Genomic DNA, 144,179 nt, shown 5'->3' on the forward strand with positions numbered 1-144,179 from the left:
TATTTTATTTTGTTATATTTTTATTATTTTATTATTTCCCTTCTACGTGACTTTACCGAAAAAACCAAGAAGATGAATCCCTGCAGTTACGAAAGCTTTAAATCGAGGGTGACATATGTATAGCTAGGGATGTTATTAAAAGAGGATCAGGATCAAACTACATACAACACATAACATATATGTACGCATTTTATACCTAGGTTTTCATGAACAAAATATGATTCGTAATGTTTATTTTGGTAAAAAAAGTATTATACCTTTAAGATCTAACCCAAAATAAATGACATATTATTCATATGTGCACAGTTAAATGTGCATGCAATACTTCCATGGTCCCAGTGGTTAGTACATTGGTTAGCAAACTGGAGTTGCGATCCAGAGCTCGCCGTTTGAATCCCCATTGCATGGCAGTTGAAACAACGATGCAAGTTTATTAAAACCCAGCCCGTCGATCGCCATGTCATATGTGGTGGGGTAAACTGTAGGTACTCCCACCTCTTCCAAGACATCTTGCTAGTGTGGAAGAGTAAGCCAACTACCCTCTGGAGGGCCTGTCTTTAGCTTCCTCTATTTGAGGCCCTTCCACCAGCAATGCCATGCGGATATTGCAGGGACGAGCCTTATTTTACACTTTATATATTTTTTTTGTTTAGTCATTTGTTTTACTCCCACGTGGGCCGTACGCTGTTGTCTGTTTCGGTGGCCAAGTCCGTTATTTCCGAGGTGGTTTACAGGCATGGAAACAATTATATATAAAGACGCTTCACCATCGTCCCATGGTGACCTACTCGCCTCGCCTAGGCTGGTGAATGGTGCCAGACTCATGGGGGCATTCCGCTGCACCCAGTACCACATCACCATCGGTCACTTTTATATCGCGCCTATCACAGTAAACGCGTCTCGAGGCACACGTCAACCGACTGGGGTGAGGGGTCAGGCAGCCCACAAAAGCTTGCACAAGCCACAAGATGTCTTGGAAGAGTCGCTGGCAATTTGGCTTAGGGGCCAAGAGAGGGGCACGCGTTGGCCAGTTCTCGCAAGCGAAGATGATTTTCCATAATTCTAAGGAACACACAAATTTGGTGCAGAAACAGTCGTGAACGAAAATGAATGGAAACAAAAAACGGAAAAAGTGCGCACCTAAGCAGGGGGAGATGCGTGCTTGGAATTACTATTGAGAGACACAACGAGGAACACGTGTGTTAGAGAGCCATACGTATGTTAGTGACATCGATCAATTTTTGATTTAAAGCTTTCGTGACTGCAGGGATTCATATTCTTGGTTCTTTCGGTAAGGTCACGTAGAAGGGAAACAATAAAATAAAAAAATATATGAAACAATACAAAAATGTATTGCTGTGGTTTTCACACCTGATGATGATTGCTTGTGTTGCAATCGAAACGTCGTGATAATTTTATTGTTTTATATTTTTATTATTTTATTGTTTCCCTTCTACGTGACTTTACCGAAAGAACCAAGAATATCGATCAAATTGTTAGGAAAAGTAAGTGGGCTTGGGAAAGACACGTCATGGGATGATGGCTGATGGTCAACAATAAATAATTTGGTCGTAGCCAAGGTATGGCACACATCTGTCAGGCCGGAAACCAAAGAGATGGAGTTCATGTACAGGTGGTGCTGGGTAGATAACGACATCGCAGGATCTTGAGAGATCGTTGACGGCTTGCGGAGGGAAACCTTCTTCCAAGAGTGGATATAACCATAGCTGATGGTGATAATGAACAACCGCCATGTCCGTCATGGGGGTTGTTTGATCATACTTCACCCATGCTGCTAAGTGTGGGTCTTTGAAGGTTATCTGGTTGGAGTTCATATATCACACTCTCCTCTGATGGTAGCTGTGACTGGAATCGAAGCCAGGTCACGAACCACTGAGGCACTTCTCCCCCACTCTTAACTTTGGAAAGCGCCAGGTGAAAATTACCAAATGGAGTCGAGAGTGGAGTGAAAGCAGATTGGAGGTGAGAATGTGAGGTTTAATCTGCTGCCATCTATCCACAGTTGTCATTTGATAGGTGTGTCAACTTCACCGTTTCATGGGTAAAGTAAAATCGGTAATTGCATGTTTGTGCTCAAATTTGCATTTCCAAAGACAAAGTGCCAGCGACAATGACCATGTCAGGCCGCCATGAAATTCATGCATCGTCTGAGTTGCCACTTTAAATGACGCAAATGAAACGGCGTTAAATATCTCTTGCGAAATTTGTACCACGTTCAGTGCCAGCGATGGGAATTCTGACAATTTGTTATTTAATTTTAAAATCACTTTTTATCCAGAAAATGCTTATTCATCATCATGCTTTTCCATGCATAGTCATCAATTCTGTTGTACAGTAACCTTGTAAATGTTACTCAAGGGTATGATGCCTATCGTCATGCACCACGCTCTTCTGTTCTCGTAATTAACTTTTGCAAACGAAATCATCAGCAAAAAAAATGCGACTATTTCTATGCACACAAACTATCCAAAAGAAGATTGCATGTTTTTTGTTCATGTTGGGTTTTGGGCAATTGTTTTTATTAACAAGAGTACAGCCCTTTATTTATGTTGTTTGCATTAACATTTCTGGCTTTTACTTTCAATCAGCATTACGTTTTATGCTGCCTGAAGTCAATATTACATTACACCATTATTTTAATTGCAGTTTGCAGCTTTATAATGTGTATTCGCGTGACACGTTGTTTTTGAGGTTAGGGATTCATGACCTTGTAAAATGACTGTATTACTCATGACATGGAGCTGATGCATTATATATCATCATAATCCACCACTTCGAAGCGAGATTGTATTGTCACATTTGACGGCTTGGGAAGATAGATTGAGTATTGTACATGTTTTTTTTGTTGTTGTTGGAATTCTCCTTTGAAAATGTTGTACCCATTTTGTAAGACATTAATTGCCAATCATAAAATCCTACATTTTGTAAAATGAACATAATTAGTGTTTTAATCTTCTGCTTCTTATCCTTCACCGTCTTCATCTTCTTTGTCTTCGTCCCTCTCACCAGATAAATGCAGGTAAACCCATTAAAAATATGAAATAAAGATGTGCAGCATTCTCAACAACTATACTCGCTATTATTATTTAGTTGTGACGATGTAACTCAATGTGCGTGGTGATCTATGATCATTGGCTCTGCTGTTGTGTAAATCGACGTGAAACACCTTGCACCTTGACATCCCTGCACTCAGATGTCTTAATCAAGGGTAATAGGAATTTTAGAGTCAGGTGATTAACCAAAATGGTTTCGTAATGTTTCAGCTCATGTACTTCATTCAGTGCATTGCCGATAATGAACTTCAGCTACCTTACCTAAGTGAATGATTGGTGGAGAGTCAAATGCTCAGTATAAATTAAACGCTGGTAAACCACCTGCATGCATTTTATTTCGCACGCAGCCCAGAAGAAAAGACAAATATTGTTTTTTTTTGTGTATAAGGTCTTGGACGGTATTTTTTACGTGTTAGATTTTTGTCATTCCCCATAAGTGAATATTCGTGAATTATGCCAAATGGTCTGCCATGTCGTGTGGTAACCCGCTGGTATATATAACAACAACCAAAAAACTAACTTCACTACAGTAATTAGAAAAACTGAAAATTGCCTCGCATAGTCGTTAACACTCCAGTACACTCCAATGGTAAATATTGTAAGTTTATAGCTTGTCATAAAAAAAATGTCATCTTCGGTATGAAATTGTTCCTGTTAAATATTTCATGCATAAACTGCTTTACGTCATACCTTCAAATGTAGGCTTAATTATAATTTAAGCGATCTGGTCATTACAGGGAATGCAAGAAGCAACCATTAAATGCACTTATCATGCTTCTGTACGCTAAATTCATGAAAGCCATTGAATGTGTTATTATTTTATTTCACATTTATTGAATCCACGAGGAGAGTTCACGCACGTTGTAAGGGTTGAACATCAACTGTGTGTCCCCGACACAAGTGAAACATGAAGCACTTTTTATGTTTAGTTAGTTCTTCTTTTTCGATTTAAAGCTTTCGTGACTGCAGGGATTCATCTTCTTGGTTCTTTTGGTAAACTCACGTAGAAGGGAAATAATAAAATAATAAAAATAAACATAAAATAATTCTCACGACGTTTCGGCTACAACGGCTGCTTGCGTTGTAGCTGAAACGTCGTGAGAATTATTTTATGTTTTATTTTTATTATTTTATTATTTCCCTTCTACGTGACTTTACCGAAAGAACCAAGAAGATGACTCGGGTTGGTTGTAACGATTTTGGAAAGCTGGACCTGCAAATGAAAAGTGACGTAATGATCAGCAGAGTAACGAGCGTGGGAGCAGGGGGTGCCTTTCCCCAAACTCCCCGGTAGCCAAAACTACGAGTTGAGACTCCCTTGACAATCACCATCTGATACGTTTTCAACATCAGTGTAAAACGAATAAACAACTTATTTCAAAGCGATTTAATTTTTCATGCTTTCATTTACGTTCCACATTTTATTTTTAATTTAATTAGAACAGGAACGTTTGGTTTCCGCAAATTGTGCAAATCAAATAATGGGGCCCCACTTGAACGATTGCTGATAATGTAGTTACTAAACCACTAGTAATAATAATAAAATACCTCGAGACACGAAAAAAAAGTTAATTTGTGCACAATGCCTGCTTTGATGTATGGTTTCGATCAAATGGTTATTCACGAAAAGTGTTGAACAAAAACTGAAATAAGCATTGCAATGAGGCAAAATGAGGATCAAATGGATTAGATAACACACGCAGGATAAAGCCCACAATTAACATTGTTAAGAATGGTAATTGGGTTTTGGCAGAACACGTCACTCAAAAGGATGATGGCCAATTTTTGCAACTAAAGGCAGTGGCGGCCAAGGAATGGAATGAATCAAGGATGTTTCTTCTAGATTTGAAGCGTTCGTGACTGCAAGGATTCATACTCTTAGTTCTTTCGGTAAAGTCACGTAGGTAAAAATGAAATTAATAAAAATAAAACAATAAAAATCACGACGTTTCGGAGGCAACACAAGTCTCCGTCATCAGGTGGGACCGTCACAGCCAGATTTGATGCATCAAGTCACTCTTTTAAAAAAATCACGACGTTTCGGAGTGACTTGATGCAGCAAATCTGGCTGTGACGGTCCCACCTGATGACGGAGACTTGTGTTGCCTCCGAAACGTCGTGATTTTTATTGTTTTATTTTTACTAATTTCATTTTTTACCTACGTGACTTTACCGAAAGAACTAAGAGTAAGGATGTTTCTCCCATTACTCTTAACGGTTTAAATAAGTTGCATTTGTTTGGCTGTTGGAGCTTTTGGTATTTCCAATGAGCAAATCACCGGTATTAATTCATTGGTTGTAAAAGTATTTTTTTCTTATAAACTAATTACTATTGGTGGATGGCTTTTTACATAGATCTGATGGCTTGGATAGGCTTTCATCCAGCAATGGATTGATCATAACAGAGATGATCTTTTATGAGCGATGTAACTTTCACTGTTAAAGATGGTGAGCGTGCAAGTGCTAACATATGTTTTTGTTGTTTATTAATACAAAACTCATTCTGGCATCATTGCTAACAATAATGCATCAAGTTTTCTACGTGTGTGTGTTACATATTATCACGAGAATACCAGTTTTACTCAAATGTTATCCAGCGCATAATTAAAGATGTACTAAATGCACAGATGCTGTGAATTTTGGCGATTTAAACGGATCATGGCAGCAGAACATTCTTATTGTGTAAAATATGTATATTATATCTCATTTAAAAGTAAGAGATATACATCATTGGTTCACAAGAGCACAATTACATTAAATAAAAACACATCTTTGCAGTTTATGACTGGCATTGCGTTTATGACAGTGGGAATTTTAATTACGAATTTTCCACGCGACGTATACGTCGAGTTAAATGAATGCGTACTTAATGTAATGTTTGCAGTTATACGACAACATAATGACATTCCACTGTTTAGTGATTCAATTTTACATTTCATATTAAACTCCTGATGCAAATGGAATGCGTGCAAGAATTCTCACGAACATCTAAAATGTATTTGATTCGCCGGAATGTGTCCGATGTCACTCGACAGAGACTCAAAGAACGAATGTTTAATATGACATTTGATCACACGGTGTGATCCATCGGTGCTTGTAAGTTTTTATCCGAGAAGCAATGTTCTCCAAAGTTATTTTATGTCACACCGCGTCATTGATGAAATTCACGTCCGATGGTGACCAGCTGCTTGGGGTTAGACATTTTTTTTCTTTTTGGTGATGTAACTTCAAAAATACACTTGAAAGCCACACTTTATACAATTTGAAGGTTTTTTTTCAAAGGGAAAAATGCTGAACATTCCTCTGGTAATTGTTTTTTCACTTAAACGTGTATATAAATGGATGTTTGGCGTCTGAAGATTTATTTTTATTTAATATATAAAAGCTATAGTCTGAAAAATGGAGATGAAAGCCACTTTCAGACAATCTTTTTAAATACCTACATTACACACTGTGTTTTCAGATTAACGTGTTTATTCTTACTGAAGTTTCTCTAGTTTTATTTGAATATAAACACCATTATCTACCATAATTTTCAATAAATAATTTACCATTTTTTGCAACAACGAAAAAAGGTAAGAAAAATGTACCACTTGTACCATATTAATTATGCTTCTTCTACACGTTTCAGGTAAAGGTGCATCCCTGTAATGACTTGCTTAAACCACTGCTGGTGGAAGGACCTCTACTAGAGGGTTTTCAGAGAACCCCTGTAGACCGTGATTTAGTCTACTTTTCAACGCTGGGCAGTTGTCTTTAATGCCGTTGACGTAAGCGCACTTTACCCCACCATATGCCACCGACTGACTGATTAACTGTTGTGTACCCATTTATATTGTTGGGTGGACAGCGTTAAAAAATAAAAACCCACCGTCCTCAAAAGGGACTTTTTGTGCAAGGTGATCTAATGGAACCAGTCACCTCTGGATTGCAAGTTCATTGTACTCACCGTTACACCTTTGCAGCATCCCGACACATTTTGAGTTAAATCTTGACTTAAAGCTTTGATATTCTTTGGGTCTTTCGGTAAAGTCACATAGATAGGTTCAAAGAAAATACGTAGTTTTTTGTTGTTTTTTGTTATTTTCTTTGAACATATCTACGTGACATTACCGAAAGACCCAACGAATACATTTAGTGTTGCATGTAAATTTTTACATTCAAATTCACAGCTATCCCCCAGATAGCAAACATGTATATTGGTGACGAGGTATCAACCGCCTACGTCCCGTCTAGCCTGAGGCTCCGCAGCTTTTGACAGTGGCTGGGCAGAAAAAATACATTCAAGGCTTCCACCGTCCTCACCAGGGACTAGTAAAGAGCATGGACTGACGTACAAGTGAGGTGAGAGTTGAGATGGGTACGAAGATGATGTTGACCTGAGTAAAAAGGTCAAATTCACAAAAAAATATCTAGGTTGTTTGCTGCTGAGCTGGCCATGGAGATGTGCTAATTTTCTCTCTGCAGCCCTGAGACAGTGATTGAAATTCCACATTCCTATGGTAAGCGTCTGCCTTTGCATAGGACAATCACAGTTGAGAAACCCAACAAAGCTGTACTGATTTTATCGACCATGGAGGGATGAATGGCTGAGTCAACCCCTGACCGGAATTTGAACTCGCAATGACGCACACACTCTACCACTGCGCCAAATTAGTGGCACATGTAGAACGATAACTAAGTGTCACGTGGGTGCGAGCAGCACATATACACGGATCCGCTTATTCAGCAGCGCACGGATGGTGTGCACCTTCGCACACAAGTTCACGGGACGTGCACGTGTGCGCATTGGACTGGCAGATGGCAAAGTGACGAGGCAAGGAGATGATAGAGTAGATGGAGAGATTAAGGGCACAAACACCCAATGGTTTAAATGACATGTGCATAGCGCGGGTACTTTAATACCCTTTGTTCATAAAAAAATCCTTCCGGTTTTGCATTGGGATGTTTGGCCAATTGTATCAATGAGTGTTTAGCTTTGTGTGGGAGGAAAAGCAGAGTTGTTGGAGGAAACCCAAAGATATGAGTAGATACCACGAAAAGTTCCACAAAGATAGACTCAATACTTTTTGATAAATCCACATCATGATGACCTCACAGCCCATACCTACATGTACAACACTTGGTATTCTTAGGCAGCCTCCCCCTCCCTAGAACTAACCAGGCTCTATCGATACTTAGCTTCTGAGATGTTATACGATCGTGCACATGCACGGTGATTTTGTCACTCTGCTCAATTGTACACAGTGCAGGCTCGGAGTGCATGGGTACATTGTGAAGTGTATCAGCATGCACATATCCACATTGTGCTAGTATATTTGCAGGCAAGCAAGTATGGCGAAACAAACGCGTGCGTGCGTGCACACGAACAGGCATGTCTTTAATCCAGGCCTGAATGAGGGCTTAGAGGAAAATTTCCCACCTGGCAGTCTAATGCCTATTTCACCCTCGAATCAACAACGGAATAAATCGTCTTTTCAAACGTTGTTGTTCCTTTAAAAAAAAGTTTCAGGTCATTGTTTTAGGTAATTCTTTGCATGCATTAAACTTAAATTAGTTACAGTATGTGCACCATATGTTTTAAACATTCGACATTTGTATTCTAACAGATGGTTAGGTTTGAGTAACAAAAAACTACAATTACTTCTCAGCTTTCGTGGATTCTTGTGAAAATGTAACTGTTGAAACAACGTCCTTAAAGAATGGGAAATATTAAATTAATAAGAAAAGTAATGCATGTGTTTTAAAAATGCATGTTCAAGCATGGTGAATGTGAAAATGAAGGAAATTATTCCGAAAAATTCGTCAGAGGTTTAACATATCATCTTTGAGAAGTATAATTAAATGTAACATCTGATAAGTATGCTAGCTAGAGAGGCTTGTGAAACAAACGTAATATAAATTAACATTAATATGGATTTAATATAATTTTAATGCACCAATAGATGTTCACTAAGTAACCTCAGTTTCGTTTTAGACCATAAAATGTCAGTAAAGATCAAAAGTCTATGTTAATACTATTTTCACCTGTCGGATTACCTAAAATATAGAGTCTACATCGTACAATGCCTGGATAACGTTTATTTTGGGACAAAAAATATTTTATCATCTATCCCATAAAACATTATTTAACTGCCAAATATTACAAGAAAACAAGCGCAGATATTATTCACCGCAGATGTTAGCCATGGCTAGAAATCAAACTAATTTACCTGATTCATCACGCAGTGTGCTAACCACTGCACCGCCGCTCCACCCGGAGGGTTTTAGATACAGTACGCATTATTTTGATTTAAAAAAATCTACTTAAACCAAATCATGTATTTTCCATTATCTGAGATGGAAAGACGAAAACATTTTTTTTCCTGTAAAGTGTTTTTGTGTTTGTAATCTAACAAAATATATGCACATTTAATGTAATCTGCTATAATGTAGATTTTTTACGTTTGTGACTAGCACGTAGGTTTGTGTCTAATACAACTGCAACAGTCAATACGGTTCATAACATTCTCCAATAAATTAACATACTCCACTCACAGTCATACCGGCCTTTTACATGATAAAGTCTTGGCAGCAGTTAAGTTCGTACAGACAATTATAAGACTGATTTAATGGGTTCAGTTCTGCCTGTAAAAAAACAATATCTAAGCACATCCATTTCTCACCGCTATAGCTAGCAATTGGTGCAAAGTTTCACAGTCATTTCTTCTGTAAGTAGTTTCCCTGAAATAAAACTCGTAACAGAAGGAGACCATCATACAACGGAGACAATGCAATGTTACGCCGACACTGATGAGGTGGACACCTGTGCACAGGTAAAGTGGGACACCAGCATGCAGCTGATGCCCGATCGTGGTCTGCCACCTGCAAACATGCAAATACATTGAAGCATTTGGTTCCTTCGGTAAAGTCACATAGGTGAAAATAATAAAAAAAAATAATAATAAAAAACACGCTTGTGTTGCACCCGAATCGTCGTGATTAAATTTTTGTTATTTTTATTTCACCTACGTGACTTTACCGAAAGAACCAAAGAGTATGGATCCTTAAAGTCACGAAAACTTCAAATCTAGCATTGAAGCATTTCTTCACTAAATCCCTACATGCAAATTACACTTGTGGAGTAAATTGACAACATGTTGAAGCTCATGATTTTTAGGCTCGTAATGTCAACAACACTGGTCAGGACATGTTGTGTGTGGTGCCATGCTGTTAATCGTGATACTTGTATTAATTACCTCATCTGTCACATTTTGAAGGGAAGAAAACTATTTTGGCCTCGTTATTTTACAGCTCTGCTTGATTTTTTGTTCGGCTAATCAATGTTAATTTCGGAAATAAAAGTATACTGACCTCAATTTAAAGCAAGGGATTCAATGAGATGTACATGGCTGCAGCTGTAATGTCTACCCAATTCATGGCTCATCGGATTTCTCCGGGTTAAAGAAAGATTCTGATTCTAATTCAATATCAAATGCTGCACTTGGTATGTTTGGCTCGTAAGCTGATTCCCTGCTGTCTCTTGCGTATAGGCTATGCGAACGTAACGCAGCGCCACTCTCAAACGCTCAGCTTCGTGTATTGTTGTATGTTGGACTTCTTTCGCACCGTACGTAGCCAACCGTGTTCATCGGAGATGCGGGGGAAGGAAAACAAACCAAACACAACAACAAAATAAAAGGAGTGCAGGACTTCAGGAGGGGGAGGATTTAAATGCATATATAAGCGTGCAGAAGTAAATAAGCAAATAAATAATGCGAACCACATGAGTATCTTCAATTGAACAGGCAGTAGAATGTTAAATTATTAACACGCAAATAATGGCTTTCTGCTTGTAGAAGAGCGTGTTTTGCAAAGTAAGATGAGGATACGGCATTATAATAACATTAAACATTAATTGAAAGACCCAGGAATGCCTGATGTGGTTGTCATCATAAATATGTCTATTGCCTCTCCTGGGAACAGGGCTGCCTTTCAGAAATGAACTGGGAATGGGAGAATATTCAAGCAACTCGACTAAATAGTTCCCCGTGGGCATTCGTGTGCGTGTTAATTTATTTATCCTAAGCACGAAAATTATGGAATAAAAATCTCAAGTCTCGTTGGAGATTAAAATTAAGAATATGGTTGTCTTTTTAACACGTGAAATCTTCATCTCTGTTTTATGAATAAGCTAAATCTGGAAATGTATATTATCTTGTTTTTATGTTGGTTATTTTATTGTGCACGTGAATTAAAAACGCGAGCATGTTTATGGAAGTAGTCACAGGAAAATAATATGGGAATAAAATAAATCTTATTTTGTCTAATATAGATTTATATAGCGCCTTAGTCCGAGGCGCTTTACAATAATTATAAAGTTGTACGTTAGATGAAAGTGATAAAAAATAAATAGTGGGGTTGTTATTTAAAGTGGTGGTGCAGCTATGGTGACAGTAAGGAGGAGAAGTGGTAAGCAGGGCTTGGGATAGGGGTAGTGATAGGGTTTGGGGTAGTGATCGGGGTAGTGACAGGGGTATGGGTAGTGACAGGGGTATGGGTAGTGACAGGGGTTGGGGTAGTGACAGGGTTTGGGGTAGTGATCGGGGTAGTGATCGGGGTAGTGACAGGGGTATGGGTAGTGACAGGGATTGGGGTAGTGACAGGGGTATGGGTAGTGACAGGGGTATGAGTAGTGACAGGGGTTGGGGTAGTGACAGGGATTGGGGTAGTGACAGGGGTTGGGGTAGTGACAGGGATTTGGGTAGTGGCAGACACTTGGGGGACACCAACAGGGACGAGGCAGGTAGGGAAGGTGGAGTGGTTGAGAGAGACAGAGGAAGTACGTGAAGAGAGACAAGATGGGAGCCAGCAGAGGGTTGTGCTGGGGATACCGAAACTGGAAAGGAATTGCGGGGTGATCAGCCGTGTCTAAGGCTGAGGTGTTATCGAGAAGATTGAGGATTGAGGAGAGGCCAGGAAGGGCGGAGTTTGTGAAATGGTTCCGTACATTGAGGAGGGCAGTTTCAGTGCAATGGGAGGGATGGAATCCAGATTGGAGATGGGGGTACAGAGAATTTAATGAGACATGGCGAGTAAGTGGACAACACGTTCAACAAGCTTAGAGAAGTAAGGGAGGAGAGAGATCGGCCGATTGTTGGCAGGACTGAAGTGCCGAGACAAGTTTTGTTTTTTTTTAGAAGGGGGATGATGATAGCTGCCTTTGAAGATGGCAGGAAAAAACGCCAGAGGCAAGGGACAGATTGAACAGGGAAACCAAGGGGTAGAGAAGGGTAAGAGGGAGGAGAGGAGGGACAAGAGAAGCAGGGACGGGGTCCAAGGGACAGGAGGTAGAATGGACTTTGGATGTGATGGAGGAGAGTTTGGATCATAACGTGGGAGAGAAATCAGTCAAAAGAGAGCCTTTAACCACGTGGACGTAGGTGGGATGTCTGGGGGAGGGGGGGACTAGGAGATGATGGTTGGCAGGAGAGTTGAGTGGATTGTCTCAATTTAAGTAGTGAGAAAATTGCTGAGTTGGTGGGGGAAGGGGGGGAGGCAGGGCTGAGATGGGTGGATGGAGTGAGTGTGTCAGGGTTGAGGAGAGTTTGGCGGGGATGAGGGGGCAAGGGAAGAAATTGGAGGTAAGAAGTAGCCCTGCGTGGATACGTCTGGCGTTGCGAGAAAGTGGGTGAGAAAGGGGGGTGATAGGATGCCAGGTTCTGAGGAGATGGGGAAGCAGAACTTCCGTCGCCGTTCAACTTTGCGGAGAGAACGACGAGAGATGGAGCGATGAAATTAAATTGTGTCCAGGAGCTCTGCATTGCTCCGTCATGGAGCTGTAAAAGGTGGCGATCGCTTTGCAGAGGCCTTCGTCCAGCAGTGGATCGATCACATGATGATGATGATGAAGATTTCAATTGAAACCAGAATATGTTGGTTTCAGATACAGCTGCAATTAATTATTTATCAATTCGTTTATTTTTTATTTTTCGAGAATATGATGAAAATACCGAGTGAACATTTATTTTATTACTTGAAAAATGTGCATTACTCGCCGAATTCCATAAACATTCCAGCATCAATTATTAACAGCGTGGACTTTGCAGTGTATTTTAAACGAATTCAGGGTCATAGCTGGTCACCTGTGTGTGTCGGTAGCATAATCCTGACGCATGTGGCTAGACAACATTACCATTTTCACGTCAACATTTTATGGACATTTAAATGCATTCAATAGGTCTTACCTTCTCTTACAAATTATGTTTAAAAAAAAAGTTCTAGCTATGTTTTCACCCGTAAATTAAGTCACAATGCCTCAAGATTTCCACGTTTTGTTCACTTTTCTGTTATGCACACCATGATAGCAATAGCGGTGTGACTAAAATAACTATGCAAATCTGGAACTATTTTAAGAATAAAAACATACTTGAATAAACCCTTGACATAAAAGTCTGGATACATGTTGCAGATTACGCTCTCATACGAGTTATTTCTTTTCCAGCCACATTGTATGGACGTTTAGATGTATTTACGTTCTTTAGATTAACGCATTTACAACCTTGCAAAGGTGAAACGTGTACACACACGGCACGAGCATGTTCACTCCGACGTCAGACCACGAGGGAGAAACTGCGCATAGGCACACGGTGGACGATGTGGTCCTTCAGCCCACAAAATGGTAATGCGGGATCGTTGACTGATATGCAAATTATGGAAATAGACTGCTTGTGCTCTCAGTGCAGTGGTTTTTACGGTGGTCGTTCCAAGTAAAGAGACGCTGGCTGAAATCGCTTTCACCCCTTGCGAACACATTGTTATTAATGGGTACTTATCCATAAGCATGTTAATGCAAACACTATGATTATTTTATGCTAATGAATGCACTTTAAATTATTATTTTTGCTAGCAGCTTCGCAGGGACCAGTGTTAATTTAAATAACTGCTTCCTTGATTATACCTTTTTTGCTTAATTTAAGATTTTTTATAAATAAAACATTGGCTCCGGGGTTATAATAGTAATGCAAATTAGTCGTAATGAAAACATTTTTTTCACGGAGAAATGTGGTTACAGCTAATTATTTTACGCTATTCTGTGCAAACAACTACGCTCCCGTCACATATCTAGCCCGTAAATCTGCACTCTGAAGAGTTTCTCTTCGCAATCTTAATCCCAGGAGAGAGGGACATCGCCATTTTAAATGTATGACGAGAACTCGTATATTTAACGACGCGTCATGCGAACATTTTATGCCACGGGAAGATGGGCTCTGTAATCAAAGGAGCACGACTCTTCGTCTCTCCGACACGAACATTAGTTTCGGGAAGATTCAAAAGTACTGCAGATGGAATTGCCCAACGATGTCGAGGCTCTGAAATCACCGCAAATTACAAGTGATGAAAATTGCGTGACCGATAATATTGCAAATAACATCATGATGTAGAAGGAGGCCGAATGCACACGTAGATAATGGCACAAACACAATACGGACCTAAAGAGGATGATTGATGACCACGGAGATGTAGTGATGAGATTAATACTTGACCAGAAGTGAAAAGGATCGTAGCGTCACTTTAGCACTAGGGATGGTGATGGTGTAGTGAGATGTTTCATCCAGCAGTGGAAGACAATTGCTGCTGCGGCTGCTCAAGACCTTGATAATATGCAATGTTTTATGTTATACACTGCAGCTATAGCTTGGGGCAAAATGTGCAAGAGTGTTCACTTCCCAATACGCAGTGTAATGTTTAGAGTACAAATGCAATCTGGGGATGTTTTATTTATTGCGTAGTTTGTCTAGTCACTTTATAATGCAAATTATATAAATACATTAATGTAGCAGATAATATACAAGACATTGGGAATCGTGTCATTGTTCTAACGAAGGCATTAACATGTTTGGCAGTGGAGTGGTGGCTCAGTGATTAGATTAATGACCACGGCTAACATCGGTGTCGAATAAAAACAGCTCTATAGCTCAGTGGGACCTTACCTGGTTTAAAAAAAAGGTTTTAGTTTTAGAAAATGTCAAAACTAATTGTGGTCACGCCATCTCAATTCACCAACCCACACGGGTGAAGTATCTTCAAATACCCCTGTAGAGTGGAAATTATTTAGCGGTGGACTGACAAAGAACTCTAAGTGAAATATACAAATGAATAATTAATATTTTAACGAACTCGACCAAACACAAAACCAGATTCGTGATGAACAGAGCTCGGAAGACAAGCTTGCCTTCGGGGAGGAGAAATACGCAGATGTCTTAGTGTTCCCGAGAGGTCTGGAATAAATGGAACAGAGGTGGACTTTGGCAGGTGAAACATGAGTGGAGAGCTGAATCAGAAAATGTGTGAAGCATCGCTGCTGGAATGAGAGATGTTGGAGCGAGGTCTTGACGACGAGGGCTGATTGTAATGGGTAGCAAAGTGGCTTTGTTATAAAGCAGACGGGGATCGTCGTTTGAGTGGTTCCTGCTCAGGAGATTGATGAGCACGAGGATGCATTTGCACTGCTATAGTTTTCCTTGGTGACCCCCTTGACATTGATTATACTTTTCTGTCAATCGTACCACCCGTGCTATGCACCAGAACTGGCTATTAAATGGGATGGACACTTACAACGAAAGCATGGAATGTACAGAGGCCTGTGTCCTTTTGTTAAATATGTCATTGTTTAGCTATTGAGAGTGCTGTGATTGATTTATACAATGAACATTTTTGAACTTTGCCTGAAAAAAACCGAAGCTGTTCTCACCTTGAGATAAATAACTTTTGTTAATTTCCACTCAAAGTTGTCATATTCCACAGCGGAAGGGTAAAGAGTAGATCATTACTGTATTCAGCTTCAGCATACTTTCCCCTCCAAGGCTAAGAATGTCTGCTCTGCAGTCAAAGTGTTGTAGCTTTATAAAACAAAACAACCTTCAAAATATAGGTGACCAGGTAGCTCAGAGTTCACAGGTCAGAATGTGGAACCAGCATTACTGAGATCCTGGGTTTGAACATGGACCCATTATTGACACAGTTTTTAAAGTATAATGGGGCTGACACCGATGATTGTGCATCATTGTAAATTTGGTTTCACACTTTGATTTTGGTGAGAATTTATACCCTACTCTTTGGTTCTTTCGGTAAAGTCACGTAGGTATAAAATAAAATCAATTAAATGACGACACTTCGGGCGCAACACAAGCGTCCGTCATCAGGTGGGACAACCACAGCAAAGAGTTTGGATCCCTGCAGTCACGAAAACTTCAAATCTAATACCCTGGTAATAGAGAACTTTGCTTTGGCTGTTATGAAACAATGTCATAGCAGAGCTTGTGGGAATGTGTGCCCCCTACTGTATAAGTTATCAAAAGGCAACTTCAAGTTTTTTTTTATTTTTACGAATAAGCACTGCAAAAAGTCTCATTCGCAATCATCCCTGATGCATTGGATGCAATGTTCTGCGCGATTTCCAAATGGATTATTAATTCATGACATGATTTAAAATACAGGTTTCCCTCACTTCTTTGCGTGTACAGTTTGCGCCATTTTGCGTATATGCAGCAAACCTATTTATACTCAGAATTCGCTCTGTGTGGTTTGAATTTACTCAGATGCGGCTATGCGGTCGGACGTGGGACAACATTTGCGCGTGTGTGTGTACTCTGTGCGCTAATCGGCAGGCAGCTGTCCCCTCATGCGGTTTCGTTTCGTGGACCCTTTTCTTGGAATGCATCTACCGTGCAAAGCGAGGGAATCTGTAGTCCACTCTTGCAAATGGAAAGATGTTCAGGAGCTAAATGCCACTGTCGAGGTCTGCTGGCCACGAGAGGGCCTTCAGGAGATAATCCGTGTGTAGTTTTGCTATTCCTCCATTGAAAGAACGCGGACTACAGTAGTTTACTGTATCGTCCATAGTTTGGGTTGCATGACCACAGTCGTACTATACAGGCTTGTCTTTGATTTTCCATTCAAGAAGGAAATGTGTGCATCAGGATGTTGATGTTCTGATGCGGTTGATGGTTACACCAGTGTCTTTGAGGAATGTCAAAAGCACGAGGTGCGATGTTTGGGTCTCGAATTAGGTGTTTGTTCTTGACGTCTGCATTGTTCCAACTGTTCTTCCACATCTTGGTGAGATTCTATGACGGCGACAGCATGAATCCAGAAGGGGAATTGGGATTTGAGTCGGCAGTGAGGTACATTGTCGAGGTTGTTCGCTGATGGGTAGGTTGTCGTTTGTAACAAAACGTAAAAAATCCTTTGCAGTTTACATGGCAGAATGTTCACCAGAACAGTGAACCAGGTGATTGGTATCAGTTTCAGTGTTCCGGTTATGATGTGAATTGCGTTATTTAATTGTGCATTTAGAAGTGTTGTGTATGAGCTCCCTGAACAGGTTGGAGCACAATACTCTGCCACTTAATAGATGAGTGGGAGGGCGGCAAATCACAACACATCAGCTGAGGTGCCCTAGGTCGTTCCTGAAAGTTTCTGTAGCAGGGGGATTTGGTATTTTCACAGATATATTTTACGTGGGGCTTGAAGGTCAGGGTTCTGTCCTTGATAATTGGCTAGATTTCTTGGAGTGGGGTCATAGCGCACTGGACTACCATAGGAAGGACACATCAAGGGTGGCATCTGCTGCATACTTGTTCAAGTGGAAAGCACTTCTGTTGGTTTATGGAAGGATATGGTTGAAGTCTCCAGCGACAGAAATATGCCTCCAATAAAATTAGATCAGCTGTTAGAGTATTGGCAATCTACTCGAGGTTTGTGCTCTGTGCAGCAAGCGCTTTATGAACTTGTCAGATGATGTAGATGGCAGGTCACTTACATATATGTTGACTAGTGATGGTGGATTAGGTGCCCATTAGGATGGAATCTGATGAATTTGATCAATCTTGATTTGAAGCTTTCGTGACTGCAGGAATCCATACTCTTTAGTTCTTTCGGTAAAGTCACGTAGGTAGAAAAATAATAAATCACGGCGTTTCGATCGCAACACAAGCAATCGTCATCAGGTGGGACATCCACAGCAAGAAAAAAACTGCTGAAGTAGGTCTACTAAAAATCTGCTACAGCAGTTTTTTCTTGCTGTGGTTGTCCCACCTGATGACGATTGCTTGTGTTGCGATCGAAACGTCGTGATCTATTATTTTTCTACCTGCGTGACTTTAGCAAAAGATTTTGATCAACTTCAGCAGCAGACCATGATGCCAAAACAGTGTCATGGGCAGCAGCAGAGAGGGAAAAAATGTCATGCCAGTTTTCTGTTGATGCTGGAAAACCAGCTTCAATCAGGATGGTGACTGGCAACAATCTGAATCCAGCTTAATCAGGAAGCAGTTGGGAGTGGACAATAGGGAAAAGTCTGGCAAGCGTTGCACGTTTCATCAGCTTGGATGGATATTGGCCCTGCCACTGGAGGGAGAGTCTTACGGTTTTCCAGGTTTAATAATGGTCATTAATTTGGCTTTCTTCGATTCTTTCTTGAATTTGCCACTCCTGTGTGTGAATAGGTTTTCAAGCCACTGTTGTCCAAATCGTTCCAGGTTCTTTAGGAATGCAGGACACACAGTTCATGATATCCCGGTGCCTTGTTCTATTTTGTGGCCCTGAGGGTCGCTTCCATTTCAGTGACGGTGCGCGGTGTTGTTAGGCCTGTTGCTTGGCTCAAAGTGATGGTGTGTTTTTTTTTTTTCCTGCAAGGTATGCTTGGTGAGCTTGTCGATTGGTGCCTTTGAACAAGAGAGCGTGTCGGAAGCCACAGCATTTACCGTGTTATTTTTGGTGGTCTGCGCTCTGTTAGCTTTGAGGCACCTCGGTTCCAGAGGAGCTGTCAGGCTTTACGGGTGCAATGAGTAAAGTCCACGTCTGCAGTGACATCTTTGCAATGTTTTATTCATACAGAGTTCAGGGACTGCAGCAGTGCAAGCACACTTGGAATGACTTTGGGTAATTTACCCTTTTTTTAATATAACCTCAGCCGGTTAAATATATATGTTCTCTGTGTTCAATTATTACACCATTGCTGAGTGATCAAACGCATAACTGACACTTGTATAAACAGACTGCCAGAGATAATTAAATGTGTCTCACCACCTGAGGCGAACGTGAGCAGGTGGCCGGCAATGCAGCTGCTGCAGGACACGACGGTGCAGGGAGCACATCTTTCACAAAGTGAGCGTTTCACGTACGCAACCACCGTTCAGCAGCCACATCTGCACACTGCGGGTAAGGAAAGCCTGGGGTATGAGGAAGGGACAGTTGGCTAGTAAACTATATTATCAGCTCAGGGGGGTGCGGAGAAAAAAAAAGTCCTGTCCCTGCTTTTCCCACCAAAAAATTGCATCACGTGCATGGCCACCTGTGCTGTCTATTTTGTAAACATGAAAACACGTTAAATAATAATGACATACAAATCATGTTTATATCCGAAAGAACACTTGAAAATGCTAAACTAATTCATGTAATAGGGCCTACAAATTGAATAAATTGAATAATCAGACTTGGAGCCTGGCTAATAACATCTCAGAAGCTAAGTAGCAATTGAACCTGGTTAGTCCTGGGATGGTGAGACTGCCTGTTGCAGGCTTGAGCTGCGACGTGGCCAGGAGTTGGTAATAAAGCATGTTCTTCTTTATCCACGCGTCTGTCCCACTCATGTGGGATCCGCTGTCTTTGCCAACCTTCTCCACGCTGCCCTGTCCTGCGCCATCTCTCTTCCCGCTCCTCGGGCCACCGTGTCCCATCGAACCACATCGCCCCCCACCTCTGCTTTTGCCTTCCTCTTGATCTCTTTCCTTCCACTTGCATCACTTGCACCTGCTGACCCATCTAATTGTCCTATTGTCTCTCAACATGACTGAACCACACCAGCCTTTTCTCTCTCACCTTCTCTGTGATTTCTACCACCTTGCGATTTCCTCTCACTTCTTCATTTCTCACCCTGTCCCTCATTGTTAAACCCAACATCCACCGCAACATCCTAAATTTTTGTGCCACAGCACTCGGCCCCACGCAACAGCACCGGGCTCACCACCATCTTGTACACTTGTTCCTTCAACCAAACTGGGGCCCTCTTATCGCACACCACACCAGTAATCTCTCGCCATTTCAGCCATCCAGCCTTTGTTCTTGTTCTCATCTCTCCTTCCTGTGATCCATCAGCACACATCTGCGTGGAGCTTTATTGTTGTGCTCTCTCCACGTACTCTGATTTTCTTCCCCATTCCAACCAGGAATTCATGATAATGATTTGTTTTCGATACGGCGCGGTTACATCGGGGCACCAACATTTTTGAAAGGGCACCCCCAGTGGCAGCTGTCCCTGTGAGCACAACGTAACTCGGTATCTGCCCGGCAACCAGGAATCATTTTGCTAGTAGGCAGGGGTGGGGGTGATACTTGTTATGTGCCATCCCAATTAAGTAAATTATAATGGCCAAACGTTCCAGTGCAGACCCATCCTGAAAAATAGTATTGAGATCAGTGGCAGCATGTGGGTAGATGTATTGCTGGGGCATGGAAGCCCGTGAGGTGTTCGGGGTGGGGGTGAGTGGGGGGAGGGGGAGGCAGTTTAAAACTAAAATGAGCAGGTCCACGTATTATTCAGATTTTTGTTCATTTCTCTTTTTTAACGAGTGGGGCTCAAACCCGCCCGGCCCCTAATGACGAGCCGAGAGTGCTCGACTCGGTGAGGTTTTGCTTGGATCAACCAAAAGCTGTATTATTATTATTGTTGTTGTTATCAGTTTCCGACTGCAAGCCAGCTTTTGATTCCCTTTTGTCCGAATATATACTCAGTTTTGTGATTGCTGATGGTGACGCACAAACTGAACTCTCGTAAAGAAGCCATCTCCAAGGCTACGTACCGCATTTAATTTAACAGAATAAAATTACGCAAAGCACAATGTGTCCCAGATAAAAGCATTCCCTGCTCGCAGGATCCCAGAAATAAAATATCCTCGTTGTGTGAAATTGGTGGTGTGCACAAATATGATTATAAATGTAAATGTATGACAACCGGTAAATCACTGCATTACATTTTACAATGCAACAGGTTATTGGTGGGGGGGGGGGGTATACATCACTTTGCAAAGCTAACAAAAAAAAACCCCACGAGGCTACTCCTGAGTACTTAGCGCACGATGTCCCCTTCCACGAGGGACCTGCGCATTAATGAGGCTCCGAGGTGAAGCTGAACGTCAGATGGAAGGGGCATGAGGCAGTCGTTTTGCAATTTTAATGGCAAACGGAGGGGGAAATGAAGCAGCACTCTTACACCATTGTCTGCCCTCCTGCTGGCCCGTATCTTTTTTTTCTTTTTTTTCCGGCGGCTCCCATAGAGGTGGCAGGGATCCTTATTCCACGGGGCCCCGAGGCAATTATCCGGATTGCACCACACCACTGGGGTCGCGCCCAACTGTGTGAGTGTCAAACAATAAAGATACGCTGAGTGCGCCGAATGTGACAATAGGCCTGATTGAGCAATTAAGGAATATTGCATTATTGAGTCTTTCAGGTTCGTTGATGGCACACAGGGAGCAGCGAAATCGCGAGGCACTCGATCAAACAATAAACGCAGAAGGAGACTGTGTCAAACGTCTTGGCCAATCGCGTGTCTCTGAACTTCCACTCATGCCATTCCAAGCCTCCCTCCTCCTAAACGCACCCCGTCACCTCTCCTTGTCACGGTTTTATGAACATTTCAAACTGAAAGTTAAGCTTTGAAATTGTTTTACCGCCCAGGACTTTCAATCCCAATTTGCAGCACTGCACCTTACATCATCCCTTGACTGATTATTATATTTATTTGTGAAGATGCAGTGCCATTTTCTAAAATCTAAATCTGACAACTCATAAAAATGGTTGTACAAAATGTACCTTGCAAGGATACTCAAGAAAAAAATCGCATTATTGTAAAGTTTTTTTTTAAGTCCCATCATTTTTTGCGTCAGACACGTTGATTTAAGTGCAGTGATGTCAGGGGTTAGTATATTTTTTAAAAGACATGTAATAAGATTGAGTTACATATTGTTCGGACATTTTGTCTCAGAACCTTTGTTATCCAATATCATTCTCAATTTATTTTACTGCTTCGGATATGATATATTAAATTTGATTATTATTTTCAGAATGCCAACATCATTTTAAATGACGCTTATTTTTCTTATCATGCGTCTCGTTAAAGATGCAAAATAAAACATCGACTTAATTTTTCGGACTTCATAACCTAAGACAAACACTATACCCTGCTATTTGTTGTATTTGTATGGTTTTTGCTTGTAGTACAGAGAAAACACATTCAGTACTCTAAATTCTACATTTATACCTTGTTTTTTAAATGACTTTGTGATTATGATACAAAAAATGTGCAGACAAAGTTTGTTGCAATGTTCAGGTTTTACTTCCTGTTGAGCATCATGTCTGTGTGTCAGACATTCCATTACTTAGCGACTTGCCGTGAGCCAATTATTTTGCACAAGATTTACTATTACAGTATATAAAAGTAATGTGCCAGCATGTTAACACATTAACATCTTAACAATCGGAGAATATTTTTTTTTCCTTTTTTCTGGCAACAAAAAAACACCTTTTACAAGGAATCATGTCTGCATTAACCACAATACTTGTAGTCAGAATGCAAAAAAAATCATACTCTGATAATATATGCATTGTCTTTGAAACTGATTGGTCCACACCAAGGGACAGCTTTCTTTTGAGCCTCGTCTCAAACGATCTTAGATCAGAGGACGCCAAAAGGCGTGAAAGCTATCTCTGGTGTGGACCAATCAGTTTCAAAGACAATGCATATATTATCAGAGTATTTTTTTTGCATTCTGATCACAAGTATTGTGGTTAATGCAGACATGATTCCTTGTAAAAGGTGTTTTTATGTTGCCAGAAAAAAGGGGAAAAAACCTATTCACATATTTTGGTACTGGAAAAGGAGGTCCCATGATGTAGATCTAAACAATCAATCTCTTTTTTTTTTACTTCACTCAGAAGACACATATGGTGGCAACTAAAACACAACTATATTTATAAGTATTTCGTCAAAAGCCTTTTAAAATGTGGTTTTGCATTTTTTAAACCTAACTATAGGTTCTGTAATATCTATTCCTACATATCAGGCTTTAATGTCATCATCATAGCTTTTCTCTCCAAATTCGCAGCCAAGACAGGAGTGACATGAGATCAACAGGAAAGGCAAGGCACACAAGAGACGAGACAACCTGTAGAGAACACCAACAAAGGAGAGACGAGGAGGAGGAAGCCTGCGAATTCGCCTGTTGCTGCGGCAAAGATGGAATGGAAGATGTTTGATCGAGATGTGGGCCCAAATCCGAGCCATCTGAACAATCGTCTTGAGCAGGAGGAGCTGACCACTTTGGAAAGGAGGAGAGAAAATCCAAGGCAAATATCAAGCCAAGAAGAAAGCAGATGTCTGAAGGAGATAACCAGCCTCACAGGCTACCTGTGGAGGCTGAAGAAAGCTTCTCCGCTAAGCAAGGGGGGGGGGGAATAAAAACCATCACTGAAGGAGATTCGTGACAATCTGAGAGATCGCATCAAGACCCTGCGTCGACCTGTGTAGGGATAGAAGCAGGCGGATGAAGGAAAGGACAGACTCCACAAATAATCCCTTCCAGCACTTATCAAAACTCCTGGGAGACAAAAGGTCAGGAGAGCTCAAAGCAACAGAGGATGAGGTGGAGGAGCACCTTCGTGGAGTCCTCAGCGACCCCAGATGTGAGGAGGAACTGGAGCCGATGGCAAAACTGATCAAACAAGATGAACCCACCATGCCCTAGGAGGTGTCTAAACCTAGCTGGCGGGAGGTGAATGACTTTCTCAAGAAGGCGAGGGGAAGATTTGCGCCAGGGCCTAATGGTACTCCGTACAAGGTGTACAAATACTGCGAGAGTCTTAGGAGGCTGCTGAAAGAAGCGTGGAAGAAGACGTATCTCGCACAAGGCTGGCCAGTTGCTGAGGAGTGTTTCATTCCAAAAGAAGAAAGCTCCACCGACATCAATACATTTCTAACTATCTCACTCCTCAATGTGGAATGGAAAATCTTCTTTGGAATCCTGGCAAAGAGGCTATCAACATTCATATTCCACCATTGAAACCTCATTTGCCAGTAAAAAAGGTGTCAGTTTTTTGCCAGATAGAAGGGTAAAAAACCAATTATAATAACATTCATATTGGTCAACAATTACATTGACACCTCCTTACAATAGGGCGGAGTTTCAGGAGTTTCTGGCTGTCTTGAACACACAAGCTTCACCTCAAAGATCATCGAGGATGCGAACCAAGGAGACCTAGCAGTCCTATAGCTAGATATAACTAATGCCTACGGAACCATACCCCGTAAGTTAGTGGAAACCACACTCAAGACCTACCATGTCCCTGCGAGATTCCAGAAGCTCCTTTGACAACACTTGAGAGAGATATTCAGAGGGAGCCCCCCTGGTGGATGCTGTTTGCAGATGACATTGTGCTATGCAGCTGAAAGCGGAGGGGTAGTCGAAGATGATTTGAAGATCTGGGTGCAAAAGATTGAAGGGAATGGGTTGAGGATCAGTCGGACAAAGACTGAGTTTTTGGTGGAAATTTTCAGTGGAAATAATCCAGAAGGAGAATTTCAAATTGGACGTGACCAGTTAATGAGTTTAAGTACCTGGGTGCAACGATGTGTGCTGATGGATCACTAGAAGGAGAGATGATAACAAGGGCTGGATTACTGCAAATAGCTAGAGATTACTGGTGTGGTGTGCGATAAGAGGGTCCCAATTCGGTTGAAGGGAAAAGTGGACAACACGGTAGTGAGACCGGTGCTGTTGTATGGTGCCGAGTGCTGGGGCAAAAAAAGAGGGAGGACCATTGTAAGTAAGTCACAGAGATGAGGATGTTGCCGTGGATGTTGGGTTTAATAAGGATGGACAGGGTGAGAAATGACGCAGTGAGAGGAATACTCAAGGTGGTAGAAATCACAGAGAAGATGAAAGGGAAAAGGCTGGTGTGGTTCGGTCATGTGAAGAGACAGCAAGAAAAGTATGTGGGTCAGAAGGTCCAAGTGATGCAAATGGAAGGAAATAGATCAAGTGGAAGGCAGAAAAAGAGGTGGGTGGCGATGTGGTGCGATCGGACAGGGTGGCCCGAGGAGCGGAAAGAGAGATGGTGCAGTACAGGGCAGTGTGGAGAAGATTGGCAAGGACAGCAGACCCCGCATGAGTGGGACAAACACGTGCAAGAATAAGAAGAGTTTGTGGAATATGGAGTCCTTGGAATATTTTTTTTTCAGTTCCTTGATCAGTTCTTTGAACGTTAGCATTTGCTCTCGTATAATCACATCCATTGTTGATTTTCAAGGGCCAAAATCAACAATGGAACGCAGCACTTAGAGGCCGAATGAAGAGAGTTGATTGCCAGGAAAAGAGCACGCCGCAAAGCAACATACACTAGAGACAGAGACAACGACGATTGGGAGAGCTCCAGGGTAGGACCATCCATGCCCCCACTGTATCAACATCTGCAGGGCACAGATTGGCATATTCAGCCATCTCTGGACCCAAGGCGAGCCAGGCCCACCTCCCAACACGGACAAGTGACACCTCGAGCGAAATCATACTCGACTACGACGGATCCCAGAAATAACCCCATCCCATGATACCTCGAGTTTCTATTTATCCTGATGGTGTTAAAAGTATGCATTTTTTTACAATACTTGTATTGAATGTTCTTCCACAGGTGAGATACTTATACGTTTGATTGGGAATCGTATATATGTCTAGATCCTTATCTCTCGTATCCACACATTCAAATAGAATACAAATAAACTATTCCAGTCATTCTCAATCTACCAATGGGTGAAGACCTCCACATCTCATGTTGATCATGCCACAGAGAATCACCAGGCACTGAGGGCCTCTTCGTTCGATCGACTCGCTGTTCCCGGAACCAGGACCGCGCTGGCAGAACACCGTGTTTGCGGGGTCTCATCCCCGTTGACTGACAGAGATAAGATAGTGGCACTCGAAATGTATTGCTACAGAAGGATTACTGCTGCATCTAAGCTGGACCCAAAAGAGTGACCGACGTAGATGTAGGGGAAAGGTTGCACATGGAAGAAGACAACCTGATGATGACGATGCATGCAGTGGTGAGAAGTCAATTGGAACTATTTAGACACGTTGTAGGATGGACAACAGCAGGAAAATTAAAAGTGCGTGGTTCGGAAAAATGGAAGGAACCGGAAAGAGAGGAAGACCTCACAGAAAATGGCTTGACGACGACGTAAGAGATTGGTGCCAGAAAGATGTGGCACTACTTGAGAATATTGGCACAATAAAGAAGAAAGCAGAAACAAAAGACAACAAATGCAGTGGACACCTATGGGCTATCTACCCATGGATCGTGATGATGATCCCTAGTCATCTGGAACTCCATCCCACTGCACATTCAGAGCATCCAATTTACTAAACATTTCAAGAGACAATTCTGTCGGGTGTACAAGGTACCCCGGGTCTGGCTCCACGCCTCCAAGTCACAATTTTTGACATTTACCTGTCATTTTGTGAATATGCGCACATCATAAATCGTTTTACTTTTACTATCACTACTGTCGGTCATGGAGGTTGTTTTTTTTCCATACTTCACCACCAGATGATTAAATTGGGGGGGGGGGGGAGTTGAAGGGTGGGACCGATTGCAATTGGCATAAGCCAGTCCGGTCGCCAGTTTCATAGATCCTCGATTTTACCAATGCACCACAGCTCCAGCCCACAGATTATAATCTGCCACATTATCTCCATATATAATGTGCAACAGAAGCGCTTGACCTCTTGCTGTGACATTCAGACATACAAATAACAAAACGTGTAGACTTTACGGAACCGCGAATTATCAATTCTGATTTGACTCAATGTGCACGAACCCAGTATGTGCACGCACTAAAGACACAAACACGTGAATGCTACCACAAATACAGAATGTAATCATCATCATTGTCGGCCCGGGTCGATCCACTGCTGGATTAAGGCCTCACAAAGCTGGTGCCAGCTTTCATGATTCTGCGATGCGAGAATCCACGAGAAAAAATAATAATAATTAGTTAATGGAAACAGATTGAAATAAATACATGTACAGACAATTTATTTAAGACCTGCGGTTGGCTGAAATGTGCCTAAATCATAACAAACCTCCACCGTCAGCAGTGGTGGGTGCGTGGAGCGAGGTGCAATGCTTTGATTGGTGTGGACCTACTGCCGGTGTCGGGGCTTTCTCCTACATTAACATTAGCTGCCCCGCTCATCTCTAAACCTTTATAAACAGCTTGCCCTCAGAGGCTAACCTGCCTGTTCCTGATGACGACCACTTGTGTTGCGATCGAATCGTCGTGATATTTTTTAATCACTGAATTTTTTATTTTCATTATTTATTTTTTTATATCATCGTGACTTTACCGAAAGAACCATAGAACACAACAGACCATGTTCAAGAGTCTCACATATCGTTGTAAATGCCACAGTCTCCAAGAGCCAAACGAATGTAATTTATCTAAAATTCAAAAGAGAGTGGGAGAAACGACCTCAAGGTATTCCGGATGGTTCCTCTGTTTTGCATATGAATTAGCTAAGTTGTTTTACTGTCCAAATGAATATCCCGATTAAATATTTACTTCACGGGGGAATATTTTTTTCTTTTGAATGCATTGTATAATATGCTGCTACGAACTCATGTGTTTATGCGCATGTTGATTGAGAAAATAAGAAGGTTCAAGAATAAAATGCAATTCCAAACTTTACAGAATTTCTCTTGGGAGACACTAAGCTACGAATGTAATTTGGTTGGCTGACACTGAAAGATACAAGAACATTCTGCCTAATGGCATTCTTTTCTGTGACGGATATCAGTCTACTTTAGCCCACATCATTTGTTATAAAGCATTTTCAATTCTGCTCCGAGTGAAGCATTTTCAATTCTGAAATCCTTTACATCAGCAGAGACATGTGTCACATTGGAGAATGACCCAAAAGTGATACCAGCTGTCTTTTGCCAAATATCTTCAAGGGTCTATCTTATCATGAATACTAAACTGCAATCTTCGGCTATTTGAAATAGCGGTGTTCTTTGTACCTGTCTGAAATTGTAAGCCAATATTAATAACATTTTGATGTATGAACCAATCACTCCTTAAGCTATGGTTATTATATTTTCTTAAGCCTGTTATGCCTGCAGTGGGCTTCAGATCTCAAACAAAGCATCTCAACAGTGCCGACTCAGACCAATGGCCACGTGATTCAGATGCCAATGCTGCCCAACCCCATCTATACTTGAATCAAGATCTTAGGTCAGCGGGGTTTATGCGACGGCAGACACGTTGCATCCATGTGGCGCAAATGAAACGTTGCAACTGTATGTGACTGTGTTCCTATGCTCATGGGTTATATGTGTTGTCTTCTTGCAGTAGTTGCGTCACACTACCCTGATGTTCACGTTCATCAAGTATTTATTTTAAATTTATATTTGAGGGCAAAATCTTGCGTAACTGAGTTTGTTTAATTCGCAAGGAAAGGCAACGGGGCAACTGTGACATTGATCATGTTAAACTAAAATGAAAAACGTAAAATTAAAAGCCCATTTTCACAATTAATAAAATTATTAAGACAAAACTATTCTTGTTAAAATATAGCCTGTCAAACTTTTTGTTAAATGCAAGAATAAATGCATAATTACAATCGTCGTCATTAGTTGTGCATGTGAGTGCATGTATATAATACGAACGTGAAGATTGCTTTAGAGGTGGGGACATGGCCGCGTGACATTGCATGTGCCGCTTTATGCAGAGGTTGTGATGTTCGAACCCAGCTGCTGCCCTGGTTAATAGTGCAGATGTAATAACTTGACAAAAAAATCAAGAGCCATCTACATCACAGTGGATGTTAAAGATACTGTAATGTTCGTCGAAGAAGAGTAGGCCATGTGTGCCGGCATGATGCTCCATATTTCACAAATTTGGAAAATTATTTGCAAATTGCAAAAATGGGAACAAAAAAAAAACTACTTTAGCAACATCGTCCCCTCCTGGCTAACTCTGCCCATCTTTGAAACAAAGACATATTTTCGTGATAGCCTTCCACTATGAGAATGGCAAGTGTACTAAATTTTTATTATGGAGTGGCGGGCATGGAGGGGTTGCGGGGGCAAGCAAGATGGCTTTGGGGACGAGACGGCTAATGAGTGAAACCACGAGGGCAGCCGTAGAGGACGCCCGACTAAAAACGGCCACTTTGGTGGAACGTTGCCATTGGCAGACTTTCCTCCGCCGTGTGATGCTGTGCTGTTGGTTCCAGCAAGCTGTCGAGCAGAGGCTATCACTGACGCCCTGGCCGTATCCTTTAGCCCGCTGTTTGTATGTCTTTTTTTCGCACAGCATGTGGTCCGGACCTTCACATGCACGTTGCAGTTTTCAGTTTGTTAAGTAGCGTGCAGGGTGAGATTACAACATGTCCAAAGAACAGGCTATGTATATTTTTAGTTGCTTGTCTCCCCTTCAGAAGTGGCATGCTGTTATGGTATTTATTTTTGGATATCTTCCAAAACAGTGCACCCGGGTTTGCGTCCTTACTTCTGAGTCAAAAAGGTTCACCCAACTGATTGCCACTGATTTCTGTACGCGCAACTCATTTGTATTCCCGGCGCATTGTGCTGGGTTATGCTCGCGTTCGGCAACGTATGCCGATGTTGACCTGCGCTCGTTCAAGACCATTTTCACATCATAGCGTGCCAGCATACGTGGGTGAGAGCGCAGTATCTGAAAGTGGGCTCCTCCGTTGCATATCAAGTGGAACATTGCACAGTGGTTAGCGTGCAATGCGGCACGCTCAGTTCGATTCCTGGCCACGACAAACGTCAATGGCGAGCAATATATCTGAACTGGTCACCAACCCACGCTGATCGGTGCGGTGAAATACGGCCAAATAGATCCCCACAACCGACACGGTGTGGGAAAGTCTTTATCGCGGAGTGGATTGGCAAAGGGCTGTAATTAAAAGTCAGGTAAATGGGGACCACGAGAGAGGAGGGATTATCGTGAGACGTGAGACGCAGACGGTTTTTCTGCGTCTGCTCATATTTGGTCAATGTGCCAATCAAACCACGTGTCCAAAAGAACCAAATTAAGTCTCGCGCATTTGCAAAGTATGGCCCGCAAACCTTGATTGAAACGTGCAAAGACCATGAAAAGAAACACCATACCGGCCACGCAGTGCCGGATTAAGCGAGTGCTGGGCCTGTAGCATATGTTATAAAAGGGCCCTAAATAAAATAAAAAAACCACCTACATTTTAAAACACGAATTTTTTACTTGCATGGTAAAGTAATTGTATTTTTTCATTTGCTATACAGCCAGATAATAGACAAATCGCTAATCTTAAACACCCAGTCGTTCATAAAAGTAGAAAGCGGTATAGTACTATAGTAATAGAGCAAGCGCAGAATCACTGAACCGGAATTGATAGCTTGAAAGCATTTAGCGCGGGGCCCTTGAAAGTGCAGGGCCCGTAGCTACATATGTAGCGACTTTTGCTACGACGATAATCCGGCACTGCGGCCACGCACGAATCTCCGCTTGGTCACACGACCGTGACCACGGCCTCTCGAACGCTGCCTCACCGCCGCAGCGTTGCGCCTCCTTGGCGAACGCTTGCGCGCAAGTTCCCCGCGTCGCGTTCTGCTGACGGAGTTGTCAGAAAGGGCAAACAACGGCCCCTGAGCGCGTTGCGCCTTCTGTGGCACGACCTGCGTTGTTCCGGTGCTGCAGGCATGACTTCACCCCGCCCCCATCAGTGTGCCTCAATGCCAGCCACGTTACAGCAGCAGTGAGATCGTGAAAGGCTTCATCACCTTGCTCGTCACGTGGATGCAACCGCCGGGGCAAGGATCATTGTCAAGCGGCACAGACGCGGCGCAATGAGCGCGATGGCTCGGGGTGATGCCATTGTGCGCAATGGCGATAGCATGGAAAGTGCTTCATCCAGCAGTGGATCGGGAATGGCTGGCGTTGATTGCAATGCATTATTTGTGATGGGCAAACAGCAAACGAGAAAAGTGCTTGTAAATTGCAAAACATCTCATGGCATCGCTATTGAAGAACGAGATGCTAATTATCAGGAATATAATGGTGCATTGATTCATCAATTAAAAGTGATTTGGATACCATACAAGCACGCAATTATGTGCGTGTGAATGGATTGCTTACAGTTGATGTGAATTATATGCTGCGTAAATGTTAGATTTATGGAGGGAGCAGCACACATCGTGAATCTAGTGGTCGGCGGTTCGATTTCGCCTTCTGGTATGGCAGTTATAGCAATTGTGCAAGTATCCTAACCCCCACCCCCCGTGCTAATGCCTACCCAGCAATACGCAGTAGTCGGGTCCACCACAGTTAGTCGAGTGGCAGGCAAGTCTCGCGTGGTGGTGGTGGAGTCAAGTGTAGGTACTCATAATTCTGCCAAACACATCTGGTCAGCGTTGACGAGTCGACCAAATATCACCCTCTCTCTAGCTGGAGGCTCTACCCGCCACCTTCATGATTGAGCGAGCAATTGCGGGGGCTCCCTCGCCTGTACCTTTACAAGTAACATTTAAGTATTGCAGCAGTGAGAGTGTCATTGTGCCGTTTTGTTTTCAAGCAATGATTGTGGTGCCGTGGTTCGCGCAATGCAACAATAAATCCAGCGGTTTGATCAACCGGCCATGGCAAACATCGGCGGCGTGTGAAAGGCGAGCTGATCCTGCATCACCCTTCCTCCTTCCCCGTCGATTACAGAGCAGTAGTGGTGAAGTATGGTCAAACACTTCAGCGTGCTCCAGCCGCACAGAATCTCACAAAAATAATATTTAGGGCCTACCTTGGCTCCTCCCATCCTCAAACAGTATACATACAAATACTGTGTTCTTGGAATTTCTCTCACTTGATACAGCTATCGTGCTGTGACGGTTCCACCTGAAGACGGAAGCTTGTGTTGCCTCCGAAACGTCGTGATTTATATTTTATTTTTATTTTACTTTTATTAATTTAATTTTTTTACCTACGTGACTTTACCGAAAAAACCTAAGAATATGGTCAAACAACCAACATGCCGAAACGGAGGTGAGGGAGGCTTCATCCCAACAGTCGATTGACAGATAATTTGCTAATATATAGTTTTTATTTAGGTCTTAGTTTGGTAGAGTTTGGGATTATTGCATGTATTTTCAGTGTCAAATACATTTCCAAAGATTAAAAAAGTACGTAGGCAAAGCAGTGTTTGATGTAAATTAATCTGCTGCATGACAGCACCACCACACACAATCTGATTGACAGTAAGCATGTATAATATTATAATATGTATAATATTATAATATTATAATATTATAATATTATAATATTATACATAAAAAAGCATGAAAACTGACAAATAAAATAGGACAAAAGCTGAAAAGTACAGGACGAACCACGGAGAGGAAAAATGCAAACTTGAGACATATTTAACGTTCAAGAATATTAAGTGCACTTGGGGAAGACATCTCAAGAAGGGACGAATGGCTGTAAGCTGACATTCCCTGAGACTAACGACAACGTCGTTAACTGAGACTAATGACAGAGTGACCACCAAAGCAGGTGACATGTACGTGATGGCATCCACCATATGTAGATGGGGGCAATAACAACAGCTGATGTGCAGGAGTTGGATATAATTCTGAATCGCGAGAACAGGAGGGATGGTGACGACCCGTGGAGACCTTCATCCAGCAGTGGATATAGTACATTGCTGATGATGATGATGAACCATACCAGAATTGAGCACCCTCACTGGTTTATGAACTTGTTGTACGCTCGCTTGTCATTCTCGTGCATGTTTAAATGTTACCAAGGCATACGTTTTATTTTTATTATTCGGAATGCCATTCACTATAAATGTTAGAAACCAAATATATATCTAACTCATGATCTAGTATTGTGTACCAAATACGCATAGCTTTTATATGTGGTTAAGTGATAATTTCACGAGCCGTGTGGAGAATTTTATCATTACATTATTTTGTGGAAGAACGTGTTATTATTGTCGATTGACCTGATAGCGTCGTGCAGGTAGTGTAATAAACTATTTGTAGAAAACGCTGGGTGTGTTTATACGACAACACCATTGATTCCTCTAATTTTACATTGAAATCAAGGACCAATCTATCAATTGACACATGTTAACACGAAAAACTCAAGTGCTTTCAAAATTGAAGATAACATTTTTAATAAGAATACCTGCTAAATGTTGGTGTGATAATATGCATACGGCAATTTTAAGAAAGATATTTGTAGGATATGCCACGCCTGTGGATTGAATAATTGCCAGCAATAGAGATATCCAATTATACTGTTAATGTCACAGCAGTTTGTGGGACATTATATATTATAGCAGCTAAATTGGGTTTATACTTTTACATTGGATTTTTTTGAATGGTGACAGTTTTTATTAGGAAAAAAAACTTTACAATTTAGAGCATAATCAATTGCAATGAGTCACAGACCTATGGAAAAAAATCTAATTAACTGCTTCCAAGTTTATGCATAAACGTTTAACATGTAAACAACTATGTGTATTTTCATTTCTACATGTCAAATATATTCTAACATGATTTTGGAAAACGTGTTAATAATAGTAACTATGTGCGTCTCAGTCTGCGAGGCATGCCAATGCTATCATCCAGCAGATGATTGACAAACATGGGCTGTACATACATGTACAACGTTAAAATTACGTAGTATGTAATACACGTCTTGCTTTATGTGCAAGAATATCTATGACAATTTATAACAATAACAAAACAAATCCATCAAAATGCATGCCGTAACCTCCCAGCCACTGCCTATCAGCTGTGCTATCACATGACTGTAACAAGCAATTTGCTAATTTTGACACATCATGAATAATGCACATCTAATTTTGGCAAGCCACATTATAAATGTGCTTATCTGATGATAATAATAAAATGTTAGATTATGGCTTCAATGAAAAGGGCTTGAGATGCTGTGATTTTAAGCTGTCTTGCTGCTGGATAAAGTAGATTGCTATGCGAAGTGTGTGCCTCAGTGGTTCCCTGTTATTGCCCCATCACTCGTCACACTCACTCAAGGTCATTTCCTCATAATGAAATGTAGCATCACATCATTACCTCCTCGAATCTCATTCGGTATCCCTTTTTCGTGGGTGCCCTATTTGGTCTCATATTTACACAATAAATACCACGCTTTTCGTGATGAATACAAAGTGATTATGACTTGATCAAGAGGTAGGCCAGCGCAAGGTATGGTGGAGGATCAAATAGAAAAGCTGAATGCATGTTTATTTTTAACCATCTTTTCATTAACTATTTAATTTTGGTAATGGCCTGGTTCTGTGTGTGTGTTTGTATTGGAGCGGTTAGCGCGCTGCGCCAACACCAGTGACAATTATCTTAACCGGGCATGGGCCTCCCCTAGGTCGACTCAGCCTCAAATGAATACCTGACGTGGTATGTAAACATCGCCACTGTGGAGGAAAAAGCCGGCCGGGCATGGTGTTGGCCAAACACCCTCTCGTGTTCTGTGCCGGAATGTATAGGTGCTCGCGAACAGCACTTGCCCCAACAGTCTGTTCAATCTATACGGGGGATCTTCGTGTTTTGTCTTTGTATGTGTGCGCATCTGGCTGCATCTCTCGGCACATGCACAACGTTCGCAACAATGCATTTGTCGCGAAGGTGCAAAGACAAATATTGCCCCGCGAACATAAATGCCAATAACTGGCAGGCGTCATGCTGCAACAAAGCATTTTTGGACCGTGGAATTGCTGAGGCAGTTGGTCTGGGAGTCCCCATTCCAGTCTGGATATCGATATGGCGCAATACTGGCAGTCGTGTTTCTTTACAAGGGGCCACAGCTCGCTTTATTGAAGCACACAAGGACCCTGCCTTCCCAGGAACTCCGAATAATATTTAACAACCACGCCAGGAGACTCCTCCTCGTGGGGTTCATCTCCGTCCTGTTTCTTGGCGCTGAGCAAGTTGACGGCAAGCTCGCTTGGCATCGCGCACGATGGGTATAGTCTCCACTGCTGCTTTGGGCCTTCACTGGCATGCGTTTGCTGAGCTAATTCTGTACCTGCTGACGAAATGTCCCATCTTTTTTTGAGGAAGCCTGTGATGCCTGCCACACCATATGTTTACCTCGTGTTTATATTGTTCAACTACGGTGTCAAGAAAAAATGCAAATATGTAAAACATTTTCTTGGTTCTTTCGGTAAAGTCACGTAGAAGGGACAAAATTAAATGATAAAAATAAAACATAATAAAATAATTATCAGGACGTTTCGTCCACAACGCAAGCAGACGTCATTCAGACGCTGTCTTTCCGACAGACCTGTTCTTCACCTGAGGACGGCTGCTTGCGTTGTGGCCGAAACGTCGTGAGAATTATTTTATTATGTTTTATTTTTATTATGTTATAATTTCCCTTCTACGTGACTTTACCGAAAGAACCAAGAAGATGAATCCCTGCAGTCACGAAAGCTTTAAATCGAAATGTAAAACATTGGTCGACGTTGCGATTTGAAAAACCGAGAGGAAGCTCTCTGTGTCCTCCTGGGATTGCACTTGATGCAAGCGACAAGCTCTGTTTGCTTTGTGTGTAGTTTTACAATCTCATGGGCTTAAGTCAACAATTGCCAAACGTACCATTACTTTTATCTAGTTTTGATGGGAAAAAATCTGTTTCTAAGGTTGCGGTAAAACATTCGACATTAGACATTGTTAGACCTTGTGTGTTGGTGATTGCCCATTTTAAAATGAACTATCAACATTAAAATCCATGATCTAACTATAGCCGGATGAAGGCCGCCCCATACTAACTCCATCCACTCATTTCACACAAAGTTGCTTGCCACAAATGAAGCACGAAAACCGCGCTGATCTCGTCAAGGAACATAAACCATCAAGCGAACTCGGGTCATGCTCGCTGCAGCGGCTTTTGGCTGGCCATTGGATAAAGATCGTCGCCGCATCACGCACTTTCAGATGTGCTGCCTCTGCGGCCGTTTAGAGCTCTCTTCCTTCCGATATTAGGAAGCCACTGAAGCTATGCGCTTTTAAATCGTCTGGATTGAAAACTCCTTTCTTGAGAAGTGCTTTTTACTGGTAGGAACCTCCTGGTTACACCATCCCACAGGGGATTATTGTGTCCGTCCGTCCGTCGTGTATCCAAAAATGGGAGGGGTGGGGCTTGGTGGGGAGGGTGGGGAGGGGCTGGGTGGAAAGGGTGGGGAGGGGCTGGGTGGGGAAGGGAGGGCAGGGAGGGGCTGGGTGGGGAGGGAGGGGCTGGGTGGGGAGGGTCGGTCTGGGTGGGGGGTGGGAGGGGTGGGGCTGGGGGGGGAGGGGCTGGTCACCCCGTGGTGCCCTTTAACGTTTAACCTACTCACGCCGGCTTGTGCCCGCCCTCACAATCGGCCATATTTGCGGAATACACCACGCCGCCGTTGACCCTGGCCATTGACCGAGTAACCCAACGTTCCTACCAGCTCCCTCCGCAGGAATGTGTTTGTTTTTAGTTTCGTGTCCTTCCCCCGCACCTCCAATTACCGCGGTTGGCTGCGAATGGTTCCAAATAGGTTCTGAAATGCCAATAATCCACCTCCCTCTTTGTGCATGAGCTGATCACACCTCTTCCCCTCTGCTCGTCCTCCTGTGTGTGTGTGCTCGTCCTCTTTGGCGACCATTTCATCAAAAAATGTTTCGTCAATCGACTGTTGGATGACGCTTCCCTCACCTCCGTGTCGGCCATGTTGGTTGTTTGTCCATACTTCACCGCTGCTGCTCTGTGTGGCTTGGTGATCGACGGGGTAGGAGGAAGGGTGCCCAGAGGCTGTTCACCTTTCACACGCCACAGATGTTCGCCGCGGCGGCGAATTGAACTGCTGGCTTTATTGTGCATTGCGCTAACCCCGGCACCACCTCTCGAACATTTGCACCACCTGGGATGTCCACAGTGGGTTTTAAATTTAATATGTTCTCATATTATTTTATTTTAATACAAGGGCTGTATAATTCAAATTTTAGTGGGTTACCGTGGAGTGGGCTTAACGTTAGGGGGATAAAAATGCCTCTGTGGGATGATAAAAAGTGCACATTACATTTGCAGTGGCCTTGGGGGCAAGAATAGTTTTTTTTACAGAGGGCAGTTGTCCCTCATGTCCCCCTTGTTTCCTCTCTTTACACACATCCCTGCTAAGTTGGCAAGCCATTTCAAGGATGGGTTATATTGCGTGTGTCCATGGTGAATTAGCTATGATGAGGCTGACCTCGAAGAGGCTATAGAGCACTCGGGTTGACAGAGTTTTGCAATTGCATTCTGGGTAGCTAGGCAGCTTAAACAGTTATTAAAGTTATTAAAGTTGAAGATACAGCCCGGGAATGTCTTGTTCATGTCACTGCTGGTGAAAGAGCTTCTGCTCGAAACACAGTCCTAGAGAGTCCTGCTTGAGTTTGTTTTTGGCCCACTTTTCCACACCGGGCAGACATCTTGCGAGATGTGGGAATTCCCACACTTTACCCCACCGCTTGCAATCTGCCGATTGACTGTGGTATACCCATTTATAATGCTGCGTGGACGGGTGGGGGTGTGGAGGGTGGGGGGTTTAAAAACAAACCTACACCATTTGTTTCAACTGCCACCCTGGGAAATCGAACCGCCGACCTCTGGATTTCATGCCCAGTGTATGGACCGCTTCACCCCAGCAGGATCCTTAGGAAGTGTTCTTCTGCCCGCGACTCGCAAAGAAACAAACCCGATTTTTGTTTTCCGCTAATGTTCACAAAATGCGTCATAGTCACATTGTGCACACTTTATATGTGAGGCTAAATAAATCCATAAGTATTTTTTATTTTTCGTAAAAGTGTTTTGTTGCACTTTAGAAGTTGTCATCATCTTCATCATCTTCATGAGCTATGATCAACCCCTCCTGGATGAAAGCCTCCCCAAGCCACCGTCACCATCTCCCACGGTGAAACAATCCACGTGGCGTCTGCACACGAGCTCATTTCATCACTCCATCTCCCCGCTGTTATCTATAAGAAGAGCGGGCAAGCGTCGGTGCTTTCGATTGGGTGTTGTCACCAACAAATGTTGAGGTTTCATCCCAAACTATTCCATTGGCAATGAAGCAGCAGCAGCACAGTGTATGAAGAAACTGAGTCAGATGACTGTAGAGTCAATGCACAAAACTTGTTGGAATAAATGGCAGAAAAAAGCGACGAGCAGGTTAGTCACAACAAAACTAACTAATATACAAACTAATACAATTGCATATTGTGAAGTGACACATTTGAGACACGCCGATGAATCAGGCCTAGAGATTTTAGGTTTGTGTTTAAGTGTGCGTGTGTGTGTTTGCCTTTATATTTTTTAGGAAAAGATGCGTTGGAAACACTTCCAAAGTTAAAAGAAATACACTTCCAGGTGTCAAGAACGAAGCCGAGAGGGAACCCTAGAGGAAGAGAGAGCTGCGTGAGTTATTGAAGGTTTCAGCACCTGTGCAGTCTGGGATCGCTACAGACGTCTTTTACCATCCACTGTTAGCGTCGACAGAGACATTGACTTGTATCCCCCATTTGCAGGAGGTGTACGAGTACAGGTTTTTTTAGGGTTTGATAGCGTAATTATAAATGTGTCGTTAAACTCGCCACCACCCAACACAGCTGTTTAGTAAGGGTTGTCACGTAAACAGAACATGCAAATTCGTCACTAGTACAGCACACCGGTGTGTTGGAGAGCCAAGCCACAACATTTACAATCTGAGTACGACGTTTCACCAGTAATTACAACTAGCTTCATCAGGAAACAGCCAGATTTGTGGAAAAGTCCACCTGTTTCGTTCCTTAACGAATTGGTACGTTTTGTTCACGTGACAAACCTTACTAATTGGCTGTATCGGGTGGTGGCGAGTATAACAACACACACTTATATCCATGCGATCTAACCCAAAAACTTATATTTTGAACATTGAAATAAATAAAGCAATTTGATTTTAAAAAAATTGCAGCAACTGTGCCAAATCATATCTTTTCCGTACCTGACTGGTGCATGGTTGTTTGTTTATTATTGGCACTGGCAACATCTGGAAGTGATCGTATAACTTGTCACTGGGAGTCAATGTTCCTGTTCACAGCATATAATAAACGAAATGAGGTTGAAGCTAAATACAGCAAAAAAAACTAATACGATACACTTAAGGAACAAGAGAGGACATCAACCGATGAGATGGAGTGATGGAAATAGTTTATGTGCAGGTACTATGCGGGTTGTTGCATCGCAACCTGCATAGGAGGCCTCCATCTAGCAGGTATTTGACCATGGCTGATAATAATAATGATGACAAACGAGAAAAGATCTATCAAGGTTCTAACCTGAACCTCTGACAAGGGAATTTTCTTTTTTTAAATACATGAAATCTAAACTGTTTGCACCACAAAAAAAATGAAAAAGGCAGCGAAAAAGACCTGCTACCGGATTTCTTAAGACATTGCTACGTTTAGAATTCTGTACACACGTCCCGATGTACCACAGCGTACGTGTCTGCACGCACTGCCACCCCCCCCCCCCCCCCCCTTTGAAACTGATCAAGCTCCCGTAGTGTACATCTGACACCTACTGGACACGAAAAACAGCAAGGAATCGCTGTTGGCAGCACCCATTTCCTCGGTGCATACTGAGAGCGCGCCGATCGCATTGACGTGACATTATAAACGGCACGAACACTTAAAAAAAAAATCAGGTTAATTTCACGTGCAGTGTTTTGTGTTGTACACTTCCAAGGGCTGCTACTCGGGTAGTTTTGGCACGTGTCTCGAAACGGATGCGGGAGGAATACCAAACGTGGCGTTGTTACGCACGCACACAAGCACACAGATCAGGACGTGCAGGAGGAGGAGGAGGATGAGATGCGTGCCGCTTTGATGCGCACGATCTCGAACAAGGAGGGCGAAGAGTCAGCAAGGCCCTGAAGATGCTGCGAGACAGAAAAAGGCGGCGAGATTTCCATTGGGCCCCCCCTCCCGGCCCCCCCTCCCGGCCCCCCCTCCTGACCCCCCCCCCCCCCATTGTCTCCAAACGACGACACAAGGCATGCTCCCTCCGATTAGCACGGTTGGTTCCGTGCGGTGCGAAAGAAATTCAACATAAGGTACATGAAACACGAACTTTAAGGGACCCGAAATGCAATAAAAAAGGTGTTGTTTTTAACTTGAATACGAGTGCATATGACGGGACTGCTTTTGTAGTGATGTACCAACGAACAAACACATACTTGACCACGTCTGTAATTATCACTGCCATTTCACAGACTCGTGGATAAGTCTTGAGGCTAACGTTTAAAGCTAATGGCACGAATACAAAGCAGTGATTAATATGTGGCGACTCTAACCGGTAGCCCACGAAATGTGTAATATAAGGAATGAGGTTAGGTGATTCACAATATAATGCGCAATGACTTGAACTTTGCATTTTATGTGTGCGCATACATATTTATTAGTGCTTATGAAAGATAATATATATACAGAGATTATAATGTCAGGTTAGAAAATAAAACAGACAATCCTCTGTGTGTATATCTGGAATAATGTGTTCGGATATAATTGTCTAAATTGGGGGCAGCATTGGTGCAGTGATTAACGCACCGTGCATATGTATGTTCGTATGTTTGTTGAAATTCTTTCGCACCGTACGTAGCCGAACGTGCTAATCGGAAGCGTGGGGAACGAAAACAAACTAAACACAAGAAGCAGTTCTAAAGAAATGAGTTTTTCTCTCTAAAAACCTGGTGACTTGAGTTCACGTTACAGCCATTGTTCGTGGTAGCTGAACACGTCCTGAGCAACCCCATGCCCCCCACCCCCCCCCCTTTATTTCACCAACCCAAATGATTCAATTTGGAAACACATCCCAATAATCGCATACCAATCATGTGACACCAATCATCGCACATTAATTGTTGTATCCAGTCATCCCATATCAATAATCGCATACCAATCACCACATACCAATCATCACATACCAAATAATCGCATACCAATAATCACATACCAAATAATCGCATACCAATAATCACATACCAAATCATCACATACCAAATCATCGCATACCAATAATCACATACCAATCACCGCATACCAAATCACCGCATACCAAATCACCGCATACCAATCACCACATACCAAATCGCCACATACCAAATCATCGCATACCAATCATCACATACCAAATCACCACATACCAAATCATCGCATACCAATCATCACATACCAAATCACCACATACCAAATCACCGCATACCAATCACCGCACACCAATCATCACATACCAAATCACCACATACCAAATCATCGCATACCTAACACCACATACCAAATCACCGCATACCAATAATCTTCCCCTGCTGGGAGACTAATATCCGTTGGCAGCCCAGTGGCTGAGTCACCTTGTGACGGGTGGTCATCAACACGCCTGGCTGCCTTTGTCTCCCCAGTGACGGTGTTACCGAGCCAATATTACGATTCAAAATCGATTTTTCGTTTGGACCACGTAATGATCTAGGCAAATTTGTGTCGTGTAACCTTCCACCATGTGACATCACCAAACACTTGACTTAAAGCTTTCGTGGCTGCAGGAATTCATATTCTTTGGGTCTTTCGGCTTTATTATCCTAATTTATTATCGTTCCAGCTCCACCGGTGAGCTAACAAAATGTATCAATTTGATACGCGACATTTCACTTGGAACTGCATCAAGCATCAACAGAACAAATTCCAGCAAACTCAGAATATCATTTATTCGATTTCCAGGAATGTATTTTCTTCTTCAGATACTATAAAACACTGTTACAAGGATGTTGCTGGACTTGCTATGCCTGTCATCCGCACCTAGTTTACACAACAAAGGCTCATTCCTAACAGCGCGCTTCAGCCGCACCGAACCTCACAGCAATAATATTCAGGGCCTACCTTGGCTCCTCCCACCCTCATCAACCAGTATATATATAAATACTGTTTCTTGGAATTTCTCTCACTTGATACAGCTATCGTGCTGTGACGGTTCCACCTGAAGACGGAAGCTTGTGTTGCCTCCGAAATGTCGTGATTTTCATTTTATTTTTATTTTACTTTTATTAATTTTTATTTTTTTAACCTACGTGACTTTACCGAATAAACCTAAGAATATTGCTATGTCTGTTCTAAATGATACTTGTTACCTCAGCGTCGACATCCGTCTGCTTGCTTAAATAAATTGGTAAACAATTAGCACAATGCACGATGAACACTGTGACCTGGGTTCGATTCCCAGGCTTGGCTAACATTAGTGGTGATTGAGATCTGAACCATTCATGGACACCCCCCCCCCCCCCCCCTAGCACGGCACACGAGGAGGTGGGTGGTCATCAACACGCCCGGCTGCCTTTGTCTCCCCAGTCGCACCAGGTATTCATTCGAGGCTGAGATGACCTCGGGGAGGCCCAGAACCGATTCAGATAATCATCACTGGTATTGGCCTGCAAACAACCACTGAGCAGCGTAGTGAAGTATGGTCAAACAACCCTGGGCTGACATGGCATTGGGAGGCCTTCATTCTGCAGTGGATTAACAATGGGCTCAAAATGATGATAATTAAATAAATTATTTAAAATAAAACTTTACTATTTTTATATTAGGTAAGGCCCGCTGAGCTATGTAATTCTTTTTACTGGTAGGAACCCACTGGTTACACCAGCCCACAGGGGATTATTGTGTCCGTCCGTCGTACAGGGAGGGGCTGGGTGGGGAGGGAGGGGCTGGGTGGGGAGGGGAGGGTGGGGAGGGGCTGGGTGGGGAGGGTGGGGCTGGGTGGGGAGGGGAGGGTGGGGTGGGGCTGGGTGGGGAGGGTGGGGCTTGGCTGGGTGGGGAGGGTGGGGCTGGGTAGGGGGTGGGAGGGGTGGGGCTGGGTGGGGAGGGGCTGGTCACCCCGTGGTGCCCTTATAAAACTCAACGTTTAACCTACTCACGCCGGCTTGTGCCCGCCCTTACAGTCGGGCATATTTGCGGAATACACCACGCCGCCGTTGACCCTGGCCATTGACCGAACAACCCAACGTTCCTACCAGCTCCCTCTGCAGGAATGTGTTCAGAGGTGACCTGACCACAAATGATAGCTCAACGAAGTGGCTTATCATATGGAATTGTATCGCAGCTAAATACTGTCAACGAATGTTTTCTAAATGTGGAGGGAAAAACCTTAGGACCCAGAGAAAAATCCACACAAACACGGGAAGAACAGGAAAGCTATGCAGACGTCAGGGTCGTAATCGAACCAAAGCCCTCCTGCATACCTGGCGAGGGAGCTTACATCTCACCACCGCGGTGCCCCACCAAAAAATATTTGGTGATTAACAAATGTGTTGAGCTTATTGTAATTATTATATGCTAATGTTGAATTTAAGCTAATGGAGTGAATATGACAATTTTTTGCCAAATAATATATATTCATAAGTCATTTTGCAGGTTTAAAATAATCTTCCATTGAAATGTAGTCAAAATAACATTCCAAATGTCAACTCTTTTTGGTATTTATAAAGATTATGTTTAACCACTAAAGGGGATATTGGCGTTAAAAAGAATACTTATAAATATCTACGCTCATTGTTTTTTTTATACCAATGATGGAATGTATTGGCTCTGCCGATTGCCCCATTTCTGTGCAATACACGTCCCGTTTCTGCAGCAACTCACATGTATCAACATCTCTGCAATTGTGTGGAGAGCCCTAATGTGTAGCGTGACCTTATTGACTTTTAACAATTTTCTATTTCTGAAAGAGGTTACTTTTTAGCAATTTTGCAACCCTTGGCATTCTACGTGAAGGACAGAAAATGTAATGTTTTACTCTATAATATTAATCGTCTTGAAGGCTTTTTTTTACTCTAAACATATTATGATTTTAATACAAAATCAAGTATTTGTTTATAGAGGTTTCCTAGAATTTAGGGAATTTGAACATATGTACTTTAAAGTTAGCAGCTACATCTGTAGGAGTCTATTCAGTATTTCGCTGCAGATAATTTGTTTTAGCAAGGTTCAGGGCATAATGTCCTCAGGGTCTCCACTTTGTGGAGGGATTTTAGGCCTGTCAATCTCAGACGCCAGCCCTAGGACAAATCTAATCTCAGCTCGAAGGATGTAGAATCTATTAACAATTTCAATTTCTTGCCATCGTGTAATTGTTGTAATCCTGTAAAATATATATAGCCATAAGTATAAAGGGTACCAAAGCGTAGCATCAGTGGTGTAATATATTACGTGCTTCCTTTATACTAACACGCCTATGCGAGTAAGGTGTATTGCAACATTGTTGTGTGCTTTATTAAATTATTAATTTGTAAACGAAAGCATCCATTATTAATTTTCTCGCAGTGCTCCATGTAATGGATTTCTTATTACATTCTGCGTGTGTTTTTATGGACGTGTTCCTGTAAGTAATCTGAGTATTGCACTTGATGCGATGACTTTGACAGTCCCATGGGAGTGTCATTTAAAAGGGAAATAATTTACGGGCGTGCAGTTGCGTCATTTGTGAGATTCAAAGAATAACAACCGCGTATCAAACGAGAGGGTCGCTCTTATTGCATGCAGGAAGTGATGATGATGATGGTAATTATTTATGTCACGATGTTGTTCCAATTGTTGTCATGTTTAGCACACTGGACTCGAAATCCAGAGGTCTCTAGTTCGATTCAATCTGCTGACACAATGGGCAGTTTTTTTTTTAAATCCCACCCCCGACAGGCTGATTGTGGTGTGGTTGTGGTAACGTATGAGTGCTCATACTTCTCCTAAGACGTCTTGCCAGCGTGGAATAAGAGGCTAAAATACCATCTGAAAGGGGCAGTTTACAGCTCCCTTTAGTGGGGGCCCTTCTTCCAGCAGTGACATTAGCAGGCAATTGCGCGGCTTCTCCCTTATCTTTTGCGTGTTCTGGTCAATGGTTGTTCATTCATTTCATTCCAGAGCTGTGGAAATTCAAAATATTCATCGCTAAACTACAATCAATTGTGGTATTGTAAAGGGATTCTGACAGTATGACAAACGGGGGAAATTTTTTCATGTTTTGTGCCAATTTGATTTTTGATTATAACTTTATGAAAAAAATATTGGAACAAAAATTACCGCTTCTCTGCCTGACCTATTTCAATTTAGAAAAAAATCAATCACCTCAAGCGCAAAGGTAACAGCAGAAAATCACTGCTAATGGCATGTGAGGGTAATCTTTAGGTTTAATTGAACATTAGTAACCAAACAATTAGTTGAGATGTCTCCCACTAAGGTGGCTCCTATACTAGATATGGACCTTGTTTTTATTGAATAAACAATGTAAGCCCGTACGTTTAGAATTGAAATTTTAACAATGATAACACTATGGAACACGATTTTTGGTCCTGGATAGTAAGTGTTATTTTTTTAATTGCTTATGTTATTTTTTGTTATTTTCTTTGAACCTATATACGTGACTTTACCAAAAGACCCAAGAATATGCCTCGTACAGTATAGAAAGTGGCTTTTATTTCTCCACAAACTTTGCTTTTGTGACCAGGATTTTACGTGAAGGAATTACACAAATGCACACCGCGTTTTCTCATTGAAAAGAGGTACATTTTAAAACATCACTGTCCTGGTCACAAAAGCAAAGGTTGTGGGGAATAATTGCAATTTTCTGTACTTTTGAGGCACAAGCAATTCTAAAATAATACTTACTACCCAGGAACAAACAAAATGTTTTGTTACACGGTGTAATAATGTCAGATATTGATGTTGAATATCTAACAATAGTATTTCCTGAGAGAGTGGTGGCTGAGCGATTAGCATGCTCTGCTATGAACCCAGTATCCTGAACTTCATTCCCAACCGCAGCTGATGTTAGAAAGGGAACCTCCCAGACCAGATGCAATAACCGTGCACGTTGTCAAATAATTGAAGACCAGCTTGTTGGATTGGAATTATGTGGACCTGTTTACAAGATGTTTAAACGAAAGTGAAATACCTCATTCATAAAATGATGCCTCAATCATTCAAAAAAAAAGAATTCGGAATATGGAAATTATGGAACCCAGCTCCGCTGAGAATTTAACAAAATACAAAGCAGAAGAGGAGTCAGAAAAGGAGATACACTCACACGAAAGGTGTTACAGAAAACAATAGCAACTATTTAAAAAAAATTCTGAAGAATTAAAGGCATAGGGATAACCTATGACATACTCATACTGGTAGGAACCTCCTGGTTACACCAGCCCACAGGGGATTATTGTGTCCGTCCGTCCGTCGTGCAGGGAGGGGCTGGGTGGGGAGGGGAGGGTGGGGAGGGGCTGGGTGGGGAGGGGCTGGGTGGGGAGGGTGGCAAGGGGCTGGGTGGGGAGGGTGGGGCTGGGTGGGGGGTGGGAGGGGTGGGGCTGGGTAGGGAGGGGCTGGTCACCCCGTGGTGCCCTTATAAAACTCAACGTTTAACCTACTCACGCCGGCTTGTGCCCGCCCTCACAGTCGGGCATATTTGCGGAATACACCACGCCGCCGTTGACCCTGGCCATTGACCGAGCAACCCAACGTTCCTACCAGCTCCCTCCGCAGGACTGTGTTTATGCTAAAATGTAGGGCATTTAAATATGCATGCATACACTGTGTGGTGGTGAGGCAATGTTAGTACAGAAATAGAGTCGTATACCATCTGTGTGGTGCTTTGGATGTTACCAACTTGTGGTCGTGGAAGGTTTACTCCTAAACTAATTAATGGAATTGGTCAAACATCCCAATGCAGTACCCTCCTGAAAAAAATATTATTGAGGGTCAATTGATTTTCCTAAATAAATAAAGGGCATTCTTGTCTTCTTATTGTAAAATGTAGAAAATGAAACCATATAATGTAATTCTAGATTTGAAGCTTTCGTGACTGCAAGGATTCATACTCTTAGGTCTTTTCGGTAAAGTCACGTTGGTAAAAAAAATAATAATAAAAAATAATAAAATTATATATACTCTACTCTAGATAATGAGATGCTGCAACAAATAAGACTTTGTGACCAGTGACAATTCAGTTTTACAAATCTGGTCACACACACGCGCAGTGCTTTTAACAAAGTAATACAGCGCCTCATCAGTGCTGACCTAATTTAAAAACATGTGTCTGTGTGTGCGTCAATAACGCAGTGAGTGATGTGGCAGTTGGGGCTGAAACAGTGACACTGTTTGATCTGGAACAGACTTTAATCTTCGCCCTCGGGGATCGTCATCCCATTGTTAGCTGGTAGCCAAAGTAGCATTGAAACAAATGGCCCGTTCCTGCCTCTAACATTTAACAGATATGCAGATAATGTAGATGCTCATCCCGAGCCCTCGTTACTTTGATAGTGGCAGTTGTCCTTTGAGCTGTACGCCTATTGGCGTCCTCTAGTCGAGCACCAATTGGGCCGAGGCTCAAAAGAAAGCCGTCCATTGGTGTGGACCAATCAGTTTCAAGGACAATGAATATATTATCATAGTGTGTTTTTTTGTTTGCATTTTGACTGCAAGTATTGTGGTTAATGCAGACATGAATCTTCGTAAAAAGGTTTCAGTTTTGCTGCAAGAAAAAAGGGGAAAAACCCTATTATTAGATAAAATGTTGTTTAGAAGCAGCATACGTGGCTAATGTGTTTATGTGCATGGCTAGGATACAGCTCACTTTGTATGGATGTGGGCTCATTGTGTGATTATGAGTTAGTGTCCCTTCTAGGGTTGACTCAGCCCCATAAACCCTTTGGGGTTGGAAATATACCACCGCCTGGTTACTGATGAGCAACACCCGGTGGGAAGTGAAATGTGATTTTCCTATTGTAAGACTCGTCAGCACCATAGGGACGTGGCTCATTGATTGTAAATCAGCCGCCAACAACATCATCATTGCCAGCATCATTAGCAGCAGTTGCAGCCATTGGCTCTCCACTGCTAATTGAAGTCCCCCCTAAAGGTCCTGCCTATGTCACGATCCATCTCACTCCAGCACATGAGCTGATCTCATTTTGCTCCATGTCTCTCCTTTAGCTGTCCCTCCTTTAGCTGTCATTCCGTCACCACTCTTAACCAATGTCCATCGGTTCTCGCGTTATATCTCTAAAGACACTGTTCCGTCGAGGTCACTACGGTGTTGATGAGTGCCTTTATTATCCACCGTTTTGTGTTTACCTCTCATATTGATTCCCAGCATGACAGTGCCATGCTGCTTGGCACATGTTTTAGCTTTTGTTATATTTTTGCTGCCGCTGTTTGTGTCTGTGATCCATTCGTCATATCTGGTCGCTTGCAATGATTACAAACTTTTGTATTCAGCCGTCGCAGTAATATCGAGTGTATAGTCTCCTATTTTAGTTTGGGCTTGTGCGGGACACATCACTAGAAGCGATGATGGTAGGTGGTCCAGATAAACGACGGAGTGGCAATCATAGAAAACACGTCCACTGGGGAGATGGAGCGATGAAACGAGCTGTGCGCAGGCGCTGTATAGATCGAAACACGTGCTGCAGTTGTGAACAAAACTCTCAGGCAAATAGAGTGTGCCATTCCTCGGTAAGCCTCACCCGAGTTAAGATGCTGTACGACCTAGCGATGCCCCCTGCACTGCCCTTGTTGTTGCTCAGTGTGCCTCCCAGAGTTGAAAAGATGCCGAATGAAACGATAATACGTGAATCCTATGCCAGACGAGTACTCGTATGCATGAGCAACTGCGCCCCATTCCTCCCTCCACTGGCCACACTTTACACCTTTGACTCTCAGAATTCCTGTTGGAGAACTTATACAAGTTAAACTCTCAACAATCCATTAAATTATTTTCACATGCATATACTGTGTTTTTTTTTTAAGATATACTTTTTACATATTTACACTTTTATAGCCAGTCATCATGAGTATCATTCGACGTAATCAACCCACTGCTGCTTGAATGCAGAGAAAACGACACAAACACGCGAGCTCTATACCGATAAAGGTGACACGTCACATGACCTCGCTCCCACCATCATTCAATAATAATGAAGCCAATAGCTAACAGACCATGCATTTATTTGCACGGAACATTCGGGCCACGGAATTATGGCACGCGTCGGAATAACGGATGGCAATGGGCAAGGCCAACTTGGCCAAATTGTCCTAATCCCTTCAAAATGTTCAACACAAAAGCATATCATCATCATCGTCGTCATCGTCATATCATCAAAATCATCCATGATCCATCCACTGGTGTTGGATAACTTATGAGGCCTCTCCATGTCATCACCATCCTTGACGATTCTGACATTCAACAATCCACTCAGCACCCTCAGACGAGCTGATTTCATAGCTCGATCTACGCGATGGACACCCTCTCAGGCGTATCCCATGCCTTGACTTTATAGCCAGTAATAAAGACACATGAGTTGTTAAACTTTGACATACGGTAATTTTATTTCAAACACAGTGGCCGTAACACCCTCGTGTACACAGACACTAATTAAATAGGCTGCACGCAAGGCGTTTGACCTCGAAGCACGTGTATTGCATTGCGATATTGACAAATGCGTTGCCGCAATTAATAATTTGTGCGAAAAATGTGGTTGCAGTGGCAGAAAGAGCCGAGTTTTGAAGAAAGTTGAACTGTCGGTAACAAGTGTGTCCCACAGTGCTGACAGCCGAATGTGTGTTGGCCTCGGCTCAGCTGCTCGAGGCATCGAAGCCGCCTAATGCTGTAGCTGAAGGTGTCACCCTTTGGCAAGAAAAGTGGGGAGCTCATTACAACCGCTGTCATGCTATAGGGTGCGGAGGTACCGCAATGGGATGGTATTCTATAAATCGGAGTGTGCTGAATCTAATTTTTGTAACGAGTGTGAATGAATCGTGAGCCTTACTTAGATAGGGAGGGCCTACCTGGTGCACGTGTTCCATCATTTAGGCCATTTCCCTTACCACTCCCTATATAGCATGAAGGCAGTTTTATCCCCAGTAGGCTGCTACCTCTATGCATAACCACTATGCAAGGCTGGACCCACAGAAATCCCCGTCTTAATCAGGCCCCTGCTTAAGCAAAGTTTGGTTTCAGGAGAATAGGTGCATTAGGGGTGTAGTAATAAATACCCCGGCGATTGGAAGAATTGCCATGAATCAGGGTCGCAGTTCAGGAATGAATTAATGTTTTAATATTGTGGTGAATTATATAGATTCTCCAGTGGCAGCAGAGGTGACATAAACCCATTGCCTACGACGTGCATGAATCGAAAAACATTCACACTTGCACATGTGATTCGAAGCCAGGCATTGTAAGCTTAAGAATTAACATTAATGTGCGATTTGACGCATCCTTATGCATTTAGGAGACGTGATTATGTAAATATTAGCCTTAAAACAATTAAATCCTCATATTGTTTAATTAATCGTCTCCATATTCGTACGTTTATCCTCTCGTTTTACCATCTTATTTGTTTTAAGTTCTCATTCTCTCTGTGTCCCAATTGCACTTTTGTTTTTACTTCATTAGCCAAATTGTAACATTGGCATATCGTGCAATACATTTTAAACAACCATTTGTCACACACGATTCCCTATGCATTAGCATCACTGTTAATTGAGGCATCGTTGCACAGTCAACGTTCACGCGACGATTTGACGTGAACCGATTCCACACAAGCCGCGTGAATCAAACGTATCCTATTCCCACACACACTATTCTATTTCTATGCATGCATCATGAGCCCAAGAGTCGATTTTACTCCATGCATTTATGCATTGTTACATTCTCCGTGTGTATGGACACGTGCATGGAGCACATTTCCATCTACGTGAAAGGAGCATGAGTGAGAAGTTTATGCTCTATTCCAATGCAAAGTCTGCTAAGCTGCCTACGATTTTGGTGTGTAAACCACGTGCATTTTGGAATTTTGTTTCGTTAGGATGCCCTTGCTGTGGCTGTCCTCGGGCTGTTTTCTTTTTTTCTTTAACCGAATCGTAAGGAATCTCACATCTCTTAAGCCCTAACACAATGAATATTTTGACTCCCTCCCTCCCACACACCCTGTGCCTTCCTCCACACACATATATATATATACCCAAACGAACGTGCATACAAATGCGCGTAAACAAATCCGTTGCTTTATGATCTTGTTGCTAGCGGCTACTCAAAAGGTCACGATAATTATAATGAAAATCATGAGAAATACGAGTTGGTCAAGTAGACGGACGCTATGCAGCTAGCATGATATTGGAGGACTCGTGTGGTTTTTTTTTTTACGTAGCTGCAGTAAAGACACCACGTCACAACAGTCTTGCTAATGAAAATGCAGTGCGCTTACGAGTATCCTTTAAATATTGCAGCGAAGCCGGAGGAACGCACACTCGCGGCGCTATTGTAGTGTATAATGCATTAACACGCGAGAAAACTTTCCGATGCTGAATTATGCATGAAGTCACAAATGCCATTTTCGCATAGCTTTGATTTATGCAGATGTATCGCGCTATGAAATATAATAGCGCGGTGCATTGAAAAGCAAATGCTTGATAGATCTGATGACAGAATCACTAACGGCCTGGCGATGATGGAGCGGGAAAAGGTGCGCGCACACGTGAGCGCGTACGTGTGCGCACATCTCAAATCCCTCTCGAAACATATTCCCATGTCTGCACCTATTCCATCTAGGTACTAGCAAGGAAAAATGTATTCGGTTTGGGTAGGATAATAGCGTTTCAATGTCGACCGATATAATGGTCAGAGCATAAATATTTCCCCGGTGAACTATTCATCACGGAATTTTATTTTCTCGTTTCTCTTTCAGAATGAGTAAATCACTTATTTGCTCATATCATGATCGTGAAAATATAGATTAGTCAGGAATAAATAGATTACACTGCTAATATTATTTTTGAATTATGTATACGTATTGGTGTCATATATATCTATACGGAAAACTGTATTGCGGGGGGGGGGCAGTTGCAGAAGGTTGGAAGGTTTCACGAAGATTAACCTCACACCTCACACCTGCATGTGGACTCTGAAGAGTGCAGTAGAGTGATGCGCACACTCCGCTATTCGCTTGCCACTTAAATACAACGTAGCAGCAGGCACACTTTCAGAGGGATGGATGTTGTGTGAGTCAGGCCGCCTCTACCGTGGAGAATGTGAATTGTTAATGCCAATGATGTCGACCAACAAATCCAGGCCCCTGCCATAACATTCTGACCACACTTCAGGTTAACAGAAGGAGATGGGAGAGTCGTTATGTGTCACGTAAACCTTTAGTATTTAATTAATAAGGCCTGTTGGTTACAATGTTAAGATCATCATTTCCTCTCAGTGATAATACATAACAAGCCTTTGCCTCTATTATTTAATTTACAGGATCAATGAAACGTCAACTAAACTAAAGTCTAGTTTCGTCAATCTGACCAGGTGACAACAGCATTTGGCACAAGCCTTGCAAATGTAATAATAGACTTCGTCACACACTGCTGGTCTCCGTTGCTCTTTATTTAGCTTCTTACTCGCACCCCGCTGGTCCTGACAGCGGACCAGCGTCTCCGCACACGCGACCTGCACGCGCTTCCTCGTCAGTCCTTCCGCTCCTGCTCGCACCCCGCTGGTCCCGACAGCAGACCAGCGTCTCCTCGCGCGCGCCCCGCACGCGCTCCCTCGTCAGTCCTTCCGCTCCCCCCACTCCTGCACACCGCTGGCCGACGGTGTGCCGAAGCTCCTCCAGCCACGTGGCTGATGGCGCGGATCCCCTCTGGCCACCCAACGCGGTTCAGCTTCTTCACTCCAACAACTGACCCGGAGCCCTTCCGGGCTCCCACCTGTATCCCCTTCACCACGTGATCCTGTCTCCTCCCCTTCCGGACCGTCAGATCCGGCCTTCCCATAGCGCCCTGCTGGCTCCCACCCCCGTTCACCTCGCTTCTGATTGGACCCGAGGTGAACGGCGGGCCCTCCCACTACGTCCCCCATACTGGGCTCCGCCCCCCAATACCCCGGGCCGTATGATTGGGCCAGAGCCCAGCAGCGAACCCCATTACACAAATAGAACGTTTTGAGTGCAGATGCCATCCAGGCGGTTCGGTTCATTTGAGTAAGAAGTGACGTTGAACGTTTGCCTCGAGATCTATGTGCGTATCGGCACAAATGTAGTCACTGCATTTCTCTTATAGTGGACATCTGTGAAAAAAAGCTTCATAGCTCTTCGGATTCCTTCAGCATATATATATTTGATTCTAAATATGAGCGGCAGTCCTTATTGATTCAAGTACCGATGTCCTAGTGTTTTGAGAATGCTTTGTGACCTCAAAGAATCCCTTTTTACTCACGTCATTACCACGTTTACCATGTTTACACGAGTGTGCACGTTTTTTTTTCATCTCGTATTTATATACCCACGTCATTGAATGCTTGACTTTGAAAGCCTCAATAACTAAATCCCCATAACACCGTGCTGGTAAACTTTATTTTACCAGTCATTTGTGATCTCTGCATTCATCCAGGCATACGGTGATCTACTCGCCAGCTGTTAAGGGATGCCTTAATTAAGCCTGTCCGATCGTTTTCAAGAATGCACACAGTGAGTGACAGGTTATTACGACTCAAATGAGCAACTGTTTGTTGCAACTTCACAGGTTAACTCTATTATGGCGAAGTTTACCTTTGTATTTGGAAACACCAGCAGCGCTGCGTACCTAATTAGTGTGCGCGCAGAGCAAAGCGCCCATATGAATAACCAACACGTTACACAATGCAGTGTTCGTCGCCTAAACATATTGCAGTGTCCACTTGGAATTTAACATGGTGCTAATTTTGGCAGTGGTTAGTCCAGCAGTCTTTGACACCAATGGGTGCCCATTAAAATGAAACTCCTCGCCAGAGTGCTGTCCTCGAGATGCAGAAACTGCCTTTTGTGTGTTCGTTTGTTGTCCTTCACAACGCACCTACGATGTGCGTACGGCTTGGGCTGCGTGCGGTGCGAAAGAAGTTCAACGTACGTGCACGCGTGCATACGTACAGCAACACTCGGAACGTCTGATCTCTCGTGGCGCATGATAACCCTGACGCACCACACACTCTCGACGGCTTTCGCTTCCCCGCCCACAGTGTGCAGGACAAGAAAGGTCGTTGGATGCCAGAGTCACCGCCAAGCTTAACGTGTGCCCAAGATCGACCATCATATCGCCTCGCGCTTTTTAATGCTCGGAAGTTATCGAGTGAAAACTCTAACGGCAGCGTGGGATATTAACAAGTCTCAGAGACCATATGGCGAATTGTGCTCCCAGCCCACGACCATGCTCTGGTGGTAGCATTCACGTCCAAAATGCGTGAAAAAAGAAATAAAGAACGCTGCTTGGAGGTCCAATTATAATCTTACTGCTGCTGCAATCACCGCCTTTTGTGGTGGTCACATTCAGTTTCTTCCTCTCAAGTTTGCTCTCCTACATCTACACTTTGCGACGCACGCTGTCATCCTGCCCAATACAACTTCCCAGCCAAAATCCACAGGCCTTGGAACAAGTTTGTCCGTGCATCGCAACCCCACCGTGACATTGTTCTACCGCCATTAAAGTGAAGAAGGTCCAGGATTTGCAATTGCTTTCTCACGCCCACCACAATAGGGAGATCTTAAATAGCTCATCGGTTGTATTTGGCCTACTCTTCTATTCTGACCAGAGGTGACCTTACCTCCTGACATGCAACCCTGCCGAGTGACAAACTCTGGGGTACCCATTCATGCTGCCAAGTTGGACATTCCTCCAACTGCCTCACAGGGAGGTCAACTCTAACTCGCGACCTCTAGATTGCGAGTCTCAAATGGGCGATCACTACACCACAGCTGCAACCACTGGGTAAATAGCTTGTATTACTTTTTACCAGAAGAATTGCTATTTAAAGCTTTCGTGACTGCAGGGATTCATCTTCTTGGTTCTTTCGGTAAAGTCACATAGAAGGGAAATACTACAATAATAAAAATTAAACAGAATAAAATAATATAATAATATATTAAATAATAAATAAATAATATAATAATATTGTTTATTTTTTTATTTTTTTATTTCCCTTCTACGTGACTTTACCGAAAGAACCAAGAAGAAGAAGAATTGCTGTTGAAAATTTATTTTTTTAAGAAGAAAAAAACGAGGGGACGTTACAGCGTACGGTCAGCAAGGGTTGGGTCAGTGAACGCGACAGGTACAGCGTAATGGAGGAACACCAACGAGTCAGTTCGGACTATCACTACACACGGGGGCGGACGTTGTCTGTGAGAGAGACACGCGGTGGAGGGGTGATGCTTTGGGGAGTGTTGTGGGGCAGGCACACGTGGCTGTGAGGGTGTGGGGCTTTTTGAAAAGATCAGTTATAATCGTATTGTATTTAACCGCATAGTGATAAGTAAAACTGGCTTGTGCCAATCATATCAGCAAGTGTGATTTTTGACTTTATATATATATATTTATTATTGCTTCAAATCCTTCTGGCAAGGTTTGAGTGCCAGGCCTGAATTTAATACCCTTGGCAGCCCTCAGGACAGCGATTCTTCCAAGTCTCCCTGATTCTGTTTCTTCTGCGTCCAATATACAGGCGTCTCGACTACCGATCTTCGGCTGAGAACGCAGAGTGGTTATGCAAGTGGCCTAGATTCGAATGGCAATGCACAACTTTGGCAGCGCATTTGCCCAGATCCTCTCCTGCCACTTCTCTAAACTGGTTCCAGATGTCCCTTAGCCATGTTCAGGCATTGGCGTAATGCTCTATCGTGACTAGGTCCACCCTGGGGTGAGGTGTCAGCGTTTTAGGGTTTTTTTATTTACTCTTAGCTTGGAGAAACAACAAGGAACACGATCTGCGGAACCTTGGCATCTCAGGTTGAACTTTTAAAATATAACATTTGCTGTTTTTTTTTTTGTTTAGACCTAAAAATATACAAGGACTGCAAATTCTTGCCTGAGGTGTCTTAATATACACACTGATTTTTTTTGGTAGAGGTTTTTTTAGGGTTAGATCGCGTAAATATCTAAATGTGTCGTTAAATCCGCCACCACCCGACACAGCCAACTAGTAAGGGTTGTCACTGTAAACAGAACGTGCCAATTCGTCACTAGTACAGCACTAACCGGTGTGTTGGAGAGCCAAGCCACAACATTTACAATCCGAGTACGACGTTTCGCCAGTAATTACAACCAGCTTCATCAGGCGACAGCCAGATTTGTGCAGAAGTCCACCTGTTTCGATCCTTACATAGAGGCGTAGATGTGGTGACCACACTTCTGCGCTCTTGAGTCAATGTGAATTATGCGCATGTGGGTATAACGACACATTTATATATTTACGCGATCTAACCAAAAAACCTCTTATGGATGATAATTGGTCGAGGAAGCCTCCTACGTGTTAAACTGCTATTATTTATTTCACCAGTCGTCTCGAAAGGTGTGTATCCTCGCTGTTTTCTTCCGGTGAGGTTTCATGTTTCCCTTGTGTGGTGAGAAATCGTATGGAACGATACATGAACACGTGGAGACCTTACCTTGATTCCTTACCTCTGGCGCATACGAAACACAATGCCCGCAGGAAGCTTTACACAAAGCAACGGCTCTCACGTAAAACCTATTGATGTCATGCGACTGGCATTTGTAATGCCAATGATTACAGACGTTTAGGTTAAAAAAAGCGGAACGATTTTTTTTTTTTACAAACTGGCACTTTAAATGAACAGATAAACTAAAAATAAATTGTATGTGGTGTTTCTGACATTTGGAGGACGCCTGCCTGCGGACAGTGGCAGGGCTGAGCATGGTAGTAGGGGGAACCATGGCATTTTTCCTTCTAGCTCAACCCTCTTATCAAATCCACACCCAGCAATAGATGAAGGTGCAGTCCTAAACTTGCCTTGTTCATGCCACTGCTGGTTGAAGGGGGAAAACATATTGGTAGAGGAGGGAGTACCCACACTTTACCCCACCATATACAACATGCCAATCACCTAATTTTGGTGTTATTTCGCATTATTTCAACTGCCGCACCGAGTAATCGAATTGAACTGACGACTTCTGGGTTGACATTCAAGTGTGATAACCATTCCAGCACATCATCTCCACAACCCCCCCTCCCCCCCCGCCAAATACAACATGAACATATTTAATCATAATTCACCAAATAACAGAGTAATGAAACTTATTCTTTTTTGCACAATGTTGTTAAAAATTGCGTATAAACATTGTGCATTCCAATTCATTACCTTGCAGCGTCCAAGGTTCAAAGCCGATTATGTGGCAGCATAAGGTTACAACCGCTGCTGCAGAATAAGCTGAAACGTGTAAAACAAAGCCGCCTTGTGGCAGTTTAATTTGAGGACTCTGTGCTCAGCCCGTGGCAGGTAAAGGGGGGTTACTAATGAGAGTGGAATGATCGAGCCCCACTGACAGCTGAGCTAATGGCTGAAGCACCGTGGTGACCTCCTCCGCACCAATAGGCCATAAAATGTATAAAGACAGCCCATTTCACTGCAGATTATCCACTGTGGCATAGCTTGGTATCATGCACTCGGGGTCCGTGGTGAAGATTTATATGAGCTTTTTGCTCAGGACTTCAATTCTGCCAATACGAATGATTCATGTTGTTAAGCAGGGGAACAGCCTATGTGAATTTGGGGAGAGGAGGACGAAAAGGACCATCTAATTGAATTGCTGTTTATGAGAGATGTACTAGACGCAGGCGATTAACCTAAACCCTCTATACTTGTGCCGTTGAAAATCATTTACTCTTGCAATTGCCTAACCAAACCACTTAAGGAAACTTAATGGAGATGTTTCAGGCCATGTCTAAAGGGCTCTCAACTCTTCAGGCTCAAATGGATTGTGTTTCATACTAAAGGGGTCAAACAGAGAGAGAGAGAGAGAGATAAGCAATACTTTAATGTTATACATCCTAGTTATAACATTCACTCATCATGCTTTGATATGGAGCATTATGGATGAAAGCAAATAATAGCGCAACTTCGTTCCATCTTCACATATGGATAAAACACGTTTTAGACCATCGGCCTATTAGGATTTTCTGACCAATGTTATCCAACAGCATTTGTTTAAGTGAGTAAACTCTGGACAGATTTCGATCTAAGTCTCATCACATCAGTTATTAGTAAGAGCACTCCATATATAATATGGGACCCCAATATACACAAAAAAACTATTCCACGTAAATCATTAGATATTTTTTTACGATGGTCTAAAATATATGTGTCCATGTGGTAGACACAGTTGATTTTTGCTCATATATATTTTTTTTATTTCAGCAAAATTTGGAGGAAGGTAAAACCACATAGAGTGACATATCACAAATTAAGAATTAGCGAATACTGCAATAGTGATAAAAACATATTGTCAGCCCAAAAGTCAAACAACTCAGCATGTAATGTATAAATAAATATAACAAGGACTGTGTTAGCAGCAGTTCAGAATGTTCTGATAAAATGTGATGCGTTTAGCATTGTGTTTTGTGCCCACAATGTACATGAAATGACCTAGAATTTCTGACAAGGTTATGGGTTAGAGTTAGTATGAAAGAGAGTACAGAAAAGATGCAGGAGCAATCTTAGGTCGTATTGCCATGGGCAACGTGCAAGTGTGAAAGATGCACAAGGAAAAATGAGTATGGGGACAATAATTGAAAGATGGGAAATTTGAAATGGATAAGATGAAACGTCAATTAGTTTGCAGTCTTGCATGAAAATAAGCATTTCTTGTAAAAACTAAGTTTTTCTATAATTGTTGCATGACATGAAAACATATATTTTTTATGCTATGAGCCTGATTTATATAGCTTTTCAGACCATAATTCTACCACTTAGCACACCGATGGATGTTTTTTTTTTTGCACAAAAGCAAAGGAAATCTGCATTTTGTAATTGACGAGTGGCCGATTCTGCACAAAAGATAACTTCACCAATACCCATGTCACGATGTGATATGATTGGTCGAACCGATCCATCAGCTAGGCGATCATACTGATGTCAGCACCCTATGACCTCTATTCCCACTGCCCCCATCCCCATCCAGCTCGTGATTGGCTGCAGGGTGCTTTTTGGGGGTGCTACCTATTTAGCATATAGAGAATCAAGCCAAAAAAACCTGCTTCGTGAATTGAACGGAATCTCTCTTGCCGAAAAGTGCAGCTCGGGCAAGAACAATTCTCGTATGGATTTTTTTTAGATTTCAAGTAAATCAACTCCAAATTACAGCGGACATAATTGGCGGTTGTGGTATTCGTTTTTCTAAGTACTTTTGAAGAGGTGTAATTATTTAAAATTACTTCTAATCGCGAGAAGATATGAAAGTAAAACTGCCAGTTCTTTAGCTGTGAACATTTTTACAAAATCAATTTGAAAAGGCTGTACATTGGTATAGGGTCCCCTAGGTTCTTATGTTCTAAGATCCCAGGGGGGTTATATGTAACTCGCCTTTTGCCCATCCAAGGACGGGTGCATTTCAGTAAATCTGAAACTTGCAAGCGAAAAGCAGACCGCGTAATCCCTTGTTCATCGTAACGTCCTTTTTACTTCTATGTCTCAGCAGCGTTACGGAGATCGCGTGACGTGATGGTTCTGCCTTTGTAGTGAGGGTTGTGAGTTGACGCTGAGGAGGGGGGAGGAGGCGCCTCGCCCCCCCATGTGGAGTGACGTCACCTGCGAATTAATATTATAGGAAGGGGGGGGTGTTCATTTGGAAGACGTCACCTCTTCATGATTATTAATGAGGGGGGGTCCATGTGGAGGACGTCACCTGTTCATGAGTATTAATGAGGGGGGGCTGTCCGACGTGGAGTGACGTCATGCTCGGGACACACAGACATTCTTGGCTGATTATAGTAGTAAATAGATAGCATGACTCCTACATTTTTACATCCATTCTCTGTGGTAACACTTCTGCGGTTAACGTGCAATGTTTTGTTTGCTATTTTTATCCCATTGGCAACGTGGTAGCCAAAATAGCGGTTAACGTGAGTTGCTCTCACGTGCATGCAGAGAATCATGCATGCAACAGCAAAAGGGAATATATTTCAACTCAGCTGATGCGGTGGGGCACAGTGTAGGTATTCAATAACTCTGTAATGTTTCACCCCCTTTCGAAATGTGGGGTTGTGATCCAATTATTTCTCTTCCACACTGGTAGTGTTTCTAGTGGCAGCAGTGGTCACATAGACCTATTAAATACAAGGTTTACTCATGAGCATAATAATCAATAAAAAAATATATAAATTGTTGCTTAAATCCACCATGAGCATCCATACGCACTGCCAAGATCTGTGAAAAGGTGCTGTAAAGCTCAACAAATTCCTCCACTATAAATACATTTTATTATTCTGAGTCTGAACATTAGAGACAGTTGCACCAATATATGTTTTCCAAACTATATTCCAATTGTGAGATTGGCATAATAATTATAATCATATGTGTTAATCCAGGAAAGCCTTTCTGAGTCAAAAGAGATGTTTTTTTTAGTTATACAGTAGGGGGCGATGTTGCTATGTCTAATTCCAATTGATTGATTTACAGGTAATTGTTTAGCATAGCGATGTTTGCGCCCACACCGCTTACATTGTGCTTTTGTTTTAGCCATCGTGGCACATGAGACAAGGACGTTTCCAATCAGTGCAACTCTGCAAATAGCAGTGCATCACCTCGCCTCAATAGAATGGCAATTGAAAGATGACGTCACGGAATTATTTTTTTAAGTCATTTCAATTGACCTCTATCCACAAAAATGGAAACATCCTTCAGTGCCTTAACAATGTTTCATCGCACGTCCAATACAACCATAATGTTGAAGCCGCGTAGCAGGAATTTATCCCATTAAAGTGAAACAACGAATTTTTCGATTTAAAGCTTTAGTGACTGCAGGGATTCATATTCTTGGTTCTTTCGGTAAAGTCACATGAATATGAAACAACCAAATGAAATGTGACGAGTTTTTTTTTGTTTGTGCGCTCATTTGTGACCAGGCTGAGACCATCAACTCTCGAAACTTGAATCGCCAGTTTAATCGGAGTCGTCTCCCAGATTCAAAACACCCTCGATCTCAGTTGTGCTTGCACAGTGCTCTGACCCCTGATCCACTCATCCAACTTATGGTCTAAATCTTACCATATTTTACTGGTAGGAATCTCCTGGTTACACCAGCCCACAGGGGATTATTGTGTCCGTCCGTCCGTCCGTCGTGCATCCAAAAATGGGAGGGGTGGGGCTGGGTGGAGAGGGGAGGGTGGGTAAGGGCTGGGTGGGGAGGGAGGGGCTGGGTGGGGAGGGTGGGGCTGGGTAGGGGGTGGGAGGGGTGGGGCTGGGCTGGTTGGGGAGGAGCTGGTCACCTCGTGGTGCCCTTATAAAACTCAACGTTTAACCTACTCACGTCGGCTTGTGCCTGCCCTCATAGTCGGGCATATTTGCGGAATACACCACGCCGCCGTTGACCCTGGCCATTGACCGAGCAACCCAACGTTCCTACCAGCTCCCTCCGCAGGAATGTGTTACAGTCCCTCAATATGTAACAAGCACCTTGTTTTTTATGAGTTAGTGTGTGGAATGGTAATAAGAACATAAAATTATTTATCAATTCGGAATACTTTGCAGCTGCTCTATATTCATGCCTTGTTGATATTCATTCTGTCAACAATCCCACGTGAATATGGCTTTGCCACTGCATTCATGAGCTTCATAGCTGTCGCATATGTCTCCGCTCCATTATGTGCGGCTCTTGTTAATTAAAAAAAACGATCACAGATTTTGTTTTGTCATCAATAAATTGATTTCATTTCAAGAATACATGCAGTAGATCTGGAGCGATATTGGACCGCAAATACCCTGGTTCTGATACGCGATGAGTCAGGGAGTCAGGCTGGCAAATGCTTAACACAAATCACTTCCACCCTGGTAGTCCGAATTTATACAAACCTTTAAGGTAAGGGAATTAAAAAAAATGAACACACATCAGAGTACGCCCTGCCATCTCAACTTCATGTGATATGGCCCCATGAATGAGTTGGAAAATGGATACAATCTATTTCATAATTGACTGTAAGTTGGGCCTGGGGATTGGACCATTGACCTGATGGACAAAGTGCAGCCCCCTCGGCTCGCTGCCTCGTGGTTTTATTTCCGGCAAACATGCAGAGAGCGTCGATAATGATGCACACGCGCGCCACGGGTTTTCTTGTATCTTCTACTTATCCGTAAACCCAGGCCGCCGCATTAATTTTTGATGAAAGCACATTTAATTCCGTGCCCATTGTGAGCGGGCTGCTGGAGGATGCTCATGACAAGAGCCACTGCCGTGAGTCGGATGCGAGCAAGCGGTGCCCCCCCGCGCAGTTTGCTGCGTCGGAAGCGACAAACCCGGGGCGAGCGGTGCGGTCAGGCACCTTCAGTGCCACCTTTGGGTCTTCGCGACGACCGGAGCATTCGCAATGCAGTCAGCGGTGGCGTGAGGCCATGTGAGGCTGTCCCTTTAATTCCCTCGAGTACGTTAGTTACTCTGCCCTTCACCCTTTCCCCCCCATATACATATCCATGCCCACGTACGTGGTCTCCTTTTGTCTCCAGTTAGGTCTGGCAGTGAGTCCAATTTGCCCCCCCCCCCCCCCCCCCGCTTCATACGGCCCTGTCGCGTTGAATATCGGGTTGCCATTCGCGGAGTTTCTGTTAGCACCAGTTTTGTCATTGGCGTATTGAACCGGGCTCACGTTGAGTTTCAATTCCGAAAATATAAAATAAGAGATAGATACAAGATATGGAGACGTAGTAAGATGCGCAAAATGTAGACTACGATATAGATGTAATGAGATCAGGGAAGAAAAATGCACGTAGGATAAAGTTGAGTCAGATTTTTGGGATGTTTTTCATGTGAGCCTTTTGCATTTCATAGGACTATTTTTAGTTCTCTTGATTTGCTTGAGCTGCTTGGGGCCCTCAGCCTTTTACATAGCTCTGCTTTTGTTTACTGCTGCCCCTGATTGCACAGTAGCTCACTCAGGTCTATCTAAAGCCATGACTGCATGCTGCTCATCATAGAAAACTTGCTGTGAAATGTCCATTCCTCATAAAATGTATCGCTGATGAAAAAAACGTTAAATACAAAAAATATATTCCCACCACTTGCAAGCAATCATAGGGTATTGAAAGACAAATGTGTAGCTCGTAGATGTAGAGAACATTTTATCAGTGAATGTGTCAGGCAACACCCACACTTTGCTTCGAGGTGTTTTATAAGTAAGTCCGGTGACGCTTAGTTTTCCAGTGAGAAGTTTGTCTTCAGATTCCGTGACGGCGAACCAAAACAAGGCAGGCAATGCCGTGCCTCATCTGTGGACAGGGGAAAATGATTCGGAAAGCAAAATCCATGTGGCTTCTCGGGGGAATTGGGTCTCGTGCGTGAGAGCTCATCACTGGTGCATTATTAATAAGCATCATCTCTGCAAACCAATGAATCAATTAACTGCTGCCATGGTGCAATGGTTACCGCACAGGACAATTTAGAGTGTAGCCAATTTGCTACATTTTCCGGTACAGCAGTAGAAACTAATAGTTTGTTTACTCCTACCATGCGCACTATTTACTCACTCTCGAAGAGAGAGAGAGAGCGACTAAGAGGCTTGAGGAACCACGGACACGTGGGCAGACAGCCATGCAGTGAGCCAGAACCAAACATTGCCTCCCGTATGGCAAGTACGCGGAAATCTCGCACGTCCAAGTTTCATTCGGTGATGCGTGCGATGGCATCGGGAGAATGGCGACCAATACCGCTCAGTCGGCCGGAGAGCGGGGGAAGGATGCACTTGTTCGCATTGCGGTCAATTGTCTGGTTCGGGTGGCAGCAGTCACACTGTTTGGTTAATCAATGAGTGTTTACATAAAGGAGGTAATCAGAGCACCTCCGATAAGCATGATTAGCTATGTACGGTGCGAAAGAAGTTCAACATACATGCATACACTGAGCATCCGGAGAAAACCCACGTTCGTTAGGGGGCAACACTCCATCCCATACAGACGGAACAAGTGAGGTCCCACATTTGCAGCACTGCCTTGTACTGGCAATCCAGGATATGGCACATCCTTGACAAACACGGGAAGGGAGTTTCACAACATTTGTGCGGTGATCCACCCACCCTAGCTGCCTCCACAGTGATGGATTGCACACGTGCACCACCACTACCACCCGGCTAATTGGCAAGTGGCTGAAATCCCCAGCCCAGCAGTACAAATAATGAATAATAGTATTATTATTAACATGAATTAGTTTTTTTTTTTATGCAGAGTGTGTGGTGGGTAAAGTATGGTTACTCCCACTGCTTCCAAGACGTCTGACCAGTGTGGTAGAATGTTTAACTTCTACCGGCAATCTATAAAGCTCCTTCTCGTGGAGGCACCTACCACTTGCAGTGCCATTAGTAAGCAATTGCATCTGTGCACGTTTAACCTCTACTGGGCAATTGAAGATAAAGTGTGCCGGGGGATTGGACTTAAAATACATTGATTCCACTTTACATCAGAGGCGTGTTCCACTCCACATTCCTGAGAGACAAGAACATGAAGTAAGTTCTTCTGTTTTGAGCAAAAAAAAAACCTTTGTGTGTTTGGAAATGAGATTTAAGAAATGTCTGCGGATCTCCTACAATGGAACGCGCACAGGTAAACACAGACAGGACTCAGTCCTATTTCCCCTGTGAATTGATAAAATCTTGTGATTCAGGATCACAATTCATTTCAAGAATCAATATTGGCTTTTATTCCGGTTATTTGTCTTTTCCCTTCAAAGTTACCGCGATCGCACTCTCTCAACATTTATGTCACGAGATAAAGAATCCATTTGGAACTCTCTCAGAGCAACGCAACTCTTCGCCTTAGAGAATAACCCACGGAGAGGCTATGAGAGAGATCCCTCCAAGCGACCACTGGTCAACACGGTAGAGAGGGCGCCACTGGTTGTTGTTTTTTTTGTCGCGTGAAATTGAAACCAACATTTTAATTCTCTAAGCTGGAATTCAGTCAAGATTAGTCCGGGACTAAATTGACGGGGGATGAGACTCACTCTACTTGAAAACCCCAGTCTCATCACCGGCGGCTGCCTTGATTCAAACTCAGGCTATTAGAAATGGTAGCTGAGCACGCTGACCTCTGACCCACCCAGACACCTTTCGATATATTGTTTTACATTTGCCGTAAATTATACCGCCTCTAGTGGCTACATGATGATTGACGTGAAACTAACTATATGCAACACGTGCATATCTAAACACAATGATCGCAAACGCAATTTGATGCATGTATTACACTGTGTAAAAAAAAATGTTCCTAGGTAGTAAGTGTTATTTCCTAATTGCTTACGCCTCAAAGGTACATAAAATGGCTATTATTCCCCACAATCTTTGCTTTTGTGAGCAGTGCAGTAATAGTTCTAAATGTACCTATTTTCAATGAGAAAACTTGTGCATTTGCGTTATTCCTTCACGTAAGTCCTGGTCACAAAAGCAAAGTTTGTGGGTGAATAATAGCCATTTTCTATACTTTTTAGGCATACACAATTAGGAAATAACACTTACTACCCAGGAGCAAAAATTGTGTTACTTGGTGTTATCACTGTAAGAATCAATCGTATTCCACAAACTGATGCACCGTCCCACCCCTTCGTCTTGCTCTCCGTAGTACATCATCAACGACGATGACGAAGTGTGTCACGTTGCTGAAGGTCAGCGGAGGTATCTCGAGCGACTGCTGAGACCGATCCTGAAGAGGCAGGCGCAGCCACTTGTCTGACAGGTGTGGACAGCGTCATCACTGAGCCGGGGCTGCTGCTGGTGGCGGTGTTGCCTCCAGCACGCACGCCTTTCGATACGTGCGTGTGTGTACGTTGAACTCCTTTTGCACCATACTCTTAGTTCTTTCGGTAAAGTCACGTAGGTAAAAAATGAAATTAATAAAAATAAAACAATAAAAATCACGACGTTTCGGAGGCAACACGTCGTGATTTTTATTGTTTTATTTTTATTAATTTCATTTTTTTACCTACGTGACTTTACCGTAAGAACTAAGAGTATGAATCCTTGCAGTCACGAAAGCTTCAAATCTAGAATCCTTTTGCACCGTTAACAGCCAACCGCGCTAGTCGGAGGTGCGGGGGAAAGACAACAGACTAAACGCAACAACGCAGTTCTTAAAGAAATGAGTTGTCAATCTCGATTCAAGAGTGCATAGCTCCAAGTGGCGTCCTAATATCGGAAGGAAGAGCGTTCCAGACGGCCGCAGATGCGCATCAGAAAGTGCGCGAATTGTTTGTTCGATGGCTAGCCTGAAGCCGCTGCGAGGATGACCGGAGTTCGCGCGATGGTTTATTCTCCTCGACGACGTCAGCAAGGTATCGTGGTTAATTCGTGACAAGCTGTCAGCTGTCTTAGGGAAACGGATGCTCTGGCGCATTGGCTGCGCGATGAGACCCTCTTAACTTGGTTACGACCACCTTGCAAACGATCTGCTGCAGGGGGAAGACGCAGTCAGCGGACCAAGGAAGGACTGGCAAGAGCAAAACGCACGAGTAGTTACAGTCGCTTGCCCTTCAGCAATCAGTTGCGGGCTGCTAAGAGGTCGCACTGGGTGCACACAAATCACTGCACGCCTGTCAGCAAAGACGCCCCAACGGTTGCACCTGTAAAGGGACCGATGATGGTGATGAAGGTGATGTATGTGTGGAGTGTAGTGGTTAGCGCGCTGCGCTACAAACGCGGTGACCCGGTGACGATTATCTGAACTGGTCATGGGCCTCTCCTAGGTCGACTCAGCCTCAAAAAATAAGTAGCTGGTGTGATGTGTGAACATCGTTGCTGTGGAGACAAAGGCGTGGTGCTGGCAATCCACGCGCTCGTGTGCCGTGCCGGCCTTTATAGGTCCTCGCTAACAGCACTTGCCCCAACAGACTGCGAAGGATATACGGAGGATCTTTGAATGAGTATGTACGTTCAACTTCTTTCGCACCGTACGTAGCCAACCGTGCCAATCGTAGATGCGCATCTGGAATGTGACGAGTCATGTTAACGTAACAGACATGGATTGACAATTTACAAATACACCTGAGCAGTTATTCTTGTTTAGAGAAGACAAAAACAACGAATGCGGACACCGAATGAGGGTAAATAAGTAATGTTTGAAGTGCAGCTAATCTTTTGTTAATATGTGGACAAAGACTAATATATTTGCCGGTTTTTTTGATGCACACACCTTTTCCATGAAGCAACTTTTAACAGACACCTTTGAAAATGACAGCATATTATGAAATAACACTCGTATCTGACCGAAATGCTATTAGGATGATATAAGTATAGAAATTAGGATATAAATGCCTGTCAAAGGAATTTCAAAAATAGCAGCCATTATGCTCCTTTACCAGAGTTATCAGTCTTAAGAAATAAAATGGCATGAAATCTGTTCTTCATTGGACAGGGTCCCCATCATCCGCATGCATTCCATGACTCTTCCCTTCATTAAAATACATTTGAAAGTGTGATCAGAGATATAATAAATACCCAATTTATAATCACATTCATTATTTCCACTGTAAATATTTTTGAACAGATAGATATAACATGGAGAATGTTGTCATAGGATAATGATTATCACACTGGACTTGCAATCCAGAGTTTGCTGGTTCGAATAAAGCTCCGGGCGCGGCAGATGAAACAATGCTTCAAGTTTTCTTTTTAAAATCTTACTGCCTCTGTCGACCCAGAAGTATAAATAATGGATGCACGGCAGTTACCTGATCATCTGTTTTACCTGTGGAGGGGTAAAATATGGGGACGCCGACCTTTCCATTATGTCTTTGAAGCGTGGGTGAGTAGGCCCCATGCCGTCTCGGGCAGTGGTTCTTAACCTGGGGTGCGAGATGCCCTTTCTGGGGGTGCGAGACATGCGAGATTTTTTTTAGAAGGTCAATTATGGAAAGACAAATTAAGCACGGGCACTTCGGTACAGAAACGTTGTTTTGTCAAACCTATGTATTGATTAACATTGTAATTGTTTTTAAGATTGAAAATCAAAGGGATACAAGGTTGCTTCAAAGATTAAGAGTCACTGCTCTATAGGAATCATCTGAAGCGCACTCCAGTGGAGGCCCTTCCACCAGCAGTGACACGAGCAAGAAATTGCAGGGTTGCATCTTTATCCCCTTTATTTTAAAGGACACAGAATGTTGTACCACGCACCGTCTCAGCTCAAGGGGTTATCCAGGTCTGGAAAGCGATACTAAACAAGATTTAAACCCAGGTTCTTTTGCTTAGGCAGCAGACGTCCCCCGCGTTCCACCCACAACAATATATAAGCGTACATACGTAACAACGTGTGTGTGCTTGCATGTCTTTGTGTGTGGTGGAATGCTGCACCCAAATGAACAGCACACAAGAAGGCAGTACGCGTCCTTCCACTCGATCCCGTAAAGTAGCGCTAATCACTCTGATTGTGCTTATCTCAATTCCACACATGCCCCAGGTTGAGACCACAATCATGGAAATTATGCTGGTGAGTCACAAGGTTCAGTATGTAAATTGTAGGCTGCTTGTAATGTAAATAAATGAGAGAGGGTCTCGTTCAGAAAGGGGCCTGCCTTGGGATGTTTTCCCAATACCATTAACGAGTGCATGTCATGTGGGGGAAATAACTAAGAACCTGGAGGAAACTCACATTAAACACAAAATCTCAACACACTTCATTGCCCGTAAATAGAGAGGCCACTGAGATATCGTAGATCAAAGTTGTTAAAATCTGCACTTTAAACAATGTGGCATGATGAGAAGTATATGTAAAAATAAAGATCAACACATTTGACATTGGATTATTAATTGAGCAAGAAACAAACCATTCAGGAATCAAAAATATATTACTCAATACATTAATTTGTATTCAAATTAAATTATTAAGTCTTTCTGGAATATTGTATTTTGGGATAATCCTGTTGGAGTCAGGTCAATGAAACAATAGGGATAGAGAAGCTATCAATACATTTAAGGATAAAAAGTATTTTAAAACAATATACCTTGAAACATTTACGAATATTGCAAGAAGAGTGGAGGAGGCAAGGTTTTTGTTTATTTAATATTATTTTTTATCCCTTGCTTTCCAATTTTACTGTAACTTCAAACGTGTAATTTAAACAAATATGTGCTCCAGTCGATGTTACACTATATATATGTATAAACCTACACAAGAAAAAAAATGCTTAGCACTCAATAATAAAGCCATAGTTTAAGTAAAGGTGAGGCGTTCATTCAGTCCTGCTGGCTGAACGGTATTCAGTTTCTATATAAGGCAGCCTTTTGTGCTCTTGCTGGTCTCATAACCACCAGACAGCAAGACAAGGCCACATACCAACTTGTAACTGAGCCGTTGGTCCGCACTGGTGGCTAAGGACATAGCCACCGGTGGCTCAGGACACACAGAAGATGCTGGGCAAACCCATCGCCGAGACCCCGGAGGCCACAGCGCCTGCACACGATGCAACGAACCATATTGGTGGATGAGGTGCGGCTAAATCTATGGCACATCACGAATGATCACTCTGGGCGTTTTTTCTTTTTTTATTATCCACGTATCGGTTGACGTGAATATACTCGTGTTGCATCTTCTCCACTTACGCGGGAAGTTTTCCTGGTCCGCTGTTGTTGTTGTTTGTTGTTTGACTTGCATCCTACTGGGATTTTTGCACACAGCGTTGGTGTACGGTGTTTTTTTCTGCAATATTTTGCTGTCTTTTCTTGGATTTTCTGTTTGCACTTAGTCACATATTCACTTTAGATGTTTTTTGTTCATGTTTTAGTTTTTTGTTTGTTGCAGTTGCACCCGATTCAAGAGCCGAATGGCTCACAGGGCTACACCTAATACATGACCTTGAACTTGTCAATTGCTCGTGTCGCACGCACTTGTGTGATAGCAGATCCCTTAGATTTGTGCTTCTCCAGAATGCACATAGAGGTGGTTCCTTGATGTGTTTTGCCAGTATCTTGTGTCACTTCTAAGGATATGGAATTGTTAAGGATGATTTTTGTTGAAGCCAACTTTGATTAGTGGTATGTCCGGAAAAAACAACATCTTGTTTCTGTCGGTCGGCTGGTTGCATAGTTGCTTCATGACCCACCATGAAGGCATGTTGGTAAGCACTGTCTACGACCTCTTTGCGAACAGTGAAGATCCTCTTTATTTCATTGGTATTGTTATAGAAATTTCAAGTTGCTGCACAAGTGGAGGTGGAAAAATTATTAAAATTGTATTGTCCTCTTGGTGTGGGCAGGGTGTGATAATGATGATGATCTGGAGAGCAGATAGGATTGTGAGTCTGTTTATTTATATGACCCAGATGTGGCTAGCTTATCCCCTTGAGTGAATAGTCTGATGTAAAAAATGGAGAGGCAGTCTTAAGTTATTAACAAAGTTATTTTTTAAATTCTAGATTTGAAGCTTTCGTGACTGCAAGGATTCATACTCTTAGGTTTTTTCGGTAAAGTCACGTAGGTAATTTTTTTTAATAGGTAGAAATTGTGAACAATTTGAATGAAGGCGAGAAGTTCTCTTTAGAGGGAAATATAAGGTCCATGCCAGCCATTGGTGTATTTTCCAAAGAATTCCGTTTTGGTGCCTGTGTACTGTGGAAGATGTGTTGTTACAAATACCCTACAACGAGGTTAGCATAAATTTCGATTTAAAGCTTTCGTGACTGCAGGGATTCATCTTCTTGGTTCTTTCGGTAAGGTCACGTAGAAGGGAGATAATAAAATTATAAAAAGAAAACATTGTATAATTTTATTATGTTTAATTTTTATTATTTTATTATCTCCCTTCTACGTGACTTTACCAAAAGAACCAAGAAGAGGTTAGCATAGATAGAGACCGTGGTCTAGATGGCGTTAATGGGGTCTGCTCAGCACAGGTGTTCACGAAATGTTTAAGCACATTGGGAATGGCGACATGAAATGAATGCATGCCCATTGTGAAAATAAAACGTTGAGAATGTGTGCATCGAAGGTTCTTCAAGAGCTTAGGGCATGATGTGTGTCTTCAACATTTGTCGGTAATGTATGTACATATAAACAGAACCATGGTGATATCCAAATCGCTAGATATTACCGCAGTAGGACAGCTGCAGGCTAATACTATCCGGCAACCTGAGTTGATCACTTTGTATACTTTTGTTAGGAAATAGACGGTTGTTTTTTGTGGGGTTGGGATTGTGAGGTATTTGGAAGTGTCAGAAAGGGCATCCTGACTAAGTACGTTTGTTGTGAAGTGTATTTGCTTGTTGCTGGCTCACTGTATGGTCATGGACAACTCACCCGAGAAGTGTCACTCAGTTGTCTTAAATGCCCACCAGATAACCACTGAGCCCCCCCCCCCCCACACTTTATTGACTGATGTTATGAACGATGTCACGTGCCTTGAGAGTTCTGAGAGCTTCTGTCTCACGCATGAACAGGGGTAAGATGCAGCACTTCCATCTATACGAAACTTTTTATTTCACCACGTGACGCCCACAGAGCTGCCTAGTTCTTTTTGAGAAGCGACCTGGCCACAAATGATAGACTCGAACGAAGTGGCTTATCGCGTGGAAATTTGAAGCAGCCAAAATATTCTCACGCAATGTTATAAATGTGGAGGGAAAAACCAGAGGACCCGAAGAACAATCCACTGCGACCTCTGGGAGAGAGCCAAATATACAGGTGTCAGTGTCAGCATCGAACCCACGAGCTCCTGCATACCAGGCGAAGCAATTAACATCTAACCACCTGCCAACCCCAGGCCTACAACACCTGGGCAAGAACTGATGGCCTCGCATCTAAGTACGAACCAGCCACAATGTTGCTTATCTTCAAATATCTGACAAGATCTGACACATTTAAGGTGATTCGGTCTCAGGAATGATGATGTAGTGATTATGAAATGTATGTTGTCACAGGTAAGGTGATTTTTGCAGATGCAGTAGTGGCATATATTGAGTAAGTTAAGTTTTACTGGATCCTTGGCATATTACAAAGCACGGTGGACATGAAACAAATAATTATATCTTCATAACAGGGTTAGGAATGTAACTCATGCACATTTTTCCTTGTTATATATACTTTAAAAAATCCATTACTGGAAATGTGATCTTAATAGCCTGTGAAAATACCCGTGTGATTAAAAAATTAAGCATAAAATGAGAGGGAATAGTGTTTAAACCTATAATAGTTTCACGGATCCATTGATTAAAACTATATATAGATCCTACTTAACATTTCCTATCTTTTGAGTAAAAGGCAATGATGAATGATGTGTCAGCATTCCTATGTTGAACACAATGATGGTGGAGAAAATTGCAATTTTGAGAAACATTTACAACATGCACTGCTCATCTCTGGTCTTTGTGAGAATATCAAGTAACCAAAAGCTGACAAGTCATAATCATGAAGCCATTACTGTTTCTGATTTATAGAGGAAATTATGTGTGCTCACATAAGCATGGAAATCAATGAGCTCCCACCATAAATACACTTCTTTTTGTACTTAGCATCATCATTGTATCATCAATGTGCGCTGTTAATGCCTGTGCAACTGATTAAAGATTGCGCTACATTATCCCTACCTTCGTGTGAACACGCTAAATTGGTATGAATAATGTGAGTGCTACACGCCCCATTTGACTGCCTCAGATAATTTCTCTTCAATTGTCTCGACCACCCAGCGTTCCATACCTCTGTTCCAGTTCATTGTCACTAACATGAATTGCTGCTCTGATGATGCCTTTCGATATGGACTTTTTTTTTTTTTAAACGAAACGTATGTACAATACATCCTTTGTAAGCTGTTTACTGTCTGAAGCAGGCAGTGCCAGGCTAGAATAAGTTTTTATTTAATTTTGACTTAAAGCTTTCGTGACTACACGAATTCATATTCTTTGGGTCTTTCGGTAAAGTCACGTAGATAGGTTCAAAGAAAATAACAAAAAACTACGACGTTTCGATCGCAACACAAGCGGTTGTCATCAGGAAAAGGGGGTTAGCCTCTAAAGGCAAACTGTTCGTAAAGGTTTAAAATGGGCGTAGCCCAAGTGTCATCAGCATGGGCGGGGCAGCTGATGTTAATGTGAGTGGTGGGTGGGGCAGCTGATGTGAATGTGAGTGGTGGGCGGGGCAGCTGATGTTAATGTGAGTGGTGGGCGGGGCAGCTGATGTTAATGTGAGTGGTGGGCGGGGCAGCTGATGTTAATGTGAGTGGTGGGCGGGGCAGCTGATGTTAATGTGAGTGGTGGGCGGGGCAGCTGATGTTAATGTGAGTGATGGGCGGGGCAGCTAATGTAAGTGAGGGTCCACGGCGCTGCTCATAGTGGGTTTCCACCAATTAAAGGGCTGCCAGATAAAAAATTAGCATGTAAATGAAAGATCGGAGAGCAGCCTCCACGGCGAGTGTGCTGAGGTGGCTATGTTAATGCGAGATGTTGGCATCTATATATATAAAATCGTTCATGTCTGTCTGTCTGTGTGTGTGTGTGTGGACTTTGGCCCATACGCACTTTCATTGGACGGCGGTTGCCCCTGGCAACGGCTAGCCACGCCTTCGCCGCTTTCATTGGACCTGGCAACGGCTAGCCACGCCTTCGCCAAGGGCTGCAGTTTCATTGGACGGCGGTTGCCGCTGCCAACGGCTAGCCACGCCTTCGCCACTTTCATAAGCTCCGTATTTAATTAAATAATAGCCATTACACAGTATTGTTGGAGCGCTAGGGGGGGGGGAAGGAACGCCACCCGTACCCTGCCTCTTCCAAGCCGACAATTTTAGGCGAGGCCGCAGGCTTTGCACGCTACTAGGCCTCGACACCCACCACGCCACTCTGAGGTAAATTCATCAAAGTTTTTCCTACTCTTCACTACACCCCCACCACAATGTGTGCTATTAATATTACTTTTAAACCCAACGCGCCAACAATCGATTACTTTAATGTTCACTGTACACATACTCATTAAGCTGGGTGAGCGTACTGCCAGTCTATCATGTACACTGTAGCCTGCTTATTAAGCTCGGTGAGCGTACTGCCACTCTATCATGTACACTCTAGCCTGCTTATGAAGCTGAGTGCGTGTACTGGCAGTCTATAATGTGGACTCTTGCCTGGTTATTATAATCGATTCTTTATATGTTCTTTGTACAAACAGTCATTAAGCTGCTTGAGCGACCCCAGTTCGATTCCAACTCACGCCCACCACCGCTGACGATTATTTGAAACGGACCTGGCCCTCCCCTAGGTCCACTCAGCCTCAAAAGCGTAACTGCTGTCGTGTGTGAACATCGTCACTGGGGAGACAAAGGCGGCGGGGCATCGTGGATCCAAGTCCCGGGCGAAGCCGGGTCATGTGTATGTGTGTTTGTGTTTATGTGTATGTCTGTGTGTCTCTATGTATGTGTGTATGTATGTGTATGTATGTGTTTGTGTGTATGTGTGTGTGTATGTATGTGGGTTTTTTTTATGTCTTTATGTGTATGTCTGCGTGTCTCTATGTATGTGTGCATGTGTTTGTGTGTATGTATGTGTGTGTCTATGTATGTGTGTGTCTATGTATGTGTGTGTATGTGTGTGTATGTATGTGTGTTATGTGTCTGTCTGTGTCTGCATGTATGTGTGTGTGTATTGTGTATGTGTTTGTGTGCATGTATGTGTGTGTTTGTGTGTATGTGTATGTCTGTGTGTATGTGTTTGTGTGTATGTGTGTGTATGTATGTGTGTATGTGTTTGTATGTGTTTGTGTGTTTACGCTCGCATTACACAAATGTGTTGCTGGTCTAAGGCGTTCCTCGCACAGCATTGCCGCTTTATTATTTCAGTCGTTTACTGCCTTACGCACCCTGAAAGTCGTGTGTGTCTGCAGCAAGCGCGTGTATGTGTACCTATGGATGCGCGCGCGTGTGTTGTGTAGGGGGAACGGTAGTGTAGTGCTTAGCGTGCTGTCTGTGTCTGTGTGTGTGTGTGTCTGTCTGTGTCTGTCTGTGTGTGTCTGCGTGTGTCTGTGTGTGTGTCTGTGTGTGTGCGTGTGTGGTGTGTGGGGAGCGGTAGTGTAGTGCTTAGCGTGCTGTCTGTGTGTCTGTGTGTGTGTGTGTCTGTCTGTGTCTGTCTGTGTGTGTCTGCGTGTGTGTGTGTCTGTGCGTGTGTGGTGTGTGAGGAGCGGTGGGTGTAGTGCTTAACGCTACGCTGCGCTACCAACCCGGCGAACCCAGTTCCATTCCCGCTCACGGCCACCACCGGTGACGATTATTTGAACCTCCCCTAGGTCCACTCAGCCTCAAACGAGTAACTGGTGTGGCGTATTAACATCGGCACTTGGGAGACAAAGGCGGCTGGGCGTGGTAGATCCAAGTCCCGGGCGAAGCCGGGTCATGTGTATGTGTTTATGTGTATGTCTGTGTCTGTATGCATGTGTGTATGTATGTGTGTGTATGTATGTGTGTGTATGTGTTTGTGCGTGGGGAGCGATAGTGTAGCGGTTAGCGCGCTGCGCTATGAACCTGGCGACCCGGGTTCGATTCCCGCTCACGGCCAACACCAGTGACGATTATCTGAACCGGTCCTGGGCCTCCCCTAGGTCGACTCAGCCTTAAATGAGTACCTGGTGCGGTGTGTAAACATCGCCACTGGGGAGACAAAGGCGGTCGGGCGTGGTGCTGGCCACCCACCCCTTCGTGTACCGTTCCGGCCTTCATAGGTGCTCGCTAACAGCACTTGCCCCTACAGTCTGTTAAGGCTATACGGGGGATCTTTGTCTTTGTATGTGTTTGTGTGTATGTCTGTGTGTGTATGTATGTCGGTTTTGCCGCCGTGGTGGATCCAAGTCCCGGGCGAAGCCGGGTCATGTGTATGTGTGTATGTGTTTATGTGTATGTCTGTGTGTCTGTATGCATGTGTGTATGTATGTGTGTGCATGTGTTTGTGTGTATGTATGTGTGTGTGTATGTATGTGGGTTTTTTTGTATGTGTTTATGTGTATGTCTGCGTGCCTGTATGTATGTGTGTATGTACGTCTGTGGATGTGTTTGTGTGTATGTATGTGTGTGTCTATGTATGTGTGTGTATGTGTTTCTGTGTTTGTATGTGTGTGTATGTATGTGTGTTATGTGTCTGTCTGTGTGTCTGCATGTATGTGTGTGTGTATTGTGTATGTGTTTGTGTGTGTTTGTGTGTTTACGCTCGCATTACACAAATGTATAATGCGGGTCTAAGGCGTTCCTTACACAGCATTGCCGCTTTATTATTTCAGTCGTTTACTGCCGTATGCACCCTGAAAGTCGTGTGTGTCTGCAGCAAGCGCGTGTATGTGTACCTATGGACGCGCGCGCGTGTGTTGTGTAGGGGGAACGGTAGTGTAGTGCTTAGCGTGCTGCCTGTGTCTGTGTGTGTGTGTCTGTGTGTGTGTGTCTGTGTGTGTGTCTGTGTGTGTGTCTGTGTGTGTGCGTGTGTGGTGTGTGGGGAGCGGTAGTGTAGTGGTTAGCGTGCTGTCTGTGTGTGTGTTTCTGTCTGTGTGTGTCTGCGTGTGTCTGTGTGTGTGTCTGTGTGTGTGTCTGTGCGTGTGTAGTGTGTGAGGAGCGGTGGGTGTAGTGCTTAACGCTACGCTGCGCTACCAACCCGGCAAACCCAGTTCGATTCCCGCTCACGGCCACCACCGGTGACGATTATTTGAACCTCCCCTAGGTCGACTCTGCCTCAAACGAGTAACTTAACTACTGTAGCGTATTAACATCGCCACTGGGGAGACAAAGGCGGCCGGCCGTGGTAGATACAAGTCCCGGGCGAAGCCGGGTAGTACAGCTAGTGTTAATGTAAGATCGCAAAGCTGTCGCCACCTCTAGGTCGGCGCACACGAAGGTGGCTGTAACCTGTTAATGTAAAATGGGAGAGCCAAAAATACCAACTAACATCGGAAGGTAGTAGGATGGGAACATCACAGCCAGTTATGACTTAAACTGGTTGATAACGTCCTTCCAATCATTGCTAAGTTTGTACCCATCTTCTCGGTTGAAATTGTGTCTATGTCTTACCATATTAATAATAAGTATGCAGCCCTTGCCCCACCACCTTCTCCAACCATTATATAAACGGAGTGGTAGCTCCTGCAATCTCTCATTTACTTGATACAGCTGTCGTGGCTGTGACGGTACCACCTGAAGACGGAAGCTTGTGTTGCCTCCGAAACGTCGTGATTTTTATTTTATTTTACTTTTTAATGTTTTTACCTACGTGACTTTACCGAAAAAAACCTAAGAATATGAATCATTGCAGTCACGAAAGCTTCAAATCTAGAATTCATGAGCGAATCTTTGTTGATAGTCAGTGGGTTTGAAAAGTACCTTTGTCTTAGAGAAATCAATTTTGTGTGAGCCCACCGCATTAAAACAATCATGAGCCACGGCTGGGTACAAACTTCATTGGAAGGATATTATCAACCAGTTATGTCATAACTGGCTGTGATGTTCCCATCCTACCACCTTCTGATGTTAGTTGTTATTTTCAGCTTTCCGATTTTACATTAACAGGTTACAGCCACCTTCGCACGCTGACCTAGAGGTGGCGGCAACTCTGCGATCTCACATTAACATGCCAATATCTCACATTAACATACAAAGATCCCCATATAGCCTGGAACAGACTGTTGGGGCAAGTGCTGTTAGCGAGCACCTATGAAGGCCCGAACGGCACACGAAGGGGTGGGTGGCCAGCACCACGGCCGACCGCCTTTGTCTCCCTAGTGGTGATGTTTACACACCTCGCCAGGTACTCATTTGAGGCTGAGTCGACCTAGGGGAGGCCCGGGATGGCTAACATAGCCACCTCAGCACACTCGCCATGGAGGCTGCTCTCCAATCTTACATTTACATGCTCATTTTTTACCTGGCAACTCTTCAATTGGTATAAATCCACTACGAGCGCCGCCATGAACCATCACTTACATTAACATTAGCTGCCCCGCCCATTCTGCTGACACTTGGGCTATGCCCATTTTAAACCTTTATTAACAGTTTGCCTTTAGAGGCTAACCCTCTTTTCCTGATGATGACCGCTCGTGTTGCGATCGAAACGTCGTAGTTTTTGTTATTTTATTTGAACCTATCTACGTGAATTTACCGAAAGACCCAAAGAATATACAGGGTGTTTTAAAAACACGGACCTGATTTTTTATCGTTATATCTTTGCAACCGCGAACCGCCCATGAATGAAACTCTTACCACTTGAAAGGGCGGGGCATAGAGTTTCAAACGATTACCACTAAATGCCTCTCCCAGCACACAAACAGTCCCTAGCCTCAGTCATTCACAAGACACACTGCCCCAACGTTGGATAGGTCGCACGGGACCCCAAGACTTGGCGCTACACTCTTGGCTCCCAAGATCCCCAGACATCACAGCCTGTGACTTTTTCTTGTGGGGATATGTCAAAGACCGTGTTTTTGTGCCACCATTAGCGACTAATCTGGATGACGTCAAAAACAGAATCACGGCAGCGGTGACTTCAGTGGAAGAAGACACTTTGAGAGGCGTTTGGGACGAATTCAACTATTGTCTCGATGTTGTCCGTACAGCAGGTAGAGGACACTTAGAGCATTTATAAAATGGTTAGTAAAACGTGATAACTCATTAAACCGTTTGTAATTTTTGTGTAATTGTAACATGTTGCCATCATGAAATATATTTAATTGTTGTTTTGTCGGATATAGTTTCCAGATTAATGGACATCGTAAAGTTGAGGCTCATTGTGAAGGAAGATTCGAAATGTTATGCCACGGAACTTCTTCAAATACCGTGCATTTCACCCCTGGCTCTTCAACACTTAAAACCCAGACAATCCGAATACCACTGCCTGACATCACTCGCCCCTGAAAATTAAACCACATAACCACAGTAATCCAATCTCTCCACAGACTCCCAATGCAATCACGAATCGGTTTCAGGATTACACTCACAATCTTCGTCGTCATCCTCCATGGACTCACATCTGCCTCTCTCCTCTCATCTCGCTTATACTTCATTGCAGCCAAACTTTGCTCAGTGGGAGGTTGCTCATTCCCCTCTGCTGCCCCAAAATGTCTGGGATTTATCTTCCCATCCGTTCGTAATGTTGACTCCCTGCTCATATTCAAGTCCAGGCTCAAGGCCTCCAACTTTTCAATGTGCCTATGACTGACTTCCCCTCTCGAAAAAAAAAGCCCACTGTTTCTGTGCAGTATCTTGAGATGTGGTTGCATTCAGTAGTTGTATATGCATGAACATTAGTATGTTATTGAGAGTTTCTGATCAAACTAGTCCAAGGTATGAAGAAAGTAGCACATTAATAATCCAAACCCCTGTATTTATTCATTATCACATTTATTTTTACTGGCAATTAATATATTCAACCCTCGTGACATAAGTGTGGCATTTCTTAAAGATATCACATTTGCAAAAGCAAGAAAAGCGTTGATGTAGCATAGAGTGTAACATGGGAACTATTTTTTTTTCATTTAGTTTAAAACCTGTCAAACGAACGTGGGCTGAACATATAGCTAATGGGTAGACGTCTTCTTTAAAAAAAATACAAATGCATTGTCAGTTGTGTAGCAAATACAGCACATATGTTTTGAATGATAATGATTTACCAAGGAAAGCCTCACTGAGCATTGTGGACTATTTTCCAGAAGGGTTTGACCAGCTCAGTACAACCATGATCACACAAATGATGTGAAACTCCCCTTGCTGTGGGGCATTGAGGATGTGCCCTACCACGGCTCGCCAGGAGAAGGCAGTACAGCAAAGTGGACTCATCGCCATCTATTTCCATTTGTGCAGGGATAGAGTGTTGCCCCCTCGCCCGGGTAGGTTTTATCTGAGTGCTCCAAGTTTCTTCACACGTGTACGAACACTCATTCATGGGCTGGAAACATCTTAAGAGAAAATCCTAATATAAGACCCTCCTTTAAGAGGGTCTTTGTATGTATGTATGTTGTACTTCTTTCACACTGGAGGTGACCGACCATGCTAATCAGAGGTGCCTCAGCGTGGCTGTCCTGGATGAATAAGTACATTATTATTATGAAAACAAGTGATGTCTGATTGGCATAACCAGTGTAACCACAACATAACACTGTGTTGCTGTTAGGTTATGTGTTAATTCTACTGGTGACACGTGTGTATTGTATCAGTGAGCCTGCATATACTGTTGAAGAAAAGTTCATTTTAGGTTTGCAACATTAATAAAACGAATTCCAATTTCGCCCCAGATGAAGTAAGTAAAGAGCATTAGCCAGGCTCCTTTAGACACTAGCAGCTACTGGACATATGTGAAAAAAAGCTTTATAGCTCATCGTATTTATCCGGTATGAATACATTTTCTATTTCTGTGCTGCTGGCGATGCCATCGGAGAGCAGAACAGGAAGTGCTTCATCTTCTTGGTTCTTTCGGTAAAGTCACTTTACCGAAAGAACCAAGAAGACGAATCCCTGCAGTCACGAAAGCTTTAAATCGAGAAAAAAGGAAGTGCTCAATTCAGCCTCTGAATACGCTCCCTGCACATGAAGCGAAGCGTCGGACCTCACGCCGGATAACACTTGGCACAACCCAAAAACACATTGGAGAACTAAAAACAATTCAATTTGTACTCCGTACACATAATTGAGTAATTGCTGGCCGTAAAAAATTGTACGTAAAAAATGTATAATTACACTTCTTTTAATTGCCCCCTTCTGCTAATTGATAATACTTTCAAGCTATAATTTTAATTATGGATCCCCTTTTAAGGGGCATATTATGCACTTGCATTATGTACGTTTGAATTAAATGAGGATTATGCGGTGCGTTCATTTCATCATTCTGTAAAGCACATTGGATTCCCTCTTATTTGCTGCTGTCATACTGCACTTTGTTATCTGGATTTAATTTTCTTTGTTGGCGCTGCGAGAAGCATAATGCTCGGGCAGAAATTTATTGCTCCAAAACTGATTAAAGGCAAAATAAATGAGGCAGCGCCAATGACCAAGAGCATTAGCCACAGTCAATAGCCACTCGCAAAGAAGCTGCTATTGTCACCGTTGCGACAATCGATAGAGTTAGGGACCAGCCAGCGACTTTATTTTTTTTAACCTCTCACTGCTCAGCGGTACTGTTTGCATACAGCGTTCCCTGCACGCAGGTTCGCGTGCACAGAATACATATATGTAGGTGAACAACGAAAGTGGATGTAAAAGTGTGAGCAAATAATGTAATTAATTTGCACAACTTAGCTTATATATTTAAAAAAATGCAGCTGAGCAAAATAATACATTTAAAAACATATCTCATTCAAAAATATTTCGTAGGAAGTTTCTGGCGACAGCATAGTAGAACAGACATTTTAAATGAATACAATTATTTTTTATCCGGGGATGAAGTTCATGTTCAACAAAAGATCCTTTATGTGACAGATTGTTTTTCCCTTTGTTCTCAATGTCTCAGACACCAAGAGCCTCTCTGGGGATTAGCGTTGTAAATTACTGAAACGTGCAGCATGTGTTAGGCACATGAAAATTCAACTGTGGCAGGCGCAGGATCTTGATAATGATGGTTTTTCTTTCTTTCTGCCTTCAGTGGTATGTCGTCGTTCCTTTGCGGTCATTTAGCAGACATTTTCTCCCTAATGGCAGAGCTAACATAAAAGGATTCACGTGTCATCTGAAATGTAACAGCATGCCAGTCAGCTCCTGATTCTGCTACATTAGCCAATTTTATTGTCAAAGTCAATGAACTGGTAAATGCTTCGCGGTTTACGTATTTTCGAGAAGAAATACAAAGCATTGCATTGTGCATTATTCGCGTTCGGATTATTGCATGAAATATTAAGAAATTGTTTTTCAGGTTATTATGCATTGCCTCTTGCTCGCGCACCGTATAAACGCAGTTGTTTGCACGCCACGGTCCATGGTGCCGTTTGGCCTTCAACGTGAAATGCACCACAATGTGGGGATGGCAAAAAAAGGCTGGGTCAAACGTACAGTGCAAATGGTTATATTCACTCCACTCCATCTGAATAGAGACCTCGACAAATGAGTCTAATTGATGTCTAGTCCTGTATTACTGGACACGATTGGTGTTCTTATTGTACTCTGAAACCTTAGGAGGATAAATTATTACCATCCATGCATAGTTAGTGTTTGTTTAACCTCCTTTCAATACACCATCGCTTTGTTCAAAAGAACATTTTACAAATATTTTAAAAGTAGGCTTTTTGTTGCTCGAGTAGGCTCATAAATATTTGTCATTTACCTCGCCTTTTGAATTGAAGGCACCTTCGGCAGAATTGCTAGTCATCGCTGACGTCATCATTCCTATGCATGACCTCGTGACGATTGAACCAATGGCTGAACGGCAGAAAAGTAGGTCTGACGCTAACGCAGAGTGACAGGTTTTCTTCATTTACGCGCCCTACAACTGCAATGGGCACTGTGTATTCATGCGTGAGTGCGTGAAGAGGGAATGAGCGGTGAGCTCTGCAAGCCTTTGTGTTGCCATATGGACCCAGCTGCTGCTGCATTGCGGTCACTGTTCTCAGATGACCACTTCAGATAATGGATATTGCGGAACATAGCCCGATATTAGTTTTAAAAGACATCTGGGTTTTCATTTGTAAGCCATTGATTTTCTTATTAATTCTGTCATCTGCTGAGGGCGTAATCATGTGTTGGTGTGACCGGGTAATACGGCTTAAAAGGAAAAAGTAAAGATTGAAAGATGACCAATGTGATATCAAGCCAGTTACAAAACTGATGTGCAACTTATTATGAATTTTACTGACAAAGAAGCAATCACCAGCGCGTTTAAATGGCCCCATAACTGTCATCGAAATGACGTTTTTATTATAATATATGTCACATTGTACCAGTATATAAACATAGCTCATGCGCAGAATTAAAAACATTTTAATTATTTAACATAATTGATTTTAAATACATGACTGAAATACACAGGTAGGCTCTGCAATTTACTGTTGTGTTGTAGAGGGTCTTCACCACGCAGATTTCATCAGATAATTACATGGCCTGACCCAAAAATCAATGATGAATCGGAATATTGGCTGCGAAAAACCTACAGCCGCGCGTACACTGTGCAATGCCAAGCACACACAGTTGAGCCGGATTTTGAAGCTGAGATCAAACTCAGATTCCTGTTTAGATATGGACTCACGTAGAGGCAGGAGAGCAGCTGTTCATTAGGGATCCATGTGTGGTCTGATGTTTGGAGCCAGCTATATATATATAGCCCATTGCCATTGCAAGTTCTGCTCCCCTGGATCTCCTAGCCATGGAGAGAATGTCACTAGCGGAGGGATTTTGTAATGATGAGGAGAGGTTCAGCTTGGTTGTGTGGCAGCAGTTGGCTTGATCTCCGGTTGACGGCAGGCCTTCTGCCCTGCCGTCTCAATTTGCTTTTGCAGCTTGGTCGTCAGGCTGCTGCAGCATCGTGAGGAGATTGAGCTTCATGAAGTGAATCGGTGACCTTTGATGACGAACTGTCCACTCCCTCCGCTAGGCCGCTGCAAACCACACAGCAGTGTCAGTGTTTTCTTATTGTAGGGATTGTTTTATTTCATAGCCTCCAAGATGTCAGAAGAATGTCTCTCTTCGTTTATCTATGGAAGCTTCACTTGAATCTCTTTTTCAGAATGGTCCTGCATTGGGATTTTTTGGGGGGAGATTCCATTATCTAGAATTTGGAATGTGGCACGAAGCGTAGAGTACTCGGAAGAATAAAACAAAGATAACAATATAAGCTCCACACAGATGGATTCGATCCACTTCCACTGCTATCTCCTAGCTGCCTCCAGGGCCGAGTGGAGGCTTTACAAATGAGCACGACCCACCAACCCTCACCTCCAGAGTGGTGGATTATCAGAATCAGAATCTTTATTTCAATCGGACGAATCTGATGAGCTATGAGGCCCTTTTTCCACAGAAGTCCCGTCTATTAAAGGCATGTGCCACCACGAGAGGTGTAAGTCTATGCCTTCGTGTTTAATGGCATTTCAAGATCTCTAATGCTTTCGTGAAAATGCACAGGCGTTGCAGAGTCTCACATGGGCCCACATGCAATGGAACTCTGGGTCGCCTTTCAAGCACTTACTCGGGTTTGCACTGCTTGGCACTAGGACGAGATGAGAGCGACACTTACAGGATCACCGGTAACCTGTGGCATTTACTTTAGAACACCGATGATCTGAGTGGCTTATTGCACTGTCGTCTTTCAGGCACATCACAAGACCCAATAAATACTCTTTTTCATATAAAGCCCCACAGAATGTCAGAGAAAGCAGCAAAGCGAGAATCAACAATGAACATCAACCCATTCAACACACCGCGAGCACACTCAGATAGATATAACGTGCCATAGCACACGACCTCCATACTATCTTGCCGTATTTGCGCAGTGACTTGTGATGCGCTGACGAATCAAAGCCACAGTTTAAATCCATTATCATGCTTAATGACACATACATCGAATCGCGCACATTATCATCAATTATTTACGACTCATGCCATTGATTTGAAAATGGCTTGCTCACAGTACATTGAGGCTTGTTGGGGTGAATAAGCTATACAAATGAGACAGAACAAATGAAAAACAATGCAAATAAGACAATACAAATTAGAAACAATACATGACTGAATATTAAATCGAATTGTGACCCCCAAATTGTGACAATAATTGAATCGCTGGTGGTGTTAAGTATAGCTCGCCTCGTGCTTGTGTCCATGGCAGTTACTTTAGAATCCTTTAACTGGTGATGAGAATGGCGTGTGAAAGTCACTACTGCATTACGGATGCAAGGACACTGCGAAAGTGAGAAATCGCTTTTTACAAAAAGGACACTTCTTAGAGACGAATTACGAGCGTGATGTTTCAGGCATACATCAAATGTAGCAAGAGCATTCAAGCCTGTCAACTAAAACTAATTATCAAGATAGCAAAATAAAACTTAAAGATTTTCAAACGCGACTTTAATTTATAACACAACCATTATATCTCCTTTTTTTTTTTACTTTGAAGTAATCAAATATAATGGACTTTCTTTAAGACGTTAGAAAAAAAAGCATAGTGCGAGAGTAATTGCTCTGCAATTTATTTGTTAAAGGTTCCATTCTGCAGTTCCGTGTGCTGGCTGAGGCAGTGAATATATCCCATTAATCATTCAGGCATTGCACCTCAGTACAAGAAAAGGAATGCATTCATGCCAAGAAGCAGGTTATCGCTCTTGCTCTTATTAATTAAAATAAAGCGGCCACTTGCTTCTGTAGGAGAACTAAATTTACGTCTTTGGAAACTGCAAGACTTGATGTCTTCACTCTTGTGCATTCCACACGCAGTTTTCCTGGAACATAATGCATGGATCAATATACAGGATATACTCTTTGGTATTACAAATACATCTTGTTAATGCGTATGTGCTGCAGCCAACTGATCATAATAATTTTAAATTTCATAATTGTATTTTCAAGCATTGCCCAGTGGCTCGGCGGCAGAGTGAGTGACTAGAAATTTGGAATCAGAATCGTTATTTAGACCGGAGGAATCCGATGAGCTATGAAGCTTTTTTTCACAGATGTTTAGTAAAACTTGGAAAGGGTGCGAGTTCAATTCCTGGTCTGGTCATGACTCGGCATCGTTGTGCCCCTTTAAGGTCAAAAATGAGCACCACTTTGTCTGGAAGTCAACAGTGGTCAACCTATGGATATACCTGTCCCCATCAAAGGAATGTGCAATTTACTCGTGGCTCAGGGCAGCGAACAGGTGATGAGCACCACCCTCAATACTAATTTAATTTTAAAATATTCATATTCTCTGGTAAAGCCACGTAGATAGAAAAAATTTGAAGACGATTGCTTGCGTTTCGTGATTTTGATTTTTGTTATTTTTTCTATCCACGTGGCTTTACCGAAAGACTCAACGAATATGGATTCCTGCAGTCACGAAAGCTTTAAGTCAAGAGAAAAGATTTAGTTTTAAAGGTTTTGTTGCACACATGATCATATAGTCCTTAGTTACACACACGATCATATAGCTGTGAAGCAACGTAATAAATCAGAGTAGTTAGTAGTATTTGCAGGCGTTGATATTTATTTACCAAAGCAGGGTTTGTAAGAGAGTACACGTTGTACTCTATTTGTGTTATGTGCAAACATCCCGAGGGAATGACAGATGTTGTGATCACGTGGAGTTTTTTGTTAAACCAAACAATCGATCATGGAAAACTGACAATCGCACCACTCTACAGTGTGTTTGATTGGTTCATTCAAAGAAAAAGCAACAACACATAGACACACATTCATGATCAATAATCTCACATGTGACTGCATGTCACCTGAATATAAGAGCGTGCTTTACCCCTAAGCGACCTAGTCATACATGACAATAGTCATGTGTCAATGTTCTGGCTTCCATATATGAAATAAACCTGACCTGGGGTCAGACCTACAATGGGGCCATTATTAGCTTTGTAGTGATGACATCCACCACAAAGTCAAACCTGCCACGATTTTATAGCCATATTTGCAGCACTTGGTGTGCATAGGCCATTTATGAGCTGTGTTCAGAAGCGATCTTGTCTGTCATACAGGAACAAAGAAAAATAGGCTTCTGATTTTAAAACAATGTTTACTTTGTTCATGTTGTAAAAAAAATGCAGAACGCAGCATTGCAGGTAAAAAACAATTAAAAAGCAATCCCTATAATATACCAGAACATTCACCGCATATACACCTCACTTCAATCATTGTATTTATTTTTTTCATCCAGAAGAAATTTGTTTTTGCCACTGTGCGGTAGATGGCATAAACGATGCATTTACTTTCATGTTCTTGTTCTTGAACATTTGCGTTTGTTTACAGTTCATCTTCGAGCTTGTTATTTGTAGATATTGTGGCCTTATTCATGCAGGGCTTGTTTCCGTGCTTTTGCACAATTCCATCATTGATCAGAAAATCTGCCCAAATGAATCCACTGTATTTATGTCACAGTTTGTTTATATATATTTTTTTTATAAATAAATAAAAATAATGCCAATAATTTTCTCAGGAAAGCCTGACTGAGTCTCAATTTTTTTTTTCTCGAGGGTCCTGTATTGCAATGTGCGGTCAATTCCAATAATGAATGTTTATTTTGTGGGGAGAATATAAGAGTGTCCGGAGTTTCATTATGTGAACTGAGTCTATTGCTCTCCTGCTATCTCCTAATCACATCGAAGCCTACAGGCTCAGGCCTATAACACTCACGCACCTAAGCATGCTGGGTAATTTGGCCATCGGCGAAACGTATGGTCCACGTGGTTTTTTTTTCAACGGCGTGATCCCATTTACTGGATGTTTTCATGTCACTTCAATATGGAAGCATTCGCACGGATGGTGTGCATTGAACTATATTGCGACTAACATGTCAGCTGCCACTGCAATTGAAATATTTTTTCTCATGATATTTAATTATTATTTAACTGTCAACTTGTACCCAGAATCTGGTGATTGTATCTTCTTGATAAGCAACAATATAGTGCACGCATCGTGACCTTTATATATTTTTCATCATCATACTATGATTATTTCATAGTCGATTGCATCACGAACAGGAGCTCACAGTGATGTTTCAGGAGTTAATAATGTTTGGGGGGGGACGAGGATGGAGTATAGGTGCTTCGCAACCGTGTTGCATATTAATGTCATTCCTGCATTTATGAGATTTCATCAAGAAAAGAAAGGGTTAAGCCTGAAAATTGCGGGATCATGTCGATAGCAATGTGTGCTTGGTTGCACACAGCGTGGATGATTGTGTAACGGTTCACGCACTGTTACTTGTAATCCCAGAGGTCACTTGTTCGATCCTTCAGGTGCGGCATTTGAAATCATTTCTCTCTTATACCTCCCTGCCTCTGTCCACCCAGCGGCGGTATACGTGAGCGCAATCAGGGTGTGTGTTTATTGGCAGCAGGTATCGTGTGGTGGGCTGAAGCGTGGGTAACTCCCGCTTCGTCATAAGATTATCAAGCCCGCGTGGAAGAGTAGACCAAATACCCTCTAGAGGGGCTCTCTAGAGCCGCTCATCTCGTGCAGGCCTTCCCGCCGGCAGTGGTATGAGCAAGCAATTGCTGGCTGCACCTTTAGCTGTTGTACGAAATATACGAACAACATAGTTGTGTTCCTGGTTCTTTCGGTAAAGTAACGTAAATATAAAACAAAAAATAAAAAAATGAAAGCGAAAAACCCACGACGTTTCGATCGCAACACAAGCGGTCTTCATATTCGCCTGATGAAGACAGCTTGTGTTGCGATCGAAACGTCGTGGGTTTTTTGCGATCATTTTAGATTTTTTGTTTTCTATTTACGTGACTTTACCGAAAAAAAACAAGAATATGAATTCCTGCAGTCACGAAAGTTGTATAAACTTCATATTTGTGTTTCAAGTAGTTATTTTTTAACTTTTCACATTAATTGTATAATCACTCACAAATGTGCAAAGTAGGATTACGGTACTTTCAACAAAATAGGCTCAACGTTGAGCGTTACACTATTAACGTCGTGTGTCTGTATCTTTCCCTTTGGCTGGAGCAGCTGCACAATGTTTGCTGAAGGGAATGCAAAGCATAAGTGGCGCCAGTGAGAGGAATAAAACACACCTCTTAATCCGTTCCATCAGCTCAGATATCGTTGCATCCAACAAACGGGCCATGCTGTTTGATTGGTCAACCCTTCGCTAGCTATTTATAAGCTAATCCTGCACAATACAGTTATTGGATTGTTTAATGTTTTATTATGCTCGTTATTACTCACTCTCCCCTCTGAGCAAAGTGCGAGAGGGGTGGGAGGGATGGCAATCGGCTGCACAGAATAACACTCAAATTAGCATAAACTGCTGAAGCAGTTAATGGAGATATCTGCTCACAAGGTAAGCTTTCGGTCAAAGTGAGCATTAACATTACATGAATGAATGACAAGTGCGAGTAATTTTCACAAGCGGTGAGGAGAAAAACAACAGAACAAATGTTGCCATCGCAGCAAACGTATTTGTGCTTTCGGTGTGTAGTGGTTTTTGTTTGCCTATACACAGTTGCTGAGCACAGGGCCCCAACGACTGGGTGGTCATGAGGAGCGCTGTTGTACCATTGACAGATGACTTCAGTCTTTTGTGTGTGTTGACCCGCAGTCCCATCCTCCTGTATGCATTTACAGCATCTGAGAGGGCAGCCTGTGGGGCTTCTGGTGTGTGCGCTACAAGGGCACAATCATCCGCATACTGTAACTCCAGGATGTGCTCAGATGATACCTTCATTTTTTGCCTGAAGCCTTCTGATATATAAAAAAAAAGTTTGCTACTTTCTGCTGCGATTTATGAAACGAATAAGATGCATGAAGGGAATGGTCACCTGCAGAGAAGTCGATCACGTTGTGAGTGGAAGATCGGAAGTCATTAATAAATGGACGAAAGTATGTTGAAGACAAAACAGATACTTGTGGAATTCCACACCTAATGGTGACGGAATTAGATTTGCTACCATCAACAACCTCTGAGTTAGAGAGTTCGAAATCCAAGCTTGCAGATTAGAGCGGATGCCAAATGATGGTAGCTTGGCAATTAGTGTGGGATGCAACACACGATGACATTCTTCAGAAATGTCAGGTGTTCCTGAAGCCAGACACTTAGTTTGAGCATGACGTGATAAAACCAAGGTCAGTCGCCGTGGAATGTCGTCTGAAGCCATGACATAGCTGGGGATTCACGTAATTGGAGTCTTACTCTTGCAAATTGTTCGAGAATTTATTATAATGTATTCTTTGTGTTGCATATTTTGGACGTTTTTTTACATTTTATTTCTGCGAAATTATTGAATGTTAAGTTATTTTCGTCTGAATATAAAGTATGTCTTTTATATATATATTCATATTGTCACTGATTTTAACTCATTTGCAATTTTATATCATGGTCCAGTCTACCCTCGCTATTAAAATGTATAAATTAAAAATGTGAAAGCTAAGGTGTGGGGAACTGTATACATATGCTGGATAAGGCAGAAATATTAATATTAACCGTGCTATAATGGTTTGAACACTAGACTTGCATACCTGTCAATTCATACGGTTTACCCGTATTCTTGTACAGGAAAATTTAGTAAAAACAATTTTTGTCTATTTGTTTGTGTTTCTCCATTGTGATGGGACTTCGTATGATGAACGTTGAAATGTATAAGGGCACGGGGTGACCAATGAAGTCTGAATTGGTCTGTAACAAGGTAGGCACTGATAAGGGGGTTGACAGGTATGGACTTGGCATCTCGAGGTTACCGGTTTGATTCAATCTCCCGGCGTGGTAGTTAAGAGTTTTAAATTCCCCCTCCCTACCTCTGTCCGCTCACCAGTATAAATGGGTTCACCGCAGTTGTTCAATCAGCAGGTCGCATGTGTAGCCAGCGTGGAAGAGTAGGCCAAATACCCTCCAGAGGAGCTCTCTAGAGCTGAATATGGTTGGGACCCTGCTGCCAACAACAGTGTCGTGAGCAAATAGTTGCAGGGCTGCCCTAGATCCATTAAATTTACATTTTAATTCATTGTTTGTTCTCAGATCCAGAGAACATTAAATGATCAATGCAACGTCTGTTTCAAAGGCGGGTGGCGCAGAGATCAAAGATCTGAATGCTTAGCCAGCACCGCTGAGAACCCGGGTTTAATTGCCGGCAGCCGTGTGTGATTAAACCCGATTTTCTAGTGTAGCGTGTTCATGGTCTCAGCCTCGACACCAACGACCGCACAAACTACCGTCACTTTACATTTGGTTCGGGTCATAATTTGGCTACAATCGCTACAACGTTGGTTTGTTTGACTGTCGGGTGACACATATTACTCTCCTGATGCAGGGCAGGGAAGAAAAGGGCTGCCGATCCAATACTACTATGTATATATGTTGAACTTCTTTCGCACCGTATGTAACCAGCCGTACTAATCGGAGGTGTGGGGAAGGTCAACAAACGAAACACAAAAAGTAGTTCTAAAGAAATGAGTTTTCAATCTAGATTTCAAAGTGTATAGCTCCCAGTGGCTTCCTAATATCGGAAAAAAAGCGTTCCAGACGACCGCAGAAGCACATCTGAAAGCGCGCAATGCAGTGACCGTCATTGTTCGATGGCCAGCCAAAAGCTGCTGCGAGGATGACCCGAGTTTGTGTGATGGTTCATGCTCCTTGACTAGATCAGCAATGTATCGTGGTTCATTTGTGGCAAGCACTTTGTGTTTAATGAGTGCGACCTTACACTGTATTTGTTCGGCAACACGAAGCCAATGCAACACAGCGAGCACCGGACGGATCTTGCAGTACCCGTGACGACACGTGCCAAAGAATGTTTTACATGCTGCAGCTTTCTAAGGTTTTTTTTTTGCCAGACATCACGTAGAGTAGTGAATTGCAATAATACAGCCTTGTCGATACTATGCAACACGCCACCGTATTGGATATGTCAGGACACAGCCAAGGGGTTTCACTGCCCTGCGAGAGATCTCAATGGGTTCATCTCATGACATGACCCCGTTGGCAAATTTACGATAAAACTTGGGGAAATAAAAAACATAAATACTAAATAAAAGCACTTTTTATCACAATCTATATTGCACAATCAACCACCCTTTAATGCTGTATTAACAATAGTCCTAATTAGTCCTTGAACTATAAAGTCAAAACAAATTATTCGTAAAAATTTGATAACAGTCAACTATCTGCCTCTTTATGCGAGCAAGTTATTAAGCTGATCAGGAGAGTGCCAGTTGGTGAACAATGAGTTGGGTCCATTTGTCACATGATGGCATGCATGTCTAAATGCAATGTCTGGCCGCTCTTACCCCAGAGCACTGGCAAATGCCAGGCTAAAAGATTATTTTGGTACTGTGCTTGCAGTGGTGGGGATGCATGGGGAGTTGGTGGCGGCTCATATTGGCTCCAGTATGAGGTCACTGGATATAAATTCAAGCTAGGCGAATGGGTAATTCAATTGCAAAATTAAATGTGTTCATTAGGGGTGAAACAATTATTTGATGTGTTGATTAATATCAATCAATATCACAAAACATGAGTTGTAATAATACGTATTAATACATATTTTCCCCATTTATATATGTTGTATGTGATTCGTTCGCAATGTACGAAACCAAGAGACACTCCCATTCACCGCTTTATATGTAAAAAAAACTATTAAATCTGGAATTAAAGTGTGTCCACGGATGGCCAACAATTGATGGAATCGCCAGGTAAGCAGGAGGGGGCTTCGGTGGCATGGGGGTTGTGGAATTCGTTGACTCACTCACCCACTGCCCCAACCCCCATTGTAATAATGCTCGCTACCAGGGATGGGAATGACTCCTGTTCCCAGAATTGTATCCTTTTTTCTATTATTTAATGAATCATTTTGTAGCATGCTGCAGCTAACGGTACATAAAAGAATGATAGCACCAGCAGTAAGCTCCGTATGGCGTTCCCACGAACGTGTCAGTGTTTTAGATGCAGGATGCAATGGACAGTGGATGAGCAACTAAAATGTCGCGAGGGTGTTTGTGAGTCTGTCGGGGGACGGCGGTGGTGGGGGGCGGTGGTGGGGGGGCGGTGGTGGGGGGCAATGCACATGTGTGGGTACTGAGTCGGCGCCAGAGGTCGCAAACAGGTTTTGATTCCTTACCCGTACCCGTACCCGGTCGCACCAGGGTCGCAAATGGGTACCCGTACCCTACCCGTACCCTACCCGAAATGAGTGACAAACGGTTACTCACCAGTGACTCACGGCCTACCCGTACCCGTACCCAGCCGCACCAGGGTCGCAAACGGGTACCCGTACCTGGCCGGGTACGGGTAGCCGGGTATCGGGTACCTGGTTGCGACCTCTGGTCGGCGCCTGTTGCGATGCTGGGTTCAAACCCCAGAGCGGACAAACTTTTTTTGTCCCAATCTCTCGAGCCCAGAAAGCCTCTCTCATGTGTGGAGAGTTCGATGGCTCCGGTGCACTCGCCCGGCCCCAGATGACTCTCCAACAACAAAAACAAAACACTAATCCTGCCCTCCTCCCAGGGTGCAGGCAGATACCCAACTGAGAAGTGAGTGACTCAGAATCTGACTTGTGTGAAGAGTTATAAGATTCAGCTGCCACTCCACGATTGGTATTAATCTTGGCGTGGCAGCCAGGGCCAACTAAATGAAAAAAATTGTCAAGTATTGTGAGAGATTTATTTCCACATCCTTTGAGCTACTGTATTTACCCACAATATAACTGCTTAAAGTAGGTGGATTTCATCAGGATGACAATACTGTGCAGTGTTAAAATTTATATATTTCAGTTCATCAACCCACGAGCCTCCTGGACTGATGTTTCCCAGCAGCATTTGTTTCCAACAGCTAAAACTCTCGAGCAAAACAGGACATCATATGTAATGCATTATATACTGGTTCCTGCGTTGGGGCTCTACATTGTTATTTAATGGTGGGTTATTAAATAAGGGGGCTATGCAGTCCATGTAAATGTGGCACATTAGGAATGGACTGCTCCTTGAATTATTTCCTCGTGCAGCAATGGAATAAAGGGTGGTTTTGTGAAGGTTATGTGCTGTGCAGTACATCAATGCACGTGGACACCAGCATGCGATACTGAGCCGGGCCTGTAGGTGGCTGGCAGGGTTATTGAGTAGCCTGACCTGTACACCAGCCACGTGGTTAATGGCGACTTGGTTGAGAACTTCTGTGTGTAATACACGTGCTGTTGCATTTTACAAGTAAAGGACCGAAATCTGTTTTTAAATATATATAGTTACTTAAATGTTCTATTCTTTACGCTTTGTTTTGAATTGGATTGGTAGTTTGTGATATATTCAATATGAGGAGGTTTAGAACTGTATATTGTAAAGTGTGAATGTACTGTAGTAAATACTGGTAATTATCTAATCCTAATACTGTTTATTCTATAACCATGCCCATGCACCCAGAGTATGACTACTTGCAATGCTATTAAGAATAGAACACATGTGCAGTAGTAAGTTGTACAATAGTGAAAGTACGGTACGTATAGAGTACAGATAATGGGTGTAAGATACCAGTCTAAGTGTATGGTATAGATAGACATACAGCTTAGGATTAAAGTAATGTTCGAGTAGTGAAGTGTAAAGGTTGTGATTAAAGACAAAGATGGTTTATCAGTAGTTGAGGATTGCTGTGTGTGACACGTGCTGTTACATTTTACAGATTATCACAATAAATGTGTTTGCCCTCGATTTGGAGCATCTGCCCACGTCCTTCATTTCGATTGTGCAGCATGAACACAAACCCAAAGGAAACAGTATGTTAAATGAAAGGATATGCCATCAGGATTATTATAATCACGACCTAAATCCTTCTTTACCCATATTTTCACGAAACTATCGTCGCAACAATCCACAGATTAATCAACTAGTATTGATTTGTTATCTCACAATGAAAGTGTACATGAGCGAATCAATTGTTTTCTAATGTGTATGTTGCATAGACTGAGGTCAACTCAGTCTATGCAACTCAGTCTAGCCACTAAAATCACTATTTCACTGCAATGTTCATCATATTGCTGAGTTGAATTGATATACCTCTGCTATATTGCATGGCAATAATAATATACGATTTCATTATAGAAACCAATGCAAATCCATCGCTTGAAGTTGGCCTCCCCATGACTCCTGTCATTGGCGTTGTTTGACCATACTTCACCACGCTGGTAGGGTAGTGAAGTGGGGAAATCTAACCCAAGTCGCTGATTCATTGCTCACTGTGTTCACCATCGCAACACCTTTCTCCGTGTTGCTGCGATGCTGTATTCATATGCAAAACTATTTTAATTCAGAGTCGATCGCCTAAAGCCTTCAGTGGGGACACTTATTCCAACGTGGGCCAAAGTGTAATTGGAGTATTTTAATAATGGAAACATTTTACGTAGCCTATGACCAAGTCACCCGGAATGCACCTTTGAGATCTTGGAAGTTAAACAATTTAAACCACTTTCTGCTGTACAGTATATAAACTAAACTAAAACTAAACTATTTTAGACGCTTTATTATTACATACTTTTATTTAACTCACTCTGTCTGTTGTTGTCGTATCCTCAAATATTGTAACTAAATTTAACCCACTTCCCAATGTGGTATCGACTGCAAACTTCGTATACTTATGTCTTACTGATAACAATACTATTTTCTATAAAAAAAATACTAATTTCTAAGCAATCTTTTTACACGATTTCTATTAACTCACTCTGTCTGTTGTTGTCGTATCCTCAAATCTTGTAACTCAATTTTAACCCACTTCGCAATATGGTGTCGACTGCAAACTTGGTATACTTATGTCATACTGATGACAATACTATATTCTATCATTAAAAATAAAAATACAAATCTTAAACCATCTTTTTATATGTTATGTTTCGCCTTGGGTCTAATTGTCCACGCTCAACTCACGTTGGCTGTAAATCACCACGGCTCCTTACGTTATGGCAAGCCTGGGGGCCACTTCCTGGAGTCGTGGAGTTCTGCCATTACTCGTACGGTACATTTCATTAAAGCGTGTTTAAAAAAAAGTATTTTTTTATATTACTTATTTGTTATTTTACCAGTTAAGCACCGCTGAGCTATACAGCTCTTTTTCAGAAGCGACCTGGCCACAAATGATAGTTCAATGAAGTGGTCTATCATGTGAAAATTTAAAGCATCCAAGGTAGTTAACATCTTGCCATTGTGGCGGCCAAGCAGGTATGAGCCTGGATAATGCCTGGATGAGTTGCCACCAAGCATGAAAACAAATGCTCTTGGTTACTGAAGGATTGGATTTTCAGAAAGGAATGCAGCACAATCCAATGTACTACTGCAGCGTGGTGAAGTATGGTAAAAAAAATGCCTTAATCCACATGGTGCGAGGTGGCCATCAATCAGAAGTGGATTAAAATCAAAAGGAACGTTACATGTGCACATACATTGTATACTGTATAAAGCAATGTATGTGTATGCGTGACCATATGTTGCGGACTTTTTTGAAATGTCAAATGTGATCAAAAACATGCATTCAATGTTGCATTTAATTGTTTTAAAAGCCAGCTTTGCATAATAAGAAAAAAAATTATATTCATGATGTCCATTACATGTAGCATCAGAAGAACATCTGTATTTTTGTGTTGGCACATCTGTGGGCATCAGTTATTCAACCACTGCTATTGCTGTCTAGGGATCTCATCATTCTTCTCTTCCCTGGATATAATGTGGAATGACAGCGATGATGAATCGTGATAGGCTCTGACTGCTCGTTCGTGCGCATGTGGCAGGGATGCGATTCATACTCACACGAAGCTGTGCAACGAGGCTGCACTGGCATATCCATTGTGTGCCAAGCAGAGAAGTGTGGTGCAATAAATGCATGGTAATGGACCGAACAGATGGCTTTTGGATGAGCAACACTTCTGTTTGCAACTGTTGATGATTTGTTGGGCATTTTACCTACAGGAAAAGGCTGTACAATGGAATTTGGTGTCCATCATTTGCTGATTTCTAGGTCTCTCCATATGGCTATTTGAGGCTGGTGAAACTCAAAACCTCTTCATAATCCAATTGGAATGCATTTCACTGCCAAACCTACCGGGTAGTTTCGGGAATATCTGAAAATGAACGAGTTTGATCTGTATATAATTACACAAAATATGCATAAGCTGCCACCATTCTGTATAAGCCAGCAGGTTGTAAGGGATGGGAGCGGTGGCACAGTGGTTAGTGCACGTCACTATGAATCCAGTGACAATAGTTCCTGGCTACGGCCAACATCAGTGCAGAGTGATATCTGAACTAGGACCTGGGCCCCACTTTCACCAACACTATTATAGCACGGTGATATGTGGTGACAGCTCGAGGAGGCCTTTATGCAGCAGTATATTGATATCAGAATATGTATTTATAATCGAGGATTCCGATAAGCAAAACAACTCGTTTTCACAGATGTCCAGTAGTTTCACAGATGTCCATATAGGGTTTAAAATAATGATAACACATAACCACCTTGTTTTAAATATGAAAGTATATAGTTTAGGAAAGTTTAATAAGTAATATAACAAATTTACTTGCTTGAACATGATTTGTATCGTTCTCATACGCTTTTAAATAAGTTATGTCTGAAGTGGAATGAATAACCAAAAAAAACTTGTTATAAACAGATATTAGATGAAATAACATTTATAAAGCATTTTATTAGCATTCATAGCTGCAGACTTGGCATTCACCAAGGCAATTAATTCATAGAATCAAGCCATTATTTGCACTCTGCTGGGTATTTGAGCTGTCACTCATGCTGACGTGCAGTTAAATGAAAAGGCCTCTGCTGCTTGCAAAGTGATAATTAGTGAGTGCTAACCAGCCTGGAACTTAAGATACTAAATTACAATATCATTTACGGCTTCCTGTCTTGCCTTCACACTTTCTCATTTAAATCCATTAACAGGGCAATAATGAGGCCATGGCGTTCTCTGGAAGAAAATAATTAAATTTTTTATGGAGATTCCATATTGAAAAAAAAAAAAATGTGTTGAACAAGAAATAAATAACTGAATACATTTGTAATTGGTGCAAATGTTTAAACGTGCAGCATATTGAGACGTGTACCAGTCAAAATAACACTATTGTAATGTATGCATTGGATAATGTGCCGTTACTTAAATCCTAACAATGCATTTTTTAAATTGACGTTTCACCAATTTACATATTTAATCATGTAATAGAAAGATATACAGAGTAATTGAAATAAAATAAATAAATACATTTATCTCGTTCGCTCCCAAAGAGTTAGAACCATTTTCATTTAAGTAGTAAGCTACTTTCTTATTCCCCACGGTAGTAGTGTTCCATCACACGTGTTGACGCCGCAGTGTTTGACAATGCAATCTGGTAAGGTCCTTGCAAATTACCCATGCCAGGTGTGTCCAATAAAGGTAATTGACAGAGTCGCTACAATCAGAATGATTGTCAATCTGAAAAGAATGCCTCTTCAATTACCATTATTGAACATACACCTGGTGTGGATCATTTACAAAAGAGCACACTTACATCACTGCGCAGCGGCCAACGTGAGGTTTAAAAGCCACAAGCCGTAAGAGTAATCATTATCGTAGCTCGCTGTTTGCGTATGCTTTTTTCTGAAAAGTTGCGGCAAGCACGGCTAAAGTAGTTTTTTTTTCTGTTGTTGCTGAATAATTAGCCAGGCTGCATCGTGTATTGTGCCCGAATGCTATCACGCATATGGTGGTCTACATTAACGACATTGTTTGCGAGAGGAACACTTGTTACAATTAAATGTGCGTTGCTGTACATGAATGCCCATTGGGTAATTATGGATGCGGCATTCACACAAAAGTTTGATATAACATAATATAGAGAATAAATTCATACAGGATACGAGTGAGTATAGTTCTTGTTGTGTCTAATTTGTTATGCTTTCCCCTCCCGATTAGCACGGTTGTTGTGAAAGAAATTCAGCATACATACATGGTCGAGTACTGTGACATGGTAAACTGTGCTATGAACCCAGTGACCTGAGTTTGATTCCTTCCCTTCACCGTTTCTTTACCAATCCACACTGGCACAAATGCCATATCACGTTCAGACGTACACCTCCCCCCCCCATCCCGTGACTGACGCAGCAACGAGGAGGCTTTCATCCAGCAGTGGATTGACAGAGGGATGAAAATAATATGAACCACGGGGATAAGCTGACAGAAAAAGATAACCTACTTTTAGGAAGGCTGGATTGACGCAAGGCTTGCCAACTGACAAGTCTGCCCTTACGACAAATCCACCATCCCGCCTGTAATATTTACAAATGAACCAATGCACCCGGCACACACTAGTACGTACTTCATATATGATTCATATAGAGTGCTCAACCAGACTCTGGCACTGAGAATACAGTAACTTCGTTTGAGGCACCCGTGCTAAAGATACACGTTGCGACTTTCCTGAAGTAATGTTGTTCATACCAGTGTTGTTATGTATGCATTTTTTTTTGCAATAGCAAGAGAGAAATACTGCCCAGTAGATTTGCAATAAAATTGTCCAATAGGTTAGATGTTTTGTTTTCTAGTGTAATCTTACTGCGTCATTGTAAGCAGTCCCCTGTGCAGTTGTTCCACCTGAATACATGGTTTTGATAGTTGTATGCAGTGTATATGAATTATTAAGGTGTTGGACTGTGAAAGCCTGCATGTCTTCATCAGTTTTCACTGAATCAAATTCTTTTGAAAGTTTAAAAAAGCGAGGCATGATAGTATTTGATACTGATTAGTTTTGCAGAAAATCTGATAATGTATATGTAGCATAGTAAACAGGTATTTTATATATATAAAAAAAACTGTTTCCAAATCCCCCCACCGAAAGATCGTGACCTTATCATGGTGGTGGGTTTTGTGCGTTCCAACGGCCCCCAGAGCTATGTTGTCTGGAGTATTGTACTCCTGGTAGGGTCTCCTTTGGCGAACAGGTCTGGAAGGAGGTTCCAGACAAATAACGGTCCAAACAAAATCCCCTCATGAACGGTAAAAAAAATAAGAAAATCAGATAACTTTATCTGGAAAAGGGATACCAGGATACACCTCTGGAGCCAGGCCTGGGGGTGGTGTTTGCCGGAACGCGCCTCGTGGCCAGGTGACCCACATAGCCCGGTCAAGCCCAGCCCGAAATAGCTCCATGGTGCCATCCTGTGTGGCCACAATCTGCAGGATAAAGGGTGAGTGGACGGTGCGATGCCACTATGGACCTTGGCGATGGATACCTAGCTATTGGGACGTGGAATGTCACGTTACTGGGGGGTAGGAGACAGAGCTGTTGGAGATGGAAAGATACCGACTAGCTATAGTTGGTCTCACCACACACACAGCATTGGCACTGGAAGCAAACTTCTCAATCGGGGGTGGTCTCTCTCCTATTCTGGAGTAACCCCTGGTGAGAGGCCCTGGGTAGGTGTGGGGATACTCACACGCCTCTGGCTGGGTGCTGTTTAGTTGGAGTTTGTCCCAGTGGATGAGAGGGTCACCTCAATGAGACTTCCAGTGGGTCGGATCCATCACGGCCGCTGAAGTCACTGCGGCGATCGACGGCCTTCGTGGGGGCAAAGCTTCTGGGGTGGACAAAATCTGCCCAGAGTTGTTGAAAACGCTGGACAGTGTAGGAGTGTTGCGGTTACCACACCTTTTCAATGTTGCATGGAAGGCGGGTACTTTACCTCTGGATTGGCAAAATGGGGTCGTGGTTCCCATAAAAAAGAGGACCAGAGGTTGCGCTCCAACTACAGAGGAATCACATTCCTCAGCATCCCAAGTAAAACTCATGCAGGAGTGTTGGAGAGGAGGCTCTACCCAGTGGTCAAGCCTCAAATTCAGGAGGAACAATGTAGATTCCGTCATGGTCGTGGAACAATGGACCAGCTCTTTTCCCTCTCACTAATATTTTAGGGGTCATGGGAGTATGCTTCTCCAGTCTACCTCTGCTTTGTAGACTCGGTGAAAGGATATGGCTGTGTTCCCCACAATGTCTTGTGGGAGGTGCTGTGAGAGTATGATGTACTGGTGCCGCTTTTGTGCGCTATCCGGTTCCTCTATTTCCGGAGTGAGAGCTGTGTCCGTATTCTTGGTGTTAAATCAAAGTCGTTCACTGTTGGTGTTGGACTCCACCAAGGGTGCATCTTGTCTCCATTCCTGTTTGTGATTTTCATGGACAAGATATCAAGGCGCAACAGAGGTATGGAGAGTATCCATGGAGGTGGTGTCGCTGCTTTTTGGAGATGACGTTGTCCTCTTTGCGTTGTCAATCTGAACGGTTTGATGCCAAGTGCGAAGCTGCTGTGATGAGGTTCAGCACCTGCAAATCTGTGATCATGGTTCACTCCTAGGAAATGGTGGATTGTTATCTCCAGGTGAGGGGAGAACAGCTGCCCCTTAATAAAGGAGTTTAAGAACCTCGGGTCTCTTTCACAAGTGATGGTAATTGGGAGCGGGAGATCGGCCGGCAGGTTTGTGCATCGTCCGCAGTGTTGCGGGCGCTGTACCGTTCTGGGGTAGTGACATGGGAGCCGAGTTCTTGAATAAAGCTCTCGGTTTACAGGTCGATCTACATTCCCACCCTCACATATGGTCATGAGCTTTGGGTAATGACCAAAAGGATGAGATCGCGGGTACAAGGGGCCATAATGAGGTTTCTCACAGGGTTGCCGGGCTCACTCTCCGTGATCGGGTAAGGAGCTCGGTAATCTAATAAAGCCTCAGAGTCGAGCCTCTGTTCCTCCGGATCGAGAGGAGCCAGTTGAGGTGGTTCTGGCCAGAGGTGGGACAAAGTCATTGTTATGCAAGTCCAAGTCGTGTCTGAAGTCATCAAATTCATGACTCGAGTCCAAGTCACATGACTCGAGTCCACACCTCTGGTTCTGGCACCCCGTAAGGACGCCACCCGGTAGACTCCCCCTGGAACTCTACCAGGTAGCACGTCCCACTGGCGGAACTAATGTCGCTCAGCTGGCCTAGGCATGCCTGGGCATTCACCAGGGAAGGGAGGGTTGGACTGCATTATCCAACATGCTGCCGCCACGACCCTAACCAGGACAAGCGGATTGAGAAATGAACGAACAAACAGGTTCCAAATCAGATTCTTTGACCAGTTGTAATAAACTCCTGCAAATGATTGACACACAAAAGGGGCTGCAGAGTGGGATTTGAAGATACATATTAACAAAAAGTTAATTACAAAAAAAGTCGATTCTACAAAAATTTAATGAGAAGAGGCATAACAGACTAGAAAAATATTTGTGTATATATATATATGTTTTGGGGTCTTTTGGTAAAGTCACGTAGATAGGTTCAAAGAAAATAACAAAAAACTACGATGTTTAGAATTAACACAAGCAGTTGTCATCAGGAAAACGGGGTTAGCTTCTAAAGGCAAACTGTTTATAAAGGTTTGAAATGGGCGTAGCCCAAATGTCAGCAGCGTGGGCGGGGCAGCTAATGTTAATGTGAGTGGTGGGCGGAGCAGCTGATGTTAATGTGAGTGGTGGGCGGGGCAGCTGATGTTAATGTGAGTGGTGGGCGGGGCAGCTGATGTTAATGTGAGTGGTGGGCGGGGCAGCTGATGTCAATGGTGATATGGTGGGCGGGGGCAGCTATGTTCAATGTGAAGTGTGGGCGGCAGCTATTTAATGTGAGTGTGGGGCGGGGCAGCTGATGTTAATGTGAGTGGTGGGCGGGGCAGCTTGATGTCAACTGTGAGTGGTGGGCGGGGCGCTGATGTCAATGTGAGTGGTGGGCGGAGCAGCTAATGTTAATGTGAGTGGTTGGCGGAGCAGCGTGATGTTAATGTGAGTGGTGGGCGGAGGCAGCTGATGTCATTGTGAGTGGTGGGCGGAGCAGCTGATGTTAATGTGGATGGTGGGCGAGGCAGCTGATGTTAATGTGAGTGGTGGGCGGGGCAGCTGATTTTTAATGTGAGTGGTGGGCGGGGCAGCTGATGTTAATGTGATTTGTGGGCTAGTCCCAGCTATGTTATGTGAGGGGTGGGCCGGGGCAGCTGATGTTAATTTAGTGTTGGGCGGGGCAGCTGATGTGATGTGAGTGGGTGGGGCGGATGCAGCTGATGTTAATGTGAGTGTGGTGCGGCAGGCAGCTGAGTGTCAATGTGAGTGGTGGGCGGTAAAGCAGCTGAATGTTAATGTGAGTGGTGGGCGGGGCAGCTGATGTTAATGTGAGTGGTGGGCGGGGCAGCTGATGTTAATGTGAGTGGTGGGCGGGGCAGCTGATGTCAATGTGAGTGGTGGGCGGGGCAGCTGATGTCAATGTGAGTGGTGGGCGGGGCAGCTGATGTCAATGTGAGTGGTGGGCGGGGCAGCTGATGTTAATGTGAGTGGTGGGCGGGGCAGCTAATGTTAATGTGAGTGGTGGGCGGAGCAGCTGATGTTAATGTGAGTGGTGGGCGGGGCAGCTGATGTTAATGTGAGTGGTGGGCGGGGCAGCTGATGTTAATGTGAGTGGTGGGCAGGGCAGCTGATGTCAATGTGAGTGGTGGGCGGGGCAGCTGATGTCAATGTGAGTGGTGGGCGGGGCAGCTGATGTTAATGTGAGTGGTGGGCGAATTATCAAAAGGCGGTTAAAATCATTGCAGGGGTGCTTTTGTAGAATGTTTACTTGATAATGAGAAGCAACATTCCAGCCAGGGATGGTGGTGACCAGTGGCGGCTCCTGCAAAATCTCTCAGGGGGGGCAAATGTCTGGATGATTGATAAGGATAAGGTCCACCCATGCAATGGATAAATTAACAGCTTAAGCATGTAAAGGCAACTTCACTTCTTTAATATTAATGAAAAATAAAGTGACTCTTACAATACATCTCCTTGTTTGTTTCTATACTCACTATTATTACAATCCACTCAGTTTCTTTTATGAAAGATTCCACTAGGTGGCGACAAATAATATTGTTGACTGAAACGTGCTTACGTATGATGCCGTAAGCACGTTAGTGCGAGCCCTCCCGGAAGCCATAGAGAATACATTGCAGCGCCCGCCGTTTGAAAAAAAACATCTTTGAATGTAAGTCTATGGGAACACTCTGGGCGATTCTCAGCCAGCGTGAAATCGTCCAAAAAGAGGCAGTACTCCACAGAACGTGACATGACGCTGATTGGACTATATCCAGAGGCACAGCAACGGCTCGCGTCACTCTGTGGTTGAATGAGCTTGGTGGTGCGTCGCCCAATCGCCCTAATGAAGAAACCGCCCCTGGTGGTGACTATACGTACATACGTAATCCAGCACTGTAGAGGCGAGGGTTGGTGGATTCCACACGCACTGCCAAACTCCCTTCCCCTAGACAAAGAGGTGCCGCCATAATCCTGGTTATGGCCACATGCGGCTCCTGTGCAGTTCAAGTGAGGTTTGATACTTCAACATAACTTCATTGGAAATAGGAGCGATTTGAGAAAGAGCAGGAATGGCTTGAGGCACTTGCCTCCATGGTAACAGAGGCAGACACAAGTACCCCCAGGGCCCTCCTGCAGACATATATAAAGAGTAGGGTTTAAAAGTCAACTTCGACAAGTGAAGCGGCCGCGTGACCACCCCATGTGACTGCCTCATGTGGAGTCGTACTTGTTTTGTCGCTCTTAGCCATATGAAGCTGTTTGTACTTGGCTCCTAGGGTCGGTAAAAAGTCTGAGATCACTGAGCAAATGGAGTTGCATACACACCCCAGCAGATACTGCGATGGAAGTCATTGCAAGAGCTTTATAACGTGACAAGGTTGTACAATATTATCACTGTTAATTACGTGAAGTGTCTACATCGTTGCAGACATTATATTGTGGGGTTTGCTGAGGCTTGTAATTTTTTGCTACATTTTTAAACGCGGGATGTTGCACGCTATTTCAAGAGATTAACACGGTTACGTGAAGGAAAGCAGTACCATTGAGCTTAAGAGACATCTTAAGTACATTTTAAGTGAAAGGAAATTGACAAACATAGGCCTGATTTTGAAAATAGTTCGAAGTGTTTATGGGTTTGTACTATCCTGGGTATATTCTGTCAAATTCTATGACGAGTGTGCCAAGAGTAGCCGGAAAGGTTACCTAATTACAAAATTACAGCCGCGAATTCAAGGCTCAGCAGATTTGTATGTTTGTTAAAAAAGTAAAATATGAATAGTAAAGGTTAAGTCAAGATCATGAGGTTGTCGTGGCCAATATCTCGAATGCTTCCAAACCTCTCCAAAATATCCTGCCCTACAGTTTCCATAAATGCTGCACGTGACAAAATCTTCACTCAATTTACATGTGTGAAGTATGGGAATTGACGGCAGGAACTTCTTGACGGGTAACACACTTTTATTAAATCCTTTAGGTATCACAATACAACGTGTGGTCTTCCTTCTTCCTCCGACACACTCCACTAATCTCGTGTAAGCTCTAGGCCTCTGGCTACACACCATATACTCGACTCGTGTAAGCCCTATGCCTCTGGCTACACAATACACTCGACTCGTGTAAGCCCTATGCCTCTGGCTACACAATACACTCGACTCGTGTAAGCCCTATGGCTACACCCACTACACTCGCCTCTGGGTTACACAGAGTCCCGGTCCCCTTAGGACAGCGGGGCTAGGTACCGCAGGGCTCTAGGTCTTCATCCCCGTCTTCATTCTTCGCTGGTTACACACTGCCCTTACGCCTGTGTGCATCCCCTTTTATAGCCCCTGCTCACGAGGGACGGAGCTGATGCGGCGTCGACGTGTGCGTCGTTCCTTAATGACCCAATCACGACGCACTCTCTCTACGATCCGCTCTCCCCAGCGCGTGTTAACATTACCCCACCAATCACACTGCGCTGCCACCTAATCACTCCCTCTCAGCGCGTCACCGCCCACAGCCAATCGGTACCCCGTAACCCACGACCCCGCGCTGACCCCTGATCCTCCACCGTCAGCGCGCGTCACCACCTACACAGCCAATCATCACACACTGTGCATACGATCCTTAATCCCAGCGCGTATCACCTCTACATAACCCCCTCCCACATAGCTTGCAGCCGGCCCGGCTGTTAACCTACAACACAACATAACGCAACGCAGTAATAAAGAACTCCACATCCCAGTGTGCCCCGTAACACAACAACAACAACAACATAACACAACCTTAAATACGAAGCAATATACAGCCCGACGAACAATATCTCGTCTGGACGGACCGGCCAGACGGACTCGCGACCTAGCGCGAGTCCGTCTGGCCGGTCCGTCGTACGGAACGGGACGTTGGCGACCGTCCGGTGTCTCCGGCAGCTCTAGACGGCACGGATCGGGCCTGGAAGGACCGGCCCCCCCGTGGAGATCCGGCCGCCGGTGGTCGGCAGCAGTCAGTTCCGAGACACCTGGGAGCGGGTCAGGCGGAGACATGTGAGGAGCAGGCAAGGACAATTCCCCCTCAGGGTCGTCGGTCACGTCACATGCTCGGCCCTCACGACACAAGGGGAGGCCATACGGAGGCGAGAACGGTTTCAGTCGGGAGGGGTGGACGTACCAACGGCGTTTCCCCCATTTTATCTGAACGCACTGGGGGCGCGCAACCCGCACGACCTCCACGGGTCCTCGCCACGGCTTCAACAATTTAGGCGACGTGGCCAAAGGTGCCTGAGGGCAATGCAGCCAGGCCTTGTCACCTGGTTCCCAATTGTGCACGGATACCTTCCGTGCCCGCAACCGCTCGTTCGCAATTTGGCGAGCCCGCGAATTAAGCCGTGCGGCCTCCCTTGCCTCTGTCAGTTTATGAATATTAAATTTAATATGCTCTGCCAATTTAGAATTAGTTCGTGGTGCGGGCAGACCCAGCTGCGTTTCCATGGGCGGGTCGGCTTCCCGGCCGTACATTAGAAAAAACGGGGAAAACCCCGTAGCTGCGTGGGGGGCCATTCTATACGCGGCAAGGACCCCAGGGACCTGCAGGTCCCAATCAACATGCGACTCACACACCTGCTGGCACAGCATAGAGGTCAATGTCCTGTTAAGCCTCTCCACCATCCCGTCTGTCTGCGGGTGGTACGGGGAGGTACGCACCTTTTTGGTACCCAACAGGTCGCACACCTCCTGCAGTAATTTACTCGAAAAATTTTTCCCTTGGTCAGTCAGCAAGCGTTCGGGAGCCCCCTTGTCCAGGACGTAGCCCTGGACAAAGGCGTCCGTCACAGCCGCCGCCGACTGGTTGGCGAGTGGCCACGCCATAGGCCACCGGGTAAAATATTCGACCCCCACCAACAGGTACTTATTACCCCTAGGCGTGACCGGAAAGGGCCCCAGAATATCGAGTGCAACGAGCTCGTTAATGCGCGAGACCTGAATAGATTGCAGCGGTGGATTAGCTGCCACGGGCGGTGGTTTCCGTCTGGCGCACTCAACACAACCCTTCAGAATATTCACCACGTCACCCCCCATTCCCGGCCAATAATAGTCACGCTGAAGCAGGGCAAGCGTTTTGTTAACTCCCAAATGCAAGAGGCGTTCGTGTGCGGCCAAGACAACCTTCCCCCTCACAGCAGAAGGCACCACAATCGAATGCCGCCGGGACAAACTGTCCCATCTCATCAACAGGCCCTGCTTAAGCTCGTAGAAGCCAGTTCGGTCGTGGCTACCTTCGGAACCCTCCGTCTTTCGGCGCAATGCCAGCAGGGAGCTGTCCGCCATTTGGAGACGGCCCCACTCAATCAACGACAGTGAGAGCAGCGAGTCCTGACCCCCTGGGGTAGCGGGACCATCCCCAATTGGTGTGCTCGCGGTCGCAACCAACGCCTCCCTACCTTCCGTAACCGGAGGTTTACAGCGCGCCGATCCCGATAAGCACGCACATTTGTGACAAGGCAACAACCGCGACAGGGCATCGGCATTCGTGTGTCGCAACCCTTTACGGTACGTAGTCGTGAACTGATAGTCCTGGAGGACTTCCAACCACCGCGACAATTGGCCCGAGGGCTGGGCAACCCGTAATGAATACTGGAGCGCCGCATGGTCCGTCCGGACCGTGAAATGACGACCATAGAGATATGGCCTGAATTGTTGTACAAAAAAAACAATGGCAAGTAGTTCACGACGGGTGACGCAGTAGCGCTGCTCTGCCGGCGACAACACCCTGCTACCATAGGCGACCACCCGTTCGACCCCTCCAATGACTTGGGACAGCACCCCCCCAATGCCCGTGTTGCTAGCATCCGTGTCTAGCAAGAAGGGACTCTCAAAGTCCGGATAGCGCAAGGGTGGGGCCCTTACCAAGGCGTCCCGGAGGGAGCAGAATGCAGCCTCCTCCTCCGGTCCCCACCGGAACTTCACTCCTTTTGCCGTTAAAGCGTGCAAGGGCTTTGCAATGGTGGCGAAGTGCTCAACGAATCGGCGATAATACGAAGCAAAACCGATGAAACTGCGCACGTCTGACACTGACGTGGGCGTCGGCCACGAACTGACACAGTCCGTCTTCGCAGGATCGGTAGAAATCCCCGAAGAGTCGACAATGTGACCCAAGTACCTCACGGATTTACGAAAAAGATGGCATTTGGCCGGTTTAAACTTTAATTTAGCCGATCGCATTCGCGAGAACACCCCTCTCAATCGCTGGAGGTGTTCTTCGAACGTTTTACCGAAAACAATGACATCGTCAAGGTAAATGAGGCACGTTTCCCACTGCAAGCCCGACAAAACCAATTCCATAAGACGCTGAAACGTCGCAGGAGAGGAGTGAAGTCCCATGGGTAACCGGTTAAACTGAAACAGGCCCCCTGGAGTCCGGAATGCAGTCTTAGGCTTAGACTCCTCGTCGAGTGGCAACTGCCAAAATCCGGACAATAAATCAAGAGTCGAAAAGTATCGCGCACCGGACAATGCGTCGAGAGACTCGTCCATCCTGGGGAGCGGATACGCGTCGGCCACCGAGATCTTATTCAGGCGGCGGAAATCGACGCAAAATCGCAGGGACCCGTCCTGCTTTTTAACGAGCACAATAGGTGCTCCCCAAGGACTGGAAGAAGGCGAAATAATGTCGGCTTCCAGCATATCGTTAACTGCCGACTGAACATGTTCCTTCTCAGCAGGACTCAGTCGGAAGGGATTTTGCCTGACCGGTGCCGCATCGCCCGTTTCAATGTGGTGGCGTAGCAGGTCCGTGCATCCGATATCATACTTATGTTTACTGAAGACATCCGAAAATTCAATCAGCAACCCGCGCAACGCGCCCAACTGTACCGCTGACAAATCGTCAGAGTCCGCGCACAGCATATCAATCCAATCTAGGTCCTCCTTTGATGGTACGCTATTCGTGGGGCTCGGATCAACCTGCGCAACCAGCCTCTCCTCCGCAGGGACCCGTGCCGCGTGAGCCAGCACGGTGCCCTGCTGAATGACGGCCGGCCGCGCCCCAGCGTTTAAAACCATGACAAACGGATCCCTGTCTGCCCCAACCAAAGTGTGAGCCACCGATAAATCGAGACCTCCAACAGCCCTATTAGAAGGACCCAAAAGCATGGCCTGTTCCGAGGCCTCCTTCCCCCATGGCTTCCGTAACCGGAGGGGAATCAACATTTGTGAACCCGGGGGCACGTGCACGGTCTGTGTTGCTAACGCCTGAATGGTAGCGCACGCCGTCCGAATTACATTAGGGCTCGTCAAAAATGAAATACGGCGACCCGATGGTAGTTCAATGCAACGCTGATCAATGAGAATTTTGATGGGCATTTTCGCCAAAAAATCAGTGCCCAATAGGCAAGGAACCGCCAGGGAAGATGAAACGAAAACGGGTCCCGACAATTTGATATCACCAATGCAAATGGACGCCCTAATCTGACCGATAATGCCCAACGATCCCCCGTTAGCGGCGTAAAATGGCACATCCACCGGAAGAAGCGGACGACATTGTACCGGGAGAATATTATAAATGAGATCCGAAATAATAGTCGCCGATGCCCCCGTGTCCACTAACACCCTGACCTCGACCCCATCAATCGATCCGGTAACGACGGATGAACCCGCTGAGGCAGCCACAATTCTGTGCCCCAATTCCGACCATTTAATGTCTCCCCGGTCCCGGCCGAACCCCCCTCTCCGAACCGAATCCCCGAACTCTACTCGGCTCTCCCTCGTCGCAACGCGACGACCCATACGTGTCGAGTATGCGGGCCAAGCATGTGAGGTGCCGCGACTTGCCGGGGTTTGCAGTGATGACTTGGGGCCTTGGTCGTCGTCCAGCCGAGGTCCCATGGCGCGCTGACGTGGGGCACGGCAACCGGAGGCCACGTGGCCACGAAGGCCGCAGTTATAGCAGGTGATGACAGTAGTCGGAGATCTCGGTTGCTCCAGCTTGCGGGCCGCTCGCAGAGGCGAACGACCCCCCGACCTCCAGTCCCCCGCTCGTCCCGCGATGAACGCGTCCTCTCGTGGGCTGACGACTTGGGGCACGGTGTCAACCGGACCCGGAGTTGAGGCCACAGCAGCGTTGCAGACGACCCCCTGCTTTCGTTGAAGGACCTCGTGCGCTTGCATGCTCGTGGCGACCCGTAATGAAGAAATATCGGTGTCGTCGGCCGTGTTGATGGGGACCCCCAGGTCCTGCGCCAACTTGAGCAGCTGCTCCAAAACCATCGCATCTTGGCCCTCCTCGTCCATACGAGGGAACGCGGCGTCAGCGAGAGCGAGCAACGCCGTGCGGTAGGCGAGCACGGTCTCCGTGTCCGCCTTCCGTCTTGCGTAGAAATGATGGCGGCACGCCGAGGGAGGACCGTAGACTTTTGCCATGAGAGCCAGCGCATCCTTGAGCGTGGAGCGGTCCGACCTGCGTGCGGACGTGAAGGCCGCGAGCGCGTTGTCGTCCAGCATGGCAGGCAGTGCCCGCAGTGCCGTAGCGTCGGACCAGGCGGACATCTCTTGATGCGCCAAAAATCTGCGCTGAAATAGGCTCCAATCCCCGCCTTCCGCCTTGAATGCTGACAACGTGGGAAGGCGCTGCTGAAAGATAAAGTCGTCCTCCTCCTCGTGCTTCCTCTCTGCCCCGCCGTCGGTGTGTAAGATGGCGGCCCCAGTGGCGGGTGTGTGATGGCGGTCCGCCGCGCGCGTTGGTGACGTCAGCGGCCGCGCATGGAGAACCGCTGCCACGTGGTGATGGCCGTTCCCGCCAAAAGTTGGAGCGGATGAAATGGCGGGAATCGCCAAATCGTTTTGGCGGGAATCTGCAGGGCGACCCTGTAGCACGTCAGCCGCCGTCCCCGCTCCCCCCGACGAGCTGATCTCCGCCAAGATGGACGCGGCGGCGAGCAGCAGCTCCGCCAGACGGGAGTGTGCCTCGCGAAGCACGGTGTCAGTCCCCCGTCTCTCGTCCGGCGCCGTCGGTGGATCCTGCCCCGTGGGCAGCTCCTCTTCCTCACCCCCTGATGCCCGCTGGCCCGCGTCGTCGAGGTTGTCCTCGTGGTCAATCCCGTGGGTCCGACGGTTCCTCCTTGTATCCATGCTTGGAGGACCGTTTCACTTCTGACGCCAGTTGAAGTATGGGAATTGACGGCAGGAACTTCTTGACGGGTAACACACTTTTATTAAATCCTTTAGGTATCACAATACAACGTGTGGTCTTCCTTCTTCCTCCGACACACTCCACTAATCTCGTGTAAGCTCTAGGCCTCTGGCTACACACCATATACTCGACTCGTGTAAGCCCTATGCCTCTGGCTACACAATACACTCGACTCGTGTAAGCCCTATGCCTCTGGCTACACAATACACTCGACTCGTGTAAGCCCTATGGCTACACCCACTACACTCGCCTCTGGGTTACACAGAGTCCCGGTCCCCTTAGGACAGCGGGGCTAGGTACTGCAGGGCTCTAGGTCTTCATCCCCGTCTTCATTCTTCGCTGGTTACACACTGCCCTTACGCCTGTGTGCATCCCCTTTTATAGCCCCTGCTCACGAGGGACGGAGCTGATGCGGCGTCGACGTGTGCGTCGTTCCTTAATGACCCAATCACGACGCACTCTCTCTACGATCCGCTCTCCCCAGCGCGTGTTAACATTACCCCACCAATCACACTGCGCTGCCACCTAATCACTCCCTCTCAGCGCGTCACCGCCCACAGCCAATCGGTACCCCGTAACCCACGACCCCGCGCTGACCCCTGATCCTCCACCGTCAGCGCGCGTCACCACCTACACAGCCAATCATCACACACTGTGCATACGATCCTTAATCCCAGCGCGTATCACCTCTACATGTGCAATGATCAACACTTGGAGTGGAATGGTGCATTGACCTATCAATTAATGTCCGTTCTTATTCTTGACGGCACACGCATTTAAAATGTGTAAGTATCAACATTTTTCGATTTTGCTTACGTTAAATGTAATGGGTTTGCACGACCCCCTGCAGCCACTATTCACCGCAATATTGAAAGAAAAGGAATCACCTTAATCCTCAAATTGAATTGCAGCTATGAATCGACCAATTCATCCAATCGCCAGCGGGTGAATCATTACACCCCGATATGACACTGCCACCGTTCACAATTTCACATTCCCTTTCGTTTGAATGAGTACTGCAAGATCCGACCATGTCTGTCCCAGTGCTCGCTGAACTGCATTGGCTTCTGGTTGCTGAACGAATAAATTATGAGGTCGCATTCATTACACACAAAGTGCTCCTGTGCCTCCCCTAGGTCGACTCAGCCTCACATGAGTACCTGGTGCGGTGTTAACATCGCCACTGGCGAGACAAAGGTGGCCGGGCGTGGTGCTGCCCCCCCCCCCCCCCCCGGCCTTCATAGGTACTCGCTAACAGCACTTGCCCCAACAGCTCATCAAGGCTATATGGGGGATCTTTGTCTTTGTCTTCGCATCTGTGAAACAATACGGTAAGCCCCTCTTGGGAGAACGCACAGAGGGATTAATGGAGGTGAGATTCCCTGCAGGATTGAACGCGAGGGACAGAGCTCGACCAAATTACGAGCCGATGCATTTCTGTTTCTTTAGTCACAGTCGGTTTAGTACATTCAGGGCGGCACAATGCAGCGCTAAGATTACTGACCTTGTGCCTTAGCCGTTGCTTTGGAGACAACATAGCACAGCAAAATATAGAAAACCTATAATGCAACAGTCACCTCGGCAGTGCATAATATCAGTGGATGGCAATTTGACAATGGTGTTTCCTTTCCATTAGGCTTTGTATTTCGAGAATGCACTTGGCTGACATGACAGCAAGCAGCCATGAGCTATACATTCCCTCCTTTGTAGGAAAGGCTCCTTATATCAAGAGAACAAGTATCCAAATATCAATGCTATAGCATGATTTCATGTTTTTTTTGCATTGCTGTTATAATGTTTTCTCAGTCAATCATTGAACCGACATTTTTTGTAATTCATTTAACATTGTTCAATATGAAGGTGTTTGAGTTTTATCACGTAAATATAAACGTTTCGTTAACTCACTTGCACCAGACACAGCCAATTAGTAAGGTTAATCACGTGAAAAAATGTGTCAATGCATTACTACTTCAGCACACCGGTGTGTTAGAGAGTAAACCCACATTTGATCCTAATGGCGGTAACCAAATAATACAAAATGGCCGAGGCAATTAAATACTTTATTTCTGGGACACTATTTCTTCCAGGGGTGTACTGCACTCCGCGACTGGGGTACCAATCAATCCAAGATCAGTGCTACTCCGCGATGTCGAAACGCAGCGAGGACGATTGCGCCGAAACCCTGAACGTTCGTACGCACCGTGGTGGTGCATCATGTACAGCCCGTCGAGATGAGTCGATTGCAGCATCGCCGACCATCAACAGACTAAAAACGACTGCATCACGGATATTATGCGAGAGCCGGGGTACCATGGTACCCCGGGGTTCCGCCATAAAGTTAATTTACAAGTTGAGAATTCTAAAAAAAAATGCCTAATGAAGATGGTTGTTGTAATCACCAGCGAAACGTCGTACTCAAATTGTGAATATTGTGGGGTTTCTCTCCAACACACAACCGGTGCGTTGAAGTTTTCACTAATTAGCATGTAGTTTTCAAATTACAAACCTTACTAATTGGCTGTAGGGTGCAGGTGGGTTAACGACACATTTATATTTACCCGATATAACCCAAAACCCTTTATTGTGAATAATATTGATTGCGACAGCCTATGTGCTAAATTTATTTCACATTGATCTGGGACGTGGAGCAGTGACGGCAGTTGTTGTACGTGCACTGCGCTATGAACTCGGCGACCTGAATTCAATTCCCAGCAATGGCTAACATCAGTGGTGCGTGACGTGTGAACCGATCCAGCACCCCCTTCTAACCCCCGCTCCCTCCACCTCCCTTCACCTCGCCATATTGACAAACTTCGCAAAGTGTGGTCAAGTAAGCCCCATGGCCGACATGGTGTCAGGGTTACATTTTCTGTTGGTTACTAGAATTAAACATTCTATGTTTGAGTCGTAAGATGTGATTTCCTGTTATGCGTGCTTTGTTTCTTTGAAAGATGTGAACAAATGTTGTTTTCCGTCACATTTGGGGGCGTAATTGGAGACTATGTTTTACCCTCATTCATCCACAGCAACGACTCATCACTTCCGCTCGGCTATCTTCAGATGAATGCGGATATCATAATTAATGTACCGTCATGCAGGACGACGCCTCTCATCCGCTCATGAACAGAGATGAAACAATTAATTTTACACCACTGTCCAGGTGACTTCTCTTATCTGCAGATAGGCCCGGATAATAGGCAGAATTAAGAGCTTCCAAAAACCACTTTCAGATGACTCATCTACAGATAAGCAGGAGTAATAAGAATGATTGGCCATGACTTCTGAATGTATTTCTGTAATCCTCAAAAGAAAAGTGAATAGTATCAGAAATTGATACATGGTTAAGAGGAATTTACGTGGATTTTTGTTAAAAAATCAAAACATACTGGAGGAATCCGATGGGCTTTGAATGCAATTTTTTTTGCACATTATAAGTAGGCACGAATAATGGAGAGGTTATTCACCACACAGCGCACAGGCTGGGGAACTACAACCCGTGGGCAGGGTGACCCAGATCGTGACTTCACGTCGCCACGTATATGTCTCCCTGGCTTGGAGATGGCTCCCACATTATATTTATCCATCACTGCAAGCACGTGAGCGCGAGGCGCGCAAGGCACGCGCGTCGCCTTCGTTCGATAGTGGTGAGACATCGTGATATTCTTTTTTATATTGTACAACGTTAAGGTTGTGCGTAAGTGTGCAGCCGATCGAAATAATTTACAAGTTGTATTCAGTCATCACGAAGGAAAACGTTCCCACCACTCGCTGCTGAACTAAAAGTAATCTATCATTTATTTTAGCAAGTAAGGCCAACTGAGCTGCATCGCTATTTTTCTAGAAGCGACCTGACCACAAATTATTGTTCAACGACGTGGCTTATCACGTGAAAATTTAAAGCAGCCAACTACCCCAAAAGCATGTTGATTCTTAATGTTGAAGGAGTATAAACATACGCCACGGGGAGAACACGCAAACTCCAAATATACAGCAGGCGTCAGGGTCGAGATCAAACCCACGACCTCCTGCATACCAGGCGAGGTAGTTAACATCTCGCATACCGCCACTCCCCATAGGCAAAAGGTAAAGGTGCAGCTCGGAAATGTCTGTTGGCAGAAGGGCCTTCACTCAAAGCAGCTCCAGTGAGTCTCTATAGAGGCTATTTGGCCTACTGTCCCACGCTGGGCGGACGTCTTGAAAAGAGTTGGGAGTATACGCTTCAGCAGACCACCGAACGTGACCTGCCGATCAACACACCCAGAACCGGCCCTAGACCTTTGGGGGCCCTAAGCAAAATTTGGTTGGAGGCCCCTTTGATGTATGACTTTGTTCACCCACTAGCTAGCAGTGACTCTAGGGGGCCCTCTGCTGGCCACGGGGCCCTTTGCAATTGCAAGGGTCGCTTAGTGGCTGGGCCGGCTCTGAACATACCCGTGCTGTAACCCACGTGTAACCGCTGGGTGGACAGAGGCAATGGAGGTTTAAATAAAGCTGCACCATTGTTTAGTGCTGCTTCGCATGAAGAACGAACCAGCGGCCTCCGCATAGCGAGCCCAGCGCGCGTCGAACCATTACACAGCGGCTGCATCTCTACAGTACTGTTTATGAAAAAAATATTTTACAAATTAACCAATGTCATCAAGCAAACAATTAGCAACCTTTGTAGATAAAATTTGAGGCTTTTAAAAGTTGTGCGTCCGAGACAGCTGTCTGTTAAACGCAGTGCAAATGAATAATGTAACCGAATGATATTCAGCTTCGCAATTTTCTGCTTTGAGTTTGAGTGCTGACCAGGTGCGCCGTGATCCCAGTTAATTAAAACTCTTCGCTGTTGACGGGGACATCCGAGCAAAGGTGTTGGCTGTGTTTATTAGTGCAGCCTTTGAGTCCACCTCACCCAGGGCTCTGTCAAGCAGTCATACTCTGCTCCAAGTGCCTTTGACACTTAAATGATTATTTTTACCCCCTCATTTATTGACTTAAGAATGCCTTACATTGGCTAAAAATAACTTATGATGTCATGGCTCTACAGATGTTTTTTTCTTAAGGCTGTTGTTATGGAAACATTTCATACAGAGACCTTCATAAATTTTAGTTAAAAGACTGTCCATGCCATGCACATTTCGTATTCCTTTTTGACCACATGGATGATTCTTTTTATATGTGCCTCACGTGATCACATATGATTTCATATAAAATTCCGTATATCATTATCTCCGTGAGAAAATTGACGGATCTTTATTTAGAAGTGCCAAAAATATTTACTTGGTTTGATATCCAGGTCTTTTCTGAATGAAACCTAGAAAATGTTAGCTTTGTCTCAAGGAGAATTTAGCGAGTAGCTCAGTACAAGCACAGGAAAAAAAAACTGAAAACCGTGCAAAGAATCATGGAGATAAGCATGCTTAGAATGATATTGAGATGCAGAAAGAGGAACACATGAATTGGAGACCATATGCAGGTTAATTGCATAATACGAACTGTTAGGTAAAGGGAATGGGCTGATGGAGAAAGTGCTTCAGCTATTTGAAAGAAAGCAGCAGGCCCACTCACACAGTCGACAACACCCCATGTCCGAGAATGAGGAGGCTTACCATAGCCTACACTCGGAGGTCCGTAGAGCCATGCAAAAATGTAAGGATGAGTGGTGTCCATGGGTTGCTGAGATAATAGCAACTGCCTCAGTAGCAAACAATGACAAATCACTATTTAAAGCCATCAAAAAAGTAACTTGCAGTGCCACACCTATGGCCATGCTTGAGCAAAAAAATGGTGATGTGATCTCCCATTCCCAGGAACAGATTCTCCGTTTTTTTTAGCAAATCTGTGAGGTCTTGGGGGAAGGCAAATTTCTCAGCTCAAACAACATTTTGGGGCAAAGGTGCGGTTGACCCTGCTGGGGCTGTGGTACTTCAAATATTTGAGGAAGTAGCCACACCTGTGAGCGGTTTGCTAATGTTTCATCTGTTGAGGAAGTGTGAAGAGCAACCCGGAGCTTGAGACCAGGTAAAGCGTTGGGTAGAGATGACCTCTCAAAATTAACTGCTGAGGAAGGGTGGCGTTTGTGTGCAGACTGCCGATGTGACACCATTTAAACCGTATGGTCTACAGAACAGGTTCAGCCAGATTGGAAGGATTCCCTGGTGATCCCCATTTTAAAAAAGGGGGTCACACGAATTGCAACAATTACTGGGGCATCTCCCTCCTCAGTTCTGGCGAATATTATTCAACATGCTGAGTAAAGGCTCCAATGTGGTTTCAGACTTGGCTGGTCCTGCACGGACGCCATTTTCCCTGTCTATATGCTCCAGCAGGGGAATAGGGAATTTCAACAGGACCGACATCTCTGCTTTATTCACCTGGTCAAGGCCTATGATGCCCCTGCATGCCCACACACACACGTCGTGCAGGTATGCGAGAAGGAATGGGACCCTATTGGTCAGTTCTGGTGTTGCATAGCAACTGCACGATGATGTCATTACCATCTGGCAGAATCTCCTCGCCTGATTGGTCAGATTTTGAGAAGTAGACTTGCAATCCACCCATGAATGCAGGTAAGGTTAGCATTCCAGCCTGCGCATGAATAGTACAAAAAAAAGTAAGTCACAATGGCAAAGTATTCTCCAGTGATGGAATTTTCCACGACCGTAAAATTTGCCTCGTAAATGAATTTCACCCCAGGTTTGAGAGTATAAATGATTACCTGGATTTGTATTTTCCAGCACTTAGCAATGTGGTGTGTATGCTTCGGTTGTGAAATATGAATTCTCACTGGAAGTGCCATTTTATTACAAATGGCTCTTTTTTTTACATTATGTATAAATAAATCTAATGTTACCAGTTTTCAAGAATAAATGTAACAAATATATGGATTCACATATTTTTCAAGCTAATTAGATATTGTGAAAATGGAATGTTATTTGTTGTATTATATATAATGTATATTCAATTATGAAACACACTATGAGGTTCTCTGTGGAATTAATAAATATATTTTGAAGCATATATACCCTAAATTATTTCCTTTTGTGTCACTGTCCATGAATCACCGCTCAACTCGTGCTAACATGCCTTATATTGCAGCAAATGTTGCTATTAAGCCATATAAGTACCAAAAAGAGAAAAATATATAATAAATACAATGAAAATAGACAGCTCCAACACGTTTTACATTAACTAAATTATTACCAATCTGAAAGCTCTTGCTGCTACGATGACTGCATTTGTAACACTATGCTGTCATAAAATCAGGAATAAGTTGTACTCTTGCAAGACTAAAAATGTGTTTCACCGCAGGCATAAATAAGAGCTACCGGTAATGTATTTAACTTATTTTTTTATATGATGCGTATATTCATATGCTGCTTATGTTGTATGTGATGCAGATTGAAAATGTTTTATGTACGTAATCGTTTCTTAATACAAATTACGGTTACAATATATTCAACCGCGTTTTGCCTGAACATGAAATAAGATATATCAACAGCAGCAGCAGCAAAAACAAATTACAGGTTCAGGTTGATATTGTGGGCATTTGAAAGCAATGATCGATAAACAATTTAACAAAATTATCAACCATCAATGTCGCTGAGAGTGAACAGAGACAGAGCTGACATCTTGAGCTCCTGTCGGTAATCTGTGCAAGAAATAAGGCTTTACAGGTGTGACTGAAATTTTGCCAGGAATGGCTTCAGCTTTCAAATTGATGTTTGCCATTTGAAAACGAAGTGAGCTATTCATGAATAACCAAAATATATATATACAATTTGGATGTAATGGGTTAAAAAAATAAGTAGTATGTCGACAATTATGTTCAAATGCTGGTAGGTGTTCTTTGCAATATTCATCCTCAAACGGGTACATCGTGTGTAATGGCATGTGCTGTGTTTTTTTATTATGTTTGTTGTTTTAATATATTGTCTCGTTTTTTTGTGTGTCACCATTTTGTAATACAGGACACAACATACACCGCTGGCTGTAAAGGATCATTTTTTAAATCAAATTATTAGTTTCATGGACAGAGAAAATATTGATCACAAATATTATGACATTAATAAATGAAACGTACACTTTGGTAAAAAAAATAAAAGCCATTTAAAAAGTCTATTGATTTAATTTGTCAAGCTACTGCGAAATAAATCATTGCAACGATTAAAATGAGGACAGACCTGGTACAATATATGATTTTGTTAAACTAAAACTGTTCATTTTACCTGGTAAGGCCAATTGAGCAGTGTAGCTCGTTTTCAGGAGCTACCTGGCCACAAATGATTGCTCAACGAAGTGGTTTATCACGTGGAAAGTTATTGCAGCCTAGCACTCTAAACGCATGTTGATTCTAAATGCAGAGGAAAAAAACTGGAAGACCTGGATAAATATCCACACGACCACGAGCATACCATGCAAATTCCAAAATATACAGCCGGCGTCAGGGTCGGTATCGAACCAACGACCTCCTGTATACCAGGCGAGGTAGTTAACATCTCGCCACCGTGATCCTGTGTGGCCCCTTTAAAAATACCGTGAGTCAGAGGCAAGCTCCTCGCCACAGGCCAAACTGGCTTTGCCATGCACAATATGCCCCTTGCCCCACCCACGCCGAACGAAAATCTCTACATCTCCCCCTCACGCTAACCCTATTTAGCATCGGATTAAAGCAAAGATGTCAGGGACTGTTACCTCAAGATGCACTGGCTGTCAACATTGGCAGGTAGGGCTCTGTTGGCTGATTGATGTATGGAAAGTGTTGTCTGCTATTGGCCAATACCCAATTTTCCAAATGTGCTCAGTGCTGCAAAATAACATTTAACACCCCAAACAAGAAATCAGCTGAAGTCACGCCATTCATGGTCATTATCTCTTGAACAACGTACATTGTATACACACGTAATCAGGACTGTAACATCGTCGTCACTCTGGCATTTGACTTACCCAATTCGTTTTGTTTTCCAAGATATTCAGACGAAAAACTTCAAAGGTCAGATAGCATTGCCTATTGGACACATGGCAAATCAGATATTCCGATATAAATCACATATGGCAGAAGAGAAAATCAGAATGGTATATATTGGATAGTACATGCTTCGGAGGTCATACGTATATTACATACCTGCAACAAATATTACCTACTTTTCGTGCTACAAAATTACCAAAAAAAACCCGATAAACTACATTGTTTATTTAGTATGCATATTTTTATAAAGCGATACTCACAAACGGATGGTTTAACATTCTTTATATGCTTGATTATTATTAGCGATTGTGCTACTCAGCAACAATCCCTAGCGGGATGCATCGTAGAGGCTATTTGCATCTTGTCAACATTGTTTTCCGTCCAGAAGACTGCGAGTAAAAAAATAGAAATTAACATAAATTTTGCTCACAATATCTTAACCCGTGTCCCCATGGAATAGAGGTCATGAATCTGTGGTGGATTTTGTGGCTTTCTGAGGGGGAATGTGGGGAGGAACATAATGTGTACCTTTTTTTAATGCGCGGGCCTAGCCTTTGTTAATGTAGGCGACATCTCACCACCACATTGCATCACAATTAGGTTGATTTTGTGGCAGTTTATTTCGTAGAGATTGAGAAGCGAAGGCCTTTTTTTCGAAAACTAAAAGAAGGGAGAGCTAGGTGATTACAGAAGGCGGTAATGATGAACGAGAGTGAGGGGATTGATAAAAGTGGGGTCACTTCATGGATCATTATCAAAACTTTAAAGTATTGCCGCCAATTTGTAACAAATCCCAACACATGATCGCCTGGCAGTGGCCGTAATGAAACAACACACCTGCTCATAATAACCTCCATTTTCCACCGTCATCCAAAGATGTCGACATTTGAATCGCTCTTTGATCTTTTCTTTTGTAAGTTGAATGCAATTGGGAGCTTCTGTAGTTGTACATATCCGGTTCTGCACACACAGTGAACCAACGGTAACACAATTATTTTCATAAGTATTAGACTAAAATGGACTTAATGTGTACAGGTTAAAAAAAACCTAAGTAAAATCCACACACATTTAAGTGCGCTCGAAAATTAATAAGTGCCTTGCAGAGGCGATGCCATGGTGCTGGAAGATCGTACAAATGTTTGTTTAATATTAATTTTCACAAACTGCATTGTGTACGTGCAATGGCTGGGGACCGGTCAACTATTGTACAAACTTCTCATACCCATGTATATGCTGGCTGGGGGGGGGGGGGGGGGATCCAATTAGTTGTTCCTTCGAGGAGTTGCAAAACCCCTGCTGCTCCTTCCACCTTCTGCATTCGTTTATGCTGTTTACTATTTGCGTTGCCCGGGTTGCAGCCGACTGCCTATTTTAACCATGCCAATTGCTCTTCCTCTGGGCGAAGATCAACATGTGCCTCGCGATAGGCTATGAATTCTCATCTCGCCACATACACCGATAGTCCAGCACATCGCCGCTCGACCTACACTCCGGTATATTTGAGTTAATGCTGCAAGGGCTGAGAAATCCACATGGCAGGCCCCTTGCTGCCCCTGTCGATGGAGCATGCTATCACTCTCACACAATATCAAGACTCCACAGGGTTTAATTTTGCTTTGCCATTTTGCTTATTTGCATGTCATTGTTTGACGTCTGCTCCAGCATAACAAGCTAAGATAGCTACTTTTAAAAAAAGGCTGACGACCTATCAACCTTCCGCGGTCGATAAAGTCAGTTCCTCTATTGTGGGGAAGTCAAGTCGTTGTCACATGGATAAGCTCACCCCCCCCCTCGCCATGTGAATGAGGAATTTCGACCAATGGCTACGTACAGGCTGTAAGCAGGAGATTAGCACTGCCTCAATGCTCATTTGAGCACGGAATCACTCTGACTTTTTTGAAAACACGAATTATTGACTTTCGAACACCTATTATTAGAGGTATTTAATCGATGCCGGAATAACTGTAAGCCTGCTTTATGCTTGATTACCCCAAAGATTTTCATTATCCACCGCCCATACCTGACCATCTGTGCTCATTCTTTGACGTCTGAAGGGGCTGCAGGGCTGACGTAAGAGTCAACAGTGGAAAAGAATAATAAGAATGTGTGCAACAAACATTTATATGTGTGAAATCACCACGGTGTGGTATTCCATCCTCTTATATGCTTACTGGTAAATCACACTGCAAAATAACAGTAATAGTTTGAATGATGAAAATGTCTAATTGTCTACGAATTTCAAGATGCTGCACAGGGCATACATATAAGTATATAAGCAGTGCGTTCACACAAATACTAAAACTAAGTTACAAACACAGGAAGATTGAACTGCATTGCAGCAACCACGTCAGCCATCTCAAATGCCATTACCACACAGATGGCAAATTGCACAGCGACAATTCATGATCGGGATACTGCCGTGGGATAACGGTTAGCAAACTCGAGGTGTCATCTTGAGGTCACCAGTTCAGCTCTATCTCCTGGTGCGGCAGTTCAAACGATGGGGATTGTTTCTTAACCCTCCCCCCCCCCACTCCCACCTCTCTCCACCCAGTAGCATCAATGTGTACAACCACAGTTAGTCGATAATTATCAGGGTTGGGTGTCATATTCATGGTTCCGATTTAAAGCTTTCGTGACTGCAGGGATCCATCTTCTTGGTTCTTTCGGTAAAGTCACGTAGAAGGGAAGTAATAAAATAATAAAAATAAAACATAAAAAAAAATTATTATGTTTTATTTTTATTATTTTATTACTTCCCTTCTACGTGACTTTACCGAAAGAACCAAGAAGAATATTCATGGTTCTTTCGATAAAGTCACGTAGAAGGAAAATAATAAAAAATAAATAATAAATTAAATTCTCACGACGTTTTGATTGCAACACAAGCAATCGTCATCAGGTGTGAAAACCACAGCAAGAAAATTTGCAAAAAAAGTGATAATTTTATTGTTTTATTTGTATTATTTCACTTCTACGTGACTTTACGGAAAGAACCAAGCATTTGAATCCCCGCAGTCACGAAAGCTTCAAATCGAAAGGATTGGGAGTGTTTTGAGGTATAGTGTGGGGTACCCTCTACCTCTTCAAATACGTCTGTCCAGCGTAGAAAAGGTGGCCAAAATATTCTGCAGGAGCTCTCTAGAGCTCCCCCTAGTGGAGGCCTTTCTCCCAGCACTGCTGTGAGCAAGACATTCCTTGGCTTCACCTTTGCATTCGGTAAGAAACTCACCGCTGTCTCTACGACTGTAAACGATGCATCCAGACGTCTTCATGGGGGCGTGCGGGGAATGTAGCCATGGAAGATTATTCGCAATCATAGCTGTGCCCCATGATGATGGCACCTGGCTGCCACGGGCTGAGCAAACATTTGGAAAACACGCTGATAGCATTCACCCGTTGACCTAGCAAAACAAAAAGGCACCGGTAATTAAGAGACGCGTGCGTGAGTGGCTTACAGCACAACGCACCCAACATGAGTAAATGCATCTCTCCGCACTTGCTTGTTTACATAATTTCCCTGGGATATGCAACGATCGGTCAGTGCGTGTGGACCTGTGTTTGTGTGTGGGGGTGGGGGGAAAACAAAGACTTTTCATTACAGCCTAACTTGTATTTTGGTGCAGAGCAAGGTCTGAAGAGCATTCGTGCATGCGATGCGTGGGAAAATGTTTACCTGTGACAGAATGATATTTGGGAAGGGGAGTCTCGCTGGGTAGAATGATGAGCTCAATAAAAATCAGATGTACTGCCGTGTTGGGACAGCACTTTCATCTCTGCATTAATGTTGACACTGTTTGCAGAGTGTGAAGCTGAATGTGTTTCTGGAGACATATTTTTGCCACCTCTCTCTCTCTCCTCGCGTATACAAATAGCACCTCCTGCTTGCTGTTTGTGACAAACATCGCCTCCGTAGCCCTTTGCCTCGGATGAACTGCTCTACATATGCCGCAGAGTGCTGGATGTGCACTATTTAAATTCCCCATGTAAAATCACGTTAAACAAACTGCCTCTATACATGTTCACAATTGTTGCATGTTGTGAAATATTAATTTTTTTTAAAAATCAACAATTAGAATACAATAAAATGTTATTTAAGTTTATCTTTTTTTCACTTTTGCACCCAAGGATATTCCGATTGAGCCCCAAGTGATGGTTGTCGAACATCAAGCAGGATGTATTATTTGTATATCTGAGGAATTGCAAACTGGAGCTAGCAGTGCATCATCATCATCCTGTGTCAGAGAACAACCTTGGAAGAAAGTGTCACAAAACTACTCCTGAGGTCAAATCAACATAGATCCTTCTAGCCACATAAGGGGCACACCTTTTATTTATCTGCAAATATGCTCCAAGCACATGCCAATCTCACCGAGTAATGTTTAGTCTCAGGTCTGAAAAAAAAACACTCGTAATAATCCTATATTTCATGTGTTTATTTATTGTGCGGTTATCAGTGACCAGACTGAGACAGCTACAATTGAGAACCCAGTGTCATCGTGGGTGTCTGCCCAAATTTAAAACCACGATCTCAGTGCTCTCGGCACAACGTTCTGACCCATGAACTATCTGAACACTTTAAGCATTTAAAATGTTACGTAATAAAAAATATATATCCCCCTCCTGCCCCTTATCAATTATGAAGTAATTTACTAACAACCTCATCCGTTTCCAGGATTTTATGTATGCACGCCTATTGAACTGCCCATTATATTCACAAATAATGTTTTACTCGTTTAGGACAAAGAGTGACAATTTCTGGTTTTCCGATCTCACGCAAACACACAGTACAAGGTTACATTATTGTTGAATCATGGCCCTTCTCGAATAATATTTGCTATTTGCCAATGAACCAGCGATGACAACAGTTTTATGGCCACACTTTGGTAAAACACAGGCTTTCACATGCACCTGCCTGCATCCTGCCTGGCCGTGATCTGAACAGAGTATTCACAGAGCTCTCGCAGCCTCACGACCCTTGATGCCTGTGCATTTATGAAAGATGAATAGATATGGAAATGCTTCCTAATGGGTGAAGGATGTATAATTTGAATATACACAGCGTCTAAATGCGGTGCCACATTTCAAGACGCTGTACAAAAACATTGAGCAAATGTATTCTGTAGATTGAGGCAGCCAGTCAGAGGTAGAGGAACAAGTAAACCCTTAAAAACAAAGTTTTTCACTCTAAATCCTTTATATGCGTGGCGGCTAGAGTCCTCTCGTCCTCTGGTTTTATGGCTGCAATCTATGGGTCAGATGATTGTCTGCCAGTATTAAGCAATTGGTAATTAAATATTTAACTTGTTTTCCCTAAACAGTGTAAAATTTTGGAGAAAAAAATTTCACGAAAATTAATTGTCACACACAACGAGTCTGTGTGGAAAATGTCAGCTCGATTGGATCACGGGAAGTGGGTTAAAAAACGACCGAAATATTTGCACGGTCGTAAGCAAGCACGCAAGCACGCAAGCACGCAAGCAAGCAAGCAAACTTAATATAAAGTATTTAAAAAAGAGAGGTCTTCCACCTGGTCTTAAACAGGTCCATGGAGTCAACAGCGCAGACGACTGTGGATAGTTCTCTGTCGTGGTGGCCGCAGAAGAGAATGGCTCCCTCGCTACTGTGCGTAAGTTGAACTTCTTTCGCACCGCAGGTAGCCAACGGTGCTAATTGGAGGTGCGGGGGAAGGACACCAAACTAAACACACCCCTACCCTCTCACCCGTTGCGGCAGCCCGCCCCTCCCCCCTCCTCGGATTAGCCGAGCTCACCCACCCCTACCCTCTCTGCTATTTTACATTGACTTGCAAATCCCATCCCTAGTCCCGCCCACTTACCCTTGGGTTGTACCCACCACAAACGTATTTATCACCTTTGGTTGCAGTAGCTCTCTCGCTACATTTCCTCCTGCCTCAGCAGTCCGCCTGCTGTATTGTTTCACCTGAAGACGATGGCTTGTGTTGCTATCGAAACGTCGTGATTTATTCGTTATTTTTGTTCTATCTACGTGACTTTACCGAAAGAACCAAAGAGTATGAATTCCTGCAGTCACGAAAGCTTCAAATCAAGATTAAACACCAAAAGTAGTTCTAAAGAAATGTATTTTCAATCTATATTTAAAAGTCCATAGCTCCAGTGGCTTCCTAATATCCTCATATTGAAAGTAAGAGCATTATGGATCCATAAGAGGTTTTTGGGTTAGATCTCGTAAATATATAAATGTGTCGTTAAAACCCACCACCACCCGGCATTCCGGATGGCCGCAGAAGAGCATCTGAAAGCACACATGCTGGAGAGTGAAGAGTGGATGGAAGGGAATATTGTACGGTGTAATAACGGTTCATTCAGTAAGATCTTGTAATTGATCAAGAACTGGTTTGGGAGCAAGTGGTGGCAGTCAGGGTTCAGACGGAGTATTGGGTCGTGTGCTCCAGTTTATAAGTCGTAACTTTAGTTGTAATTATATATGTATGTATTTTAAACTTCTTTTGCAATGAATGTAGCCAACCGTGCTAATCGGAGGTGCGGCATGTTTTGCACGAGCCATTATGATCTATAATTCATCTCGCCAGGTGGCTCAGTGGTTGGCACGCAGCAGAGGAAAGTAAAAGTGCAAATCCTGATTGGAAGTCAACTAAGCCCATTGTCGTTTCAGACTTAGAAAAACGAAATTGTCCCTTGTATAGTTGGTTTGTCGTTGGTGGAAATTTCACCTTCTTAAAAAAAAGACCAGTAAACACCAAAACCAATCACCCAATATTGTTCTCCTATGAATAAGTTCACCATTCCGTCGGAAGGTATAATTTCCACCACTGGTTCAGAGCTGTAAAGATGGAATTAACACTGCCGCATGCATTTTGAGCAAAACAGCATTTTTACTTTTTCGACTCCCTACTGTGTAGTATATTTCACTTGCTTGTAATTTAATGAACTACAACACATCCTTGCATCTTCACCTCCAGAAGCAGTGAGAATGTATTCGTCACGAAGCACAGATGTTCAAAGCAGCTTAAAAAAGAATAATCTTCACGTGCTGCAGATGTTCCAATAGCCATCAATGCAATTGATGGTATATAGAGCATCTTAAAAAAAGGTTTCTTGGCTATATGGATGCATGTGTGTTTGTGTGTGTGGAAAATGATTGAATATGGTCGACAGCAGCCAGAACATAAAATGGTTGCGAGCTTAAGTGTTTTTTTTTCTTCCAGGTAATGCCGAGGCTGATTGGAAATGTAATGCACTGATGGTAAACACAGCTATGAGATTTTTTTCCCCGCCCACGATATAACATCCTGCAGTGTGATACCGCATTACACACGTGGCCCTCGACCCATGTGCTACGTGCATATGCCAGGTGAGCTGCAAATTTAAGGCTATAGTCCTCGACGGTATGCTTTCTGTAAGTTAATTTGTAGCTTTAGAAGAATACAACATTTTCTTGTGCAGGAACAACATTTTAAATCAGAGTGTTTGCGGCAGAGGCGCCGTGTAAATTTGGCATTTTCAGGGCAGCGCAACCACAAAAAATTTCACTTTCAGACACGTGCACGTTATTGTGTAATGTTTTCTTTTAGATTATATATTTTGATGGGAACACAATGTCCTCACCAAACATAACCCAGAAAACGGAGAGCAGCCAATTTATCACTACTTTTATTCTTCAATTTTTGTCCATCTATTTAGGGGCTGCTGACATTCAGGTTAGCAAGGGAAAAAGGGCTATTCTTTACGGCGTTTGCTGCCTTCCCACACACACATATACAGTGGGGCTCCTGAAATATTTATTTTACACTTTGCGACCCCAATCCTGTGTGTGAAACTGCTGCTTTACGTGCTGTGATGGACCGACCCGGGAGAGGACCCTTTCAGGTGTCGCATCTGGTTTCATCTGCGGTGCATCATCAACATTTTATGAACCGATTAATTCACCCTATAAATATTCCTAATTTTGAAAAGCAAATGAAAAAAGCACAGCCGCCAACCCCTGAGCCGTAACCCGACAAGACAATTTTCGAGAGTTAATGGTTTTTCTTTGTTTTTTTTTCCAGGAATTTTTTTATGTTTTGCTTTGTGGCACGTGAACGAACGAGGACGGACAGGCAATACAATGCGGACCAATTTCAAAAAGTTCAGAATAAAGAAAATGCAATGCCAAAATAAAAGGTCTTAATTCTCAATTTCAAAGCAACCCTAACTGATGGAGTATAGAGCATGCTTATCAAGATAACATTTGATGTCATCGTGAGTACTTCTATCCGTTCAGTTTGTTAGCGCGCAGCTTCTTTTCACATGACCCAGTGTGCGCGTATGTAGGAGTAGTAGGTGCAGCAGTCGCCTTCACGCAGCGTAGCTGTATTGATTTGGAGGTAAAGAAAAAACCACAGACGATGTCAGAACTTCCAGCATGCTACTCAACCAGAACCAATTGGGTGTGATTCTTGATTGACAGCATCATTACAGAGGCTTTATGCTTTGCTGCCTTGATCTCTCTGGGTCATTTTGCCCTGCGTGCCTTTTGCGACAACTGAATGGTGTTTTGTGTATGCATGGCTGGAAAAGTATACAACGTGTAAAGAGGTTTTTTTCTTTTGTAAACGTAAAAAGATTTCACATCTGAAGCCTCTTAGTCTTCACGTCCCAATGTATTGAATTTGCAAGGCCTTTCAAGTAAATGCAATCTTTAAGATTATGCATAATATCAGACCTATATTAAAATTCTGAATCGTTGTTTTGTATATATAAGGCGAGAGTATAAATTTCAATATGATGTTGTTACAAAATAACCCAAATGGCTTAATATCGAGACCGTATAAGCGGCGGTAAATAACATTCTTTGACCACAATCCGGCACACCGTGTTTATTTTCTTCCTAAAACAATGACTGCAGTTATTGCAGCTTCCTTTACCTGCAATAAACTCTCACCCCACCCATCTCTAATCCCACTCGCCGCCTTGCTCCCCATCTCCACACTCAGCCTAAAAGCCCTTGCTCAAACCTGGGGCGACCACCACCGCTACCCCGCGTCCCTTGTGCCTTTGCTATTCCCTCCCACCTCAGTCAACCCGAGCCCCCCCCCCCCTCACCCGTTTGCAAAGCCAACTCAATTTAACCGCTGGCAATAACTCCCTCAATAGCTTTGTCCCAGGATGCTCATGCTGAATTTTCCATTTACATTATGTCAAGCTGCTTTGAGGTCCCATAGGCACCCACAGGCCAGCTCTGTTATGGACTTTTAATAAAAGCTGAACCCTGTTGAATGTTGCTGCCGAACTCGGGGAAACAAAATAAAGAATTCCATATCCCGTGGTTGTATTTTTTTCCTACTCACCCCTCTGGGAGTTATTGAGCCTTATTACGCTACAGTCGGATCTAAAGCTGTAACTTTTACATCAAATTTAAGAAAGCGATTGACTCAAATTGTAATGTGTCTGGATCTGGCCACCTTATTCAGGAGGACCCTCGGTGAGTAAACTAGAACACGCCATCCATACAGGCCGTATTTATCATATTTGTTTCATCACTTGAAGATTTCACTTCTATTTATATTTCCCATATCATTTTTTTTGCATATGGCAGTGCTTTGGCCTGTTTTACTGCATCTCATATTGTCGGGACAAAATTGTGCACGTTGTTATTTCATAATAAGGAGGTGTCAGTGAAATCCCATTTTTATATCAAGTGCTTAGCACATATTGATCAGCTGAACTGGAACAACATTGGAACACTACTCTTTCATCCTGCCTAGAATGATAAAGCCAAGTAATACCATTAACATTCACGTGGCAATGTCATTTCTGCCACTTTTCAGGCATGTGAGTCACTCCATATATCAGCGTGCGTACAAATTAGTAATCACATTGCCGTGTGGGTCATGAGAGGCCCTATGCGCAGGCATTAAGCGAGTCATGTTGACAATCACAGATACTGCCTTGAGGAAGAAGATAGATTTTTTTTTTGGCGGGGGTCAAATCAATGCATCATTTCCCTCCGAGCAACTTACCCAAATGATGCTGACCTTTTGCCGTTTTGTTTAAACACTGCAGCACCACACGTACAAATTATACGACTAAAAGTATCACAATCGATATTCAGCTCTGGCTCCGGGGATTAATTTCGTTCTGTCAAAATAGTCCAACAAAACTCTTAACGAGTCGAGCGAGACGGTGGATGTGTATTTGCCTTTATTACACACAAGTGCATCTCTAGTGATGTCGAATTATACTCGACTACTTGTTTGTGGCGTTATCCTATTATAATAGCACAGTTTCCTGATCCACACGAGCTTGACTCGTATGTTCAGTCGCATAAAAAAATCAGAATCTGTATTTAAACTGTAGTCATCCAATGAGCTATCACGCTCTGTTTCACAGATTTATAGATGTCCAAAGACTATGGCTCTGATCAAAACACAATAATATGGTTGTTTATGTCCATCAACCATGGTCAATCTACTGCTGGATGAAAGCCATCATCGCACAGAATCCCCTGACGGCTGAATGTATTTCTTACAACTTCAACAACAACATGTCTCTCGGGACACGTTACATTCCTTGGCTGCCACTCCATTAAGTATGTCGCGTGGAATTTGCATCGGGTCCTCCGATTTTACCCTTCACATTTAGTAACATTCCTTTACAGTATTTGGCTGCTATATGAAAACCAAAAAACATTCCACATGTTAAGCCACTTCGTTGTGGCCAGGTCGCTTCTGAAAAAGAGCTATGTAGCTCAGTGGGCCTTACCTAATAAAATGAAAAGTTTATTATTGTTGACCATGTGCCGTGTCCAGCCCACTTAGTTTTCTTAACGTTTCTTTGAGGTTGAACGACATCATTAACCTCCGCGTGTTCTTGAATCAGTGTGTTGCTCTTTCTGTCTCAGCGTAGTGCCAAACATGCGCCTACCCATGCTTCTTTGCACAGTGCTCACATTATTTACATTATTGACCACATTTCTGAATCAAATATCAAAACATATTAGTGGGCACTGATAAAAGCATTCGTCTCTGCGCACATCGATATGTTTCTGTTATGTGTCACTAAAGGCACGTCCTTCTTATCTGCCTTTGCCTGTTTTATTCCTTCTTGATAATATAGCAACCCGTGTGGCTGTGAAAGCTTGTGCAGTAGCAGGTAATTCAATTGAACACATGTTCTCCATCGGTGGAATCATAACAAGTGAAATATTTCCAATTGGCATTCAATTCTTTTGTTTTGCTTTCAGCAAAACTTTTTTGTAATGATGCCTTTTTTTGACTCTGCTGCCCTGAAATAGTATATCTATGTGTTTATTCTTGGTAGCACAATCTAGAGGCTTTTTGGCATTGGTATGAAAGGTATCACAGCAGCATATGTGATGAGGCTGAATGATCAGACACACGTGTTTTGGAAAATTGGTTCGTAAGAGGGAAAAGAAACAAGAAATGCAACATAGAGAAACTCATAGTATATTACGTCCGAATATAGAAAATTACTCAATTTTATCCCATTTTCTCCATATTTAAGAGCTTCCCATTCGCTTACCAATCAAAAACAAAAGACAGACGGAGAAAGACATGGATTCAAGAACAAATGCAGATTAACGTCATCAATCTAACCGTTGAGAAAAGAAAAGTGTGCTAAGGCAGGAAGTGTCACTACGGCACGAATGATGGCTGGTGGTCAAAAGCTAACGACAGAGTGGCCGCCGCCAAAAAGAGAGGGGACATACCGATAGCATGTCCATCGTGGAGATAGGGTGATCAAATCAGCTCGTGTGTGAGTTCTCGGTGCATTACCACACGTCGAGGCCTCGTGTGAGATATCCCACCAGAGCGGACGGCTCGCGATCGGGAAGTTGCCGAATTTAATTTCTGGTTCGTTGGTTGACAAAGTGCCGCTCTGTAAGGCAAGTCAACAGCAGTGGTGGTGCCGTTTGTAGGAGAGACTCACCCCTGCCATTGGAAAGTGGAAATTACCGGGCTTGTAAACGGGAGATGAGAGCCACCTCATATGGCTCTTCTGAGCAGGAAATCACTTTGACTCTTATTGTGAGAGACGGCGACGGCCTGGGATGATCATGGTGATGAATCATACTATTGCTGATTTGTAACCTACAAAAAAACTGTTGCTAAATTTAATTATCTGTTCGGCCCTCTTGAGGCCATAGGTTTTGCTGATCGAGGGGAATTTGGTAAGCTCTCTTTTCCATTGCAATTTATGACTTATCATTGTCTGTTAAATACAACTTTTAGAATTTGATATCACGGAACAAGGCATTTAAAAAAAAATTTGTTCAAACAACATTTTAACACAAATTGAACACTTTCACGTACAGTACTTAGAACAACATGCAGAATATTCACGTAACACTTTACGTAAAACAGTGATATTACGATACAGACAATTTTATTTATATTTTTCAACAACCTTATCTCGATTGTGCTATCGGCATCATACCATGAGATGAATAATCCCATTAGGATATCTCGCAAAGCAGTGCAAACCCTTCATGTTAGAGAACTTCCCCGTGGCATTGTGTACCACAGAGCTACTTCTCACATTTTTTCAAGTGACTTCTATAACCGCAGAGAAATGGGAGCAGCACCTTCCCACCCACTCTGCCAATGAGGCTTGTTTGTTGCTGCAATAATGGTTAAACCGATATTTTAATTATCAGAGCTGGAAAAAGTGCAAAACGAAAGTGAAGATGATTCGATTTATTTTTTTGCTCATGATTGCAGTCACTCAGGGGCCTGTTGATTCACGTGTGGCTGAAGCCCAGATTTAACCCAGCTCAAGGCTCTGCCGCTCTGAGCCACCTGGCAGCCTGACTATTCACGTAACTCTTGATTTACATATGATTCAAAATGCCAGTGTGTCGTGATTTTTCTTCTTGGTTCTTTCGCTAAAGTCACGTAGAAGGGAAGTAATAAAATAATAAAAATAAAACATAATAAAATAATTCTCACGACGTTTCGGCCACAACGCAAGCAGCCGTCCTCAGCTGAAACCAGGTATGTCGAGGCGACAGCGTCTGAAATGACAGCGTCTGAAATGACGCTGTCGCCTCGACAGACCTGTTCTTCACCTGAAGACGGCTGCTTGCGTTGTGGCCGAAACGTCGTGAGAATTATTTTATTATGTTTTATTTTTATTACTTTATTACTTCCCTTCTACGTGACTTTACCGAAAAAACCAAGAAGATGAATCCCTGCAGTCACGAAAGAAGCTTTAAATCGAAAAAAGGTGTCGTGATTTTATCAATTATAACTAAAATTGCAATGTGGCACAAACTAATTTGCTGTTGCACGAGACAATTATTCATCTAAACGAGGATCAGTGGAGCAATGATTAGCACGCTATGAACCCATAAGCTTGGGTTCAATTCCTGTCCCTCTTCTTCTTCCTAGCGTTGTTCCCGCTGTGGCGCAGGGTCCACTTTTCGGCATTGTCTTCTCCATTTGGCTCGGTCCAGGGCATCTTCAGGGGATGCGTTGACCGTCTTCATGTCTTCCTTTATTCGATCCATCCATCGCTTCTTCGGACGTCCGTGTGGACGGCGGCCCTCTGGCTCAATACGCACGGCAGTCTTGGCCACTGATGACTCTTCACTTCGCATCACATGGCCGTACCACCGAAGCCTTGCCTCAAGCATCTTGTCCGCAATGGGGGCCACACCAAGTCGCTTCCGAACGTCTTCGTTAATGTCACGATCCCACCGAGTGAGTCCGAGGCTCCATCTGAGCATCCTCATCTCCATGGTGTGGAGAGCTTGTTCGTGTACAGTTGCGGCTGGCCAGCACTCGGATCCATAGAGTGCCACCGGTCGGACGATGGTCTTGTAAATTTTTCCCTTCAGACTATCCGGCATTTTCCGATCACAGATCAATTCCTGTCCCTGGCTAATGTAAATTGCGAATTATATCTGAAATGGAATTGGGCTTCTCTTTTGAAGCATGTTAAAACAACCCTGATGACCGACACGGCGTCGAGTGGCCTTCATCAAGCAGTGGATTTGCAATGGGCTGTGAAATGTTATTACTATAAACCTCTGAAATGTTAAGCATATGACATTGCGAAAGTTCCAATGTATTCTAAACTTTAATGTTCATTATTCTTGCCCATGGTTCAACTGGTTTCATACATTAGGAGATGAGCATTATAGCACGGATGATCTGATTTTATTAGATGGACATTTTTATGCCTTTGTTTTAATTAAACTGTAGCCTACAGGATGCACCGTTTGCCAACTGGAAATGATCTGTCAACCAGAAAATATATATATAAAATGTGAAAGATTCATAGTGATAACAAAAATGGCATTTCATTTAAAAGTTGCACACAGCACATGCTTGTTTTAAAAACCTTGTCTATAATGCAGCATATTAAGACTTGTGCCATGTCGTGCACTTTTTTGTTATTCTTTTACCACATCTACGATTAACACAGTTGGATATGTCCAGTCCAAAAGAAGTTCAACATACATACATACATACCCACGTTCATTAATACAATCATGATTTTCATCCCATTGGCAATCCACTGCTGAATGAAGACCTCTCCATGCAATGGTGACCATACTTCACCGCAACTGGGGCAGTGCAAGTTGCTGAAGGAAGAAGGAGGAGAAGCCAAGAGGCTGGTTCAGTCGCCAGGAATTGAACTCGGGTCGATGGGGGTTCATAGTACATACTCTTAGTTTTCTCGGTAAAGTCACGTAGGTAAAAAATGAAATAAAAAAATTATTATTTTATTTTTTATTAATTTTAATTTAATTTTTTACCTACGTAACTTTACCGAAAAACCCAAGAGTATGAATCCTTGCAGTCACGAAAGCTTCAAATCTAGAAGTTCATAGTACAGTTCGCTCAAACAATGTCCAACCAATATCTGATCTGAAACTGATATACTAGAAATATATACCCATGCATTGTTCCGTGTGGCCTTAAAATTACTCGACTGAAAATGATGTGCTCATTACCTTCCAATTGTGTTGGGTTTTGTTTGCCATCTTTCACGTTTGTTTCTTCCATTTTATCCTCCGAAGCGCCATCATCCCATCTAAGAGCGAAAGAGGGAGATTTCTCCACACTCTGGCAGTCGCCTGATGGGGCTGGTTGAAACGTTGTACTCGAATGGTAAATGTTGTAGGTTTATTCTCAAACACACCGGTGTGCTGAACCGGTAACCAGTTGGCATGTTTTGTTTACGTAGCACACCTTATTAAATCGGCTATGTCGAGTGGTGGCGGGTTTAACGTCACATTTATATTTACGAAATCAAAACCACAAATCTCGATTATGGATATTCCCATCTGTTTTCCTGAGTTTCCAAGTGAAACGTTCAAGCGTGTAATGGGATAACTTCCACAGTTATTGATTCCTCATTACATTGTTTGTGTGTGTGTTTTCTGTTTTCTAATAATGCTGACGGTATTTAAAGCACCCTTACTTCCCCATGTTAGCATTCTTATTTATTTTTCACCGCCTTAATTACAAGAGCAAAGTTTATTTTAATAAAGCGACCACATGTTCTACCATAAACCAAAATGTCTACACAGGATACTTTTATTCAGATTCTATAGAAGGCAAATTCATGTAAAATAACATTAAGCTTAGCTTTTGTAGAATGTCAAAAGGCATTTGAAGCATTGGAAAATGATGCAGTCATCCAAGCTCTTACAAACCTTTGAATCTTAATGAATAGAAACACTTTTGTAACGTAGCAAATATATTTATAAATGTTAAACATCTCAACTGAGTTTGCAAGAATATCAACTGCTATTGTTTTATATTAATATTGGTAAGAATAAATAAAGGCAAAATGAGGAATGTGAAAATATTAAGTGCTTAACATTTATAGACTGCAAAGTCATTATAACAATCAATGGTAAAAACAAAATTGCAGGCTACACAGTGGGGTTAAATATAAATAGTATCATGATAAAAATGACCTACAATAAATTCACTTAAGACAGAGAAACACGGGGATTTGGGAAGGAATTCAAATGCGAAATATAATATCGACTGTTAAGAGAGATAGAGTGAGCTTAAGCAGCATGCATCGCTCGAAAAGAGAGATAGCAGATGGATGACACTGGTGATGGAATGGCAGCAAAAGGATGGAAGACTCCCAAGAGGATAAACACCGATAAGCTGGAGTGATGAGATCAGCTGATGCGTAGGAGCAAGATGGATTGTGACATTTCAGGACTATGAGCAATACCAATGACATGGGGAACCCTTCAGCAAACAGTGGATAGAACACGGAAACTGATAATACTAATGATGAATTACTACACCGATCATATACAGCCTTTTGTTGCACGTTTATTTTGTATCAAACATCCGGTTGGAGACTAGCCAACGAGAATGTAAAATATATGTAAAATGTATCACAGCGAGACGTAAATGTACCGTATATTTGTTTGCATTTTTTACGAACTTTTGTCAAACCATTGGTGGATGAACACTGCCTTGAGTCATAACGCAGGTCGCCGGGTTTGTAGAAAAGTGTGCTCACATCAAATTCTTAAAATTTTTATTTAAAGCTTTCGTGACTGCAGGGATTCATATTTGTGGTTCTTTCGGTAAAGTGACGTAGAATGGAAAAAAAATAATAAAAATATTAAACAATAAAAAATAATTATCACGACGTTTCGACTGCAACACAAGCAATCATCATCAGGTGTGAAATCCACAGCAATATAATTTGTTTATTTTAATATTTTTATTATTTCCCTTCTACGTGACTTTACCGAAGGAACCAAGAATATAACATCATATTTGTTGCGGTAAAAGCAGTCTACCGCATTCTTCTGACGAACATTTGGCCTCACAGCACGGACTAATAAGTACTCCCTTCTGCTGTAGACTTTGCAGCATGTTATTCCATTTCTTGTGTTAATTGCACATTAAAGCAATGGTGGCGTCGAGGTTCACACGGCACACCATGTGAGTGGCTGCCTTGTGAAGTACACCCATGTGCATCATTCTCTGCGAAGAAATACAAGGCTCTTACCACGCTATAAAGATCATTTAGCTTGAAGTGGAAATGTTCTGGATTGTATTTTAACCAAAGCCAGGGCCTTTAGCACCATTGTGAGGATTTTTTTTTCCCAAACAAAAAAGACACGGGGCTTGTGTCACTTCTAGTCTTTTGAGAGTCCATTTACTGCGGGGAACAGTCTAAACGTATCCTGATATCCATCAGAAACTCGTCCCTCATACACCACACCAAATCCCCATTGGCCATCACAAGCACTGTCTTGTTGGTACAGCTAACTCTACCACACCGAGGTCCCTAATCTGCTGCACAAGGTTATCATCGTCCACAGACATGATCAATCCGCTGCTGGATGAAGGCATCCCAATATACGACGCCGTCTCATTGTTCCGTGATGTAATAATACACCTGTATGATAATTGGTTCTTTACCCTTCTATCTGGCAACAAAACTGACACCTTTTTACAAGGGGTCATGTTTGCATAGACCGCAATACCTGCAGTCATAATACAAACAAAAGAACATAACTCTGATAATGTGCACTGTCCTTGAAGTTGATTGGTCCACACCCGAGACAGCTTTCCTTAGAGCCTAGTCTCATATGGGTTGGACCAGATGACGCCAAAAGGCGCACAACTCAAGGACAATGCACCATCAGAGTATGAGAGCTCGGGGCAAGCATCTACACTATGGGAACCTCATTTGCCAGTAAAAATATGATAATTGGTTCTTTACCCTTCTATCTGGCAACAAAACTGACACCTTTTTACAAGGGGTCATGTTTGCATAGACCGCAATACCTGCAGTCATAATACAAACAAAAGAACATAACTCTGATAATGTGCACTGTCCTTGAAGTTGTTTGGTCCACACCCGAGACAGCTTTCCTTAGAGCCTAGTCTCATATGGGTTGGACCAGATGACGCCAAAAGGCGCACAACTCAAGGACAATGCACCATCAGAGTATGAGAGCTCGGGGCAAGCATCTACACTATGGGAACCTCATTTGCCAGTAAAAATATGATAATTGGTTCTTTACCCTTCTATCTGGCAACAAAACTGACACCTTTTTACAAGGGGTCATGTTTGCATAGACCGCAATACCTGCAGTCATAATACAAACAAAAGAACATACTCTGATGGTGCATTGTCCTTGAGTTGTGCGCCTTTTGGCGTCATCTGGTCCAACCCATATGAGACTAGGCTCTAAGGAAAGCTGTCTCGGGTGTGGACCAATCAACTTCAAGGACAGTGCACATTATCAGAGTTATGTTCTTTTGTTTGTATTATGACTGCAGGTATTGCGGTCTATGCAAACATGACCCCTTGTAAAAAGGTGCCAGTTTTGTTGCCAGATAGAAGGGTAAAGAACCAATTATCATATTTTTACTGGCAAATGAGGTTCCCATAGTGTAGATGCTTGCCCCGAGCTCTCATACTCTGATGGTGCATTGTCCTTGAGTTGTGCGCCTTTTGGCGTCATCTGGTCCAACCCATATGAGACTAGGCTCTAAGGAAAGCTGTCTCGGGTGTGGACCAATCAACTTCAAGGACAGTGCACATTATCAGAGTTATGTTCTTTTGTTTGTATTATGACTGCAGGTATTGCGGTCTATGCAAACATGACCCCTTGTAAAAATGTGTCAGTTTTGTTGCCAGATAGAAGGGTAAAGAACCAATTATCATATTTTTACTGGCAAATGAGGTTCCCATAGAATACACCTGTACTTGCACACACGAACTGATGTCATTGGTGAAGTGTGGTCAACAAACCCCATGACCAAAATGGTATAGGGGGCCGTCCATGAATGACGTCACGCGATTTTGGACGATTTTTTGACCCCCCCCTCGTCACACGGCGTCATAAAAAGTCCGACCCCCCCCCCCCTCAAATATGACGTCACAAAACTCTGCCCCCCCGCCCACCCCAAAAAAATATATAAAACTTGCTTCAAATCGCTTTAAACTATTGTCATTGTAGTGCGTATTTAATGTGGCGCTGCACTCTGATGTTGTAAGAGAAAACATTTACGAGAAAGTCTATTTAATTAGGTAGAACGTGTTGTCTATATTTATTTAAAGTTGCGCATTTTGATGTGACGTCACATTTCTCAAACCCCATACCCCCATCGTCACACATTGTCACAAATGTCTGACCCCCCCCCCCCCAGGTGCGTGACGTCATTTATGGACGTCCCCCAGGGGAGGCATTCACCCAACCATGGTTCGACAAAAGGTTGAACATTATTATTATTAGACTAAGCAATCTAAAGCAGCAATTGCAGGGAAATAAAAACTCAAACCTTCAGTGCAAGCACAGTTATTGAACACAAATACCGTATAGAAACCCATTTTCTCTCAATTCCACGGAAAATTGAGGATTTTTTATGTTTGTTGCGCATTTGGTTGCGTGTGTGTTTACATGTTTTACGAGTGTGTGAGCATCGGGGCGAGCGGTTGTGCAGTAGTCGTATTTTTTTGTCTTGCTTGTTGTAACTTTCTGACCCGCCCCTACTGGACACCTGTGAATAAGTATAACCCGTAAAAACAAAGTTTTTCACTATAAATCCTTTATATGCGTGGCAGCTAGAGTCCTCTCGTCCTCTGGCTTGAGATGGCTGCCACCTATAGGTCAGATGATTGTCTGCCAGTAGTAAGCAATTGGTAATTAAATATTTAATTTGTTTTCCCTAAACAGTGTAAAATTTTGGGAATTTTTTTTCACGAACATTAATTGTCTGGCACAACGAGTCTGTGTGGAAAATGTCAGCTCGATTGGATCACGGGAAGTGGGTTAAAAAACGACCGAAAGATTTGCACGGTCGTAAGCAAGCAAGCACGCAAGCAAGCAAGCAAGCATGCGAACTTAATATAAAGGATTTAAAAACAGCCTAATTTCTCCAGGATAAATAAAGATTAAGATTTTGAGCATTTCGCACCCTGCGCCACGAATTCGGCAGACCTGCCTTAGATTCCTGGACAAGGTTAACATCAGTGGCGAGTGATATCAGAACCTGTCTTGGACCGTCCCTAGATCGACTTAGCCTCAAATGAGTGTACCCTGAGTGGTGCATAGCAAACATCAGAACCTGGGAGACAAAAAAAAGTGGTGCTCGCCACACCAACCCCTCGAACGCTGTGACGGCCTTCATTAGGTGCTCGCTTAACGACACGTTTCCCAACAACTTGTGAAGGTCACGCAATAACGACAGTTGTCTTTTGCGTAGTGGCATGTGTACGTCTGCATGTCCATGTGTGTCAATTCCATACACCACGGCAGAGGTCGCAACCGGGTACCCGATACCCGTACCCTACCCGATACCCGTTTGCGACCCTGGTGCGGCCGGGTACGGGTAGGCCGTGAGTCACTGGTGAGTAACTGTTTGTCACTCATTTCCCAACGTCTTGTCTCTTCTCACAATTCAAGTTCCTAGAATCAACCCACCCGCGCCTGCAACATGGCTTCATCCCAGAGGTCGCAATCAGGTACCCGATACCCGTACCCTACCCGTACCCGGCCGGGTACGGGTAGGGTACGGGTACGGCCGGGTACGGCCGGGTACAGGTACCTGTTTGCGACCCTAGTGCGGCCGGGTACGGGTAAGGAATCAAAACCCGTTTGCGACCTCTGCACCACGGCTTGCTTGACTTTGAATGAGCAATGCAGTGGCCGATACAATAAACTGCCCAGGACAGACACAACGCCACGCAAGCATTCCACGGTAAATTCCAATCAAGTTCCGCGGATCACTCCGCTTCGTGCTTCAGGACCAGCTTCTCTCTCTCTGTGTTTACGGCTTCGGGGGACCGCTGCTGGCAAAGAGGCGGAAAATTCCGCCAAATATTTCAAAGCAGCCGTTTCTGTCACTGTGGCAATAAATGCATTTTACACGGAGGCACAACGTCGAAAATGTGGCTGGAAAAGGGTGCGTTGCTGTTTGGGGAAGAGGAGGAGGAGGAGGTCGTGAGAGGCCAAACATAGATAGATGGGTGCATTTAATATGCCAAGCTTTCTCGTACATCATGGCAGAAAAAAAATTCCACCATCCCCCCCCCCCTCATCCCCCACACCCTCCCCACCTTTGCATTAATGCAGTATTTCAGCATCGTTGCTGTTAACCATTTCGACGATGTTCTCTTGAGCAGTTAAATTTCGACGAAGCTTCACTGCTTGCTTCTCTGTCGTCGTAGTGCTGCTTCGTATGGCTCAGTCGTCACGTGGGCGCTAACTAAGCAACTCACCGAGAGAGAATATTTCTCCTCTTGCACTGCTGAAGTGGACACAAGTTGTCATTTTTAAAAAGTGGCCTGATTTGACGTGCGGACAAGTCGTTGGGAACGCGCGGCGAGTGAAATGGGCATTCGCGAAACCTACCTGACTTTACTAAAATAAGCAAAGAATATGAATTAATGTAGTCACGAAAGTTTGAAGTCAAAACACCTTGATCTCTTCTGTGCAGTGTGTACCGGCGGTGTTGCTACGTGAGCAGCAAGTTGTAGCCTTTTTACAATACGTCTGCGACAGAAAACTCCATGTCTATTACAGTGCAGTTAAATGTCAAGATTGACTGCCTTTTGAGTGCGGATCTAAACTGCATGTTTTATTTGTGTAGATGTTATTTAATTGAGTGAACAAAATAAATCAATAATTTTTTTTCCAGAAAACATTTTAGTTAAAAGTTTGATGGGGATGTGTATATATATAGATCAGATACATTTAAAAAAACACATTCATGAGGATAATATGCATCAGTGTTATATTCTCATTTTATTGGTTTGGTTTTTATTTTATGGGCTAATTTTAAAGCTATTTGAGACTGGCTTAATAGGATGCTTTTTATTGCAATCGTTAAATTTGTGTCACTAAGTCATGCAGTAGTTTTGCTACGGCCAGAAATCTTCAATCTATTGATTTTAACACAGTAATGTCAAGTCAACACAAATCCCAGCATGCACACTGACAGTTTAGCTGCTGCAGATAGTGTTTTATTAGACACTCTCAGCCAGAGCCGATGTCAATTTGAGTCGCAATTTTAGTTTTGTTTTGTCATATTCTTAGTCTAGTCGACGACAACCTGAAGACATTTTTTGTCAAGTCCTTGTCCGTGGGTTTCATTTTGTAAATTTCTCAAGTCCAGTCGATTAAAATGGTAAAAATTTCGTTCACGTGTAGTTTTTTTTACGTGAGTGTGAAGGCTCACAAAACGACGAAACTCAACACATTTGCCAGCCCTAAAGGTAAAATATATATATATATATATGATAGACGATGTTTCGGGCAATGGGCCTCATTCATAGCAGATAATGATAGTCAATTGCGTGTTTCGGACCATGGCACATTCTTCGTAGCACATAGAGTTGATGTGTTATGAAAAATTAGCCATTACCAAAAACGTTGCCTTCAAGGCAATGTGTTATTGCCTAATATTGTCAGATGAGCCAATCAGTGAACTCAGTATATTTATAGCCAATTACCATGTTGATCTTCTTCAGCAGTCTCCGATAATGTTACAAAAGAATCTTCGTCTGCATCTTCACTCACACCAATCAATTTCATCGAGTCATAGCCAGCCATGTTTGTGTATTTCATGGGGAGTCAGTCATCGTCATGTGCCGATGATTTTCATCCATTGACAATCGTCGCTGACTTGAATAAAACACTTCACTGACGATCGTTTTCATCACGAAAAAACTGATGCCAAATTTGGAATCAGCACCCAAAAATTACGTTATAACCGTTGGAATACCTTATGCCAGAAAAAGTGTGTTGACCAGTGTTATTGATAAAATATTAACTGAAAGAATAAACAATTGCAATGTTTTAATTCCAGTCTTTAAATACATTAAATAACCGTGTGTCCTGACTTTTGTGCCACCCCTGTATTACAATGCATGCTGAGCACAAATCTGTCAGTGAGTGGTGACCTTCAGAAATCCTCAAGTTTTGTAAGTGTTACTGTGCAACCAATGTTTTCGCCTTTCAATAGTAAACATCACTGCAGACACAATAACGAAACAATTGTGCATTCAGCACCAGGATTGTTTTGTTCGTATTTTGTTGTTGTTGTTGTTGTAACCAGTTTTCTACGGAGGGATCAGGTCCCCATCGAAAATTAGCAATATATATCAGCAGCTACAGATTTTACAACAGCATGAAATAACCTCTTCTTGGTTCTTGGTTCTTTCGGTAAAGTCACGTACTCTGTCTACGTGACAGACCTGTTCTCCACCTGAAGACGGCTGCTTGCGTTGTGGCCGAAACGTCGTGAGAATTATTTTATTATGTTTTATTTTTATTATTTTATTACTTCCCTTCTACGTGACTTTACCGAAAGAACCAAGAAGATGAATCCCTGCAGTCACGAAAGCTTTAAATCGAAGCATGAAATAAATTTGACATCCTGGATCAGCAGTGCATTGTACAATGGCAGCAGCAGTAGCAGCAGTCTGGCATCAGGTTTTCACGATATAATTCAGGTTTTTTGCCTACTGTTGTATCTTCTGCTGCTGCTGTGTGAACTGCTGCTGAATATTTCCCGCTGCTGCTACACAGTTCGCCTTGTCTACATCAAGCGGTTTGCACATAGTCACAATCCGTGAGTATTAAATGTGGATTGGCCGGCGGCATTTACTATACTGTTACTCTCCCACTCCTAATTCGTTGTTTGCCTTTGCGGTCTACGGAGACCAGGAGGGTCACCGGAGCAACGACTGGCTATGAAGTCACATGGGCCAGTGGCGCCCGAATAAAGTTAACATCTGAATATTCACATTCCATTTGCATGTTTCTTGAGATGGGAGCTGTAAGTTTCATGGTACGTAGTAGCATGATCCTACGGCCAATTTGATCGTAGGATCATTTGAACTTTTCCTTTCGATAACTGGACAGCAATGAACCAAATACATCGGTCT

The sequence above is a fragment of the Lethenteron reissneri genome, chromosome 19 (assembly GCF_015708825.2).
Source record: "Lethenteron reissneri isolate LAM-NWPU_2019-01 chromosome 19, ASM1570882v1, whole genome shotgun sequence".
In the NCBI taxonomy this organism is placed as follows: Eukaryota; Metazoa; Chordata; class Hyperoartia; order Petromyzontiformes; family Petromyzontidae; genus Lethenteron; species Lethenteron reissneri.